Below are 141,802 nucleotides of genomic sequence, written 5' to 3' on the forward strand. Positions count from 1 at the left end.
CCCCATACCCACTAAGTAATCACTATCCATTCCCCCTCTCCCATTCCCAGGTAGACTTTAATCTGCTTTCTGTCTATGGATTTCCTTATTTTGGATATTTCATATAAAAGGAATCATACAATATGTAACCTTTTCTTTTGGCTTCTTTCACTTAGCAAAATGTTTTTGAAATTCATTTAAGTTGTAGCACGTATCAGTACAGTACTTCACTCCACTTTGTGGCTGAATAATATTCCATTGTATGTATCTAGTATAACTTGTTTATCCATTCATCTGTTGATGGACATTTGGGCTCTCTCCACCTTTTGGCTACTGTGTATAGTGCTCCTATGAATATTCATGAACAAGTATTTTTTGAGTACTTGTTTCCATTCTTTTGGGTATATACCTAGGAATGGATTTGCTGGGTAATATAGTTATATGTTTCATTTTTGAGGAATTGCCGAACTGTTTTCCATAGTAGCCACACGATTTTACATTGTGCCACCAACAATGTATGAAGGTTCCCAATTTTCCACATCCTTGCCAACATCTTTTGTTTATTACAGCTATCCTAATAAGTGTGAAGCGGTATCTTACTGTGGTTTTGATTTGCCTTTCCTGAATGACCAATGATGATGAATGTTTTTAAATGCTTTTTGGCCATTGGTATATATTCTTTGGAGAAGTGTCTTCCCAAGACCTTTGCCCATTTTAAAATTGTGGGGTTTTGTTGTTGTTGTTGTTGTTCTGAGCTGTAAGAATTCTTTGTACACTCTGGATACTAAATCCTTATCAGATATATGATTTGCAGATATTTTCTACCATTCTGTAGGTTGTCCTTTCACTTTCTTAATATCCTCTGATGCAAAAAGGTTTTAATTTTTATGAAGTCCAATTTATCTTTTTTTTTTTGCTCGTATGTTTGGTGTCAAATCCAAGAATCTACTGCCAAATAGAAGGTCATAAAGATTTATTCTTGTTTTCTTCTAATAATTTTACAACTTAGCTCTTATATTTAAGTTGTTGATCTATTTTGAATTAATTTTTGTATGTAGACTAAGGTAGGGGTTCAACTTCATTTTTCTGCATTAGGTTATCCATTTGTCCCATCATGCGTGTAACAGACTGTTCTTTCCCCATTAAATGGTCTTGGCACATTTATCAAAATTCTATTGGCCATGGCAGTTTAGGTTTATTAATGGGGCTCTCAATCCTATTCTGTTTGTCTATATGTTTATGTTTATGCCAGTACCGCACTCTTGATTACTGTACCTTTGTAATTAGTTTTGATATCAGTAAGCGGGAGTCCTACAACTTTGCTTTTCTTTTCCAGTATTGTTTTGGCTACTTCAGTCCCCTTTCAATTCCATAAATATGGGGACTAGCTTTTCTATTTTAGTCAAAAAGGCCATCAGAATTTTGACAGGAATTGAAGTGAATATGTAGATCTTTTTGGGTAGTACTGACATCTTACCAGTTTTAAGTCTTCCAATCCATGGACATGGCATATGTTTACATTTATTGAGGTCTTCTCAAATTATATAGTTTTATAGGTTTTTTTTCTTTTATGTTTTATAGTTTTCAGTGTACAAGTCTTTTCACATCTTTCATTATATTTATTCTTAGGTATTTTATTCTTTTTGATTCTGTTGTAAATGGGATGTTTTTCTCAATTTCCTTTTCTGATGGTTCATTGGTGGCATATGAAAATACTTTTTTAAGTATAGTTGGTTTACAATGTTGTGTTAGTTTCTCGTATACAGCAAAGTTGTTCATTTATATATATGTAAAATACAACTGATTTTTGTGTGTTCATCTTGTATTCTGTAGCTTTGCTGAACTTATTAGGCTTAGTAGTTTCTTTGTGGATTCACCTGGATTTTCTGTGTATAGAATGATGTTTGCAAACAGAGGTAGTTTTACTTCTTCCTTTCCAATTTAGATGCCTTTTATTTCTCTTTTGTACCTAATTGTTTCTGACTATGGCTTCCAGCACTATGTTGAATAGGACACTCTATTCACAAAATAAGAGTATCAAGATGAAAACAAAGAATTGAGAAAAGTAAATACTACCAAAAAAGGCAAGTGCAACAATATTGAGAGCAGACTAATTAGAAGCACTGAATGGGTTTTTAAAGGGAAAAATTCATCAGGAAGAAATGTTATTAATTTCTACAGGTCTAAATAAAACAGCTTTGAAATATGTTAAGCAAAATTTGATTGAAATACATGAAGAAATGCTTCCTAACATGATCATAAATTTATTTATTATATCACTTACAGAAATGGAAGTACTAAGTTTTTAAAAATAATTAAGGCTTATTTCTTCTGCTGGGGTGAACACAATGGCATTTGTTCTATTAATAATCTTTATACCTACATTTATATCACAGATTTAATTTTACATGTGTTAAACATATAATATAAATTAATAAATAAAAATACAGATCATTAATATAAAACAACAGGAGAATAAAATAACTAGAAAAATATCAAATTTTATAACCGTTTGTATTAATTTTGGCATATTACTAAAATAGATATACACACACTCACACATTAAATACTTGCTTTACGTTACAGAGCTTGATCACATTCAAAACTGAACTTTATGAATTAAAATGGAAGAAATCACAAAATACACTGATTACAATGCTACAAAATAAAAGGCTAAATACTAGGATATTGTAAAAATGAATATGTCCATCTAGCCATTTGTAAGCACTCTTTGAAACAGTAATTCTTGTCTAAAAGAGAAAATAAAAATGAAAATTATATGCCACTTAGAAATGAAATGAATTTCAGAACAGTAAAAAGATAAATAAATCAAATTATGATTAAATAAGCTTGAAAAATCAATACAATAAAAAGAAATTAGCTTGAGATTAGTAAACAGTAACAGAAATTAACAAAATATAAAAGACACACTGAAGAAATGATTAAAAGCATAAAGCTGCTTCTTTGATTTAAAAAATAGAAAAAAATAATTGCCAAGTATAATCAGAAAGAGACATAGCCAAAAGCATGAAGGAGATTAATTATATCATTTAGTTCTAGAAGTGAAAATGCCCCAAGTTTGTGTTCTGTCTAGATAGATCAGCATACATCAGATTGTAGGTTTATATCTGTCAGTAGGTGTTAAGTATTTTCTTTGTATTTGTTTCTTCTATGCTTAGTTTAAATTATATAAAGCATAGATGTTAATAGTATATTAGGTATTATAACATGTAACTTTTTTTCTGATGTGTGTGTGTGTGTGTGTGTGTGTGTAGTATTTTCAGTGTGGGTTACAGACCATAAACATCTAGAAACAACACACATAAAGGGGAAAAGTAAAGTGTTTCACTTTCACTTGGGTGTGAACATTTTCCACCATAAAAAAAAAAAAGTGAGAAGAGTGGCATTGTTTTGTATTTTTGCAAATCTCCTTAATGTCCAGTGTAATAGAATATAGCTGGTATTTTATATGTGCCCCTGTACTTAACCTGTTGACATAAATAAAATCTGGCCTGACACAGATATAGTTAGAAAATAGAGGAGTGTTTTAATAGCCTTTTCAGGTAATTGTCAACATTATCCTTTGATAATACACCAAAAATCAACAAGTAGTAATTTCTTAAAGGTTACTTATAATGTGGAATCTGGCTTTTATCTCTTGAAATCCATTTGTCTGTCTTATACTTTAATATACCCACAGATGATTTTGCAGCATTATGTACTAATTGGAAAATATTGGTTCAGTGAATTAGGCAGATCTTCCATCAACATATTTCATTATATGGTATTATAAAATCACATTCATTAAAATCATCACCAATCTCATCATAAAGGAGTAAGTATTGGGAAACTGTCAAGTTCTTGGTGGCAGATAACTTGTTTTTCAATATTCTAATTTTTTTGCTTGAAAGTCAAATTAACAAAATTACTGTCAGCTTTCTTTACTGTTTTAAAAAATCACTTCATTTTTTTTTACAAATGTCTACCAAATATCCAAGTCTGAGTCACCTTATTCAAAATTCGTCAGCTAATCTTTCAAATAAAATTGGTGTCCATAAAAACGTAGCTGGTTCAGCTCGCAAATCAACCATTGAAGTGCACTTCTTTGAAACAACTTCATACATGAAAGACTTTATGTGCATTTCTCTTTTCATCACGTATAGTTTTTAAAAGATGTGTACATATCAATTTTAGTATCGTGGTTGTGATATTATAGTATCATTTTGTAAGACATTACCATTGAAGTAAAGTGAGTAAAGAGTACATGGAATCTCCCTATATAATTTCCTGCAACCCTGTGTGAATCTACAGTTATCTCAAAATTAACAGTATAATTTTATTATTATTTTTTATTTTATTTTTTTGCGGTACGCAGGCCTCTCACAGTTGTGGCCTCTCCCGTTGCGGAGCACAGGCTCCGGACGCGCAGGCTCATTGGCCATGGCTCACGGGTCCAGCCGCTCTGCGGCATGTGGGATCTACCCGGACCGGGGCACGAACCCGTGTCCTCTGCATCGGCAGGCGGACTCTCAACCATTGCACCACCAGGGAAGCCCTAACAGTATAATTTTAAAATGTTGTACCCAAAGGTCAAGATTTAACAAAATTAATTTTTCCTTTTCTATGAAGAAAATTCTTAAGTGGAACTTGCATGGTTTTTTTTTACCACAGTAGGGGGTGGTAAAAAATACAATAATACTAGTAGTACAGTTTGGTGACACTGCCTTGATTCATGCTAGAAGCCCAGCAGTTTTGTCCATGATTGTTTCTGCACCATCAATGCAAATTTCAGCACAACAGAAAAACGTAAGTAATGTCTTAGTGTTATAACGAAACTTGTTTTGACCATGCAGATCATTTGAAAGGGCCCCCAAACATCCTCTGACCATACTTAGGGAACCACTGATCCATAATAATAAATTAGAATTAAATGAAACAATTACATTAAAATTTACTGCTACTCCTTTTAAAATGGAACATCTCAATGGTGACCATAACAGGCTTAACGGATTTGAAGCAATATTCATTGTTTCATACTGTTCATCATCTTTTCTTCAAAATTTTCTGCAGTACAGTCTACTACTTACCATAGGATTGGTAGGATGGGCAGTGGTTGCTCTGGGGCACATTTTCTGTCTGTTTTAAACATCTAGAGCTGTCACCTCAGGTTATGAAATATGGGGCAATAGTGGATGGATAGTCCAGACACAGATTGAAAGACAAAACCAAAAAAACCCTCCAAGACTGAGAGGATTCACATATCTGAATACCACGTGGTGTTTGCCTCCTAATCAGTTTCCAAATATGCACACAGATTTTAATGCTAGGCCCAGGCAGACAACTCAGGTTACCTGTCCTAATTCTGTCTCTTCTGAGAGGTTCTAAGCAGAAGGCCTGATGTGGGTTTAAGAATCAGTAGAGGTGGGCTTGGGCAGGGTCAAAGGATGGGACTTCTTTCTACCTATTTCTCAGAACATTTCCAGATCTTTCTGTTTGGTTGCTGCTCCATAGAAATGTTTCCCAGAGTTTAAATCTCTTTGAATCTATTTAAATCTTCATATACCAGCAGTGTTCTATTTTTTCCTGTTGAGAATTTTAAATAATTTAAGGCAAAATCTTTTATTTTTATGAGGCAATTACACTGAAAACTGAAATATTCCTTCCGAAAGCTAAAAAACTGGTGAAAGGTACATGTTTAATTTTGGAATCTTTATTTTTGTGACATGATTTTATGGAAAAGAGTAATTAAGTTCTAAGACTTAAAGAGATTAAAACTCAAAAGGTATTTTTCTGTTGAGAAAATGTAAGAGCATGAGGCCAGGATTTACCATGGGGAGGGCTAAGAAGGGCAGGCCATGCCAGCTGCTCCATTTAAGATAGCATTTCATAATTTTTCACCAGGTTCTGCTCACTCCACTCAACCTTAGATTTTGAACAAAAATTATGACTCTTACACCTCATATTATTTGAGATAGTGATTCCCTAACTCTAACTCCTTTGGATATCGAAACTTTGGGACCTATGTTTATTTTTTCCCTAACTGAAAGCCAATGACCCAACCACTGAGTATTGTACTTTAAATCCTACATCACCACTTTCTAAATACTCATACACTTTCTCTTACGCTTTCAAATTTATTCTAAATACCTGCACAGAGATAAAAAGATAAGTTATTATACAATTTCTACATTTTCCTGCCTGTTGTTAGAAAACTTATTTTCCAAAGAAAATTCACAGTCATTTAGTCAAGTTTCATGAAAAAAAACTGGGCCTTGGGACACGACTCTAAATGAATTTGTGGGATACTGCCATTTTCAAAAAGAGTATTCTCAACCAAAAAAGTAGTATATTTTACAATGGTTGGGAAAATTTAAACCAAATAATTACTAATGGGATGCTGTATGGTAACTCAAAGAAGAATAGAAAGTAATTTCATTTTGTATTTCTGTATATGTGTGTATATATTTTCTTCATAACACTACATAGTACATTTCTAGTCTAAAAACACTAGTCAATAAAAACATTTTCAGTATGGATTCAACCTGAAAACCAGAGACAGCCCCAGGAAGCAAGCAAAGATATGATATTTCCAAAAATGGACACCTCTTCCCAAACTCAGAGCTAGGATACCTACAATCTTTCTTACCTGTCAGCCTTTTGTATAATAAAACCTTCTACCCAAGCACTATCTCTGTCCCCATGAGTTGACCATTTTCCAAACTCTCCCTGAAGCTGACTCTGCTGGGTCATGCTCTGTGGAACCAAGATTAAATCAGCCATGGTTTCTGTCTCTTGTTCTCAGAAGGTAAGACAGACATCAAGAGATGGACTCTAGAATTGCTGTTTTTGTAACATCCAGGTTACTGTGGAAGGAGTGTTCAAGTATACTTGGGAAATATTGGAATAGTATCAATTCTCTAATTTCAACCTACTTAGTAAGTACTCTCTCCATCAAGTTACCTGAGAGACCTTCCACAACCTACCATCCCCACTAGGGAAAGCCAGAGCCCCTGAAAATGGGCCAGCAATTCTCCTTCAGGTGGATTGGAGATGTTGACCCTTACCATTAGTCTCGTGAACACTCCCATCACACATAAGATGTTTCTACTTTAGTGTCTGGCAATGGCTGACTTATTACTAAAGCTACAGCCCTGGTTGGGACTTCTGGTGTTTCATGCCGTGTGACTATTGGCTAAAGGTTTCACTACTTGTCCACACAAGGTTTCTATCCTGAGTGTGTCCTCTGATGTCTGATGAGGTTTGATTTCCGACTAAAGCCTTGCCCACACTTCCTACAAATATAAGGCTTCTCTCCTGAATGGATCCTCTGATGTCTAATAAGGTGCGACTGCCGGCTAAAGCCTTGCCCACACTCCCTGCATACATGAGGCTTCCCCCCCGAGTGTGCCCTCTGGTGTGTAATGAGAGTTAACTTATCACAAAAGCCTTGTCCACACTCCCTACACACAAAGGGTATACTCCCTGAATGTGCCCTCTTGTGCCTAAACAGGTTTGGCTTCTGGCTAAACTTTCTACCACACTCCCTGCATACGAAAGGCTTTTCCCCTGAATGTGTCCTCTGGTGTGAGATGAGGGTTGACTTATCATTAAAGCCTCGCCCACACTCTGTGCATACAAATGGCTTCTCTCCTGAGTGTGTCCTCTGGTGTGTGATGAGGGTTGATTTCCGGGTAAAGGCTCTCCCACACTCCCTGCATACAAATGGCTTCTCCCCTGTGTGTGACCTCTGGTGTTTGTTGAGGTTTGACTTCAGGCTAAAGCACTGCCCACATTCCAGGCACACATAAGGTTTAACCCCTGAGTGTGTCCTCTGGTGTGTCTTGAGGTTTGATTTCCAGCTAAAGTGACGCCCACATTCTGTGCACACATAAGGTTTCTCTCCTGTGTGTGTCCTTAAGTGTCTAATGAGGTGTGACTTCTGGCTAAAGCCTTGCTCACACTCCCTGCAAACATAAGGCTTCTCTCCTGAATGTGTCCTCTTATGTCTGATGAGGTGTGAATGCTGGCGAAAGCCATGTCCACATTCCTTGCAAATGTAAGGCTTCTCCCCAGAGTGTGCCCTCTGGTGTGTGATGAGGTTTGACTTCAGGCTAAAGCTCTGCCCACATTCCTTGCACACATAAGGCTTGACCCCTGAGTGTGTCCTCTGATGTGTGAAGAGGTTTGATTTCCAAGTAAAGCCTCGTCCACACTCCTTGCACACATACGGTTTCTCCCCTGAGTGTGTCCTCTGGTGTGTGATGAGGTTTGACTTCCAAGTAAAGCCTCGTCCACATTCCCTGCACACAAAAGGCTTTTCCCCAGAGTGTGCCCTCTGGTTTTTGATGAGGACTGACATACTGCTAAAGCTTTCTCCCCACTCAGTGTACATGTAAGGGGTCTCCCCTGTGTGTGTCTTCTGGAGGCTGAGCTGGTTTGACTCCTTGATAAAGCCTAGCCCAAACTCTCCATATTTGATTGCTCCAAATCCTGAGACTTCTAAACCATGTAATGTTTTGTCTGTTTCCTCAAGGTTTGTCCTCTGGGCAGGGCTGGGCACTATGTCCACAACTGTGTTGTCTTCCTTGGACCTTACTGGCTGTTCTTCCAGAGTTCTGGAGAATGCCTTTGAAGTGCTGCTTTTACTTACTCTCCCAAACAAAAGCTTGGAATCTTCTCTCTCTTGAATTTCTGCTTTGTTGCTTGAGCAGGTTTGATCAAAGACTTGCTCCTGCTGCTGTTTCTGATCTTCTGAATATTGTTTCCCTGAATGGAGATGATTTCCTGCACGTAAACTTGAGAAAAACTGAGGGAGATGACTGAGCCACACATGTTGGCTGAGGGTTTGCTGACTAGAGAATGCCAGAGGACAGGAGGGACAAGGTTGAATTTCTAGCTTTGATCCTGCTGAATAAAGAATGTTTTCAGTCAAAGCAGTCATAGGTAGGGCTGCCTAGGCCATTTTGCTTTGCCTACTGGTCATTCATATGTTCACATCACAAGCTGTTTCCCATTCAGCCATACTTCCCAAAATCTATTTTTTATTTCACATTTTATGCTTTACATTTTTATTGTAGGAAACAGTAAACCTGCTCAGTGGGCCAAATCCAGCCTGCAACCTGTTTATTGTATGGCTACAATATAATATCTAAAATATCCAGTTTTCAAAGAAACAGGAAAGAGTGAGTGACACATACCTAGGGAAAAAATTGCAGCCAATAGAAACTGTTGATGAGTGGGTCCAGATGCTGATACAGGGGGAAAAAAAAAAAGACTTCAAAGCAGATACTATGAATATATTCAAAGAACTAAAGAAAACAATGTGTGAAAAATTAAAGGTAAGTATGATAACAACTTAAAATGGAGAATCTCAACAAAGAATAAAAACTATTAATAAGAAACAAAAGGAAATTGTGAAATTAAAAAGTAAAATAACTAAAATTACAAAGTTACTAGAGAGATACCACAACATATTTGACTTTGTAACAGAACCAGTGAACCTGAAGATAAATCAATAGAAATTACCTAAAACAGAAGAACAGAGTTAAAGGAAGACTGAAGAAAAACAAAGAGCCCAGAAACCTGTAAGACACCATCAGGTAAACCAAACCTATGTGTAATGGTAACTCAGGAAGGAGAAGACAGAGAGAAAAGAGCAGAAAAAAAATCTGAAGAAATTATGGCTTAAAAAGTTCCAAATTAAAAAAAAAAACAAAAAACTTCCAAATTAGATGAAAAACAATCTACAGATCTAAGAAGCTCAACAAACCCCAAAATAAACACAAAGAGATCCTAGCTAGACACATCATAGCCAAAATGTTGACTATCAGAAAAAAAAAGACAAAAAGGAAATCTTGAAAACAGCAAAGGAAAAATGACTCAACATGTACAAGGGGAAAAACCATATGACTAGTGTTAACTTCTCATCAGAGACAATGGAGACCAGAAGGCAGTGGAATAATGTATTTAAGGTGCTGGAATAAAAGAGAAAAGACTTCTATCTATGAAGAATTCTATTCTCACAAAACTATGCTTCAAAAGTGAAATTGAGGGAATTCCCTGGAGGTCCAGTGATTAGGACTCCAAGCTCTCACTGCTGAGGGCCCAGGTTCAATCCCTGGCCAGGGAACTAAAATCTCACAATCCCACAAGCCACACGATTCAGCCAAAAAAAAAGAGAAATTGATATAAAGATATTCTCAGATTAACAAGTACTCAGAGTATCTGTTGATAGCAAACATGCCTTATAAGAAATACTCAGTAAGTCCTTCAGGTTGAAAAGAAATGACATGAGACACCAACTCAAATCCACAAGAAGAAATGAGGGCCACCGAGGGATGTCCCTGGCAGTGCAGTGGTTAAGACTCCATGCTTCCACTGTGGGGGGGCGCAGGACTGATCCCTGGTCAGGGAACTAAGATCCCGCATGCCACGCAGCAGGATCAAAAGAAAAGAAAAGAAAAGAAAGAAATGAAGGCCACTGAAACTGGCAAATATGTGGGTAAATATAAAAGATAACATATGTATATTTTCCTCTAAATTTCTCTAAAATACAAAAAACTATTATAAAAGGCAGTAAATATAACACAATATTGTGGGCTTTATAATATATGTATAAATATTTTACTGGAACTAAGTTAGTATTAATTAGAGGTAGACTGTGATAAATTAAGGTGCATATTTTATTTCCTAGAGCAGCATTAACTCCAAAACAAATTTAAAATCAAGAGTGATATGAAAATAGTACACTTAAATTAAAAAACCCAACAATATGTCATAAAAGAGGCTAGAGAAATAAAGACATGAGACATATTAAAAATAAACAGCAAAATGGCAGATTTAAACCATATCAATAATTATATTAAATATGAACAAACTGAACACTCCAAACAAAAGGCAGAGATTATCCCACTAGATTAAAAAAGCAATATCAAACAATGTGCTATTTACAAGGGACACATTCTGGATCCAAAAACACAAGTAGGTTAAAAGTTAAAAGGATGAAAAAAGATATACCATGCAAACAGTAATCACATAATCACAAGGGAATTGGAATGGCTACTATATTAATAGTAGACAAAATAGATTTCAAGACAAGGATTATTGCTAGACAAAAAGAGAGGTATTTCATAAAGACAAAAGGGCAATAAATCAGAAAAGTAAAACAATTATAAAGGTATCCACAACTAAAAACAGAGCCCTAAAATACATGAGACAAAAACTTACAGAACTAAAAGAAGAATTAGATAATTCAACAATAATTGGAAATGTCACTATTCTAGTCTCAATAATAGAAACCACTAGACAGAAAATCTCCAGGGATACAGAAAATAAACCAACTTGACCAAACTGATATGTATGGAACATTCCATCCAATGACTGCAGAATGCATATTCTTTTTAAGTGCACATAGACCATTCTTCAGAACAGATCATATGCTAGGCCAAAAAACAAATAACCGTTAAAGCTATATAAAGCATGTTTTTCTACCACAAAGGAGTGAAATTAGAAATCAACAAATGAAAGAAAGATGGAAAATCCACAAATATGTAGAAATTAAACAAGATACCTCTAAGTAACTCAGGGACAGAGAAGAAATCAGAAGAGAAATTGAAACATATTTTGAACAGAATGAAAACAAAACCCAGCATAATAAAATTTATGGGATGAAAAAAAAATTTATGGGATGTAGCTAAAGAAGTGATTAGAGAGAGATTTATAGGTTTAAATGCCTGCATTAAGGAAGAAGAATGGTTTCAAATCAACTGTCTAAGCTTCTATCTTAAGAAATTACAAAAAGAGCAAATTAATAAATAAGCAGAAGGAAAGAAATAATACATTTATAAAAAATTAATCAAATAGAAAACCAGAATGAGTAGAGAAAATCAATGAAATTAAAATTTGATTTTTGAAGAGATCAACAAAATTGAACAATCTTTAGCTAGAATGAACAAGAAAAAATAGAGAAGATAGAAATTACCAAATCAAGAAAGAAAGAGGGAACATCATTACTGACCTCACAGAAATTAGAAGGATTAAAAGTAGTATGAACAACTTTATGCCAACAACTGGACAACAAAGGCAAAACAGAAAAATTCCAGAAAAACACAAACTACCAAAACTAACTCAATAAAAACTAGAGTATCTGAATAGACCTATAATAAGTAACAAGATTGAATTAGTAATTAAAAGTCTTCACACAAAGACAAGCCCTTGTTCAAGTGTCTTCACTGGGGGATTCTAACCAATACTTAAAGAAGAAATGATACAAATTCTTCACAAGTTCTTACAGAAAATAGAGGAGAGAAAATTTCACCACTCATTATATGTAGTCATTACCCTGATACCAGAGCAGACAAAGATATCAAAAAGAAAGTAAGGGGCTTCCCTGGTGGCGCAGTGGTTGAGAATCTGCCTGCTAATGCTGGGGACATGGGTTCGAGCCCTGGTCTGGGAAGATCCCACATGCCACGGAGCAGCTAGGCCCGTGAGCCACAACTACTGAGCCTGCGCGTCTGGAGCTTGTGCTCTGTAACAAGAGAGGCCGCGATAGTCAGAGGCCCGCGCACCGCGATGAAGACTGGCCCCCACTTGCCACAACTAGAGAAAGCCCTTGCACAGAAACGAAGACCCAACACAGCCAAAAATAAATAAATAAATAAATTTAAAAAAAAAAAAAAAAAAAGAAAGTAAAATACAGATAAATACCCTTCATGAACAGAGGTGAAAAAATCCTTAACAAAATATTAGCAAACTAAATCCAGCAGCAAGTCAAAAAGAATTATACATTATAATAAAGTAGGATTTATTCCAGGAATGCAAAGCTCATTTAACATCTGCAAATCAATTAATGAAATACACCACACTAACAAAATAAAGACAAAAACTACATGAACATCTCAACAGATGCAGAAACATCTAACAAAATCCAATACCCATTCTTAAAAAATACTCCACAAACTAGGAATTGAATGGAACTTCCTCAACCTGATAAAAGGCATCTATATAAAACCTACAGCTAACATCATATTTAATGATAAAAGACTGAATATTTTCCTCTAAGTTCAGAAACCAGACAAGAATGTCTGTTATCAACAACTCCATTCTACACTGCACTGGAAGTTCTAGCCAAAAGGCTAAAGGAGGGGAGTAGCAGAACAAGGAAGAGGAGAAGTTAAAGATATCTAAATTGGAAAGGAAGAAGTAAACCTTTCTTTTTTTGTTCACAGATTATATGAGCCAGGACGTACAAAATTCCAAGGAATCCTCAAGAAAGAAACAACAAGTAATCATTGTATTTAATAAGGTAATATGATAAAAGCTCAAAATACAAAAATCAATCATATTTCTACATACTAGCAATGAACATTCCACAAATGAAATTAAGAAAACAACACCATTCACAATAACATAGATAATAATAAAATACCGAGGAATAAATTTGACACAAGTATTACCAGACATGTAAGGTGAACATTTTAAAACATTGCTGAGAAAAATTAAAGTCCTAAATAGACAACCATAAATTAGAAGACTCAATATTATTAAAACAGTGATTCTCCCTAAATTGATTGATAAATTCAATGCAAACCCTATCAAAAGCTTGTTTTGTTTTGTAGAAATTGACAATCTGACCCCCAAATTTATGTGCCAATTCAAAAAACATAGAATAGCCAAAATAATTTTGAAAAAGTTAGAGTATTTACACTCCTCAACCTCAAAACTTAATATAAGACCCCAGTAATGAAGACAGTGTGCTATTGTCATATGAAGAAACACAGAGATCGATGGAACAAAATTAGGAGTCCAGAAATGAATCATTTACAGTCAACTGATTTTCGACAAAGGAGCCACGGCAATTGAATGAGGGAAAGCATACTATTTTTTTTTTCTTAACACCCTCATTGGAGCACAATTGTCCCACAATGGTGTGTTAGTTTCTGCTCTATAACAAAGTGAATCAGCCACACATATACACACATCCCCACATCTCCTCCCTCTTGCATCTCCCTCCTTCCCTCCCTATTCCACCCCTCCAGGTGGTCACAAAGCATTGAGGTGATTCCCTGTGCTATGTGGCCGCTTCCCACTAGCTATTTATTTTACATTTGGTAGTGTATATATGTCCATGCTACTCTCTCACTTCATCCCAGCTTACCCTTCCCCCTCCCCGTGTCCTCAAGTCCATTCTCTATGTCAAGCATACTATTTTTAACAAATACTGCCAGGACAATTGAATATTCATATGCAAGAAAATGAATTTAGACTTTCACCACACATGACACATAAAAATTAACTAAAAATGGATCACAGCCTTAAGTGTAAAAGCTAAAAAATAAAACTTCTAGAAGAAACCAAAGAAGAAAATCTATGTGGCCTCGAGTTAAGCAAACTTCATAGTTACACCACAAAAAGCACAATCCATTAGAAAACTGTTAAATTGAACATCATCGAAATTTAAAACATTTATGCTTGAAAAGACACCATTAAGAGAATGAAAAGACAATCCACAGACTTGTCTTTTTTCTGAAACTTCATTTCATAGTTGAAAATAATTGAAAATCCTGTATGTGATATAGGACTTGTGTCTTGAATATATGAAAAATTCTTACAACTCAAAAAGAAGACAAACAATCCAACTTAAAAATGGGCAAAAGAACTAAGTAGCTACTTCACCGAAGAAGATATGCAAATGGTTAATAAGCACATGAAAAGATTAACATTATCAGTCATTAGGGAAATGCAAATTAAACCACAATGCAATACCACTACACACCCACTAGAATGTCTGTAATCAAAATTAGAGACAATTCCAAGTGCTGGCAAGGATGTAGAGAAACTGACACTCTAAAACACTGCTACTAGAAAATGCAAAAATAGAAAATATAAACATAATAGAAATGTAAAACATAAATGCTAATAGAAATGTACAGCCACTTGGGAAAATAATTATGCAGTTTCTTAAAAGGTTAAACATAAACATACCATACAATCCAGAAATTCTAGTCTTAGTTATCTACCCAAGAGAAATGAAAACATATGTCCACATCAAGACTGGTACATGACTATTCCTAGCAGCACTATTCACAATAACCAAAAAGTGGACAATCCAATTCACATCAACCTGTGAATAGCTAGACAAAATGTGGTATATCAATACAATGGAATATTATATGGCAATAAAAAGGAATGAATTACCAGTACATGCTGCAACATGGATGAACCTCAAAAACATTATGCTGAACCTCAAACATTATGTATTGAAGCCAGATACAAAGACAAATATATATTTTATGATACCATTTATATAAAATGTCCAGAAACAGCAAATCTATAGAGACAGCAAATCATTGGTTTCCTGGAGCTCAAATGGGAGGAGAAATAGATGCAAATGGGCACAAGGTAACTTTTTAGAGTGATGGAATGTTTACTCAAAATAATTGAACTGTACACTTACAGTAAGTAGATTATGGTATTTAAGTTATAACTCAATGAAGCTGTTAAAAAAGGAGCTGTGGAACTGTATACTTCTAAAGAGAGGTTATTGAAATGGTCTGTATTAAGAGAGACTAAATAGATATGCCACGTAAATGCACTACTGGGCCATGTTCTGGAGAGGAAAAAATATTACTGTGTCTACTGATGATTATGAGAGGTAGATGATAGGTATTAGATAAAATTATTGTGTTGAAGTTAAGTTTACTGAAGTTGATAACTGTACTGTGGTTATATGAGAATATCACCATTCTTAGAAAATCTTTTAACATACATCCACATATGAACCTACATATATAGGTACACACAAATATATATACATAAACATATACATAAATACATACACATACGTATGGTGGAGGGAGAAGGGAGAGCATGCACACAAGAGACACACAAGCCAATGATAAAGCAAACTGGGTGAAATATTAGTAGGTGATTTTATGATACCATTTTATAAAAATATATATGCCATATATATTTATACATATTTGTGTATGTGTAGAGGACATAAGAATGTTCTTTGTACTATTTTTATTTTTGCAAATTTTCTGTAATTTTGAAGTAATTTCCAAATATCAAGTCAAAAATAAATAGGATGAAGCCCACTTCTGAAAATGGCAGCAGACTGAACTGGTCACAAGTATCCTCCGCAGAAAACAATGCGAAGTGAGAGGAAGGGAGGCTTCCTGGTGGAGGGATGCGACAAAGAAACCAGGAAAGTCCCTCCCTTAACTGAAGATGATATTCTGGAAAAGAGGTCATGCCAGGCAGCCTTACCAGGGACCTAGGGGACTAGAAAAGAGCTTCCTCCCAGTACCTGAGAGATGCCTCATCCTTCCCTACCTGCCATGCTGCAGACGGTTCCAACTACCCTGTGTCACACTCACCTGGACAGAGACTCAGCGGACGTTGCCTCTCCTCTATCCAGGGCTCTTCCCCTCGCTCCAGCTGAGAAATGAGTTTTGGTTTGCAAAATGGAATTTCTGCTCATAAGGAAAGAAAAAAAGGAGACTCTTGGTTATGAGCTCAAGGGGCCATTCCAGAACTCAGAGACAAAATGGAGAGGGAAACCCAGAGGGTGATACAGAGGACCTATGAATAGTGAACTCTCTGCAGTAGAAGGGTTGAGTAAGAAAAGGTGACTCCAATCAGAAAAACAGCATATTAACACAGTGAATGAAAATCTCCTGGGTTTGGGGCAAGATAAAGTAAGAAAAAAAATGCAGAGTGGCATACACAATATGAATAAATCTACCTGCTTTCAACTCTACTGAATCCAGATCCACCTGAGGAAAAAGGTAAATTTTTGTTTTGAAGCCCAACCCTAAGACAAAGCTGCTTTGTGAGTAGCCTTTCTTTGTGACATATAGAAAATACCGTGAGCCAGACTTTAAGTGCTATGGGAAGCCATTCTTACCTAGTGAGACCAAGTGGTTATAAGTCTCCAGCATCACCTCCCTGTGCAAGGTCCTCTGAGCGGGGCTCAACAGCCTCCACTCCTCCTGGGTGAAGTCCACAGCCACATCCCCGAACGCCATGAATGCCTTTTAACACAAAACACACCTCTGCTCATCCAGGAGTCTGCCTTGTCCACACCTCAGGATGAGAGATCAAAAGGCATCCCTGAGGAGGTAGAGAAGATTTCTAGACCTTACTATGGATGATGAATAAAGGGTAACAGAATATACCACTCTAAAATATGCCACTTTGGCATAAGGATTATTTTGAGCTGAAGGCAATTAATAAGCAGACACAAGAAAAGCTCTCTGCCCTCTCCCATTTGCCTAAAAGCAGAACATAAATTTGCAAAGGTGTCCCCCTTCCCCTCTCTACCAGGAGGACAGAAATTAATCACCAGATACAACTCTAGACCCTTATCAGCCCAGGGATAGGCACCAGAGAAATCTACATAGCAAACCTTCACTAACTAGCCCTTATCTTCCATTAGTTCCCCCATATATTATTAACCTTCCCACAATTTGCTGCCTAGAAACTCAAAGTCCTTTTCCTTTGTCTTGTCACTTCTCTATAGTTATTGCTATTTTGTTAAGATGCTATATAAGCTCAAGTTCTAACCACCCCTTTTGAGTTACCCATCACTGAGTACTCCCATGTGTATGCATGATGCACATGTTAATAAATTTCCGATTGTTTTTCTCTTGTGAATATGTCTTGTGTCTAATTTACAGCCAATGAAAAAAAGAATTTTTCTCCTCCCATACATGACCTTCGTGCCAATAGTTCAAAGACCATTACTCTCCCATCTCTATCCAGCCAGCATCATTGTGCACCTATCACTGTCAACATGCTAGGCTCACTGCTATGGGGGATAAAAGCAAAAGTTCTTTCCCATTGGGAGCTTTAAATCTAAGCAGGAAGACATCATGCACACTACATTAAAAGAATAATTCTCTTGCTGAGTTCGAAGAATTTCAGAGACTACTTGGTCTAAGCATTTATGTTCTACATGAAGCAGCTCAGCCTCTGGGGCAGGGGATGAATAACCCACCATTATGTATACTTCAGGCAGGGCTCACTCCTTCCCCTCCCTCACACTGCCACTTGCACTGCTCAGGCCTGAGGAATGGAAGTGGATGGTGATGAAGAGCCTGGATTCAAAACACTCTGCCTGGATTTGGAACCTATCTGTCCCCAGCTAGTGTACCCTTAGGCAAATTAGTTAACCTCTCAGCACCTCAGTTTCTTCTTCTCTGAACTAAGAATAACAGTGTTTATCTCCCAGGTTGTGCTGAGGATCACATGAGTTGATAAATGTAAGGACTCAGACAACTGACTGCTCCACACAGTAAGTGTGTGGTGAGGGGGTTTTTTTTGTTTGTTTTTTGGGTTTTTGTTTTGTTTTTGTCCGTGCCACGCAGCTTTCAGGATCTTAGTTCCCCAACCAGGGGCTGAACCCACGCCCTCGGCAGTGAAAATGCCAAGTCCTAACCACTGGACTGCCAGCGAATTCTCTGTGTGGTGTTTTTTTGTGTTTTTTTTTTTTTTTTTTTTGCGGTACGCGGGCCTCTCACTGTTGTGGCCTCTCCCGTCGCGGAGCACAGGCTCCGGACGCGCAAGCTCAGCGGCCATGGCTCACAGGCACAGCCGATCCGCAGCATGTGGGATCTTCCCGGACAGGGGCACGAACCCGCGTGCCCCGCATCGGCAGGCGGACTCTCAACCACTGCACCACCAGGGAAGCCCTCTGTGTGGTGTTTTAAATTACGGATTCTTGGGTCCCACCACAAATCAATAAAATCAGACTCTTCAGGGATAAGGCTTTTATACTTTTAAGGGCTCCTGTGTATAGTCATCGTTGCAAATCACTGGGTCAGAGGAATCTGGAGAGGGAGAGGTCACTGTAGGATACAGAGATCAGAAATGGTTTCATGAGAGGGCAGTATGATCTTGGTCTTAAAGGCTAGGCAGGATTCAAAGGATGAAGGAGCGTGGAAGGCTAGGTACTCCAGACAAGGCATGTGAGATGGGAGGGAATAAAGAATGAAAAGTGGCTAGTTGGGAAAGAGAGCAGGCAGGTTGTAGCAGCCTACAGAAAGTCTGAAAGGTCAAAGGAATATAAAACTCTGTCCTCTATTGTGCATTTAAGGCAATATTTGAATACTACCCTTGAACTGATGGTAGAGGACTACACATGTGAATAGACAGGTGGTAAAGCACATGTTGCAAAATACTCATCATTGAATCTAGGTGGTGGGTATGTGAATGTCAATGTACAAGTCTTTGTATTTTTTTCTTTATGTTTGAAGCTGTTCATAATTAAATGTTAGAGAGAAAAAGACTATTCACTCATTCAAGTTCCTGCCCAGTCCCTGTAGTGATATGATCTTATAGATCCTCCTCAGAATAAACACACACACACATACCTTGAAAATCTCTGACAAAGGAGCTACATTACAGACCAACCTGCATCATTTCAACAAGTTTAATACAACTGGTATTCCTGCAGCTCTAGAAAGATTCATGGTTTCTTTGTCTGAGACCCATGCATGTAGGGAGGGTATGGTAAACACTAACTGGATGATCCATTTCAAAGCTCTCCCACTGAGTAGCAACATAGCTAGCAGTCTGGGGGACTAATTTAGAATAAAGAAAAAATACCTAATGAATTTTCACATCTGACTAAACAGATCTCCTGAAAGCCTGTTAAAAGTTTCAGTCGGATGCTTCTACCTAGCTTCTATACATGATAATGTATAGAAAGAGAAGAGTTAAAGAAACAACTAAGCAGTTCACAAGCATAATTTAGAGGAAATACAGACAAGCCAGGACTTGCTGGGTTGGAAAATAAAACTGTTTTACATCTCCAGTCTCTCCAGCCAACAAGAGTCTCAAAATAAGAAATGGCCTCAGGGTAAAGATCAAGAGTTTGGCTAAAAGACCCAAATGTTATGACCTCTGAAATTGTTAAGGTGATACCTAGTAGACAAAAGGGCTTCTGAGATTCTTACAGGTATTGTCCCATAGCACTGGCACCCTGCCCAAAGATTAGAGGCCTATCTGGAAAGGAAATGTGATTGTAGCTTTTTGTTTAATAGAGTAATATAATCTGATACATGGGAAACCCAAAGAGTTTTTAAAGAAGTTATATCAGGGCTTTCCTGGTGGCACAGTGGTTAAGACTCTACCTGCCAATGCAGGGGACATGGGTTCGAGCCCTGGTCCGGGAAGATCCCACATGCCACGGAGCAACTAAGCCCGAAAGCCACAACTACTGAGGGTGTGCTCTAGAGCCCATGAGCCACAACTACTGAGCCTGTGCCCCACAACTACTGAAGACCACGTGCCTAGAGCCCATGCTCTGCAACAAGAGAAGACACTGCAATGAGAAGCCCGCGCACTGCAACAAAGAGCAGCCTCTGCTCGCCACAACTAGGGAAAGACCACGCACAGCAACAAAGGCCCAACGCAGCCAAAAATATATAAATAAAAAATAAATAAATTAAAAAATATATATATATACTCTAAAGAAGTCATATCAGCTTTACTAAAAGGGATGGAGAGAGTTCAAAATGAAGAGGCCTCCTATGTGCCTCCAACTCCTTCCCTTTTTGAATGGGAGTGTATATTGCAGTTTTCCTGTCCATGTCTCACCACTGTGTGCTAGGTGGGTAGTTGGGGGTAGAGGGAAACAAATAAATTGTCTTTTTAGTATACATCTCTGACTCAAAAAGAGTTTCACTGAAGAAGCCTTAGCCACATCCAGACTGATATGCATATGATACTGGACTTTGAGGATGAAACTTCTGGGGATCCTGGGAGGGGGTGAGTTTATCTTGCACAAGGGAAGGACATGGATCACTGGGACCAGAGGGTAGTTACAGTAATGAACCCCACTGTATAACATCTCCCTATATCTACACCCTTGTGTTAGTCCCTTCCACAACTCTGCACTTTGATCAAAGGGACATTAGCAAACATAACACGAGCTGAGGCTTAAAACGTGCTTGTCCATTGGGGTTGTCCTCTCTCTTGCTGTGTAGGGAAACCCAAGACCATCATTTGATCAAGCCTAAGCAGAGTCTCTAGAACAAACCCAAGCCTACATGGAAAAGAACCAAGAAAAACCAACACACCTGAGACAACCAGCTTGGTAACTGTCATGCATGGATAGTCACCCAGCCCCAGTCAAACCACCAGCTGACTGCAGCAACAAGAGCACAAGTGAAACCTGCAAAACATCCATCCGTGCCCAGCTCAAAATGCTGACCTATCAAATTGTGTGCTAATAAATTATTTTTTCTTTTTAAATATTTATTTAGTTATTTGGCTATACAGGGTCTTAGTCGCAGCACTCGGGACCTTCGTTGCAGCATGTGGGATCTTTTAGCTGCGATATGCGGGAACTTTTATTGCAGCATGCGGGATCTAGTTCCCTGACCAGGAATGGAACCCAGGCCCCCTGCATTGGGAGCATGGAGTCTTAACCACTGGACCACCAGGTAAGTCCCTAAATTATTTTGTTTTAAGTCAGTAAGTTTTGGGTAGTTTTTTATGAAGCAAAGGCTAACCTATACATTGATAAAGGAGTCATGTTATATGAAAAATACTTTGCAAGTAATATTAACCTTGAGATCAAGGTTCATTGATTGCCAAGATGCTCATGCTGTCACAAACGCCTAAGAGAGATTCACACAGCAACAGATTCAGTCCTCCCATTTCTCACTGCCTCCCAGGCATGAAGTCATTAGGTGATAGAGGAGATTTATTTGAATGACTTGAATAGTTATTTTTCTCTCTTTTTCCAGCCAAGTGCCTAAAAAGTGAATTTAATCTAAATTAAAGGTGTATATGAGATTACTCCACTGTGCTGGCAATAAACACATTTTCAGAATGAATAGTCAGAACATGATGTCATAAACAGAACACATTTGAAGTGAAGACTGCCCTGAATATCTAAGACACTGTTGTTGAGACACTGAAGGAAGACTTCTGAACAGAAAAGTGATGTTACTGTAATGTTTGGGGGACGTGAGGATTACAGATGCAATGGGTAGCAAAGGAACATATCAACATGGGGAAACAAATCAGGACATTATTGTGAACATTCACATGAGAGAAGAAGATCTGCACTGGTAGGTCTACCCTGGGAATGTAACACTGCACAGTGTAACAAAAACAAAAAAACTGCACAATGTAAAGTGAAACATGGTGATGGAAGAAAGGAATCTCAAAAAAGGAAGAAATAATGGATAGGATCACATGTTTTAGAACAAGCAGGGTTCCAAAGCTCCAACCGGTGTGAGTGCTCATTGCTTCAAAATATTTATTTCTACTCACTTTGTCATATTTTAGTTTTGAGAATAAATACAAATCTATAAAAGAATTTCATGCACAAAGCTGACCACAGAAGCATTATTTGCAACAGTTAAATATTGGGAACAAGTTAAATGTTCCCCCAAATTGAGAATTAGTGGATTGGATCATTCAGTCAAAGCACTATTATAGGATAAAGAAGATGTGGCATATATATACAATGGAATATTACTCAGCCATAAAAAGAAACGAAATTGAGCTATTTGTAATGAAGTGGATAGACCTAGAGTCTGTCATACAGAGTGAAGTAAGTCAGAAAGAGAAAGACAAATACCGTATGCTAACACATATATATGGAATTTAAGAAAAAAAAAATGTCATGAAGAACCTAGGGGTAAGGCAGGAATAAAGACGCAGACCTCCTAGAGAACGGACTTGAGGTTATGGGGAGGGGGAAGGGTGAGCTGTGACAGGGCGAGAGAGAGTCATGGACATATACACACTAACAAACGTAGTAAGGTAGATAGCTAGTGGGAAGCAGCCGCATGGCACAGGGATATTGGCTCGGTGCTTTGTGACAGCCTGGAGGGGTGGGATAGGGAGGGTGGGAGGGAGGGAGACACAAGAGGGAAGACATATGGGAACATATGTTTATGTATGACTGATTCACTTTGTTATAAAGCAGAAACTAACACACCATTGTAAAGCAATTATACCCCAATAAAGATGTTAAAAAAAAAAAAAGCACTATTATAGAAATCGCTTTCAGTTGGATAAATGTTGGTTGTTCCTTCATCTATTAAAAAATGGGTCTGAGTAGATATAATGTCACTAGCTTTAATACAATACGATCTTATCATTAAGGTCTATCAAAATGTATGTATGTAGGGGTGTGTGTGTGTATGTATATAAAATTGACCAAATCCCAATGATAGAGAAATCTAAAAATAAAATGCAAGACTCATAAGTGTGCAGGCTGTGCTTTACACATCACTGAATGTAGTCTATCAAGAGTTCTGCAAACAGTAAACATTCAGCAAATTTGTTCAATGGAATCAAGGAGAAAATACTAAGAATTAGTAACATCATGTTCCTGCCAGCCCAACTCATTTGTTACAAATTCTACTTTACCCTCTCAGGCAGTGATAGCTAATATCCTACTGTATATTTGCTTAAATTGTTGCATGTAATTCAGAGGTCATGCATATTAGAGTACCTGGAAATCCTCCTCAAACCCCCTGAAATATGTGGTTAATTACATGCCCCAAATAACATATCAAAACAAACAGAAACTCCCTTGTTACTTATTAGTTCCTTCAAATTAATTTCTTTAAGGTGTGGTTCCTCCATGCACCAAACATATCATGTGTGCCAGGTACTCCTCTAGGCACACAGGTTTCATCTTAAACAACTTACACAATTCAAATGCTTGTGCACTTTCGTCAAGTTTTCATAATGCTTTTTCTTCTTTTTTCTTTTTTAAAGTATTAAGAGCAGGAAAAGTCAGCTCACACAAATTTCTGGCTTTTCCCAGAAAATCAGAATGCTTCCCTAGTAACATTATAAGTGGGGAAGAAAGTACACACAAAAGATTCAATGTTACCTTAGGAAATGCCCCAGATTTCCCATGCATTCTTGGTACTAACACTTTTCAGATGAATATAATATTTTACAAATAAGAAATGCAGAACTCTCAAAGTTGTTCTGATAATGCCTAGGAAATTGTAAATCTCTAACATGGAGACCAGGATTAAGAATAAACCAAGAAGGCTTCCCTGGTGGTGCAGTGGTTAAGAATCCGCCTGCCAGTGAAGGGGACACGGGTTCGATCCCTGGTCCGGGAGGATCCCACGTGCCGCCGAGCAACTAAGCCCGTGCACCACAACTACTGAGCCTGCACTCTAGAGCCCATGCTCCGCAACAAGAGAAGCCACCACAGTGAGGGGCCCGTGCACCATGGGGAGGAGCAGCCCCCGCTCACCCTCACCGCAACTAGAGAGGGCCCGTGCACAGCAATGAGGACCCAACTCAGCCAAAAATAAATAATTAAAATAAATAAATTTATTTAAAAAAACAAGAAATCAAGACAACGAAGGCAGATCTGAAATAACAAAGTTAGTGCATATCAAAATGATAGTAAACAAGCCTGGCAACTGTGTTGGTGCTCAATAAATATCAGTCCTATTCAATTAAGTCAAACTCATCATAGTCACCATTCTCAGGGGTTAGAAAATTTCCCCTTCAGTTCCTATGTGCCTATAGCTCTGATTTCCTATGTCAAATCCCTTCTCAACATTCTTCAAAATCCATCTTACTTGGCTTCCCTGGTGGCGCGGTGGTTGAGAGTCCGCCTGCCGATGCAGGGGACACGGGTTCGTGCCCCGGTGCGGGATGATCCCACACGCCGCGGAGCGGTTGGGCCCGTAAGCCATGGCCGCTGAGCCTGCGCGCCCGGAGCCTGTGCTCCGTAACGGGAGAGGTCACAACAGTGAGAGGCCCGCGTACCGCAAAAAAAAAAAAAAAAAAAAAAAATCCATCTTACTCAAAGACAAAGTCTACACTCCTCAGCCTGGCACTTGACCTGGCCACCCAGACTCAGAGAGGTGGAAAATAAAAATCCTTCTGGGGCCAGGCAGGTAATAAAAATTACAGAGACAGGCAAAACGTTAGATTTCAATGGTTTCAACCTCAGTATGGAGGATACTATGGAAACTACAGCAAATAGACTGTGCAGGACCTGTCCAAATGATGCAGACACTGTTCAGCTCAAATTCCCTGACGCCAAAGTAGAGTGCAGTTTATTTTCTGAGAGGCAAGCAATCCAGAATTTTTGGTGAAATCTCCCCATTGCCAGATGCTGAAAATGCTCTCAAATGTAAAATTCAGGTTAGACTATATCATGTACTGGTGAAGATAGTCTGTATCTTCACCAGTACATTATTTAAAAATCAACCTAAAATACGATCTTCCCACACTGTGTTAAGGGCAGTGTGCCCAGTGGCCCAGCCTCAGACTAACCATTCTTCTTGCCCTCCCACTGGTATGTCTTCACCAATTCTCCAATGTACCAGACTCGCAGGGGTAGTTCAAACAGCCCTACTTCTCCTGGAAGTCCTCCCTAGCCACTTCAGGCCGCAGTCTACTCTGCTGTCCCTGCCTTTCATCCTTATCACTGGACAATTAAGCCTGGATGTCCCTGTATTTTTATTTAAATTGCTCCATGTGTGTTGTTCACAATTAACTACTTTGAGGATGACTGAAGTATGGATGGAGCAGAAAGAAATGTTGAGGGAAACTCCATGTAAGCCACTCCTCCAGGACCAGGCAAGAGCTTTGCCCAATACCAACAAGACAGCCTCCAGAGCAAGAAAGGGGAATGGATTCATCCTCTTGACAGTCAAGATGGAATTTTACGGAAATTCTCACCTCTTTTTTGGCTTTCAGGAGCCCCGTGGCCATTTTCCTGATCTCCTGAGTGCTCTCCCTGAAGAAGGGCAAAGTCTCAGAAGGCAGATCTGAGGATGTGAAGAGAAAAAAGAGCATGCCTAGTTGGAAAACCCCTCCCATGTGCAGGCGGGGTGTGCTCCAGAGCCCCACTACTGGGGATTGGGAGTGTCACAGAATTCACCACCACAAGCCAATTCCCATCTAGCCTCCTGGAGAAAGGGCCCAGGGTGACGGAGCACCCTCAAGCTCAGCCCCAAGCTCTGGCCAGAGAGTGAAGCCCATATTCTCCAGCAGTGGAGTAAGGGTTTGTCCCTAAGGCAGACTGTGTCCTCGTAAAACCGGGACAAGCATGGGGACGTGCTGAGTGGACGAGGCAGTGACTATTGGGCACTCACGGAACGCGGGGTGCACGTTACCGATTCTGAGGCTGAAGCTCGGGAACCAAGAGCAGAGGTGTGAGAAGGACCCGAACACAGTTGTCTACACCGTTGCCAACCAGCCTAATGGGCGGACTCCACCGGCCGGAAGTGTTCCTGTTACGCCAACTCCTCACGCTAAGGGGCGAGCGGAAGAGAGGGCGGAAGTGGCCGCAGAGGCCTCTGGAGAGTGTAGTCTTGGGGTGGAGAGGAGGAGGGCGTGGGCTTCTCCATGGCAGGGTGACTCTCACATCTGCACCTCTTTTACAGCCAAATTTAGGAGCCCGTTGTTAAGGTGCCCAGACCGCGAGGTTCACCAGTTTTTCTGCCGAGGGCCAATGAGATCTGCAGGCCACGAGAGCGTCGCGGACACCGCCGAGAAGTCTAGGAAATGTGGTCCTGGAGCCCGGTGTTGCAGCGGCGGGTGACCAGACTGTGCGCACTGACCTTCAGCGGCACGAGGGAGCTAAGCTTCCCCACCCAAGTCTCCACTGATGTCCCCTTCCCGGAGCTGAAACCAGGGTCGGCACGGGCTGGACCAGAGGCGGGCCGATGTGGGCGCGGCTCAGAGTAAAGCACTTGGAGGGTGGGGAAGCGGGGTGATGCTCTGTTGGGACGCCCAGATAGGAGCGACACCGGCTTTACGTCCCCGAGGTTGGAAGGGGGCGCCACTATAGACAGGGAACACCAAGGCTGTTTTCGGAGAGAGCGGGATTGGCTTGGGCCAACTTGGAATGGCGGTGGGAGTGGCTTTCGTCTTGTGTGCCCGGGATTTTGAGGAGTGGAGAGGCTGGACTTGGGTAAAGAGCAAAAGGTTCCCTGGTGGTAGTAGTATAATGAAGCCCCACGGCTCGAGCCAGCAATACAATACCTGGTACAGGTATCGCTTGGAGGAAACTTTCCGAGCTGGTGGTGGTGGTGGTGGTGGTGGTGGTGGTGGTGGTGATGGTGAGGGAGACAGGGGTGAAGAGGAGGCATAATTTGACAGTTTTGTTCATCATGGATTGGGGGGAGGGGGAGATTTGGTTCATCATTTTTATTTTTAAGATAATACATTAAAATATTTATCTTGATTACTGAGTGTTTTTGGTGCTTCCTTAAATTCTGTACCCCAAATCCCCACATTAAGGAAAAGCATAGATAGATCTGATGCTACATGAACCTCATTGGCACCTAGTGGCCTATAGCTTTGATAAGAGGTGAGGGGTTGGCTTCTGGGCATTAAGTAGCCAGAAAGAGTCCTTTAGGAGCTTACCCTGAATTGTTGAATTGTCAGTGATCTCTTCTTTCCTGACTTCCTTAAAATCCACAATTTCCTGATAACTACTCCACTCAAAGCACCACCCTCAAGGCACCTCCAAGGCCCATCATGGTGCAAATATTCAAAGAATACTCTTAAATCTTAACACTCTACTCCAGAATCTTTCCCAATATCCCTTTGCCTGGAGAAGTAAAAAAGAAAAAGGTTTGCATGTTAGCATCAGCCTCCCAGACTGCACAGGGGTTCAGGAAGGAGGATCAGCCCAGCACCCTATTCCAATCCTTGACAGACCTCACCAAGGATTTCATATCCCTGAATGTGGAATGTTTCTAAAAGAACTCAGTGGGCACCAAAGTCAGGCATGGGGCTGAGAGGAGCACAAATGAAATGGAGGGACTGAAAAGTGTCAGAGAAGGGATGGAGGGTTGCGGGGGGGGGGGGGGGGAGCAGAGGAGGTGGGATCCTGAGATAATCCAGATCCTTATGTGTAGACATGTGTACACAGTCTGTGAAGAGAGATCCAGGCTGACAGGTTATCTATAATAAATCAAACATAACAGCAGATTGGGTAATGATGGGGCCCTGGGAACTTTCTCCCCTTTCTCCCTTCCACAGAGGGGAAAGGGACTGGAGATTGAATCAATCGCCAAAGACCAATGATTTAATCCATCACACCTATGTAATGAAGCCTCCATAAAACCCCAAAAGGTTGGGGTTTGGAGAGCTTCCAGGTTGGTAGAGATTCAGGGAGAGTAGCGTGTTCAGAGAGCATGAGAGCTCTGCACCCCTCCCCGATACCTTGCCCTATGCATCTCTTCCATCTGGCTGTTCCTGAGTTATAATCTTTTATGATAAACTGGTAATCTAGTAAGTAAAATGATCCTCTGGATTCTGTGAGCCACTCCAGCAAATTAAATGAGGAGGGGGTTGTTGGAACCTCCAGTCTATAGCCAGTTGGTCAGAAGCCCAGGTGACAACCTGGACTTATGACTGGTACCTTGGGTGGGTGGAGTGGGGAACAGTCTTGCAGGACTGAGCCCCTCACCTGTGGAATCTGATGCTCTCTCTGGGTAAACAGTGTCAGAATTGAGTTGAATTGTAGGACACTCATTTGGTGTCCCAGAATTGCTTGGATGTGTGGAGGAAAAAAACCCCACACATTGGAATTGGGGGTACAGAACCCTTTTACCCTGGACCTGAGTTTGCTTAATAAATCTAAGAGCTTTGAGATTTAATCTCTGTCCTTTGAGGAGTCCTATTTCCCACACTCCTATCTGGGCTCTGAGGCTCAAAGATGTGAAAATCCATTTAAATTATAAACACAATGGAAAAAAATCTAGTCATGCCTATCTAGGGAACATATCTGGTTACAATTAACATCAGATAAAAATCAGTTAAAAAGAAAAAAAGTGAAAAAATATTCTTTGAAATTAAAAGCCATACAAACTACTGTGTCACTGATAAGTTGAATAAGAAATTGACTTGCAATCTACAAAATCATTAGAAGAAACAATAGTGAAAATAACTTCAGATCAAAATCTGTGGAATGAGGTTACCTGAGTACCCAGAGATACCACCTTAAACACAGTGCCAAAAAAAACAGGGCAAAAACTTCAGCTCTATATACATTTTTGGACGGAAGTTCTAGTTTCAGTAAGGTCAAATGTTTAAATAAAAATGACCACAAAAGGGAAAAACAAAACTACAGAACTGGGGAAGAAGGGCTAGTCTAAATCACTGATGAGTCAAATTATTAAAAATTGATTTAATTTCCCATGAATGAGGAATAAAACAGTGGTTAGAAGGAAACTTTTAGCCTGAAAGTAATCTATGACTTAGAAATTAAGACAGAAAACTAAGAAGCTAGCAGTCAACTTTCAGGGCAGAAAACTAACAGAACAATAGGATATGAGAGAGGGAAGAAATAATTAGATGGGGGCAGAGAGAGGTGCTCATGGGGATACAGGAGGCAGGAAGAACATATGGAGTTTTTGCATAAAATCACTATAAAGAAACAGTCCTTGGGACTTCCCTGGTGGCGCAGTGGTTAAGAATCTGCCTGCCAATGCAGGGAGCACAGGTTCGAGCCCTGGTCTGGGAAGATCCCACATGCCACGGAGCAACTAAGCCCGTGCGCCACAACTACTGAGCCTGTGCTCTAGAGCCTGCGAGCCACAACTACTAAGCCCGCGTGCCACAACTACTGAAGCCCGCGTGCCGAGAGCCCGTGCTCCACAACAAGAGAAGCCACCACAATGAGAAGCCCGCACACCACAACGAAGAGTAGCCCCCTCTCGCTGCAACTACAGAAAGCTTGCGCGCAGAAACGAAGACACACGCAGCCATAAATAAATAAATTTTTTAAAATATATATTAAAAAAAAGAAACAGTCCTTAGGGAGGTGGATACACAAGGATTGTGCTAGATGTGGAACGAAGAAGACAGATACCTCTGGAGGGTATATTCAGGGAGTAACATTGGATGATAAACAAGAGACAGTCAAGTGTGGAGGCTTTCCCATCTTACACAGAGATAGAGGGCAGCATGGATAACATTAGCAAGTGATGGGCACAAACGAGGAGTCAATAAACACGGGAAACAGCCCCTCAAGAGGAGATGAGGAAAATGAGCACAATCCCTTCCTCAGAAAGACAGTGCTTAAATCCATGCATGTGGGAACTCAGGTTCAGAGGCGAGACTAGGAATCAATCAAGAGACAGCTGCCCACACCTCTGCTGTGTCACCTGCGACCATAGGGTGGCAGGCAATACCTTCTGTTCCAGCAGAGCTGGCCAGAGAGAGCAGTTAGAACAGGAGAGGTGAGAGAGGATTCAGGAGAAGCCAGGACTTCCCAAAGGACCTTGAGTCCTGCGGGTCTCACAGTGAAGCCCCAGCAGAGGGAAGGCTCCACCGTGAAAGAGAAAACACAAAGGAAACATAATCTTTGTCTATTTTCAAAATAAAATATTTACTACATGTTCAGGTAGAGATGGGTACAGAGACAGAAGTAAGGTAGAGGAATCAGCTGGACACCACAGGTATGTAATGATGGATAAATAAATGATATGTATGGGGAGATTACCCACATATGCAGACTTTATATGTTCACATAAATACTTATATTTATGCATCTCCCAGTAGAGATGTTTACATAAACTGCATTTATTACACTGTGAAGTTGACAAGGAGATAAAGTAAAAATAAAACAGCTATAGAGAGTGTCAGTCTCTCTGTTTAGTGGGAAACACATGAGCACAGCTTCTCCCTTCCCTTCTGAACACCACTAATGCCTGCAGCAGTAGGTGGCAAACCACAGCCTGGGCCACCCCTCCCAGAATGTCACAAACATGGACATACATACCACAGAACTACTAGAAACCAAAGCCAGGAAGCGTAGGGGCTGTGGAAGACAGCCTTCAAGTAGCAGGGACTAGAAAATTCCAGGATGGGGCACTGGGGAGTAGAGATTCCAAGAGGATCCAGATGCCTGTGCAAGGGCCAGGTAGAGAGCAGACGTGTGTCAGTAACTCAAATTTGGTACAGCAGACCCACCCAAAGGGCTTCTTAAAGACAGGTTGCTGGGCCCCACCTCCAGAGTTTCTGATTCAGCAGGGCCTGAGAATCTGCTTTTCTAACACGTTTCCAGGAGACACTGATGCTACTGGTCCAAGGATCACACTATTAACTAATCTAACACTAGGTCTAGGGGAGGAACTGAAGAGCAAAGAAGCAGAAGGGACCTGAAGCCTTTGCTAGGGGTTTCTCTGTAAACTTCTCAAATATAAAAACTTTCAAGACGCTGAAAGAGCATTTTCAGCATCGTGTCTACAAATAAAAGGTACCAGTCAGGGAGTGTTCCATCAGGTAGTGATGGGCCCAACCAGGGTCCCCATGTAAACCTTTCAGAAAAATCTGTGACCCTGGCACTCTGAGAACCCCTACTTTCCACCTTCCCTCCTGGGGGAGTGGCGGGGTGGGGGGGGGGGTCTGACACCTTGTTTCCTGAAAACACTCCATTATAGCACAGGAAAGAACTTCTTCAAGACACCCATTTTTATGTACTTTCCTAGGTAAAAGTCACTCCCATTCAAGTAGGAATTTTTTAAAATAAGTTATTCTGATATAATTCTATATCAGTTTAATTCTACATCAGTTTAATGGAAACCCTAAAATATATAGAAAAGATATAAAAATAATTATCAAAAATATTCAGTGAGGTAAAGCAATACTTAGAGTGAGATATTATAATCCTAAAATACATATACCTATATGTGCTATTTTTAAAATCAAGGCAGAAACATAAGGGACTCTATACAAACCTCTAAATTTATGATTTCTAGTTTAACTCTAAAATTAATTTAGAGATCTGTCAAGAAAGATACATTTTTTTTAAATAAGAAAAATATCTAAGTCAACTAATGGGTCAAAGAAAATAATCATTAGGAGGTAATTGCAAGCAAATGCCCAACCAAGACAAAAGGGTGTGTCACCCCCTGAAATGGGGGTTAGAGGAATGTAACACAGAACAAATCAGGCCAGAATTTTAAGAAAGGAAATGATTTTCCATGTTAAAAAAAGATCATGACAAATGGAAAGAAAGGAGAGAGGGAGGCAATAGCCACAGACTCTGGGGGGTGTTGGGGCAAATGAGAATAAAGGAGGCAGGAAGAGAGATGGAGAGTGTACATAAAATCATTCTCTAGAGCTGTACTGTCCAATAAGGTAGCCATCTCATGTGGCCATGGAGCACTTGAAATACATCTAGTCCAAACTGAGAACACCTACGTGTAAAATACACTCCAGATTTTGAAGACACAGTGTGAAAAAAAAAAGAATGCAAATTAACTCATTAATAAGTTTTAGACTGATTGAAGGGTGAAATCATGATATTTTGGATATACTGGGTTAACTAAGTATATTATTAAAATTAATTTCACTTGTTTCTTTTTAATTTCTCTAAAGCAGGTGCTAGAAAATTTTAAATTACAGGGCTTCCCTGGTGGCGCAGTGGTTGAGAGTCCGCCTGCCGATGCAAGGGACACGGGTTCGTGCCCCGGTCCGGGAAGATCCCACATGCCGCAGAGCAGCTGGGCCCGTGAGCCATGGTCACTGAGCCTGTGCATCCGGAGCCTGTGCTCCGCAACAGGAGAGGCCACAGCGGTGAGAAGCCCACGTACCGCAAAAAAAAAAAAAAAAAAAAAAAAATTAAAATTACGTATGTGGCTTGCATTATATTTCTCTTGAAAACCGCTGCTCTGGAAAGAAATGGTCTCTAGGGAGGCAGGAACATGGGGACCACAGTAGAGGTGAACAGAAGGGGATGGCAGACTCCCCTGGTGAGTACATTTGGCTGTTGACAGTGGGGGACACAGGAGAGATTCAGGTGCGGACATGCCGCCATCTGCACATAGCAGAAGGGTAGCATGGGTGACACTAGTGGATACTGGGCTGACACACAAAACTACTTAGTTTTATAAAAAGTTTTAAAAGATACTGTTAAATCACTGACAGCTCCCAAAACAAATTGTAATAGAAATGAGAAGAGACTTAGGAAGAAATGATACATAAATACCCAATATCAAAATGGCTGGCTGAAGAGTGTCTCCTTCCCCCTGACTCCCATCCAAGTACAAACTGTAAGAGAACTGAAGCTCCAAATCAGTAAGCTGAGATTGTGAGGATGTTTCTTTTTGGAATAGGAACTTCATTTCCATGCTGGGGTTGAAGGTGCCCTCTTGTCATCTCTATGCTATGCCCTTTTTGATTAAAAGTTACCTCTAATTTCTTTTGTTTTTTTAAATAAATTTATTTATTTTATTTTTGGCTGTGTTGGGTCTTTGTTGCTGTGCGCGGGCTCTCTAGTTGCAGAGAGCGGGGGCTACCCTTCATCACGGTGTGCGGGCTTCTCATTGCAGTGGCTTTTCTTGTTGCCGAGCACAGGCTCTAGAGTGCGGGCTCAGTAGTTGTGGCGCAGGGGCTAAGTTGCTCCATGGCATGTGGGATCTTCCCAGACCAGGGATTGAACCCATGTCCCCTGCAATGGCAGGCGGATTCTTAACCACTGCGCCACCAGGGAAGCCCACCTCTAAGGTTAAGTTAGACATCAATAACAGAGAAAACTAAAGGAAAACCTAATTTGGATGTTTAAGAAAACAAAGTTCAAAATTCACTGCTAAGGACAATGAATCTTCATGGGAAATAAAAAATACCTCTTCATGAACATTAAAGAAAATTCTAACAGCCAAAATTTTTGAAATTAGGGTAACCCAAATGAGAGTTGAATCCTCTTAGAGGAATTTTAATTTCCCACCAAAAGTACTTTACAGTTAAGGGTAGAAAATTATCTTTACAGCTTTTCATAAAGGATTGAAACTAAATATCCAAGATCATGTCTTCCCACTCTGACAGGAACTATTTCTGAGAACAGAAGAGGGATATAGGACCTGGACCTGGAAACTACTCAGGGAATCTGGAATATTCTCTGAGGGGATATCTACCTTCGAAACCTGGCGGTAATAATAAAACAATTACACAAACAAAACCAGACAACTCCTGTGATATGGTTGGAGCCTGAGGTCTTCAGATGGGTCATTTTCTATCCTGGGGTCTGAATAAGCCAATTACAACCCCGTAAAATGATGTGAACATAATGAAAGAGAAGGATTTTGGTTCTTTTGTAAGTCACTTACAAAAAAATTCAGCTGATCCCAGATTCTACCACAGCAAACACAGGGAAAAATGAAGGAATATCAGTACAATGTGAAGGGGGAGTTCTGTGACCCAAGAATTTTTTGCTTAGCCCAGATGCTGTTCATGTGCCAAGGAAAGGAAAGATAACGTGAGATATGTAATGCCACCTATCTGTTACTGATGCACCTCTCCTGAAAACCTTAACCAAAGCTACAATACCTAAACCCAGCAGACGAAACAAAATTAAGGTCTCAAGGTTTGAAAAGTTATAAAATGAAGCACTGCCACCATTAACCAGAGATTGTCTAAATAATTGACATAAATATAAGTAAATGAATGTCCAAGTCTAAAGGGATTCCTGGAAAACAGGTTATAAATTGTAAACAATGTCAACATTAATAAACATGTGTCCCACAATGTACCCCAGATGATATTGGCATGGCCTAGAAAGTTGAGCAGGGAAAGTTAAAATACATCGTGAATTCCTCATTTTAAAATGAGGAGTCCAAAGTTCTTGTATTATTTTTGAATTGAATAATTATAGAAAATGTGCCAGGAAAGATGTTTTTGAAAAGTATAAAATTAACCAGTTATTAAAACTAAATATTGGCTGTATGCTATCAACTATCACAAGAGAAAATAAAAGCAAAGAAAACATGGTCCAGGGGACTTCCCTGGTGGTCCCATGGTAAAGAATCTGCCTTCCAGTGCAGGTGGCACGGGTCGATCCCTGTTCGGGGAACTAAGACCCCACATGCTGCGGCACAACTACTGAGCACGGGCGCCTCAACTAGAGAGCCTGCATGCCACAAACTATAGAGTCCATGCACTCTGGAGCCTGCACCACAACTAGAGAAGAGAAAACCCTCAGGCCACAACTAGAGAAGCCCCGCGCCACACAAAGAGCGCAGCAACGAAAGATCCCATGTGCTGCAACGGAGACCCAACACAGCCAAATAAATAAATATATTTTTAAATGGTCCATAAGACAAAATAATGTAATGTGGATGAGTGAATGTATGAAATAGTATGATAAAAATAAAACTGAACATATTAGTTACAGTAATAAGCAAAAATGGCCTAAGGGACTTCCCTGATGATTCAGTGGGTAAGACTCCTTGCTCCCAATGCAGGGGGCCGGGGTTCAATCCCTGGTTGGAGAACTAGATCCCACACGCATGCCACAACTAAGAGTCTGCATGCCACAACTAGGAAGTCTGCATGTCACAATTAAGAAGTCTGCATGCCGCAGCAAAGATCCCGTGTGCTGCAACTAAGACCTGGCACAGCAAAAATAATAAATAAATAAATAAATATATATATATATATATTTTAAAATGTGCTAAATTCACCAATGAAAACAGTACAAATCCAGTTTAATTACCACCATGCTAAAAGTCCCCAAGTACTTAAGAATATGTGCATTAAAAAATAAATGAAGAAGAAGAAAGAGAAGAAATGGGGAGAAAAAAAAAACAGATGAGAGATTTAAAGGGATGTACTTGCCTTTTTACTCTGGCCTTCAGGGCTCCTTGCTGCTGGGATGTCCAGTCCTAACTCTAGACCAAGAAACAGGAGGATTTTAGAGTGATTAGTAGTTTCTCTATTATCTATAATTATTAAACCATTCTCAACAGTGTATGTGAAAAATTTAAAAACCATTACAGGTGACTAAGACAGAGACTACAGTACTTATATTATCTGTCTCCCAGTTACCTACCCACAGGCTGAAGGGTCATTAAACTCTTAGGGTCACTGTCTCTATTATCACTATGATACTATGATATCACTATGATATCACTATGATACCAACTATTATCACTATGGTATCACTATGGTCACAACCAAACCATCAGGTACTATACAGACTGCATGTCTCAGCTGAAATATGCTGGGCCTGGAGAAGCACTTATCCAGTGGGGGGACACCAGGAGGTGACACACATGTATCTGTGTGTGAGTCTGAATGAGTGATCAAATTCTCACGCCCACAGCTCCTCTGTCCCTCACTAGCACTGCAGTGTGTGGCCTCATGTCTTTTTGGGGGTGGAACAGGGAAGGGAATACACATTCCAGCTATACCATGGGGAAAGAGGGAGACACTTTGGGATTTTTTCCCCTGATTTCTGAGGGCCTTTTCTCGTTTCCCTCTGGGTTATGTTTAGACTTTCCTACTATCCACAGTTTTGCTACCCCAAACTGTGGCCCAAGTCACCTCCTGGGCCTTTCTCAGTGTGAATGTTGAAAGCTTAGCCTTACCTCTTCAACCTCTAGCAAGATATGTTCAAAATTCAGACCTAAAAGAATAAAAAACAAGATTTGCCTGAGAAGGTTCAGCCTTTCCCTTCTGAGGGGAAGCCCTTAAGTAATATCAGCCCCGTCTCTCCCCTGTTCAACAACAACTCATGAGCCTTCTTCAGGAGCAGAAGGCAAATTCTTACCCAGGCCCACCTGCTTCCATGAAGTGTAGCACAGCACAGATACACAGAGAACAATAACCCAATATAATTTAATATAATACAATGTCAGGAAGAAATGCCCACCATGAAATGTTTAAGCAATAAAGTTGCAGTTGGCAGGTGGCAGGTGGGTAGGAGACTCTAAGGATGGGCTGGGGAGTAGGTCCTGAGAAACTCCGTATACTGGTAGAGGTCAGGAGTGGGCAATCAGGCTTTGAAGAGACATATAAGCCAAAAATTACATCTGTGCAAACACACACAATTAAGATCACACCAGGTTGAGTGAGGTGGTTTAGGAATGACAGAAAGCAGAGGAAGAGGCTGAAAATGTGAAGGAGCTTTTCTGTAAACTGTTTCAAGAATAAATGCCAGCCACACTTCCAGGAAGTGTTCATAGCAGCATTTCTTCAATTAACGGGCAAAGGTTCGAGGAGCAAGGACCAGATGAAGACCAGGCACTTCTTCTGGGTCATTAATGTGAACCTGGCAACTCTGGATACCACCACTTTTCTCATGATGAATCAAAGGCACAGAGAGGTTCATTGCTGGGTTCAAGGTCAGATAGCTAACAAAGACTGGATCTGGGATTTAAATGAGGCCTTTGGCCTCCCAGGCCTGTGCCTAATGCTCAATTACTAAAAATCAACCTATTTGGTGATAAGTGAAATGAAAGTTATCTCTCCACATCCCTCAAGTTATTCTTTTTGGTTGGTATTTGCTCTGGGAGCTAGACATGACAGAAGAAAAATAAGAAAATGAAAACTCAGGAAAGCAAACACACTTCTAAACTGATGAATGGTCATAAAAGAAAATGCAATATACACGAGGATGAAAATGCCATTTGGCAAAAACAGTAAGATGAGTCTAAAGACTGGCTTCAAATGCATCTGAGACAGAAGAACAGGGCTGCAAAAGAATCTCCTAATCTCTATTGAGGTGAGAAAAACAGAAAAAAATTAAACCAGAAAAAAAGAAAGGTCACAGACTGATTGCTAAATCACCGCTGAGTCCAAGACAAATGAGAAAGTCCGGCCCTGACCAATAAACCAGGGCTGAAACTGTGCACTTCAAATCTTGGGAAGGAGCCTGAGCCGTTCTATGTCCTAGACCCTTCTTACATCTGAGAAAGTCCTTGACTCCTTCTCAGAATAATGCTGTAAAATGCCTGCCATAAAATTCATAGGATTTCAAACAACTACATAGAAATGCAGCTATCACAATATTTAATTTTTTTTGATATATTAACAGATGTGTCAGTATAAAAGTTTTTCTTTAAATGGCTACACATTGCTTGGCACTCCTTCCATTGAGAGGTGGGGTCCACCATCTGTCTCCTTGATTCTGAGTGGACTTGTTTGAAACTAACAGAGCACAGAAGTAAGTCTCTGTAACTTACAAAGCTGTCATAAAAGACCACGCAGCTTCCACCTTGATCACTGCAACACCCGCCTTTGGAGCCCTGTGCCTTGTAGTAAGTCTGACTACCACGAGACTGCCAGGCTCTGAGGAAGCCAAGGCCATATGGAGAAGTCATGTGCAGGCACTCCACTGGATAGTCACAGCTGAGCCCAGGCTTCCAAACATCCCAGCCCAGGCACCAGACATAAGGGAATGAGCCTTCAGATGGTTCCAGCCCCTAGTTGTTGTGACTTCCCTGCTGAGGCCACAGACATTGTAGAATAGAGAAAAGCTGGCCATGCTTGTGTCCTGTCTTCATTCTTGATCCCTACAGAACCCATGAGCATAATATTTTGTTTGATCCACTAAATTTGGGTGTAACTTCTTATGCAACATAGTCCCTGGACCAACCATTTTAACACAGGAGTAACAACAGTGAGTGGCAGGTTGTCATTAGGAACCATCATTGGGAAGCAGTGATAACCATAAAGGCTACTTGGAGATGCTGTATTATGACATAAAAACTGCTATGGACTCTACTGCTAACAAAGTTCCATACCCAGGGAGCCTACATTTAGGACAGAAGGAAACACTCCATTTCAGTTAGATGGGACTCCCAAAATTTAGATGGGACTTTCTCATGGTCCTCTAAAATTTGGCTCATGGAACTGGGAGTAAGGACTCCTGAGTTAGAGGGAGCTAAAGGCATCAAAATGCTAGTCATAAAGGAGCTGAGAGTCACAAACTCAAGTTTGGACAAGAAAAGAGAGAGGAGAGAAAAGAATGGTAACTCAGCAGGGAGGTCAGAGGCTATACAATCAGAGTTTCCAGGCATCCAAGAAAAGGGACACCCATTTGAGTAATGGATTCAGTACAAAGATGTGGAGAAATATCAGGGGGAGACAGTGGTTAGTGCTGGATATTTCTGCAAGTCTCACATAACAACAAAAACTCAATTTAGTTTTAGGTACAGTGTCAGGAGCAGAGGGATGCTGAGGATTAAGGACAAGGCCTATAAAGAGTGTAAGGGCTGCTTTATAAAAAGCCCACATTAGGTCTCTCATCCAAACATATGAAATAAGTCCTATGAAAATAAGGGATCTACGAAGTAATGTTTTAAAAGAGCTGGGAAGGTGGTGTTATTACCATTATTGAAAGAGTCAAAACCAGGATTACATTTTTTTTATTGAAATATAGTTGATTTACAATGTTGTGTTGCTTTCTGCTGTACAGCAAAGTGGTTAAGTCACATATATACATACATATTATATTTTTTTATATTATTTTCCATTATGGTTTATCTCAGGATATTGAATATAGTCCCCTATGCCATACAGTAGGACCTTGTTATTTACAGGGTTACATTCTTTAAACAAAACAAAATCCCCAAACCTCCTTAGCTGGCTGTACCTTTCACAAAAGCCATTCTCTATATATCTGCCAAAAAATAAGATTTTAAAGAAACTGGGAATCATTACTAACAATAAAATACCCAAATCGGAAATTTATTTTCCTTTAAAAGAAAAAAATTCCAAAGTAACTTGCTGTGATTTTCACAGCCAGTTCTCAAATTAAGATTTTATGAACCCTGAGAAGTTGCCGTTAGGACAGCCAAAACTAAAATTTTGTTTCAGTGACAACAACAGCAACAAAATCCCAAAGCCACTGTAATCCGCTGTCCTTATCACAAGACATCCCACTAAATAATACAGCTAGCAAGAATGGAATTTTTTAAAGGTTGGGGCGCTACAGTATTAACACACTCTAAACCAGGAATTAATTTTATTTAATAAACCTGAACCCGTCGGCCAACCACCGCCCCCCCGCCCCCGCAGGGCGTTCTGAAACAACCTTTAACAAACCAACCAACCCTGCGAAAAAATAAAAGGGCGTCTTACCCGGGTGGGCTTTAAAAAAAATCCCCGTGTTTACTTTTAATCCCGAGACCCTGAGAGTCGGAGGTTGGGAAACCAAGTAGATTAGCCCAAGCGGCTAGGCCGCCCACCAAGTTCTGTCGGAAAGGGGAAGGGCCTGGCCGCAGCTCGGAGTTTACCACTCAGATTCCGAGCCGGAGTCCCGGTTCCCCCCTTGAGAGCCGACTTCCCAGGCGCGCTGCATGGACCCGGGAGACTTCCCGCCGCGCGGCACCTCCCGCCCAGCCGGGCCCCTTGTCCAGCAGTCCCCTGCCAGGACAACCACAGCTTCGCTACCACGTTTAGTACAGTCCGCCAGGACTGCTTTTATTGGCCCGGCGCTCGTGGGGGCTTCTTGTGAGGGCGGGCTTCCGAAGGAAACGGTAGCCAATGGGAAACACGATCAACTGTTAATAGACAGAACACCGTTTCCAGGCAACGCAAAGGAGGAAGGCAAGAATGCAGGTATCCTCAAATATGTATAAACAGAGCTCTTAGTCAATGGATGTGCAAAGGAGGGGAGGTTTCGCTCACGCTGGCCAATAAGAAGCGTTTGCGGGCTTCCCTGGTGGCGCAGTGGCTGGGGGTCCGCCTGCCGATGCAGGGGAACCGGGTTCGTGCCCCGGTCCGGGAGGGTCCCGAATGCCGCGGAGCGGCTGGGCCCGTGGGCCATGGCCGCTGGGCCTGCGCGTAAAAAAGAAGTGTTTGAGGCCGACCCGCCTACAAACATTAACAAACGGTGTCCTGGGAGTCTCAGCTTCAGAATTCCTGCGCTGGGCACCCCACCCGGACTTTACAATCAACCCTTCGCGCTGTTTGCTCCTTCTCTGAGATTTACACCCGGCGCTGGAGACCCTCCGGCCTTGTCCAGGTGCTACGACCCCGTTAACTCCGAGACCGGACTTTGCACACAGCCGGTCTCATCACTGGGCTAATAAATCATAAGTAATAAAATTAAGGAAATGGACAAGGGGAGACATTAATGCAAGAAATCAAACAGACGCTTTCTGTGAAGCTGCCCTATGCAAAATCGAGCCCAGGGGCAGGTTGCACGTTTCTAACCAGCAATCAATACAGAGTGGGCAGGCAGCAGACATCGCATTTAATTCAAATTACAGCCATTTCAATGTTCTACAGCTTACCTCAGGTTCTGAGCGCAACGCTGCGCTTATAAGCAACAACCGACTGGTTTAATTTCAGCAAATTCCTTTTCGTGTGAGTATTTAAAATTTTTCCATTTCAAAGGGGTCGTTGGCCTTGCTGCATTTTTTTTTTCTTGGTCGCCTCAGAGACCCACGGTGCTTCTCGACTTTAATCTCCACCCACAGAGTCCAGAGCCCCATTCTTCCACTTGGAGACTGTTCCCAAAATAGTATTATTATAGTATATATAGTTTAGTATTATGCAGAAAATATGCATAAAATCCTTGCCATTCTTCGGTATAGAACCCTACATTACAAGCTGGTGAAAACTGAGAATTTTAACCAGAATATGTTTTTCTTCTACTTGAATCCAAACATTTCTATCTCCTTTACAATTGTTGGGTAGAGTTTCAAAATCAAGCAATAAACTCCCTTAATTTTATCCTTATGTACAGTGCCCCCTCCACATATGTAGGATCAAATGCAGGCCACATCCTTCGTAGCACCGAGGATTGGGAGACTCACATCCCAGATTATCCACCTCAGTGCCTTCCAAGGTGTTAAAATCAAACTGCTCACGACAGAAAATGGATGCCTCAAGAAGTGACAGTGACCCAGCAATTCCACTTTTAGGTATATACTCAAGAGAAATGAAAACATACGTCCACACAAAATCTTGTACCTGAATGTTCTTAGCATTCATAATAGCCCCAAAGTGGAAACAACCCAATATCCATCAACCGATGAATATATAAATAAAGTGTGGTATGTCCAGACAAATGAATAATACTCAGCAATAAACAGGAATGAAGTACTGATACATGCTACTGTGAAACAGAATAAAGGAAATCTCATTTAAAATGGAGGCGGAAGGGGGAGACCTCACACACTACCACTTGATTTCAATTACACACCCCAAGAGGAAGTGGTACAGACCTGAAGGGGAAGAATTCTCCTTGCCCAGCAACAAGCCCAGCCAATGAGAAACGCTGCACCATGAACTCTTTCATCCAATGGTTTAGTTCAAAACAGCCCCTCCCAGCCTCCCCCTTTTTCTGTTCCTCTCATTTGCCAGTTGTACTTGCCTATAGTTTTTCCTATAACATGCTTGTCCTGAAATGCAGTTCTTTGCTTCTCCTGAGTAAGCCCATTTTGCTCATAAAATAACTGGCCATTTTATTTTTAAGGTCGACACTACACCATGGATGAACTTAGAAAACACTGTGCTAAGAAAAAGAAGCCAGTCACAAAGACCACATATCACGTGATTCCACTTACATGAAATGTCCAGACTAGACCAATATATAGAGACAGAAAGTAGATTAGTGGTTGTCCAGGAGTAGGGGAGTTGGGAGGAAATAGAAGAGTGGATCTGGGATTTCTTTGGGGGTAATGAAAATGTTCTAAAATTGTGGTGATGTTTGCATGACTTTGTGAATATACTAAAAGCCGTTTAATTTTTTTTGTAACCTACTTGTTTTTTATTTGAGATATAGTTCATATTCCACAAAACTTACCATTCACCAATTTTAAAGTGTACAACTCAGTGGTTTTTAATATATTCACAGGGTTGTGGAAATACCATCACTTACTCCTGGGCATTTTCATGACCCCATAAAGAAACTCCATGCCATTAGTAGCCACTCCCCATTCCCTTTTTCCTAGCCCTGGAGACCAGTGATCTACCTTCTTTCTGTCTCTATGGATTTGCCTATTCTGAACACTGCATATAAATGCATATATGCAGTATCTGGATATTACATATATGCATGCATATGATTTGCATACATATGCAGCCTTGTGTTTTGGCTTCTGAGCAATAATGTTTTCAAGGTTCATCCATGTTGTAGTGTGTCGTCAGTGCTCATTCCTCTCTATGGCCAAGAAAGATTCCACTGTATGGAGAGACACATATTGTTTATCCATTCATCAGTTGATGGATATTTGTTCTCTTTTTTGTCTGTTAGGAATCATGCTGCTCTTAATATTCAGGTACACATTTTTGTGAACATATGTTTTCAGCTCTCTTGGGTATAAACCTGGCTGGTCATACGGTAACTCTACGTTTACTTTTTTGAGGAACTGCCAAACTATTTTCCAAATCTGCTGCGTCATTTTACATTCCCACCGGCAGTGTATGAGAGTTCTGATTTCTTGATATCCTGGACAATGCTTGTTATTGCCCATTTTTCTTTTCCTGTACTCATCCTAGTGGGTGTGAAGTGGTTTCGCATTGTGGGTTTGATTTTCATTTTCCTAGTGACTAATGAAATTGTGTATATTTTCACGTGCTTATTGAACTTTTGTATACCCTCTCTGGAGAAACATCCGTTCAAATCCTTTGTCCATTTTTCAATTGGGTTGTCTTCTTATTATTGAGTTGTAAGTGTTTTTTTATATATTCTGGTTAATACATACTTAGCAGATATATGACTTGCAAATATTTCCTTCCATTCTGTGGATTTTTTCACTTTCTTGAGAGTGTTCTTTGACACATGAAATTTTTAAAATTTGATGAAGTCCCATTAATTTTTTTCCTTGGTTGCTTGTGGTTTAGATGTCATAGCTAAGAAATCACTGTGTACTCTAAGGTCATAAATATTTACATCTATGTTTTCTTCTTTGTTTTGTTTTGTTGGCTGTGCAGCTTGCAGGATCCCAGCTCCCCGACCAGGGACTGAACCCCAGGCCCTCAGCAGTGAAAGTGTGGAGTCCCAACCACTGGACTGCCAGGGAATTCTCACATTTTCTTCTAAAAGTTTTACAGGTTACATTTGGGTCTTTGATCAATTTGAATTAACTTTTGTATATGGTATTGTTAGGGATCCAACTTCATTCTTTTGCAGTGGTCCCAGTACCATTTGTTGAAAAGAATATTCTGATCCCATTAAATGAGCTTGTCACCCTAATTGAAATCAATTGCCTATAGGTGTATGGGTTTATTCCTGGACTCTCTAATCTGTTCCATGAATCCACATGTCTATCCTGATGCCAGTACCACACTGCCTGGATTACTGTTACTTTGCAGTAAGTTCTGAAATTGGGGAGTGTGAGGTCCTCCAACTTTGTCCTTATTCCAAGGTTGTTTTGATTATTCTGGGTCCCTTGCATTTCCTAGTGAATATTAGGATCAGCTTGTCAGTGTGTTTTTCCTCACTTTGCTTTCTCTCACTCAGTGTCTCCTGGGGGTGGGTCCACATTACTGTAGGAACCGTCCTGCAGTTTCTAGCGATGGCAGTTCACTCCTCTGAAAGGAGGGACTAACTCATGTCACGTGGTTATTCTTGGTTTCGTGGTCAAGACAAGAAGGTCTACCTTCGTGTCCACGAGAGGCAGCTGAGGGTACCGGCGCCCCTCCCTAAATGGCAGAGGGAAGCCCTAACTTGGCCGCGGGGCATTGTCAGCCCAAAGGCGAGTCCGGGAAGGGCCGGGTGCCCCAGAGGCCGCCCCACGGAGCACCGCAACCGAGAGAGAGCGCCCTAAAAGCCATTTAATTGTACACTTTCAGTGGCTGATTTGTACGGTATGTGAATTATAGCTCAATAAAACAGTGTCTATCTTTTTATATAGTATTTCCTCCAAAGTCCACAATTTTTTTTGTAATTGACAAAGAAATCAAGATTTAGTTCGTATCATTTCAGCTGCCCTAGGACCATTTTATTCTACCATTATTTCTAAAACATCTCCGTGGAGTTTTCCCACTAGTTTCTAAAGAATTTTACTCTTTTTAAGGTTTCATCAGAATTTTTTTAAGGAAACAAAGTATATATTTAGTGATCTGAGACAAGTGAATGAACTTATGATCTGCAGAAGCCAAAAACAGATAATATTTTTAAAACCCTCATTCTTATATCTGCATCTTTAGTGTCCTTGAATTATATACAAGAATTGTGACTTCTATGATTAAAAATAAATGCGTATGACAAGGATTCAATAAAGGATAGGCACTAATAAACTGTACTCCATACTTACTGGGGTGAGGTCTTTAAAGATGCTACTACAGTAAGAAAAAAGAAAAAGAAAAGGCAGAGAAACTGCATTGGCCAACAAGATGCTAAAATCTACCTAAGTCAGTTATTCAGCACACACACACTAAATGGATGTATAAAATGGTCAACACAGTCTCCTTGAATATAACCCCTTATTAATAGGTCCGTGGAGTAAGAGATGGTGTTCTACGGAGTCAGGGATGGGAGAATATGCATTATCAGTGATGGGGTGTCTGTGAAATCAGTGAAGGGGCTACGTGAAGGCCAGACCTGTGGGGTTATTGATCAGGATCTGTGTGTCAGTGATGGGGATTGTGTAAGGTCAGTGAGTCAGTATGTGTTCGGGGTCCGGCCAAGTGCACCGATACCACCCACCACTGGGTGCGGTCTGGAAGGACAGTGACACCTCGGAGTGAAGGGCGGGGTTGGTGGTGGTTTTTCAGAGACGGCAGACATCCGAACACCGGAGGCTTTTAGGAAGCAGTTTTTGTCTGGGTCGCATCAGGGTCCAATGGGAGGCCTGGTGGGAGGTACTGCCGGGCTGTAAATAACTGGTGAAGGCGGGGCCTCTCAACAACAAAGGAGCCAATTGGAGGCCTGGGATGCTAGGCCATTGCTGTGAATGACCGGCAGGGACAAGCCCTCCCCAAAACAGAGGGCCCCTAGGAAAGAAATCTGTGAACCAGCGGACACTGAGACATTGCTATGGGAACAAAGGGCCTTTCAGGTCCAGGATCAGATCCTCTCTCTGACGATTTCTCTTTGTCTAACTAGCGAACTTTCGTCCAGTGCGTCCCCATGAGGGTCCAGTGTGCCGTCTCCCGCCGTTTTCTCTAATCTGGGGGCTATGTGTTTTCCTACGTCACTGCGCGAGTCTCACTCGTCTCCTACCCCAGGCATTTGCCGCGTGTTGCTAGACATGCCCTCTCTCGCTCTACGCAAGAGAGCAGTTGGGATTTGGGGGAAGGGGGCAGGTGCGGGGTAGCTATGGCGGGGTGGGGTTGGGGGAGGGGAAGAGAACAGAGTCCTTTACCACACCGTAGCCCACTTAGATTCCCCTGTCTGTGACAGGAGAATCATCTTTTCGCAGGGTTTTAAATCTGAGGCACTTGGGGAGAGGGCAGAGTTGCAGCATGGCAAAGTTGGGGATTGGAACGGTGGGAGATGTGTCAATGTGAGTCGGTATCATTATTCCTGGCACCCTATATTTGCCTGCTCAGGTTTCCCAGTCTGTACCAGGTGCACCGCTGACCCGCAGGGCTCTGAGGGGAAGTCAGTCCCAAGTCTCTGCTCCCCTGGGCTGGACTGGAATTTGGTCCCAGAGGCTTCAATCTCAACGTACACATCCTGGGTGGAGGGGATAGTGTCTTTCGACTTTTAAATATTCAGTTTTTGCATAGTTACATTTATCAGTCTCTTCCTTTATGGATCCTGGGTTCTGTTTCTTATATGCAAAGATATCCTCGTGCTTAGATTTAAAAAAAAAACTTTATGTTCACCTAATTCTGTTATAGTTTTGATTTTTTAATTTCCCTTGGAATTTATTTTGGGGTACGGTGTCAGGTAGAGATGTAACTATTTTTTTCCCAGATGGATAAACAATTGTCCAAACACCATTTACTGAAGAGTCATCTTTTCCCCCTCTCTTCCATGTTTGTTACTGTCCCAATAACACAATGAAGTTCTGCAGACTATCTGACTTCTGACAGGGCAAGTCCTTCCATTATGTAATTATCTTCCAAAACTTTTCTGGCTCTTCTGGCCCATTTTGTCTTGCAAATGAGTATCAGGATGGGCTACTCAAATTCTACTAAAGAAACGATGCTGGGATTCTGATTGAAATGGCCTAGAATTTATAGAATATTTTAGAAAGAACTGACATTTTAACATTAAATCTCCTATTGGGAATTCTGGTATCTGTTTCCTTTTATTCAAGTCTTCTATGTCTTTCAGTAAAATATTATACTTTTATTCAAGTAGATCTTCCATAATTCTTTTTAGACCTATTCTGAAGCTTTATTCTAAGACCTATTCTTAGAACTATCCTAAGTTTTTATTTAGTTTTATAATGATATATATTGTGATTATTACATTTTCTAAGTAATTGTTACCTGTGTGTATTTTTTAGTGTTGATCTTTTTTAAAATTAATTTTTATTTATTTATTTGGCTGTGCTGGGTCTCGGCTGCAGCATGCGGGATCTTCGTTGCGGCATGCAGGATCCTTAGTTGCGCGTGTGGGATCTTTAGTTGCGGCATGCATGTGGACTCTCAGTTGTGGCATGCTAACTCTTAGTTGTGGCATGTGGGGTCTAGTTCCCTGACCAGGGACTGAACTGGACCCCCTGCTTTGGGAGCTCATAGTCTTAGCTGCTGGACCACCAGAGAAGTCCCTAGTGTTGATCTTATTTGTTTTAAGAATATAAAACATATATAGAAATAGTTTCGTTTTGTGTATATAAATTATACATATTGTTTTATATCTGGTTTGATTAGTTAACATTATCTCTTGGGAATTTTTCCATCTTGGTATATATAGATATTATATTTCTGGTTTCTTTTAAGCTGCATATTGTTTCATAGTAAAAATGAGCCATGGGATTGGCTGGGCCTCTGCCGTGGTAGGTAGCTCCGAGAGGTAGGGAGGTAGGTGGGCCGCATCGCGCCGCCTCCACCTCCAGTCGGTAGCTTTGCCTCCCTCTCCTGTTCTGCCGCGGGCCCACGATGCCGCAGTACCAGACCTGGGAGGGGTTCAGTCGCGCAGTGGAGAAGCTCTACCTCGCAGACCCTACGAAGGCACGTGTGGTTCTCAAATATAGGCATTCTGATGGGAGTTTGTATATTAAAGTAACAGATGATTTAGTTTGGTGTATAGAACAGGCCAAGCTCAAGATGTAAAGAAGATTGAGAAATTTCCACAGTCAACTAATGCAACTTATGGTGGCCAAGGAATCCACAGTGTTGCCATGGAAACGGACTGAATGGTTTGAAATGAAGACTGTCATGTTCTTAGGAAGTAGATATCTTTTGAATTTGAGAAAGTGTTGGGACAGAAAATACTTTATGTAACTAAGTGGGCTATTCAGAAGCCAAGAGATCATTTTTTGTACTTTGTTTTTAATGTTTACTTTAGAGAGCTAGGAATGTAAATGCTTTCAGTTAGAAAACCTTTATTTTTGGAAATGGAACAAGGAATGCCTCTATCTTGGAAACTATTTGCAGATCGTTTGATGTTAGGCAAAATAAATAATTACTCTCTGGTAAGTTCGTATCAGTAATTTGAAAATGAGCTATCAAGAAAAGCCAATTCTTCCTTAAATTTAATTAATCTGTCTTTAAAATAAAAGTAACCATTTTGATATATTTCTTTTGGAGCATGAATTGTGTGCTGTTGATGATCAGCAAATATAAAATACGGTAACTGGAATTAACTGTGCACAGCAGTATAGCTGATTATATATGGTAGTGTAGTCTCAATTATATCTAAAAATAACTATGAAAACAAGTATGCTTTACCTTAAACTTTACAAATTTAAACTACATATTTTGTTGTTGTTGTTTTTTAACATCTTTATTGGAGTGTAGTTGCTTTGCAATGGTGTGTTGGTTTCTGCTGTATGGCAAGGTGAATTATCTATACATAAACATGTGGCCCCGTATCTCCTCCCTCTTGCATCTCCCTCCCACCCTCCCTATCCCACCCCTCTGGGTGGACACAGAGCACCAAGCTGATCTCCCTGTGCTATGCGGCTGCTTCCCACTAACTATCTATTTTACGTTTGGTAGTGTATGTGTGTCCATGCCACTCTCTCACTTTGTCCTAGCTTGCCCTTCCCCCTCCCCGTGTCCTCAGGTCCATTCTCTACGTCTGTGTCTTTGTTCCTGTCCTGCCCCTGGGTTCTTCAGAACCTTTTTTTTTTTTTTTTTTTTTAAGATTCCATAAACTATATTTTTAAATACAAGGGATTCATAGTATCATTAACTTGTTGAGCAGAGACTTAACTTTGAATCTAATTTTCAGTGCTCAGAAACATCTGCCTTTACTTTAAATGCATGAACAGAACACTCACTAATGGACTGAAACCACCATATTACAGAAATATCTGCCACCTATATTTTCTCAGAAGGGCTAAGGATCATTTGAACTGTTAAATTTTTGCATACCTGTATGACACCCCAACCCATTTCTCTCATTACTTAACCAAGGTGTTAAGCATGACTGTCACAACTGTTCTCCATTAAACCAGAAGTATGATATTATTTGATATTTATCTTATATTTGTAACCTGAATTTTATCACCTAAATATAATGTTCACATGTTGATACCTATATTAAAATATTTTTTGTTAGGAAAAAAAAATGAGCCATGGTTATTTACCCATTCCTGTACTGGTGGATATTTAAATTATTTTCAATGCTTTGTTTTCACTGAAAACACTGTACTGAGCATTTGTTCTAGGTGGAATTGCTCACTGAAGAGTCTGTGAATTTCAGCTTTTAATGGGCACTGAGACTGTCTGGATAAATGTTCTTTCCCAGAAGCCACCCATGAGGGTGCCTTTTTCTACCACAGCTGCCAACACATGACCACTCAGAACCATTTGTGGCCCCTTGGACCATTAGTCTGCAGCTTCAGGGTATAGACTATGTTTTCCTCCCCTTCTTCTTGGCTGCTCTTTCCTTTTAGAATTTCTATGAGATGAGAATACAATAGACCTTCAGATTCCTCCATGACCTTCAGCTGTTGCTTCATACTTGCCATTTGCACTGCATCCTGGCAAATTCCTCAGATCTATCTTCCTGTTTAACATGTCCAACTTAAACTGTATTTATTCTTCCATCCAGCCCACTTACTATACTGTTTTTATTTCAGTGATTTCACTTTTTATTTCCAAGTTATTTTGCTGATCAGTTTTAAAGAAGTAATAACCTCTCACATCTCTCTGAGTAATTAGACTCATTCTAACATTCTGCCCTATTTGCTTTATTAGCCCTATCCCCTGGTTCTATAATTGTTTAACTTTTTGACTACAAGCTACCCTGAATGTTGCAAAAATAGTACAGAGAGTTTCTGTGTGTTAACACCTTCCCCCAAATGTTAACATCAGAAATAATTATAGCACAATTATCAAAACCAAAAAATTAACATTATACAATACGAAGTGGTTTTCTCCTAATAGGATATTTATACTTAACATATCTGTGTGCTTATGATTTAAACTCACTACTCCCTTCATTTTCAAGGATCCTATCTATTTTGTTTTCCTCTTCTTTTCTTTCCTGCCTTTGGTTCTACTCATTTGTTTAGTTTTTTTCTCCTCTAGTGGTAAAGAATTTTAATCTCCTTTTGCCCTATTTATTTATTTATTTATTTATTAACATCTTTCTTGGAGGATAATTGCATTACAGTGGTCTGTTAGTTTCTGCTTTATAACAAAGTGAATCACCTATGCCATATTTAATATTATTCCTTGCTTTCTATTTGTTTGATATTTTAATATTGCTGTACCTGAATCTTTTAACATCTTCCTGTGATATCTTTTTAAAAAATCCCTGTATTTGCAACCTGTACAAGTCTGTTTTAGTTGTTCCTTAAAAACAGCATGTAGCTCAAAATTTCTTTTTCAATCTTAGAATCTTTGTCTTTCCATCCAATAACTCAACACATTATTTTATTGAATTAATAATAATAGTAACATTAATTTGAACAATTATGATGTGCCAGGCCTATGTGTAGTATTTTACATTGGTTATAACAATGGATTATACCATTTCATCCTAAGAAATGTACAATTATTCATATTTTTTAGATGTGAAAAGTAAGACCAGAAAAGGTACTAGAAAGCTTTGCCCAATGTTACACAGAAAGTGGAAAGCAAGAATTTGTACCCACAAAGACTGGCTTCCAAGTCCACAAGCTTAGTCACTGTGGTATATTGCTACTTTTGGACTCATTTTTTTAAAATTCTGCTTTTCTTTTTCCCTATGCCTTCAGGCATTTTTCATCAGTTTTCTTCCTCCATTTATTTAATTCTATATGGAAAAGTCAGTATTCCCCCTCAAGCTACATCCTCTGACCCAGTTCAAATATTGAATATTGGGCTTCCCTGGTGGCGCAGTGGTTAAGAATGTGCCTGCCAATGCAGGGGACATGGGTTTGAGCCTTGGTCCGGGAAGATCCCACATGCCAAGGAGCAACTAAGCCCATGCATGTGCCACAACTACTGAGCCTGCGCTCTAGAGCCCGTGAGCCACAACTACTGAGCCCGAGTGCCACGACTACCAAAGCTCGCGTGCCTAAAGCCTGTGCTCCGCAACAAGAGAAGCCACCACAATGAGAAGCCCATGCACAATAAAGAGTAGTCCCCGCTCACAACTAGAGAAAAACCCATGCGCAGCAACAAAGACCCAACACGGCCATAAATAAATAAATAAATAAATAAATAAATAAAATGAATAAAAAGAAAGTACAGTTCATCCACCAGGGAAGGTGGGAAGGAAATTAATAGAAACTGTCCCTGGAAAAGCTCAGACAGACAAAGACTTTCTAGACAAAGACCTAATAGGCAAAGACTTTAAATCAATTATTTTATATATGTTCAAAGAGTGAAAGGAAACCACAAGAACAATGTTTCACCAAATAGAAAATATCAATAAAGAAAAAGAATTTACAAAAATGAACTACATGGAAATTCTGGAGCAGAAAAGTACAATAATTGGTATGAAAAATTCACTAGAAGATTCAACAGCAGATTTGAACAGGCAGAAGAAACAATTGACAAACTTGAAGATAAATCAAATGAAATTATCCAGTCTGAGGAGCAAAAAGAAAAAGAAAAAGAAAAATGAATAAGAGAACTATGGGACGTTTTCAAGCATACAAACATACATAAAATGGTAGTCTCAAACTGGGTAGGGGAGAGGAAGAAAGAATATTTGAAAGTAATGGCCAAAAACTTTCCAAATTTGATGAAAAACATGGATCTATACATCTAAGAAGCTCAAGAAACTCGAAATAGGACAAATTGAAAAAGATTCACAGGCAGACACGTTATAATCAAATTGTTGAAAGCCAAAGATAAAGAGAGAATACTTAAAGCAGTAAGAGAGAAGCCATTCATCATGTATACAGAATCATTAACAAAATTAACAGCTGATTTCTCATTAGAAACCATGAAGGCCAGAGGCAATAAGATGACATATTCAAACTGCTGAAAAAGAAAAACCAAAATTGTCAGTCAAGATTTCTATAACCAGTTAAACTATCCATCAGAAATAAAGAAGAAATTAAGATGGTCCCAGATGAAAGTTCATCAGTATTGACCTGCCCTTCAGGGAATGCTAAAGAGAACCCCTCAGGCTGAAACAAAATGACACTAGACAATAACCCAAATCCACATGAAGAAATAAAGAATGCCAGTAAAATAACTACATAGGTAAATACAGAAGTCAGTATTAGTGTATATGTGGTCTATAACTCATTTTGACCCCTATATGAATTAAAAGACAACTGCGTGGGGACTTCCCTGGTGGTTCAGTGGTTAAGACTCCATGCTCCCAACACAGGGGGCCTGGGTTCAATCCCTGGTCAGGGAACTAGATCCTGCATGCTGTAACTAAGAGCTCACATGCCGCAACTAAAGATCCCACATGCTGCAACAAAGGTCCCACACGCAGCAACAAGGATCCCATGTGCCACAACTAAGACCTGGCACAGCCAAATAAATAAATAACTAGTTTTTTAAAAAGCCAAATGCATGAAAAAATAATTATAAATCTATATTGATGGGCACACCTGTAAAAAGATGTAATTTGTGACAATAATAAAAAGAGGGCATAGAGCTGTACAGGAGCAGAGTTTTTGTATACTACCGAGGCAAAGTTGGTATTAATTCAAACTAGATTGTTATAAGTTTAAAATGTCAATTGTAGGGAATTCCCTGGTGGTCCAGTGGTTAGGACTCAGCACTTTCACTGCTGGGGCCCAGGTTCAACCATAGCTGGGGAACTAAGAGCCCGCAAGCCACACTGCACGGCCAAAAAATAATAATAATAAATAAAATAAAATGTCAATTGTAATCCCAAGAAATCACTAAGAAAAAAAAAATATATATATACAGAAAGAGAAATGAAGAGGGAATCAGAATGGTACACTACAAAAAAACTCGATTAAAAATAAAAAATGGCAATAATGAAGGAATTTGAGGAACAAAACATGTATACATATGAAACAAATAGCAAATTGGCAGAAGTCCTGTCTTATCAGTAATTATTTAAATGAAAACAGATTAAACTCTCCAATTAAAAGGCAGAGATTGGCAGACAAGATTTTTTAAAAGATCTAATTATATGCTGTCTACAAAAGACTCACTTTAGATGCAAAGACAGTTTCAAAGTGAAAAGATGGAAAAAGACATTTTATGCAATTAATAATTCAAAGAGATTTGGAATTGTTATAATATTAGACAAAATAGACTTTAAACCAGAAAACATTACAAAAGACAAGGACATTATATATTAACTAAAGTGTCAACCTATCAAAAGATATAACAATTGCAAACATACATGCAACTAACAACAGAGCCCCAAAATATATGAAGTAAAACTGACAAGATTGAAAGGAGAAATAGTTCAATAATAATGGCTTAAGACTTCAATACCCCACATCCTTTAATGGACACACGAGATAGAAGATGAACAAGGAAATAGAAGAATTGAATAACACTATAAACCAACTAGACTGAACAGACATATATAAAACACTCCATCCAACATCAGAATAAACAGTTTCCTCAAGTGTACATGAAATATTCTTCAGGACAGACAATACATTATATCACAAAACAAGCTTCAATAAATGTATAAACTCTGAAACCATACATAGTATCTTCTCTGACCAAAATGGAATGAAATTAGAAATCAACAGCAGAAGGAAATATGAATATTCACAATACATGGAAATTAATTCACATTCTTAATCAAAGAAAAAAATCACAACAAATTTAGAAAATACTTTGAGATAAATGAAGACAAAAACACAACACACTAAAATTTATGGGCTACAGCTAATGCAGTACTCAGAGGGAAATTCATACCTATAAACTGCTACATTAAAAGGAAGAAAAATTTCGAATCAATAACCTAACCTTCCACCTTAAGGAACTAGAAAAAGAAGAGCAAAGAAATGTAAAGTAGGAAGCAGAAGGAAGGCAATGATAAATATTAGAAAGGATATAAACAAAAAATAGAAAAACAGTAGAGAATCAACAAAATCAAAAGTTAGTTCCTTGAAAATATCAACAAAATTGGTAATCACAGACTAAGAAAAAAAGGGAGAAGATTCAAGTTACTAATATCATGAATGAAAGAGGAGACATTACTACTAAACTTACAGAAATAAAAAGGATTATAAAATAATATTATGAACAATTTTACGGTAACAAATTAGATGACCTAGATGAAATGGGAAAATTCCTAGAAACACACAAACTATCAAAACCTATTCAAGAGAAGTATGCCTTTCTATGACAAGAGATTGAATCAGTAAACAAATAACTTCTGTTATGGACTAAACATTTGTATCTCCCACAAAATTAATATTGAAGCCCTAACCTCCAACATGATGGATGATATTTGGATGTGGAGTCTTTGGGAGATAATTAGGTTTAGATGAAGTCATGATGGCAGGGTGCCCATGATTGGACTAGTTAGAAGAAGAAACCAGAGAGTGCACCCTGTCTCTCCCTCTCTCTCTCTCTCTGTCTCTCTTCTCTGCCATGTGAGGATACAGCAAGAACAGACACCATATCTGCTGGCCCCTTGATCTTGGACTCCCCAGCTTCCAGAACTGTGAGAAGTAAATGTTTTTTGTTTAAGCCACCCAGTTTATGGTATTTTGTTATAGCACCTTGAATTGACTGAGACAACTTCTAACAAAGAAAAGTTAAGAATCAGATGGCTTCGCCAGTGAATTCTACCAAACATTTAAAGAAAAATTAACAATACTTCTCAAATTTTCCCCTCAAAAAGATAAGGAGGGAACACTTCCTAACTCATTCTATGAGGCCAATATTACCCTCATATCAAAGCCACTTATATACATCACAGAAGAGAAAAACTACAGACCAATATTGTTTATGAATATAGATGCAAAAATCCTCAACAAAATACTAGCAAATTGAATCAAGCAGCTTATTAAAAGAATTACTGTATGCACCATGACTAAATGGAATGTATCCCAGAAATGCAAGGCTGGTTCAATACTGGAAAATCCATTAATGGAATACATTATATTAACAGAATGAAGGAAAAAGGGCATGTATGGAAATACCTATAACTAATATCACACTTAATGGTGAAAGCTTTCCCTTCTAAGACAAGAAACAATACAAGAATATCTGCTCTCAACAGGTCTCTTAAACATTGTCCTGGAAGTTCTAGCCAGGGCAACTGGGCAAGAAAAAGAAATAAATGGTATCCAAATTGAAAAGGAAAAAATAAAACTATCTATTCACAGATAATATGATCTTATAGAAAACTCTAACGAATCCACTAAAAAACCATTAGAGCTAATAAACGAGTTCAGCAAAATTGCAGGATACAAAATTGATATACAAAACTGAGTTGTATTTCCATACACCAGCAATGAACCCAAAAATGAAATTAAGAAAACAATTCCATTTACAATAACATTAATAAGGTACTTAAGAATAAGTTGAACTAATGAGGTATAAGACTTGTACACTGAAAACTACAACACATATTGTTGAAAGAAATTAAAGAAAACCAAATAAACAGAAAAGCATCCTGTGTTCATGGACTGGAAGACTTAATGTTGGTAAGATGGCAATACTCCCCAAAGTTACTGCAGAGTCAGTGCAATCCATATCATAATCCCAATAGCCTTTTTTGAAGAAATGGACAAGCTGACTCTAAAAGTCATATTGTTATTGCAAAGGAATGGCCAAAAATATCTTTTTTCTTGAAGAACAAAACTGGAGGACTCACATTTCTTGTTTTCAAAACTTACTACAATGTTACAGTAATCAAACCAGTATGGTACTGGCACAAAGACAGACATATAGATCAATGGAATTGATGTTGATTTTTTTTTTTGGGCCATGGTGTATGGCAGGCAGGATCCTAGTTCCCTGACCAGGGATTGAACCTGGCCCCTGCTGTGGAAGTGCAGAGTCCCAACCACTGGACTGCCAGGTAAGTCCCAGCTTAGTGGAATTGACTTTAGAGTCCAGAAATAAACCCATACATATGGTCAACTGATTTTCAGGAAGGGTTCAAGACTAGTCAATGGGGAAAGAATAGTCTTTTCAACAAATGGTGCTGGGACAATTGGGTATCAACATGGAAAAGAACTAATATGGACTTCTACCTCATACTATATACAAAAATTGATTCAAAATGGATCAAACGTAAATGTAGGAGCTAAAACTATAAAACTCTTAAAAGGAAAAATAGGTATAACTTTTTGTGACTTTGCATTATGTAACTATTTCTTAAATATGACAGCAAAAGCACAAGCATCAAGAGAAAAGAATAAATTGGACTTCATCAAAATTAAAAACTTTTACACATCAAAGGACACCAACAAGAAAACGAAAACGCAATCCAAAGAATGGGACAAAATCTTTGCAAATAATATATTCATAAGGGCCTGGGATTATATAAATAACTATTGCAACTCAAACACAAGAAGATAAACAATCCAATTTAAAAATGGGCAAAGCACTTGAATATACATTTCTCTAAAGAAGATATACAAATGGCCAGTAAACACATAAAGAGAAGTTCAACATCATTAGTAATTAGGGAAACGTAAATCAAAATCACAGTAAGATACCACTTCACAGCCACTAGCATGGCTATGATTAAAAACAAAATAAACAAACAAACAAAATATGGGAAATGACAAGTGTTGCTGAGGATGTGGAGCAAGTGGGACCCAAATACATTGCTGATGGCAAGATTAAATGGATCTGTGGAAAACAATTCAGCAGTTCCTCAAACAGTAAAACAGAATGATCATATGACCCACTAATTCCACTCCTCCATATATACCCAAAAGAATTAAAAGCATATGCTCAATGAAAAACTCGTATATGAATGTTTATGGTAGCATTATTCATAAAACCCCAAAACTGGAAAAAATCCGAATGTCCGTCAACTTAAAAATGGATTTTAAAATGTTGTATATCCATACAATGAAATATTGTTTGGCCATAAAAAGAATGAAGTACTAATACATGCTACAACATAAATGAACCTTGAAAACATTATGCTAAGTGAAAGAAGCCAGACATAAAAGGGCACATATTGTCTGACTCCTTTTATATGAAGTGTCCAGAATAGGCAAATCTATAGCAACAGAAAGTACATTAGTGGTTGCCAGAGGCTGGGGGAGGCGGAGAATGAAAAGTGACTGCTTAATAGTAATGGGGTTTCTTTCTGGCCTGATGAAAATATTCTAGAATCAGACAGTGGTGATGACTGTACAACATTGTGAATATATTAAAAACTATTGAATACTATACTCTGAAATGGTTAAAATGGTGAATTTTGTTTTCTGAATTTTACCTTAATAAAAAAAATTTTTAAACAGAGTGATTCTTTGGAAAAACATTTTAAACAAATCTTTATTTTTTGAAGGTATAAAGATGACACAATATCCTAGTCTAGGATTTACTTTAAAATACTTCAGGACTGTGTGTGAGGGAGCAGGGTGGAATAGAATAAACAAAATTCATCATGAATTGATTACTGAAGCTAGATGATGGGGACATGAGTGTTTGTTACACTGTTCCATTTCTGTATTTGTTTGAAATTTTCCAAGTACGTGTAAAAATCCAATGTACAAGACAATTAAGCCCAGTTTTTTACAAGTTTTAAAATACCCATCAAGGGACTTTCCTGGTGGTCCAGTGGTTAAAACTTTGCCTTCCAATGCAGGGGGTGCAGGTTCAATCCCTGGTTGGGGAACTAAGATCCCACATGTCTCGTGGCCAAAAAACCAAAACATAAAACAGAAGCAATATTGTAATAAATTCAATAAAGACTTTTAAAAAAATGGTCCACATCGAAAAAAATCTTAAAAAATAAATAATTAAAAAAATACCCCATCAATTCTACTCCAAAGTATATACCCAAGAGAAATTAAAGTATATGTCCACACAAAGATGGGTACCAATATGCTCACAGCAGCTTTATTCATAACGAACAAAACCTGGAAAACCTGGAAATAACCCAAATGTAAACGTCCATCAACAGGTGAATGGACAAACTGTGGTTCATTCAAATAATGGAATACTACTCAGTAATAAAATGAATGAACCTCTGAATACATGCAACAACATGGATGCAGACATTGAGTGAATAAAGTTCTATATGAAAGATTACATATTGTGTAATTCCACTTATATGATATTCTATAACTTGCAAAATCAATCTATGGTTTTAGAAGTCAGGATAGCAACTCCCTTTGTGGGGTAGTGAGTGGAACCTCTGAATACATGCAACAACATGGATGCAGACATTGAGTGAATAAAGTTCTATATGAAAGATTACATATTGTGTAATTCCACTTATATGATATTCTATAACTTGCAAAATCAATCTATGGTTTTAGAAGTCAGGATAGCAACTCCCTTTGTGGGGTAGTGAGTGGAAAGAAGCATGCAGAGGTCTTTTGGGAGGGCTGAAAATGTTCTATTTCTCCATCTAAGTGCTGTTGATCTGTCCTCTTTTCTGTATAAATACTAATAAATGCCATACATCATTAAGCCTGATCCATGTTGGGCACCTCGGCACCCATGCCCTGGCACTCTCCCTGGCTGTGGAAGGCACCTGCATGTGCAGAGCCCAATCCTGGAAGCCTCTCCCTACAGTGCACTTTCTGGTGCGTCTGCAGGTGGACTCTCTGACTGAAGCCCTTCCCGCACACAGCACAGGGGTAGGGCTTCTCCCCTGTGTGCACCCTCTGGTGCCTCTTGAGGGCCGAGCGATGCCTGAAGTCCCTCCCACAAGCCTCACACCTGTAGGGCCGCTCTCCCGTGTGGACCCTCTGGTGGATACCCAGGTCCTTGCTCCAGCTGAAGCACTTCCCACAGGCCTCGCACCGGAATGGCCTCTCCCCAGTGTGAACACGCTGGTGCAGGTAGAGGCTGGCTCTCTGGCTGAAGCCCCGGCCACATGTGTCACACACATAGGCCTTGTCTCCTGCGTGGTCCTGCTGGTGTCGTGCCAGCGTAGAGCGTGAGGTGAAGCCCCGGTCACATACCTTACAGGCATGGGGCTTCCTTCCTGTGTGGACACTCTGGTGGATCTGCAGGGCTGCCCTGCGGCTGAAGTCCTTGCCACAGTCAGAGCACCTGAAGGGTTTCTCACCTGTGTGGATGCGCTGGTGGATAGAGAGGTTGGAGCTGCGGCTGAAGTCCTTCCCACACACACCACATCTGTAGGGCTTCTCGCCTGTGTGTATTCGCCGATGGATGGACAGGTTGGAGCTACGGCTGAAGTCCTTCCCACATTCCTCACATGTGTGAGGTTTCTTTCCCATGTGGTCCTTCCTGTGCCTTCTCAGAGCAAATTCTGAGTTGAAGACTCTGGAACACTCCATGCAGCGGCAGGGCTTGCCTCCTGGAAGGAGCACAGGAAGGTTAAGGTCTGTTGTCCTTTCACTGAAGGCTCTTCCACCCCCGTCATATGGAGAGGGCTTCTCTTCCTTACGGGTTCATGGGTGAATTAGAAGGTTTCTGAGCTGGCTGAAGTCTTGGCCACACTGGGGATAGCTATAGGATTTTTCTCCTGGAGAAACTGGCCAAGAGAGAATCCCATCATTCTCATCCCTGACTCCTGGGACAAAGAAAATTAGATGACGAAAGTGAGCAGAGGTTTTGTCTGAGGCTGCACGGTACTCCTGGACATACTTCGGCAGTACTGGTAAAGCAAAGAAGCTTCACTGAGTGAAGAAGCGTTGCTGCTGGTCTCTGTCCTCCTGACATTAGGTTTTTCATTTTTGCTTCAAGGGGAATGGGACGATACTGGGGACCTTTTCCTTAGTCAAGGAAACTAAATGTTACTAGAAACACCAAGTCAAATTCTATGAGCTACAAATGGGTTAATGTTGTCAAAGTATGATTATCAAAAAGTTAAAAATATAACTTTCATACAATTATGGAGTAAACAACTGTCAAAATTTTAATGAGGAACTAAGAAAATGGTAATGCTGGTTCCAAGTGAATTTGAGGAGCTTGGGCATTTAATGCTTTCATAAAAAAAGATATGTGGGGGGACCTTCAAGATGGCGGAGGAGTAAGACGTGGAGATCACCTTCCTCTCCACAAATACATCAAAAATACATCTACATATGGAACAACTCCTACAAAACACCTACTGAACACTGGCAGAAGACCTCAGGCTTCCCAAAAGGCAAGAAAATCCTCATGTACCCGGGCAGGCCAAAAGAAAAAAAGCAAAACCAGAGACAAAAGAATAGGGATGGGACCTGCACCTCTGGAAGGGAGCTGTGAAGGCGGAAAAGTTTCCACACACTAGGAAGCCCCTTCACTGGTGGAGATGGGGGATGGGCATGGGGGGGAACCTTCGGAGCCACAGAGGAGAGCGCACCAACAGGTGTGTAGAGGGCAAAGCAGAGAGATTCCCGCACAGAGGATTGGTTCCGAAAAGCACTCACCAGCCCAAGAGGCTTGTCTGCTCACCCACTGGGGCAGGTGGGGGCTGGGAACTGAGGCTCAGGCTTCAGAGGTCAGACCCCAGGGAGAGGACTGGGGTTGGCTGCGTGAACACAGCCTGAAGGGGGCTAGTGTGCCACAGCTAGCTGGGAGGGGGTCCGGGAAAAACTCTGGACCTGGCTAAGAGGAAAGAAACCATTGTTTCAGGGTGTGCAAGGAGAGGAGATTCCTTCCTTGTCTGCCCACAGAAGGCAGAAAACCGCCTAAACAAGCTCCAGAGACGGGTGCGAGCCGCGGCTAACAGCTCAGACACCAAAGACAGGCATGAAATGCTAACGCTGCTACTGTAGCCACCAAGAATTCTGTGTGCAAGCACAGGTCACTATCCACAACACCCTGGGAGCCTGTGCAGCGCGCCACTGCCAGGCTGCTGCACTGTCAATTCCAATTATAACTACCGTACCTCTCCCTCCCCACCCCTTGCCCCCTGCCCTCCCCCTCCCCAGCATGAGTGAGCCAGAGCCCCCTAATCAGCTGTTGCTTTAACCACACGCATCCTGTCTGGGCGGGAACAGATGCCTGAGAGCAACCTACACACAGAGGTGGGGCCAAAACCAAAGCTGAACCCCAGGAGCTGTGCAAACAAAGAAGAGAAAGGGAAATTTCTCTGTGCAGCCTCAGAAGCAGTGGATTAAATCCCCACAGTCAACTTGAGGTACCCTGCATCTGTGGAATACCTGAATAGACAGCAAATCAACCCAAACTTGAGGCGGCAGACTTTGGGAGCAACTGTAGACTTGGGGTTTGTGGTCTGCGACTGACTTGTTTCTGATTTTCACGTTTATCTTAGTATAGTTTTTAGCACTTCTTATAATCGGTGGATTTGTTTACCGGTTTGGCTGCACTCTCTTTTTTTTATTACTCTTTTTATTTTTTAATTTTAATAATTAAAAAAATTAAATATTTTATTTAATTTTCTTTCTTTTTTTCTCCCTTTTCTTCTGAGCCGTGTGGCTGACAGGGTCTTGATGTCCCGGCTGGGTGTCAGGCCTGAGCCTCTGAGGTGGGAGACCCGAGTTCAGAACACTGGACAACCAGAGACCTCCTGGCCCCACATAATATCAATCAGCGAGAGCTCTCCTAGAGATTTCCGTCTCAATGCTAAGACCCAGCTCCACCCAACGGCCAGCAAGCTCCAGTGCTGGACGCCCCATACCAAACAACTAGCAAGACAAGAACACAACCCCACCCATTAGCAGAGAGGCTGCCTAAACTCATACTAAGTTCACAGACACCCCAAAACACACCAGCGGACGCAGCCCTGCCCACCAGAAAGACAAGATACAGCCCCACCCACCAGAACACAAGCACCAGTCCCCTCCACCAGGAAGCCTACACAAGCCACTGAACCAACCTTACCCACTGGGGGCAGACACCAAAAACAACAGGAACTACGAACATGCAGCCTGTGAAAAGGAGACCCCAAACACAGAAAGTTAAGCAAAATGAGAAGACAGAGAAATATGCAGCAGATGAAGAAGCAAGGTAAAAACTCACCAGACTGAACAAATGAAGAGGAAATAGGCAGTCTACCTGAAAACGAATTCAGAGTAATGATAGTAAAGATGATCCAAAATCTTGGAAAAAGAATGGAGAAAATATAAGAAACGTTTAACAAGGACCTAGAAGAACTAAAGAGCAAACAAACAATGATGAACAACACAATAAATGAAATTTAAAATTCTCTAGAAGGAATCAATAGCAAAATAACTGAGGCAGAAGAACGGATAAGTGACTTGGAAGATGAAATAGTGGAAATAACTACCGCACAGCAGAATAAAGAAAAAAGAATGAAAAGAATTGAGGATAGTCTCAGAGAAGTCTGAGACAACATTAAATGCACCAATATTCGAATTATAGGGGTCCCAGAAGAAGAAGAGAAAAAGAAAGGGTCTGAGAAAATATTTGAAGAGATTATAGTTGAAAACTTCCCTAACATGGGAAAGGAAATAGTCAATCAAGTCCAGGAAGCGCAGAGACTCCCAAACAGGATAAATCCAAGGAGAAACATGCCAAGACACATATTAATCCAACTGCCAAAAATTAAATACAAAGAAATAATATTAAAAGTAGCAAGGGAAAAGCAACAAATAACATACAAGGGAATCCCCATAAGGTTAACAGCTGATCTATCAGCAGAAACTCTGCAAGCCAGAAGGGAGTGGCAGGACATATTTAAAGTGATGAAAGGGAAAAACCTACAACCAAGATTACTCTACCCAGCATGGATCTCATTCAAATTCGAAGGAGAAATTAAAACCTTTACAGACAAGCAAAAATTAAGAGAATTCAACACTACCAAACCAGCTTTACAACAAATGCTAAAGGAATTTCTCTAGGCAGGAAACACAAGAGAAGGAAAAGACCTACAAAAACAAACCCAAAACAACTAAGAAAATGGTAATAGGAACATACATATCGATAATTGCCTTAGGGGCTTCCCTGGTGGCGCAGTGGTTGAGAGTCCACCTGCTGACACACGGGACACAGGTTCGTGCCCCGGTCTGGGAGGATCCCGCATGACAAAGATTAATCTCCAAAATATACAAGCAGCTCATGCAGCTCAATATCAAAAAACAAACAACTCAATCCAAAAATGGTTAGAAGATCTAAATAGACATTTCTCCAAAGAAGATATACAGATTGCCAACAAACACATGAAAGGATGCTCAACATCACTAACCATTAGAGAAATGTAAATCAAAACTACAATGAGGTACCACCTCATACCGGTCAGAATGGCTATCATCAAAAAATCTACAAACAATAACTGCTGGAGAGGGTGTGGAGAAAAGGGAACCCTTTTGCACTGTTGGTGGGAATGTAAATTGATACAGCCACTATGGAGAACAGTATGGATGTTCCTTAAAAAACTAAAAATAGAACTACCATATGACCCAGCAATCCCATTACTGGCATATACCCTGAGAAAACCGTAATTCAAAAAGAGTCATGGGGCTTCCCTGGTGGCGCAGTGGTTAAGAATCTGCCTGCTAATGCAGGGGACACAGATCCAGGAAGATCCCACGTGCTGCAGAGCAACTAAGCCCATGCGCCACAACTACAAAGCCTGCCTTCTAGAGCCCGCAAGCCACAACTACTGAACCCATGTACCACAACTACTGAAGCCTGCGCACCTAGAGCCCGTGCTCCGCAACAAGAGAAGCCACCACAATGAGAAGCCTGTGCACGTCAACGAAGAGTAGCCCCCACTCACTGCAACTAGAGAAAGCCCACACGCAGCAACAAAGACCCAACACAGCCAAAAGTAAAGAAATAAAATAAATTAAAAAAAAAAAGAATCATGTACCACAATGTTCATTGCAGCACTGTTTACGATAGCCATGACATGGAAGCAACCTAAGTGTCCACTGACAGATGAATGGATAAAGAAGATGTGGCACATGTATACAATGGAATACTATTCAGCCATAAAAAGAAACAAAACTGAGTTATTTGTAGTTAGGTGGATGGACCTAGAGTCTGTCATACAGAGTGAAGTAAGTCAGAAAGAGAAAAACAAATACTGTATGCTAACACATATATAGGGAATCTAAAAAAAAAAAAAAAAAGGTTCTCATGAACCTAGGGGCAGGACAGGAATACAGACATAGAGAATGGACCTGAGGACACAGGGAGAGGGAAGGATAAGCTGGGACAAAGTAAGAGAGCAGCATTGACATATATACACTACCAAATGTAAAATAGATAGCTAGTGGGAAGCAGCTGCATCACACAGGGAGATCAGCTCAGTGCTTTGTGACCACCTAGAGGGGTGGGATAGGGAAGGTGGGAGGGAGACACAAGAGGGAGGGAATATGGGGATATATGTATACATACAGTTGATTCACTTTGTTATATGGCAGAAACTAACACAACATTGTAATGCAATTACACTCCAATGAAGATGTTAAAAAAAAAGAAAAAAAGATATTTGCCTCCAATCAAATAAATACTTAAATATTTTCAATTAAATTATCAGCATAAAAAGTCAAATAATATATATTTTTGAAGTTGCTACCCATCCCTTCATGGATTCATAGGGTTATTAATGGCATTTTCTCCTGGCTGACTGGTTCTCACCTGAATAGGAGCTTCTTGGTATTTTTTTCTCCATCCACACATCATCTTCTTGTTCAAAATGGGAAATCATTTCTGGTTTGGACAGCAGATGTCCTGCTTGAGGGGAAAGACTGGTGGATTAGGGCAATATGATGTGGACAAGGACCCTGCCACAAGTCAATCTTATCACTTGGTATTCGTGAAGGTCCTATGAAGACTGGGAAAGGTGAATAAAACCACTGCGCATCAAAATCACATTTTGTATTTATATATATGTAGACACACGCACACACACACACACACACATAAATAAAAAAACAAACAAATATTTTCTTCCCCAGAGAAAAAAATGGTTCCAGGAATTCCAGGAATTTCAGTGAAGAGGCCTATTTGCAATATACAACAGTAATAATTCTCAGTGGGGTGAACAGGCAGTAATGATTGTGTGTCCACCAGAGAAGCACTGCCCAAAGTGTGGTTTGAAGAGACTTATCAAAAATGCAGACTCCATCCCAAATCCACTGAATCAGCAGCCCTGGTGATAGAACCTAGGGACGTAGGTTTTTCGGATAACATTTTATTTTAGAGAAAGATAGCAAGAGTGATACACAGAACAGAATGCCTGTAGAACCCTAACCCATAGTCACCAATTGTTAATATTTGGCCCATTTACTTTATTATTCTCTCTCACACAATTCTTTTTTAAACCACTTAAGAGAAAGTTACAGGCCCCATGGCTCTCTATGACTAAATTCTTTCAGTACACATTTCCTAAGAACAGGGACATTTTTTTCCATAACCACAGTACAGCCATCAAAATCAGGAAACTTAACATTGATGCAGTATTAGTATCTAGTTCACAGTTAATTTGTAAATGATGCCAATTGTCTCAAATATGTTCCGTTTAGCACTATTTTCCTAGATATTTTCTATCTAGAATAAGACACTGCATTTAGTTGTCTTATCTCTTTAGTCTCCTTTAATTTGGACAGGAACTGGCATTTCTTGCCTTCACCTCAGGTACTTCTATGCACTCTCAAATCTGATACCCACTACCATTAAGGGATCTGGAATATGTGGACCCCCAAATGCAAACCCCCTCAGGATTTACTCTATACAACTGAACCCGAGAGAAAGCAGATGGGGTCAGGAAGATGCTGTTCTCACCCAAGGAGATGAGATTCCCATAGTTCTCCAACATCACTTCTCTGTACAGGTGCCTCTGAGAGGGATCCAGATGCTCCCACTCCTCCTCGGTAAAGTCCACAGCCACATCCTGGAACGTCACCAGCTCCTAAAACAACAAACAAAGTCACCCTCACACATACCCATTCCCACAGAGGAATGCAGCTGACAAGCAACAGTGACATCCATAAGTGGTCCTGAGCGCTTCCAGGGTCCTGAGTTAGACTAACTTAGGCACACATCCATGCACTTGATTGTGTTATATCATGCAGAAGATTGAAAAGATGCATGAGGTACATTTTTTTTTAACACTTCAGCCCTTAAAGTCTCTTTGGGTGATAAGACTCAAACTTCAACCACAGTACACCAAAAGCTACATGATTTCAGAGGTGTCATCCACACAACATTCTATGAATCAGAATAAGCTTGAGATTTACTTGGGGAAGGGTCCAGAGAAGGAGTCCAAGGTGGGTTGGGGCCATGAGGGCAGGTACCATGGAGAAAGCCAGGTACCAGCCTTGTGGAATGGTTAAAATGTGAATAGAAGGAAGGGAGGTGGGGAATTCCACTTGGCAAGAAAAGTGAGTGGATAGTTGTGTGGGAAGGAACAAGACGTAGATCAACAATAAGGACTCTTTGGTTAATAAGAAATGCTATATAGGAAACATCCCTCTGATAATTATGTATTAACAATGTTTATTATGGGCCCCAAATCCCCACTCCCACATTCACAATAGAAAGGATATATGAACACTTGCAGAGTCACATGAAGGACTAATATTCAGTACCAATTCCCAAACTGTGGTTCAGGGACCCATGAGGTTCCCCAAGACCCTGTCAGAGGGGTCTGTAAAGTCAATATCATTTTCATAATAATTCTCAAGGCTTATACACTCTCATTCTCTTACAACAATATGGAGGCTACATGTTGTGTGATCTTGCAACTGAGAAAATGTTGAAGCAGATGTGAGATTCCAGCTGTTTTCTATTAGGCCAGACATTAAAGAGATTAGCAAAAATATAAAACATTTCCATTCTTCTTTTTTATCTTTTTTTTCGTTTTGGAAAATTAAGTATTTTTCATAAAATGTGACATTAACTGTAATGGATTAATTTTTGAATGGATTAATAAATATTTTAAATTTTTGTTAGCTTGAACCGCCAATCTGGTAATATTGATAACACACATAATAAAAGCCATTTTTTAAAGTGTAAAGGGGTCCTGAAACAAAAAGTTTTAGAAACTACTGCTATACTGAAATGAAAGTGAACAAACTACATACACATGAAACAATATACATCAATCTCACAACATAATATTGAAAAAAAACAAGCACAAAAGAGTACTGTATGTACTCTTGATTCTATTTAAAAAGTTCAAAATCAGACTAAACTAATCTACAGTACTAGAAGTCAGAATAGTGGCTACCATTGGGGGGAAGACGGGGTTCTCTACTAGGAGGGGTTTGTTCAGAGCTGAAGTGAGAGGAGAAGGCACAGAACAGCTATAGATTAATTTAGCCTGTTCTAGAGCTTCATATTAATGGAATTGATACCAACTGGGGTTCTTCCCCAATCAATAGAAATTGACTAGAGGCCAGATAAGAAATGCAGGCTAGGCTTTATTGGGGCCCCTGCTGCAGTGAGGAGGAGCAAAAACAAACAACAGTTTCCCTTGCTCCCAGAGCCGGGGAAGGCGAGCTGGTTCCTTATATGGGGTGAGGGTAAGGGTGTGTCCAGGGGTCGGGCCACAGGGGTGGCTTAGGTGTTTTGCCCAACCCTTTGGTGGTGCTGAGTGCAGGGCGCATGTGCAGTACCCAGCTTTTGCTCCCAGCTCTTCAGAAGTGGCAGCTGAGTTTTTTTGGTCTTTTTGTATCTTTTGTCCAGAATTTGCCCCAACTGCACATGCATGCAGTTATTTTTAGCCCCTTATAGTTCTTTGCATTTTGTTGCTCAAGGAGACGTTTGTCCAGGTGCAAGCACTGCAGCAAAAGGTCGAGGGCCCAGCCTGTCTCAGAGTCACATAATATGTACTCTTCTGTGTCTGGCTTATTTTTTCTCAGCATAATGCTTTTGAGATTCATTCATGTTGTTATATGTATCAGCAGTTGTTTCCTTTTTTTTTTAATGAGTAGTTCTTAATTATATGGGTTAACACATTTTATCCATTTATCAGTTGATGGACATTTGGGTTGTTTTTAGTTCAGGGCTATTATAAACAAAGCTGCTAATAGTCACATACAGATTTTTGTGTGGACATCTATTTTCATTTCTTCTGGGTAAATACAGCGGGATTTCTGGGTCAATGGTAAGTGTGTGCTTAATTATATAAGAAACTCTAAAACTGTTTTCCAAAGTATATTGCACCATTTTGTCACTCCTACCAGCAATGTTCAGACTTTGTTGAGAAACTGGAGTAACATATGTCTAGCCCAGGGCCAGCACAATATACATGTTATATTGCTCTCCTTCCCCAATCCCCAAAATGAGGTATGTGGGTGATATTTTGAGGGAGAGAAGGTGGAGTCTAATTTACCTGTAATTTGGGCATTTCCTCCTCTTCCTGAAGAAGGGCAGAAACCTCAGAAGGCAGTGCTGGGTAAGAAGAAAGAAGCAGTGAAAAATGAACTTGGCTCACTGAAGCAGACCAGTATCTTAGTTACCAAGAAGGGAGAAGGGGCACATTGTATTCAGCCGGTAACACTGGTCCTTGTTTACCATTACCTGACTTTTCTAGGCCCTCCCCTAGAAAGCCTTTTCCTCTCTTTCTACTTTTACAGATGGCCCTTCGACCCAGACACTTTCTCCCTCCCTCCTTGCAAAAACCTACTGAATACCTACTGTGTGCCTTGGTAATGATTTAACTCTCACCTTTCTCCTTACTCTTTGAGGTCACACCAGCTTCTACATGGTCCCACATCTTGCCCTCCCTGTTAGGAGGGGAATCCCCTCAGTCCCAGCAGCTCTGCTGAGGGAATCTCTCTTCAGCCTCTCCAGACTCCACCTGGAACATCCAGAGGGAGTTTCAGGAGATGTTGTCTCCACCAAAGATGGAACTCCTGCATGTGGGGGGCCTCCTGCAGCCTTCATGCTCAGGTAGCTGTTTTGTTCCTGTAGGCAGGAGAGGAGATGTCCCAGCAGCCCAGACTTCAGGCTGGGTCCTGGACTTCTCTATTTAAGTGAGAGCACAGTTAATAAACTAAAGCACAGTTAACGTGATAAACGTTTACTAAGCATCCACTGTGTACAAGGCATAACCCTACTTCCTAGGGGTACCCAGCTCTGACTTTCTCAGGACTGTAGCTTCACAGGTTGATCAAGTCACAGGGCAGCAAATTCTGTCTCCTCTGTGAAGACTTCCTGGAAACCTCCCACTTTGGGGATACAAATCCACAATTCTCAAAAGGTGAACTGGTGAAATACTTGAATTTCTCTTTTTAGCTATCAGATCAGTAAATGTTTTAAAATCTGAAAACCTTATCACTAGTGAGGCTGTAGGAAAATGATCAGTCTCATATGCTGTTAGAACATAAATAGGTACAGTCTTCTGGGGGGGAGCAATTTGACTGTATCCTTCAAATTGAGGGGGCAGGGAGGGTCAGGAAGCAGGGGTTACAAAAGTGAACCAGGAAACTTTGGGAGGTGATAAGATACATCGATTATCTTGATTGAGATGATAGTTTCATGAGTGTATAAAAATGTCAAAATTGAATATATTCATGAATATATATATATGAATATAAAATTGAACACTTTATGTGCAGTTTATCATGTGTCAATTAATCCTCAATACAAAAAATTCAGTTCACTAAAAAAAAGTTTTTTAATGTACAGAACACCTTTGGTCCCACACTTGCAATTCTAAATGTCAGACTTGCACAAGAGCATGAAGACATGAGTGCAGAGATATTTATTGTAGTTACATTTGTAATATTGAAGAACTTTCAGTTATCTGAAAGTACACCCACACTGGACCACACAATACTGAATATCTGCTAAAGAATGAGGCAGCTCTGTATGTACTGACAAAGAAAGGCAACTTTAGTGTAACTTTAGAGAAAGCAGCCAAACTGTGTTAAGATTTACTTTTGTAAATTTTTTTTTTAAAGTATGAGTATTTTACATAGATGTAAATGATTCTCAATGCATTGGATGGGAAATTGGACACAGGATAATTCCACGTTCAACTCTATATCCAATTGTACTCTTCTATTTACAACAAGCAATATGTTTAACAAGCAAAATATTAAGCTATTTTCTTTTTAAACAAATATAAACTATGGAATAAGAAGTGACATAACAAAATGTTAAGGTGACAGCTGGATGAATTTCAGAGATATTACACTGAGTGAAGGGAGTACAAACTGTATTTATGCAGTTATAGAACAGGCAAAACTAATCAGAAATAGTGGTTGCCTATGGGGGAAACTGGGAGGGAGCACAAAGGGAACTTTATAAGGTGACAGACATATTCTGTATATTTACTTGGGTGGTGATTTCACTGCTGTGTATATATATGTAAAAATTCACCAAGATGTACTTAAGATTTGTGCAATTTATTGCATGTAATTTACATCTCACTTTTTAAAGTTTTTGCAAAAATTTAATAAGGTATGGTGATTCTAAAAAACTCTAATTAGCAAAGTCATGCAATAACACCCAGTTTTTTGTTGTTTTTTTTTTGTTTATTGTGGTACGCGGGACTCTCACTGTTGTGGCCTCTCCCGTTGTGGAGCACAGGCTCCAGACGCGCAGGCTCAGCGGCCATGGCTCACGGACCTAGCCGCTCCGCGGCATGTGGGATCTTCCAGGATCAGGGCACGAACCCGTGTCCCCTGCATCGGCAGGCAGACTCTCAACCACTGCACCACCAGGGAAGCCCTTGAATATTTTTGTTTCATTCCATCTTCACTGTGATCACCCTGATCCAGGACACAATCAGCTCTTATCTGGACCACTGTGGCCATCTTCTATATAAGATTCTATTCCCTCCCTGTCCCCATTTTGATATGCCTTCCACATGATAGTGACATCCAGCTTAAGAGATCTGTTCCCTTCCTCTCTAATCCTCAAATAGAAAAGTTACAGTGGAGAAACCTGGCAGACTCAACATTAATTAAGTGATCAAAGTTAGTATCATAATGAAACAAATCAATATTCTGTGCCAACTGATATGACAAATTGAGGACACATCACTTCTGTGTTACTCCTGCCAGAAGTGTGTAATCTTAATCTAATCATGAAGAACCAAAAGACAAATCCAATTTGAGGAACATTTAAAATAACAAGGCTGTACTTTTCAAAAATGTTAAGATCAATAAAGACAGAAATGTTAAGAAAGTATTCCAGATTAAAGACTAAAGACATGTAAGGGCAGGGGGTGTGGGGCATAAAGAAACTTATTAGGACAACTGGCAAATGTTTATTATTATAAATTGGAGATTAGACAATAGTACTGTATCAATGTTAAATTCCCTGAATTATACTATGGCTATTTAAGGGACTGTCTTTGTCTTTAGGAGATGCATGCTGAAATAATTAGGGGTAAAAGACGATGTCTGCAACTTACTCTCAAATGATTCAGAAAATGACAAATACACATATAGAGATGGAATGATAAAGTAACTGGCAAAAAGTTGACAATTGATGAATGTGAATGAAGGGTATACAGGTGTAATTTGTACTATTCTTGCAATTCTTGTTAATTTAATGCCACTTAAATTTTAAAATCCATTGCAGTAAGGAAAACAAACAAACCAACCACCTCAACAAGGCCTACAAGTCCTCAAGAAAAGATAATACTTCCCAATGTACACAGTGCACACCAGGGCATGTGGAAGAGAGGGTGAACCATTTGTGGACTAAATTAATGGAAAGTAGGGGCAAAGGTTAAGGTGTGCCAAGAGCTCTGATACCGATGGGGTCAAAGGGGGAGGTAAATTGAGGAGAGAGAGTGGGCTTTCCTCTAGAGTTTCCCAAAGCTGTGCCACGTTTCATGTTTGTCTTAGAGCCTTGGTGGGCACTTCGAGGCAGTGAACAAACATGTCATCTAACTGGGGACAGGGATTACTGCATGAAAGAGGTTAAAAATCACTCACTGAGGGTCTTGCTGCCAGGAATCCTGGGGCCATTTTCTCCTCTTTTCACAGATCTCTCAGGGCCAGCAGATTCCAAAGGGGGCAGAATGGGGAGCCAGGAGCAATGAGGACTGAGTCACATGCCAGAAATCTTCATACTTAGTCTCTGCAGATCCACCCTTACCTAAAGGAAAATAAAAGAGCCATGAGCCAACCTTGACCTGAAAGACCAAGGAAAATGTAGAGCATGTTCATCCCGCAACCTCTGCACTCAGAGAGGCTTTGCAGAGTTACAGCCAGGCCTGTAACGTACGAGTCACCTGTGATACCAAATTCACAACTGGGACACCTCCACCTTTAAAACCTGGAACTATAACTTCCAAAGAGACAACAAAGGAAATACAACTCCCCTACAGCCCTCACTGGCCAACAGTGTGGAGAATTCTCTTTTGCAGATAACTGTGGAGGTGATTATAGGTGTGATATTCCTGGCTTTGCTACCCCAGAGGCAAGTACCCAGGGGGAGGTCATTTAACTCCACAGCACCTGGGAAGCTTACAGAAGCTGCTGACCACTTTAAGCTCTGCGGTTTCTCAGATGCAAAGTGGCAGCAGGCCTTTGGCAATTCATAGAGGGCCTGGCTGGGGGAAGAGCCCACCCTGGTGGCTAGCACAATCTGTCCATCCCTCTGATAACACACCCCTTGGCTCACTTATAGAAAAAGCCCTCTGAGTCAGAGGTGACAGTCGCCTCACAGGAGCATCTACAACAAAAGGGGGGATCCAAGACTCTGGCCCCCCTCCTCAAAGTCCAAGTCACCTCCAAACTAAGGGATGTCAAAACATATTGTCACCATAAAGACCAAGACTCATGACCCTCACTATATCCCAAACCCAGGGGCACCCACTTCCTAATTCCTCCCCACATCTCCCAAACCCAAGCATGCACAGATCTAGTTGCCCAGACAAACACCTCAGAACATACAGCCCCAATATGCTCCCCCAGTGGACTAAGAATGCCGCCTGCCATATCAGTAAACAAAGGATGTTGTGGTCAGCAAGCCAGTACCCACTGCAGCCACCCCCAACTGTGAACCCTGAAGGGATTCAGGATGGAGAAAAGCAGGATACTGGCCCTAGATAACTAAGGTGCATATCAAAGGAATGATTTCAATGAGCCCAGACTCTCGCATCTTCCCATACATAGAAAAGTGCTAAATTCATTAACTTGAGATGTCTGGTTTTTTCCTAATTAACAGTAATCTTTTGATGTTCCGACTGCCTGGTTTTTGTTGCAAACCTCCCCCCCTTACCTCTTCAGAGCAGTCCCTCAGAGCAGCGGTCCCCAACCTTTTTGGCACCAGGGACCACTTTCGTGGAAGACAATTTTTCCACGGGGTGGTGGGAGGGTACGGACATGGTTCGGGCGGTAATGCGAGTGATGGGGAGCGATGGGGAGCGGCATACAAAGCTTCTCTCCCTCGCCGGCTGTTCACCTCCTGCTGTGCGGCCTGGTTCCTAACAGGCTGCGGACCGGTACCCGGTGGCGGCCGGGGGGTTGGGGACCCCTGCCTTAGAGATAAGAGGCTGGGTCCTGGTCTTAAGTCCTCAGAAAGCTCACCAAATAAAACATAATTCTCAACTTTTAGGCTGTGCTTTTTTTTTTCAGTCGACACCCCCAAATCCCTGGACCCTGCCTCACTGTCCTGTCCCCACCAACCTGGGGTTGCAATGCACCAGAGGAGCCTCCCAAACCAAAATGCCCGTCATGGGCTGTCGGACCCCGCGACTCCCGGACCTTCGGTTTTCACGTTCCCCCTTCGCAGGACCTGGGGACCCCTGGCTATTCCTGCTGTCCTCAGCCAGCGAGGGGACTCACCTCTCTAGGCCCGGAGGTCTTGGGCATGTAGGTCGCCACGGGGTCTTCACGAGCCGCTGTTTCACGGAAGCAGCGCGACCTACCCGCGCCGCGCACCCAGAAGGCCCAGCCGGTGGTGCCCGTGCGCAAGCAGAAGACGCGGCCAGGCGGCGGAACCACATCTCCCAGAAGACCTTGCGCAGGTTGGGGCGCTCTCCAAGCTCCTCCCCAAGGCGCGATGGGGGCGTGGCGAGGCCGTCACAGGTGAACTGGAGGTCTCACGTGGGATCATCCACCTTGCTAGGACTGGACATGCAAAACCACACGGGTGCCTTCGCCCACCGTCTATAACCAGGAATGAATAAATAAATAAAGAAGCAAACAGTAATTTCTGTATTTAGGCATAGCTATATTTAAACTAATATCCTTTCACATAAATATTTGTATTTTCTTAACCTACTTTTTAAATCAGATGTATATTGAACATTAAGGGGTTTTCCAGAATATTCTGTAAATTCTACATGCCACTTATGTAATTAATGTTTCTCTTTATCGTTAGGTTGTTTCCAATGACTGGTATTACAGGCCACAGTCACTTGTGTTTGGCAGAGACTCAAAGGCAGGCAGGGGAGTGGCAAAACTTCATAGTGAAAAAAGAGAAGGCTTCAGGTATATTCTGAATGGAGGTTATTGGCATAGAGAAGCTGGAGGTGGGCCAACTACAAGCAGTGCAACTTATGTGATTGGTTTGGGGGTAATGGTTTGGCTTTCTCTGGTTGGTTCTGAGTTGGAAGCAGAGGCAAAAAATAGGGAAGCTGGTATTGACCAAGTTCTGACTGTTCTGGGCTGATTGCTGCCAAAGTTGTAGTTTGGTTTTCTGGTTGGAAACCAGTTGTTTACTGCAGAGTTTGTGGGTCAGAGTTCTGTTGTCGTATGCAATCTGGTATTGTTTTTGTATAACCAGTCTCTCAAGTTTAGTGGTTTCAAACAACAGCAACCATTTATTATCTTTCATGGTTTCTCTGGGTCAGGAATTCAGAAACAGCCTATCTGGACAGCTCTGGCTCCACTGAACGTGGAACAGTGTGAAATTCCAGGAGCAACTGGGAGCTGGCTGGACATCTCTTGTTTCATGTAATCTCAGGGTTTCTCCAGGTGGTATTTCTGTGTAGGCTAGTTTAAGCTTCTTAATAGCATGGTAGCCTCAGACATCTTACATTGCAGCTCAAGGTTCTCAAGGCAAGAGTCCCAAGAAAGATCCAGATGGAAGTTGTAACACCTTTTATGTCTAGCCTCAGAATCACATAACATCATTTCCACTTACTCACAGTTTTAAAAGCCCATCCAGATTCAAAGGGAGGGGACATGGACTCCACTTCCTGATGGGAAAGTGGCAAGGTTCTGGAAGACCATGTGGAAACAAAAATATAGTCATAGCCATTTTTGGAAAATACGATTTGCCATAAACTGCAAGCAGATCAAAGCAGAAGAAGAAGTTTTAATTTTCAATCTGCCATGAAGACCGCATATTTATATTACTGAACTGAAGCCATTTGTAGTAAGTAGGAGTGATCAGAAAAATCATGATCTCTCATGATTAAATTTTAAGAGGATCAAAGAAGATCTAGCTCCACTGAGCATGTTTAAAGAGACAATGAGAGACAAAAATGAAGCTGTTTTCTTTTTAGCCTCTTGAGTATTGGGTCCAAAGTGATAATAATTGATAAAGATTATTCTGCACAATTAGGGTATTATGGCTAACTGGGGTCAATCAAAAAAGCCACAAAGAACTTCCTTATGTTCTCCATGAAAAAGAGATCTGGGACTTCCCTGGTGGTCCAGTGGTTAAGACTCTGCACTCCCTATGCAGGGGGCCTGGATTCCATCCCTGGTCAGGGAACTAGATCCCTCATGCCGCAACTAAAGATACCACATGCTACAACTAAAGATCCCGCATGTGGAAATGAAGATCCTGCGTACCGCAAATAAGACCAAGCACAGCCAAACAATAAATTAATTAATTAAAAAAAAAGAAATGTGAGAAAGTTGGTTTAAAACAACAAGCATTTATAGTCATTCACACATCTGCAGGTTGACTGCGGGTTAGCTTTTCCTCGCTGGGTTAAGCTGAGGTGATTTGACTGGGGCAGCTCTCATTGTCTCTGGACAGTAAGGTAGACAGGGCACATATTTCTCATGGCACTGGCTAAAAATGAAGAGGGAAAGTGGAAATATACAAAACCTCTTAAGGCCTAGGCTCAGAATGTGCACATTGTCCAAAGCAACTCACATGGCCAAATCCGAAATAAAGGGCAGGGAAACTATATCTCGCATATAGTGCACTCAAGGCAAGAGTGTTGTGACTGATTGGTTTTTTTTTTTTCAAATAGTCGCAATAAGATCTCCCTATCTCACATATTCTTTCAATATGACTTTGAGAAGAAGGGAAATTCAGTGGTCCCTCTCCTTGAACTAGTTGAGCCTGTGGTTGGAAATGATAGTATATGACTTCCAAGGGTAGGTCACAAAAGGCAATATAGGTGGGCACCCACTCTGGAGCCCCTGAAGTGATATGGCCACTCTGCTGTGCCCAGGGCATGTGGATGGGGATTCAACATGAGAGACAAGTGCCAGACCCCAGGCCCATGTGCCTGGGCTGTGGCTGCGACCTAGAGACACTGCCAGTTGATGGGACCCTCCAGTTTTTGAAGCTGCTACTCTGCTTGAGTTAGATCTCACCCAGCACTCTATCTTTCTCTATGTACTTTGTGCGGATATGTTTTGGAGCATCAGTTAGGAGTCTATGGGTGAAATCTAGCTTTCATTCATCGATGAGGACTTATTCTTGACACAAGTATTTTAAAAGAAAAATCTTTACATTCTTGACACAAGTATTTTAAAAGAAAAGTCTTTTACAATAGCCTCGGTGGTAGTTAGTTCTGTTCCCACTACTGCTTCTTTTGGCGGTACGCGGGCCCCTCACTGCTGTGGTCTCTCCCGGTGCGGAGCACAGGCTCCGGACGCGCAGGCCCAGCGGCCATGGCTCACGCGCCCAGCCGCTCCGCGGCATGTGGGATCCTCCCGGACCGGGGCACGAACCCGTGTCCCCAGCATCTGCAGGCAGACTCTCAACCGCTGCACCACCAGGGAAGGTCCTCCACTACTGCTTCTTGTTTTGCCCTGTTACAAGTAGAGAGTGACAGTGCTTCTAATTCTGAGCCTGGAAAAGGTAAAGATTGGAATACTAGAAAGGATCACCTCAATGTGGCAGGGAGAGCTCATGTATGGGTTGATCTGACCATGAGCTCTGTAAGTCCTGCACCGCATCTTGGGGGGCTTTGTTCACCTGGATATGCTCAATGACCAGAGAATCTACATCTAAGCCCTTAAGTTCAGCATTACTCTCTGCATTTTTGAGCATGTGCAGTAAAAATTCAGCACTCTTTTTGGGCCACCGACCCTGCATTCAGCCCCAGTGTTGGGCCTGGGCACACCTACCACCTCCACCTTTGTAACGATGGAATAGCACACATTGCTTCTTTAAAGTGACATCCTTCAGATACTTGGTGGCTTTTCAGATATGCATACCCTTAATGGCCTGGGCAGTTTCACGAGTGTTCTTAAAGTGAACACAAGATTTGAACCTCTTGACTTGCATGATTTTGTGGCGTTTTCTGGGCCAAGTGAATAGTGAGCCATTTTTAGAGGTCAGGTCATCTCAGGCCACTTCCCGGAAAAGTCTAGTATTTTAATGTATGCATGCACACTGGGTTATAAAACTTCCAATACAACTTTGGCTGCCACTCACAGGTTTGTTTTTTTTTAATATTTATTTATTTTGGCTGGGCCAGGTCTTAGCTGTGGCACACAGGATCTTCATTGCGGCATGCGAGATCTTTAGTTGCAGCACACAGACTCTTAGTTGTGGCATGTGGACTCTTAGTTGCAGCATGCATGTGGGATCTAGTTCCCTGACCAGGAATTGAACCCTGGGCCCCTGCATTGGGAGCACGGAGTCTTACCCACTGGACACCAGGGAAGTCCCACAGGTTTTTCAATTGTGTTCTCATATTCATTCACGTTTAAATAATGTGTGTATTAAGGTTTTAGTTCCTTAACCCATGTTAACCAAGAGGGGACACTAAATTAATATTCAGATATTTGCTGGCCTTCCTTTTGTTACTGTCTCCCCCATTCTGGTCAAATAATGTGCCCTGTATATTTTCTTTTTTGGAAACTAATTATTAGGAAAAATATTCTTATCTCTTCCTGCTTATTTGACTGTGCTTTCAACTACCCATCATTGTATCAACAGGGTATTAGTCTTTGTGCAGCATAGAAAATAAAGTCTGAATGTAGATTACCCACGCAAACTTTTTTTTTCCCCTTTTGAAATTTCATGCAGAATAATGAGTGATGGGGAAAGCTTTCCTATGTTCATTACACTTATTTCTCTTTTTTCATTATTAATTCTTGGATTTAGACAAAAGTAAACAACATGGTTAAAATCCTTTCCACAAATAATAATGACGATAATTATGAAAATGGGTGTATCAATGATAATAGTGGACTTTTACTAAACATTTACTACATGATAGGAAAAGTTCTAAATACTTTATTAACTCATTGAATCCTCACAACAAACCAATACATAGAACGTGATTATATTTACTAATACATAAAAAATAAAATGTCACTAACATATATAAGTAAAAAGTTTAAAAAACCTGGAAGCCTAAATAATACCGGTAACAGTAGTTAATTACCTTTCTAGTATGAGCTTAGGGTTAGGGTTGATGAAAAGGAACAAAACAGTTTATAAAGGAGAAAATATGGATAATTTCAGCAACTAAAATAGATGTTTTAAAAGGAAAAAAACAAGCATCCAAAGATAAATTTTGGGTCATATTAGTCAGGGAAGATTTTATAACTGAAAACAATTAGATGCAACCATAACATGAATAATAAATAAGGTCATTTTAAAAAGTCATTAAGTACATTGATAAAGATAAAAATCTATATTTACTGAAATGGCAATCATATTTTATAGCATTATAAAAGCCAACACATGTGTATCAGGTGAAGGTGCAACATGTGTACCACGACTACATTTTCTTTAAAAACAAAGTCTGGTAGGATTTGCTCTACCAACTTGAGAGTCATCATCTATAGTTCATATAATTACAATTAATCTTGGCTTTTTTAATTTCTAGTTTTCTGATATTCTGTTTTATAATAAAAAATATAAATTTGTGAAATGAAACAAAAAGACTAACAGTGACTTCAAAAAAAGGTTATATTGTAATTAATTCTACAAGGAATTACAAAATACAAGGTCACACAATTTAAACAGTGTGATGTTGGTATAAGCACAAATATATATATCAGAGAAGAAAGCATAGCCTTAAGACTCAAGCAAATATAAACAGGAATATAATCTATCTCCAAGAAGGTAGAACAAAATAATAGGAAAGGAAAAAATTGTTGAACTGCTATTAGTACAAGATGGGGTTGGGGAAGTAAGGGGGAGAGACAGGCAAATGTCAATTTAGAACCCAAATTCATAACTTAGAGTAAAATATATTTGGATTAAAAAGAAATATAAAATAAAATTAAGGAAAAAAAATAGTGAAAGAGGGTAACTATCACACATGAATTTTTGTTGTTGTTGTTTAAAATATCAGGAAGGTGACAAGAGCTTTAGTCTTTATTATTCATCAGTATGAATTCCCTGATGACGTATGAGATCTGAGCCACTACTAAATGCCTTTCCACATTCCTTACAGTTATAGGGCTTTTCACCAGTATGAATTCTGAGGTGTCGAGTAAGGTTTGAGCATTTATTAAAGGCCTTTCCACATTCATTACATTCATATGGTTTTTCATCTGTATGAATTCTCTGGTGTTGAAAAAGCTGTGAGTTCTGAGTAAAGGCCTTCCCACATTCAAGACATTCAAAAGGTTTCTCACCAGCATGAATTCTCTGATGCTGACGAAGTTGTGAGCTCTGAGTAAAAGCCTTCCCACATTCCTTACAATCATAGGGTTTCTCCCCAGTGTGAATTCTCTGATGATTAGTAAGTGCTGAGCCACTACTAAAGGCTTTGCCACATTCATTGCACTCATAGGGTTTCTCACCTGTATGAATTCTCTGATGCTGTACAAGCTTTGAGCTCTGAGTAAAAGCTTTGCCACATTCCTTACATTCATAGGGTTTCTCACCTGTATGAATTCTCACATGTTGAAAAAGCTGTGAGCTCTTAGTAAAGGCTTTCCCACATACTTTACATTCATACGGTTTTTCACCAGTGTGAATTCTCTGATGGTCAATAAGATTTGAGCAATAACTAAAGGCCTTCCCGCATTCCTTACATTCATAGGGTTTCTTACCGGTATGAATTCTCTGATGTTGAGAAAGGTATGAGCTACAGCTGAAGGCCTTTCCACATTCTTTACATTCAAAGGGTTTTTCACCGGTATGAATTTTCAGATGTCGAGTAACATGTGAGCCACAACTAAAGAATTTCCCACACTCCTTACATTCATAAGATTTTTCGCCAATATGAATTCTCTGATGTTGAAGAAATTGTGAATTCTGACTAAAGATCTTTCCACATTTCTTACATTCATATGGTTTCTCTTCACTGTTAATTATTTGATGTAGAGTAAAGAATGTCTGTTGAATAGATGTGGGCATGTATTCATGAGTGAATATTTCTTGGCTGAAATGCCCATTTTGATATCCCACTTGTCTTTCAAAGTGGTTTCTATATTCCAAAACATCTCTAAAACTGGAGTATTCAAGGCCATGCTTTGTAAGTCCCATCATCTCCCTCTGGCATGATTCTATTTCATAAACTTCCTTCTTTAGTGATAATAACTTGGTTTCACACATTGACTCCAGATCTGAAAGAAAATAAAATGGTAAATATTCTTCCCCCACCTCATTTGTGAAAAGTTAAACTTTTATAATAGAAATGGAAAAACTAAAGTGAAAATAATATCTGGTAGTGAATGACATAGAGTTCTCAAGTATATCTGTTTAATCTGAAAAATGGACAAGAAATGCACAAAATTAAGGAGATATAATGCAGGAAGCAGCAGGAGGAGACTATGGAAATAGGAAACCACAATGATTCTCAAATACTGATGTGGATCAGAATCATCTGAAAAGTTGATAAATATACAATGCTTGGGCATATTAAAAGATGACTAGTTTTATATACATCTCTATAAGCTTGTATGTATGTGTATGTAAGAAACAGAGTACATCATCATACTATATATATTACAAAAAGTGGACAATTTGTTACCTCCATTAAAGGTCTACTGAGAGGAATAAACGCATATAGGGGGAGATTCTTGGGCTCTGTAGTATAATAAAGTATGAATTTGGTCTTTGTCCCCAGTTCCTAACACAGAGCTTGAAAAACCCTTTGAATTTCCTGAGTGATAGCAGTGTTTTCATTATGCTAATGAGGTGACTCATGGTGGACCCCTAGATAGTTTTAGGATGGGGAATGGTCACTAGAAAGACCCAGCATATGATTAGAGGATTGGGACTTTCAGCTTCTTGACCTCTGGGGTGGAGAGAGAGGCTAGAGATTGAGTGGCCAATGCCTTAATCAATCATGCCAATGTAATTAAGCCCTGATAAAAACTCTGGACACCGAAGCTCAATGGAGATTTTTGGTTGGTGAACACACTGAGGCGCTTCACCAGGAGGGTGACACACTTTGACTTCACAGGGAGAGGTTATGGAACCTCTGCCTCCAGAAGCCTACCCTAACTCATCTGATATGTATCCTTTACAGTAAAACTGCAATTGTTTTACTGTAAGTACAGTAAGTACAGAGCTTTCCTAAGTTCTGTGAGTCATTCTAGCAAAGCCTGCAGGGGCCATGGAAATCCCAAATTTATAGCCAGTTGGTCAGAAGTGTGGGTGGTCTGAGGAACCCCTGAGACTTGCAGCTGGTGTCAGAAGTGAGGGCAGTCTTGTGTAAGACTGGCTGTTAACCTATGGGGTCTAAGCTAACTCTGGGTAGTTAGTGTCAGCATTAAACTGCAGTACAGCCAGTTGGGGATAAAACAGAATAGGGTCCATAATAAAGGGCATACTAGATGCAACTTAAAAGCGATTACAGAGGGTCAGCCAGATGGGGGAACAGCCTAAGATAAGTCAATGAACTGATTTGATGTGAGTGGCAGATAGGGAAGACTCAGAGCATGCTATGTTCTGGGGATTCAGTGAAAATACTGTTTGCCTTGGAATTCTGTGATGCTGATCTTAGGACAAGGGAGAGACTTGCTCATGTACCACTGCAGTGACTGAGAGGGGAGACTCCTGAAGTTTAAGGCAGACAGAGAGAAAAAAGACACAGTGCAACAGCAAAGGAAACAATAAACAAAATGAAAAGACAACCTATGGAATGGGTGAAAATATTTGCAAACAACACCACCAACAAGAGCTTAATTTCCAAAATATACAAATAGCTCATACAGCTCAATATCAAAAAATCAACCCAATCGGGACTTCCCTCGTTGTCCAGTGGATAAGACTCTGTGCTCCCAATGCAGGGGGCCCGAGTTTGATCCCTGGTCAGGGAACTAGATCCCACATGCTGCAACTAAGAGTTCTCATGCAGCAATGAAGATCCCACATGCTGCAACTAAGACCCTGTGCAACCAAATAAATAGATAAATATTTTTTAAAAAAATCAACCCAATCAAAAATGGGCAGAAGATCTAAATAGACATTTCTCCAAAGAAGACATTCAGGGGACTTCCCTGGTGGCGCAGTGGTTAAGAATCCGCCTGCCAATGCAGGTGACACATGTTCGATTCCTGGTCCAGGAAGATCTCACATGCCATGGAGCAACTAAGCCTGTGCTCCACAACTACTGAGCCTGTGCTCTACAGCTTGCAAGCCACAACTACTAAGCCTGTGCACCACAACTACTGAAGCCCGCACACCCTAGAGTCCGCATGCCACAACTACTGAGCCCATTAGCTGCGACTACTGAAGCCCACACGCCCCAGAGCCCATGTGCTGCAATAAACTGAGCCCGCATGCTACAACTGCTGAAACCATGCACCTAGAGCTCTTGCTCTGCAACAAGAGAAGCCACTACAATGAGAAGCCCGTGCACCTCAATGAAGAGTAGCCCCCACTCGCCATAACTAGAGAGAAAGCCCATACAGAGCAATGAAGACCCAACACAGCCAGAAAAAAAACAAAGAAGACATTCAGATGGCCAACAGGCACATGAAAATATGCTCAACATTGCTAATCATCAGGGAAATGCAAATCAAAACCACAATAAGATATTACCTCACAACTGTCAGAATGGCCATCATCCAAAAGTCTACAAATAATAAATACTACAGAGGGTGTAGAGAAAGGGAGCCCTTATACACTATTGGTGGGAATGTAAATTGGTGCAGCCACTAGGAAGAATAGTATGGTGGTTCCTTAAAAAACTAAAAATAGAGTTACCATATGATCCAGCAATCCCACTCCAGGCATATATCCAGAAAAGATGAAAACTATAATTTGAAAAGATACATGCCCCCCAATGTTCATAACAGCACTATTTATAATAGCCAAGACATAGAAGCAAGCTAAATGTCCACTGACAGATGAATGGATAAAGAAGATGTGGTATATATATATACACACACACATACATACATACACACACAATGGAATATTACTCAGCCACAAAAAAGAATGAAACAATGCCATTTGCAGCAACATGGATGGACCTAGAGATGATCATACTAAGTGAAGTAAGTTAGACAAATACTGTATGATATCACTTATATGTGGAATTTAAAAAAATGATACAAATGAACTTATTTACAAAACAGAAACAGACTCACAGACCTAGAAAACAAACTTATGGTTACCAAAGAGGAAATATGGGGGAGGGAATAAATGAGAAGTTTGGGATTAGCAGATACAAACTACTATACATAAAATAAACAACTAGGTCCTACTGTATGGCACAGGGAACTATATTCAATATCTTACAATAAACTATAATGAAAAAGAATCTGAATATATATATATATATGTATAACTGAATCACTTTGCTGTATACCAGAAACTAACACAACATTGTAAATCAACTATACTTCAATTTAAAAAAAGAACAATATAAGGGAAAAATAATTCTCAGGAGTTTCATACAAGGATTGTAAAAAATAATAATAATAAGACACAGTGCAAGATACTACCATGGAAAGATGACAGGAGTCAGAAGCAGATTGATGAGAGCTGAGTCCCATCACTGAGAGTTACTTACTATAGGTTCCTAGGCAATTATTTAACCTTTCTAGTCCCCATTTCACCTGTAAAAGGGAGATAATCCTTAATTCATGATTACTAAGAGTGTGAGGAAAAGTGTAAGTGAATGTCTTTGAGTAAAGTGTTCAGTATTTGATAACTATTATTATAAAGCAATTTCTTACCCAAAATGGAGATTTTAGGCAAATTAAACAGTGTGAAGATATCAAAATGGAGCCTATTAGAACATCTCAAGCCAGAAACAGGGAATTCATTTCAGCATGTTCTTCTTCCTCCTACCTCCATAGGATCTTTCAGCAACTTTCATCTAGTTAAGCTCTTCAGTAGCTTTTCTATCTCCACTGCCAATACCCTATCCCAAACCAGAATCATCTGTTACTCAGACCACTCAAGTAGCCTCCTAACCCAGATCCCCACCAAGTTTGCACAGTCTTTAATCTCTTCAGGCACAAAAATGACATTTGGCCTGGCCTTCCACTGCTCAAAATCCAAACTCCTCATAACCACTGGCAAAGGCTGAATAATGTGGTTCCTACTTGTCTCTCCAATCTCGACTCACACTCCACTCATGCTTGTTCTTGGGCCCCAACAACGCTAGCTTTCTTTCAGTTCTTCAAACACACCAAGTTTTCCCCTCCTAGAAGGGCCTTCACCGGGGTTCTTCCCTCTGCCTGGAGTTTTCTTCTTTATAAACACATTAAAGAGTAAGACCTAGCAGTGAGCCTAATACTATAGTAATTCTGAAATAGTGATGAGCATAAATGGTATTTCAATACGTCTACAGCAACAATAAAATGATATGAAAATATCTGTGATTTCCATTCATGTCAAAGTCACAGGAACTACTAACACTACTACGGTTTGTTGCATATACCATAACAGGAAGAGATGCTAAATTTCAATTAGAGGATACTAAATATAAAGATGCATTTTTTTCTTTTCATCCAAGTTCATGAACTCCCTCAATTCTATCCAAAGGAACCCAAATCATTGGCCAGCAGCTATAAGGAAGACTAGTACTTGGAAGGGAGGGGCAGTGCAGATACACGCAGACATGCGCCCACGCATGCACACACACATAAACTATTTTGGGAGTTGTAACAGAAAACATTTAGATGAGTCGAAGAGGAAGAAAAGCTAGCAAGGAACTGAATCTAAAATATGGGTAAAAGAGTTTTCTTTGTGGGGGATGTGAAGGGCACCTTCTACTTGAAATTAAGAGGGGGAGTGGAGAAGAGTAGTAGAAAGCAGTAAGTGAGGGAAGGAATGAAACAGGTCATTTGTAAACTCGTGCTAAAAAGACTTAGTTTTTCCCACAGGCCTATGGTTTTGATGGGAGCTTCCAAGATAACATCTCAAAGGTGCTGTTTCTTCACTGATCAACTGAGTTATTGCCTGTAGTGTCCTGCTTCTGTCCAATCATTTCTCACTCACCTGAACACAGGCCTCTTGTCAGCTCTCTGCCAATCATCCAGGGCTCTTTCCCCTGTTCCAATAAGGAGATAACTTGAGGCTTAGGAATGTAAAGTCCTGCTCACAAGAAAAGATACGGAACATGGTTACGCTGTGGGTAAATCTGATCCAGAAGTAAGATCCAGTCCCTTGATGACCAAGGAAGAGATGCCACTACAGGAACAGTCAAACAAAGAGGATGAAGCTCAGCCACAGCCAATTGGAGCTGCCCATTTCCCACTCTTCCTTTTCATTTCAGTTCAAACCATTTACTTGGGAACAGGGAGCAGAAATTCAGCGGGTAGCTCGAAAAGCAGCTGAGAAATTCACTGTGGAAGAAACAGACATTCCAGAGAACTCAAAATTACTGGGATAGATGCCCTTACCCACTGACACCAGATTGCTATAGTTCTCCAACATCACATCTCTGTACAAGTCCCTCTGAGCAGGGTCCAGGAATTCCCACTCCTCTTGAGAGAAGTCTACAGACACATCACTGAACATCACTGATCCCTGAAACAACAGACACGTGTATTATTTGTGTAACAAAAAGAAATATTTCAGAGACTACTGTGCTTATATTTGGGAGTAAAGCAAAGAGCAATTATATGGGTGTCACTAAGAACCAGAATCTTTAGATCCTAGAAATAGGTGCAAGAGTTGTCAGTTTAGTTTGTATTAAAAAAAAAAATTCCTCACTCAGTCCATAGAAAAGGCCTAGAAACAATAATTAACCCAGTAGTGATGAGCATCCCTAGTGTCTAGATTGTAGTCTCTAAGTATCGTATTCAAATAAAAGTAACCAAAGTTGGGAAGGAGACAATTTCAGAATTGAGTCAAATGCACAGGATGAGTCTGAACATTCTGTTGTATCAGAAAACAAGAGAGCTATCAAAAACTACTAGAATCATGTTAAAAGGACACAGGAGCCTATTTGAAAAGCCTCCCATTGGCCAAAGACAGCATAATTTGAGGATCAAATGTAATGGACTGATGAGATCAAAAATGTTTAAATCCATGAGCTCATAACAATATTGAACAAAAAATTACTAGCCATCTTTGTAGGATTCTAAGAAACCAACTCATTATTTTAAAAACTGCTAAATAAGGGGTAAGAATCAAACATTCTTTTCCATACAAACTGTCCTTTAGGGTAATCAAACAGTTGATGAGACATTTTACTTTACAGATAGTACTCTACCTAATCTATGAAGAAGGAATGACAGAATTTAGATATCATTTTGCAACCTCTAATGAATTAATAAATCTAGACAATAATCATCACTGGTGGCTAACATTACAAAAGGAAAGAGAACCAGAAATAATACGCCCCCTAATGGAATCACACATCACCACCTAGGAAATATTCCTGACAAAAAAATCCCAACTGAACCTGACCATGTTTCTAGACCTAACTACTGACTCTCAGGAAACACTTAAATGATACCAGAGAGAAGAAATCAGCAAAATCCAAACAGTGGACAAATGAATCTGTTTTTCTTTCCCAACAAAAACTGCACAGAAAGAAAAGAGATGGAAGGGGTACCTACAAAGTAAGAGACTGGAGAGACATATTAACCAATTGCAGTGCACAGTCCTTCTCTGGATTCTAATTCAAATAAATGATTTAAAAAGTAGACAGTTATGAAAATTTGAACACTGACTGGATATTGATATTAACAAATGATTTTTAACTTTTTCAGATGCAATAATGGCATAATGATTTTTTTTTAAAAAAATAAACCTTATCCTTGAGAGATACATACCAATTTGAATTTGCTTCAAAAAAATCCTGTGTGTGGGAGTGAGGTTAAGGGAGTGTGCATGGAAGAAACAAGTAGAGGTATGGATGAAACAAGATTGACTGTGAGTTGATAATAATTGAAACTTAATGGTGAGCATATGGTAGTTCACAAGACTACTTTTCTGTGTCTGGAGTTTATTATAACAAAGCTTTCTAAAGAAGGTTCTTCTGAGACCTCTGATCTCAACAATTTATGAAGTGGCTGAACTCACTATAATCATCCATCATCCTTATCCTTATTTCTGAGATAAAGAGAATTGGTGATTCATTTGGAAATTCCTCATGACTCACACTTCCTGTTCAAACTTAAATTCGACTTCTTCATGGATACCCTAAAAGAGTCATAGAGATCTGCCTGTATCAGCTACCAACCCGACAATCCTCCAAGCCCCATAAACCAGGAGACCTTGCAACACTCTAATATTTGGAGCTACCAATACCACCTCCCGTCCTATTTTACTGGAGAGTACTGATCTGTAGAGATAATCTTGGCTTTTCCATGTTTGTCTCAGCTAAGCAACTCATACCTCCACCTTGTCAAATCACTGCCCAGACAGGACAGTTTATCCTACAAATCTACTCTTGTTTCCTTTAAGAAAATGCATTTCTTCTCCATCATAGTCCCTGGGAAAGGGCTGAGAAAAGAGATGCTCAATTATTTACTGAATGAAAATATTAAAACTGAGTCAAAAGAAGAGGAGCACTTAGGAATGATAATAGGATTATCTGACTAGAATGAGAGGAAATAGGGACCGGGACCTGAAGGAACCCTCATAGCCAGAAATGTCAGGAGAAAGAAAGCAAATGCTCACATGCCCTTTAAAAAAAAATTTTTTTTTTTCTTAGAAAGAACTGAATGTCAGGAAGGTAAGAAAGAGCATCAACTAACTCACCTGGGCCATGGCTTTCAGTATTACAGGAGGTGATCACTCCTCCTTGGGGCTGTTCTCCTGGAAAAGGATAGTGTTCTGAGAAGGCAGGCCTGGGGAAGCAAAGAAATGCTCTAGAAACAACACTGGCTTTACAGTTTTCAGACTCTCCAGGCAAAACTACCTCTACTTCCCTTGGTCTTAGGATATAACTCTAGTGAGTGGGAGTATGGAATAAATCCCCCTCCTCTCTCAGCTCCAGAAACCCCAGGCTTTAGCTGCAGTAAGATGGATCCTGGCTAGTCGATCCAAAGAAACACAGACTCCTATTGCCTCTCCTTCACCCAAGCAACCCAGGTTCCTGTCTCAGCCAGTGATTCAAGCAAGACCTTGCCCCATCTCAGTGCTGTTGTTGCTCTGAACCCAAGACAGCGCTGCTATGACTTGCCCTGACCAGATTCCTCCTCTGCAGCCCTCAGGTCCCCAAGCCAGACTCACCTAAATGGTGCTTTTGGCCAGGAACACAGTTCAATCTAATTAGAAGGACTAAAGACTTCCCTAATCAAGTCTCATTTCCCAAGCCTGAGAAAGTCAAATTCCCCCACCACACCCCTGCACCCATACCCACACTGAGGCACTCCTCATCCTTATGTTCTAGCTCTGATTTGTTAAAAAACAAAACAAACAAACAAAAAACTTTGCTTATGTGTTTTACCCACACAAAACAGTCAAAATGTCAACTTTTCTAGCTCTGGGGTAAGATCTTTCTTACCTATACATATTTATATAAATTTCTCTTTTTTAATTTTAATGCTTTCATTTGTTACATTTAAATCTTTAATCAATTTTTATTTTGGTATAATATTATTTGGTAAAAGACAATGGAATAAGATTAGCAATTATAATTTTATTTTAGTATAAGAAATGAGTTAAGAATCCTACTTCATTTCCCCCCAGAGAGGGCTACCCTGGTGTACCTAAAACACATGCGAATAATATTTCATAAGACATAAAATGCACCATTATTTTATATGCCACTAATAAAGAAAGAAACTATTTAAGATATAACCTGATTTCAGGTATGTTGAAGTGAGGAAAAAAAGTGAGCCTTAGAATAGATGACTATGGAATGTATTTTGTCTACTGATTTAAATGCTACCCTTATCATAGATGATACATGTTTAGATTTATTTGTGATTCTATTTTGATTCAGTGATCTCTTTATTATTTTGCCAGTACCACATTCTCTATATAATTTAAAAATATGTTTTAATGTCTTAATAAAAGCTCCCTCCACTACATACCAATTAGAATGGCCAAAATCCAGAACACTGATAACACCAAATGCTGGCCAGGATGTGGAGCAACAGGAACTCTCATTCATTGCTGATGAGAATGCAAAATGGTACAGCCAGTTTGGAAGACAGCTTGGCAGCTTCGTACAAAATCAAACATACTCTTACCATATGGAGTTGATAATACCTAGTGGGATGGAGAAAAAGTTCAGGAAAAGGAAAGAGAAGCAATCATCAAAGCTATCTCACTGCAAACTCCTAGTTCAAGGAGTCAGAAGGTTAAACTTTTTCTTTAAAGTTTATGGTATTGATTAGTTCGGTGAAATGGACACTGTTTATTATCTAACACTGACTGAAAAGCTTATCCATGGGCAAGAAATCAAATGGCCCCCAGAGAAGCTTGATAGTAGAAGTTATGGGAAAGAACAAAGCAATTGTTTTCTAGTTGTTTCCTATGGAGTACTGCTTTTCTAATAGATTTAGGAAAAAAAATGTTAAATAATACTGTTGATAGTGCCTTCTCCCTGATATTACTATGAAGGCTTCTAGTATTTCACTATTAGGTATTAGGTTAGTTTTTTTTTTTAACTTTTTAATACAGAAATTTCCAAACATACATAAAAGTAGAATTTAAATAGTATAAAAAACCTTCCATGTGCCCACTAACTGGCTTCAACAATTATAAAGTCACAGACAATATTGTCTTATCTAGATTCTAATCCACTATTTTTTATTGAGATATACCTCACACACCATGTAAGTTACTCATTTAAAGTATATAATTCAATGTTTTTTAGTATATCATCACAATCCAATTTTAGAACATTTTCATCTCCCCTAAAAGAAACCCCATTAAGAGTCAATCCCAGGACTTCCCTGGTGGCACAGTAGTTAAGAATTCACCTGCCAATGCAGAGGACACGGGTTCGATCCCTGGTCCAGGAAGATCCCACATGCCATGGAGCAACTGAGCCCGCAAGCCACAACTACTGGGCCCACGTGTCACAATTACTGAAGCCCGTGCACCTAGAGCCCATGATCTACAACAAGAGAAGCCACTGCAATGAGAAGCCCGCACACCACAACAAAGAGTAGCCCCGCTTGCCACAACTAGAGAAAAGCCTGTGTGCTTTTGGCAACGAAGAGCCAATGCAGCCAAAAATAAATAAATAATTTTAAAAAAAGAAACTGAGTTACAAAATTAAAAATCTATACTAAAAACAGAAATCAACACGTCTGATGAAGCTGAAAAGGTACTCAGCTTAACGATCACCAGCTCAGGTTCTAATGCTCTTATACTGTACAACCTAGTCCCAGGTACTGACCAAAAACTGGGAGCTCAGCTTTAAATCTATCCTGTAGTGTTTTTTCTTTCCTCATATCTAATTTGGTAATTTGTGTCTTATCTCCCCTTTTTTCTTTAAGTTTTTATAGAGGTTTATCAATTTTTATTGATTCCCCAAAATAAACTTTTGGAGTTATTAATTTTCTCAATTATATATTTACTTTATATTTCAATATACATAAATTTATATTGAGCTCTTATTCTTATTATTTCCTATTTTTTGTTTTCTTTGGGTTTAATTTAGTATTCAGTTTTATTTCCTTAACTTCTTGAGATGAAAACATAGATCATTAATTTTTCAACATTCTTCTTTACTAGAGTATGCATTTACAGCTATATATTTTCTTTAGGTTTAGCTTTAGCAACACCCCACATTTTGATGTTATATTTTCATTATCTTTCAGTTCAAAATATTTTTAATTTCCATTGCAATTTCTTCTTTGATTCACCAGTTATTTATAAATACAATTGCTTAAATCCCAAACATTGGGATATTTCTAAATATCATTCTGTTATTGACTTCTGCTGAATTCCACTGTGGACAGAAAACATACAGTATTATTTCAATCCTTTGAAAGTTACTGAGATTTCTCTTATGGTCCAGCACATGATCAATTTGGATAAATGTCTCATATGCATCTGAAAAGGATATATACTGTAGTTGTAAGGTACACTGTTCTACATATATCATTTAAGTCAAGTTTGTCAATCACACTGCCCAAATATTATATAGCTTTACTCAGTTTCTACTGATTGTTCTATCAGCTATTGAAACAAGTGCTAAAAATCCCCCACTATGATTGTGATTTGTCTACTACTTCTTTTACTTCCGTCAAATATACTTGAAGTCATTTTATGAAAGTCTATGTATTTAGAACTGTAATATCTTACTAGTAGTCTAACCTTTTTATTATGAACTATTGTTCTTTATCTCTAGTAAAGCTTCTTGTCCCACAGTCTAATTCCCATACAATGAGAGTGAGTCAGGAGTGTAAATTGATACAACTATTTAGAAAAACTGTCAGTATATATTAAAGCTGAATATTTGCATAACCTATGCCACAGAAATTTTACTCCTAGGGATATACCCAACAGAAATGCATTCATATGTGCACCAAAAGACATGTGCAAGAATGTTCATAGCAGCCTTGCTCATAATAGGTCCAATCTGAAAACAGCTTAAATACCAATAGATAATGGAAAGGATAAATAAATTGTGGTATGTTCATACAATGGAATTTTAAGCAACAACAATAATAAATGACCTATACTACATGAAGCAACATGGATGAGTCTCACATATTCATACTACATAATATTATTAAGTAGTACATTCATATTATATGTAAAATGTAATGATGAATAAAAAGAAGTCAAGCACAAAAGAGTGGATATTGTGTGATTCTACTTATATAAAATTCAAGAACAGGTAAAATTAATCTATGGCTATAGAAAACAGAATAATTGTTATCTTTGGGAGAGGTGGATAGTGAGTGGATGGAACAAGAATCGGGCTTCTAGAATGCTGGTAATGTTCTACTTCCTGATCTGATTTGAGCTCTGGTTAAGCAAATATGCTCATTTTCTAAAATTCATCAAGTCATATACTTTCATTTCTGTACTTTTTGGAATGTATGTTATACTTTTAAAACCACGTGATATATGAGAAGAGTCATCAAAAATTAAAATACCAAGTGACCAAGTATTAGAATACAGGATGACTGTGCTTATAATCTGCTGGTAAGAATTTAACTGGTACAACCATATTGAAAATCAGTCCGGCATTATCTAGGAAATTTGAAAATACACACGTATCTTATGGCCCAGCAATTCCATTGGTATGTTTATACCCTAAGAAAGCATGCATAGGTGCACCAGGGTACTTATAAAGCAACAAGGAAACCCCAGCGCACCTTGTATTTGGCTTGGTCAACAGCCATTCCTCCTTCTCCCTGGGGACCTCTCTGAGAAAAGCAGAGCTGAGGAAGGAGAAAGGAATCATGAAATGCCAGGCCCTTCTCGTGGCTCAGACTGATCAGATCAGAGGTTACCCTGGACCCACACCTGCCACCCATGGAGAGGAAGGATGGAGAAAGGTCAGAGGAGTCTAGGCTGTCCTGAGCATTCCTGGTTTCAGAAGGGGAAAAGTCTGCGGCCCACGACCAAAATCTGTCCTGACCTAACACATCAACCACTGGGACATACACACTGTTAGCCTGGCACAATTACAGGCACCCTCCATCCGCACACTCAGTGCCACAAAAAGTTACATGATCACACTCACACATCCTCACACAGTCAGACATGAGTACACTTAGTACTGCTAACATTCATAAAACCATAATCACACGCAGCCCTCTGATAACACAGCCATAGCAACATAATCACAGATTCTCAGCACTCCCCGCCGCCCCAACACACACAATGATACAAAGTTGTATGGACACACACAGTCTCAGTCCCACTACGGAGGCACAGTCACACCTACACACACAGAGTCGCACACTTTCACAGCCACACACCACAACGAGGATATCCACAGTCACACCTGCACACAGAGCTCTGCGCGCATGGTCAGTCACAGTGACACACCCACCACAGGGATATACAATCACACGCGCACACAGCGCGCACAGTCACATAAGGTCACAATCGCACACATGGAATCCCACACTTCACCCTCCCCCAGTCTTATCAAATCATACAGGCCCGAGACTCCGGACCCGCCTGGACCGTCCCTTCAGACTACTAGGGGTGCACCTCCGGAACCTAGTCGAGCCCCCGGGACCTAGGCTGCTCACCTTGCACTTCCCCTTCCCCGGAGGCCTAGGGTCCCGCAGGCGAGTGAAGGGTCAGCCCTATACCCGCCAGGGTGTCTGGGAAATGTAGTCCGGAGCCAGATCCGCTCGAACAAGATGTCACTCGACCCTCGGATTTTCTGCACAGCCTGGGCCAAGCCACACTTCTTCTCCCCTCTCGGAATTGCTGCCAGGAGGCTGGAGATCCAGATACAGTCCCCACACCCCGGAGACAAGCTTCCTCCTAGGGCCCGGCCAATCTCAGGGAGCCATAAATTCCCTGAGAAATAGAAAAATGTCGCTGGATTCACGCCGGAAGTTGATCGGAGCCGCAAGAGCTTCTGGGAAATGTAGTCTAGAGCTGGAAAGGTGAGGCGCTCGCCCACGTAGAAGATTGTCTTGGTTGGCTGCTTGCACAGAGCTTTCCGCAGTGAAGGACAGAGTGGCGGCCAGGACTATTCTAAGAGTTGTACCTCACTCTGAGAATATTCCGGACTGAGGAAGGCGTCATTTTTGCCTTCCTCCGTGGATTACCGTGGTGTGGGACCTATGCTGATCGGGGAGCGGTAACCTAGGGGTCTCAGACCCGAACCGCGCCAGGGAAACTAAAGGAGAGTAATCAGACAGCCTGGAATGGGGCTGATGGGGACGGGTTATCAGGAGCGTCCAGCAGTGTGTTTGCTGGGGATGGTAGTGTTGACTCTGATGATGGCCCCACTGTGTTAAGTCCATAGGTGAAATTGGATGAGTTACCTCATTTTCTTCATCTGGAAAACAGTGGTACTTCAGGGTGCATGTTCTGGTACCATCAGTTTTATTTGCCTTTTGGAAAAGCAAACCAATTCGTCTGACACAGTTTCAAACTTGTGTTTTATAAATCATATCTCTGTTCCTTGTATGGCTGTGGATCCCACACCCTTCCATGCCTTAGGGATCTTGTTTTCATGGGTACAGTTTGTCTTCCAAGAAAACGCAGAAGGCTGCAAATAAGAAAAGAGTTTATTTGGTGGGGTGTTAGGAATTGCACTTCTGGAGACAGATTTGGGTAAAACCGAAAGAGTGTTCCAGAAGAGAGTCAGGGGCTTATGAAGGCAAACCCTACAAAGTTATTAAAGTTGTCTGGAAGGAATTATGATTAACTCTAACCGCAGGAAAGGAAATGCTTGTCCTTAAGGGATAGGCTGTCACTGAGTTATTTTAGGGGAAGTGTCTTCCAAGCATCTTGAGTTTCTGGAAGTTGAGATTCCATCTAGGCTGAGGCACGCATGTCATACTTCCTCCATGGCCTCCCAGCTACGTTTTAGAGAGCTCTCTTCATAATACCGACTCCATTTTGATTTTCCTTTCACAAATTTCTACCTCCCTTTGCAGAGTTTAGAGTTATATTTTATTCCTCTCCAGTCTTCCATGGTTTGATCCCTGACTCCCCAAACTCGGGGGGGGCGGGAGGGAGGGGGAGGAAGGGTTCATTACAGTAGTACAACAGCTTAGATATGAATCTTTTTTTTTTTTTTTTGCGGTATGCGGGCCTCTCACTGTTGTGGCCTCTCCCATTGCGGAGCACAGGCTCCGGACGCGCAGGCTCAGCGGCCATGGCTCACGGGCCCAGCAGCTCCGCGGCATGTGGGATCTTCCCGTACCGGGGCATGAACCCGCGTCCCCTGCATCGGCAGGCGGACTCTCAACCACTGCGCCACCAGGGAAGCCCTTAGATATGAATCTTATCCCTTTCACCTCTTGGAAACAATTAAAAGTCACAAAAAGGGACCAAAACAGAAAACTCCAGTTTCTGTGAAGTTTGGAGAAAGGAAAAGCCCATGAACTCCAAAATACACATGAGCACTTCCCAATACAGTTGATATTAGGTAAAAGCACGCTAAAGAATGAGGACTGGTGAACAGAAGTGAGAGTGATGCTTAGGAGCTAGTAAATCCTATTAGAGAAGACTCCAGACATAGGGGGAAAAATCATTTCAGGAAGACTAGGTGCTTATCTTGAAAGATAAACTTTGGAGAGGGAACTGCCATGAAGAGAGTAGAGGGCAAGCAGAGTAACAGATGGAAGCCATGTGCCAAGATCAGGAGTCAAGTTTAAGGGAAATTGATCCAGAAAACTAAAATATGTCTCAGTTTTGACTGAAGTTATTGGTCTGTAAGCTAGAAGAAGACTCCAGTATCAGAGAAAACCTACAGTTGCTTAAAGGAGAGAAACTTAGATTAGTGTCAAGTTTCTACTCAATAATATTTAGCACCAGAAATCAGTGGAACAAAGCCAAAAGGATAATCAAGAGAGTGAATGCCAATTATTTTTGTTCACAAGCTGCAATTCAGGTATAGATATAATTTAGGGTCACCCTAAAATGAGGATGTGAATTAGGGTGGCTTGAGAGCCAGGGACAGTAATATAAAGGATAGGGTGGTTTATTTTAGTAGAATAAACAGGATGATGATTAATATGTAAAAATAGCTAAAAACAAAACAAATGAATAAAAAAGACACTAAAATGTTGAGTGGAAGAAGATGGAGGAAGTAGATAGAATGAGTAGGACCTGATGGAGCAAAGTTTGCAGGAGAAATTCTTAGACAAGAAAGAAGAGTATGGATGCAGCAATTACAGAGGTGAGGGAAGAAAAGAACTGTGGGGAACAGAGTAAAATGTGAAAAAAAATGGCTTGTTAGGAAGATTGTATGCTTCAGATTATGACAGGCCTGAGATTCAAATCCCAGTTCTGAAAATTAACTATTTGTGACCTTGAGCAAATGACTTGTGTTCTATGCACAACATCATCAAAAATCTTGATAAAAGTATCTTTTTCTCATGAACATCATATGGATCAGGGAAAACGTGTGGATTAGTTTATACAAAATAAATGCTCAAAAGCTATTGAACACTTCTCAACTAATTCTTTGAAGCCAGTATCGCCCTGATGCCAAAATCAGACAAAGAAATTAGGAGAAAAGAAAACTAGAGGCAAATATACTTTATGAAGACAGACACAAAAATTCTCAAAAATTACTAGTAAATGGAATCTAGCAACATATAAAAAAGATTATATGCCATAGGGCTTCCCTGGTTGCACAGTGGCTAAGAATCTGCCTGCCAATGCAGGGGACACAGGTTCGAGCCCTGGTCTGGGAAGATCCCACATGCCACGGAGCAACTAAGCCCGTGTGCCACAACTACAGAGCCTGTGCTCTAGAGCCCTCATGCCACAGCTACTGAAGCCCACTCACCTAGAGCCTGTGTTCTACAACAAGAGAAGCCAACGCAATGAGAAGCCCGCGCACCACAACGAAGAGTAGCCCCCGCTCGCTGCAACTAGAGAAAAGCCTGCGTGCAGCAACAAAGACCCAACACAGCCAAATAAAATAAATTAATTTTTAAAAGATTATATGCCATAAATAACCAACTAGGATTTATTCCAGGAATACAACGATGGTCCAATATATGAAGACCAATCAAAATAATACATCATATTAACAGAATAAAAACAAAAGCCATATGATCATCTCAGTAGATCCAGAAAAGCATTTGATAAACCCAATAACATTTCATGATAAAAAACAAAACAACTCAACAAACTGGGAATAGAAGAGAACTTCTTCAAACTAATAATGACACCTGTGAAAAATGCACAGCTAACATCATAGTTGATGGTAAAGGGCAGAAATTTTTCTCTTGTGCTAAGTGCGATACATTGAATGTGTCCCCCCAGAATTCATATGTTGAAACCTAATCCTCATGTGGTGGTATGTGGAGGTGGGTCCTTTAGGGTTAATTAGATTACGAGAATAGAACCATCATGAATGGGATTGATGCCCTTAAGAAAGAGACTTCAGGGATCTCCCTTGCCCCCCTACCATGTGAGGACACAGCAAGAAGATAGCTGTCTGTGAACCAGGAAGTGGGCTCTCACCAGATGTGGAATTTGACGGCACCTTAATCTTGGACTTCCCAGCTTCCAGAACTGTGAGAAATAAATGTTTGCTGTTTGGGTCACCCAGTCTATGGTATTTTGGTTATAGCAGTCCAAAAGGACTAAGACAGTCAGGAACAAGCCTATTCAAGAATGTCCATTCTCCCCATTTCTTTCTTTCTTTTTTTTTTTTTTTTTGCAGTATGCGGCCTCTCACTGTTGTGGCCTCTCCTGTTGCGGAGCACAGGCTCCGGACGCGCAGGCTCAGCGGCCATGGCTCACGGGCCCAGCCACTCTGCGGCATGTGGGATCTTCCCGGACAGGGGCACGAACCCGTGTCACCTGCATCAGCAGGCGGACTCTCAACCACTGCGCCACCAAGGAAGCCCCCATTCTCCCCATTTCTACTCAACGTTGTACTGGAGATTTTAGACAGGGCAATTAGGCAAGAAAAAGAAAGAAAACGAATCCAGATTGGGAAGGAAGAAGTAAAACTCTGTTCACAGATGCCATGGTCTTATTCATAGAGAATCTTAAGGGATCCACACAAGTGAATGCACCAAGGTTTCAGGTTACACGATCAATATTCAAAAGTCAATTGTGTTTCTATATGCAAACAATGAACAATCCAAAAATGAAATTAAGAATACAATTTCATTTTATTCAAAAACTAGTTACGGATAAACTTAGTAGAAGAAGTGCAAGATGGTGTTTACTAGAAACTGTAAAACTTAGTTGAAGGAAATTAAAGAAGACCTTAAAATGAGAAAGCTTTCCCATATTCATATATTGGAAGATTGAATATTGTTAAGAAAGCAATACTCCCCAAACTGACATACAAATTCAGCACATTATCAAAATCCCAGCCTGATTTTGGTAAGAGTTGATAAGCTGACCCTAACATTCATATGGATTGAAAGGGACCCAGAAAAGCAAAACAAAGTTGAAGGACTCACATTTTCTGATTTCAAAACTTACTACAAAGCTACAGTAATCAAGACAGCATATTCTTGGCACAAAATATAGACATCTAGCATTGAGAATGCAGAAACAAGCCCTTATATTTACAGTCAACTGATTTTTCAACAAGAGTGCCAAAACAATTTAATGGGGGAAAGAATAGTCTTTTCAACAAATGATGCTGGGACAACTGGATAGGCACACACAAAAGAATGAAGACTTTTACCTCACACCATGTATAAAAATGGACTCAAATGGATCATAGATCGATATGTCAGAGCTAAATCTATAAAACTCCCAGAAGAAAACATAGGACTAAATCTTTGTAACCTTTGGGTTGTACATGGCTTCTTTTATATGCAACCAAAAGCACACATGACAAACAAAAACAGGTAAATTGATTTCATCAAACTCAAACAATATTGTACTTCAAAGGACACCAGTAAGAAAGTGAAAAGACAACCCACAGAAAATATTTTCAAATCATATATCTGATAAGTAATTTTTATTCATGATATATGAAGAATAGTTACAACTCAATAAAAAAACAAATAACCCCAATTTTTAAATGGTCAAAGTATTTGAATAGTCAAACATGCAAATGACCAATCACCACATTAAAAGATGCTCAACACCGTTAGGTGTTATTTGTATTAGGAAAATGCAAATCAAAACCAAAATGAGACAGTATCTCACCCACACTCAGATGACTAAAAATAAAAAGTTTGTAAAACTCTAGAGATTCATCAGCATCAAACCTAGTATTTGGAAGTCTTTTTGTTGCCAGTCGTCATTTTAACCCTTCCACCATCCTGAAAAGGTTTACAGAATATCTGAAGAGTCAAATGAGTTAACAATGTAATTTTTTAAAAGGGCTCCCACATAGAAAGAATAAACTTTTCTCATTTTCAACAGCTTTTCCCCACATTGTGGACCTGACAATTAGGACAGCCCTTAACCACCTTGAACTTTTTGGAACTCATCAATCATGCCTGATAAATTCTCAGCGTTCTTTTTTTTTTTTTTTTCTTACCTCCTGAGTTATACCAAGAAGGTGAGGGAGCAAGACTTTGGGGTTATCAAGTGGTCACCTGGGAAGCAATAAAGATGGTCTGGTGGAAAGATGCCCTGTCAGACCCCAAAGTTTATGGATTTGGAATCTAGCCTTGGAGAAAAGAAACATTTAAAAAAAGTTAATAAATAAAATCCCAGAAAATACTGATCAATTGACAAGAATACAAGGAAAAATAACTGAGAATGACAAATGGCTGCAGCCTTAGCTGTGTTGAAAGCAACCCAGGGACCATTCAATTTTTTTAGCTCCTACAAGAAGTGAGGAAACTGACAAGAGTACAGAATTTCTGTACTTGTTGGAGCCTAATCTTGGTTTTTCAGTTGCTTATAGACATGAAGAGCCCCAAGACCTAAAAAGAGACCATGTGAATAATAGCAGGCTTTTGAGACATAGAAATTCACACTCTGGTGAGACAGCCATGTCTTCCACACATGTCCATATATAATCTAGCCAAACAAAACATTTATTACAAATAAATTGCCTTCTTATCAAGCAACATAACATACTTTTTATCTTAAACATTTTTACTTTTTATCTTAAACATTTACTTTTTATCTTAAACATTTTTAGACATACACAAAAGTAGACTGAATAGTATGAACATCCCCCTCTCACCCACCCAACCCATGTACCATTCAGCTTTAACAGTTATCAAACTTTTGCCAGCCTTGTTTCAACTAGTCCTGTCTGAATTTTTTTTCTGTAGTATTTTTAAAGCATATTCCAGACACTACAAATAAGTTTTTAAGTACAAACAATGTTTCAATGACAATGTAATTAAAGCTTTAAAACTCTAGTTTTTAATAATAAATTCATCTTATTAAATTTTTGTATTTGTAAATATTTATTTTACCATCACGGTTGTAGAGTTATACATAGATAGAAATAAATAAGTACTGACACAGCTGAGGTGTTTTTTTTTTTTCAGTACGCGGGCCTCTCACGGTTGTGGTCTCTCCCGTTGCGGAGCACAGGCTCTGGGCGCGCAGGCTCTGCGGCCATGGCTCATGGATCCAGCCGCTCCGCAGCATGTGGGATCCTCCCGGACCGGGGCACGAACCCATGTCCCCTGCATCGGCAGGCAGACTCTCAACCACTGCACCACCAGGGAAGCCTGGCAGCTGAGGTTTTTGTGGTAACTATCTCCTCTCTCTGAATTTTAATTTCTCTAGAACTCAATATTGTATTAGTCTAACATCCCAAAGATAATTAGGAATTTTTGAAAATATATTTAGGATATCATAGTAAAGAACACAGTCATTGTTGATATAAGAATATATCAAAGAAAATAGCACTTTAAAACTTAGATACATAGATAGTGTAACTATAACTCTATAGATTCATATAATTTGCACTATTGTCTGAGGTTTACAAGAATCAATTTATAAAGATGAATTATTTCAACCACAACTCAGTCTAGTTGTATACCCACACTTATGCATATCTATACTTATGTAATCCTCAATATTAGTGCTTGTAATAACTTTTCTGGTGATAAGGCAAATGAGTGGTAAGCATGTTCCATTTAATTTAGGCTTTTCTGTTGCAACAGTGTAGTCTTCTATGAACTAAAATATTATTTTATCTCCCTGCCTCTGGGAGAAGAGCTTAAAGAGAATGAATGGAACTATAATTATCAGGGCATAACATTATTAAAGCAGTGAATCAGAAACATAAACGTTTTAGCGGTTATAGGTAACATCCAGAGGATATAGCAATGATCTCAGAAGGTAAGACCCAATGTCCTTTAGGACTCACTTGTGAAAACTAACAATGGCCAAGACTGTTTTATGGCTTAAAAGGCTATTGATGTTCTCTACAGCTGCAGCAGAGGAGGGTCATGGGTTTTTCATAATCTTTAAGCATTTATCCAAGGATTTACTTTTATTATCAACTTGAAAAAACATGTTGGAAAAAAACGAAGTTTTTAGCATATGTGCTCAGATACTCTCACCAGCCATTCTCAATTTTTATTAGAACATGGTCACATTTGTTTGAAAGTTAATTTTAATAAATTATTTTCTTGAAATAGCATACGGTATGAGGTTAGTCCAAATTGCCTTCTTGGGACTTCCCTGGTGGTCCAGTGGTTAAGAATCCATCTTCCAATGCAGGGGACATGAGTTCGATCCCTGGTCGGGAAACTAAGATCCCACTGCCTCGGGGCACAGCAACGAAGACCCAGCACAGCCAAAAAAAAAAAAAAAAAAAAGCAAAATAAAACAAATTGCCTTCTTATCAAGCAACATTTATAGACTAATTCTTCCTTTACCATTATTATGGACTAGTGCTTTAAGCATTTATTCTTAAACAGATTAACTTTTCAGAGTCAAGTTTCCTGTTCCTCTGGTTTGTTAGCTTTTACCTCTTTCCTCTCTGCCCGCAAAAAAAACATTCTGTTCTTTTTTACCATCAGTTAATTTGGTAGAAGTAAATCCCTGTTCTTTACGGAAATACTATAGCATTATTCTTTTTTACTTTTAAAATTAATAAATACTTAGTAAAATATAAGAAAATGCAACTTGTACCAACTAGAGAAAATTGCAGGTTTGCAATGTGCATACTTTACTGTATCATGGACAACTTTTCTTGTTTGTAAATATAAGTCTGGATCACAAATTTTTAGTTTCATAGTATTCTGTTGTATGGATTTGCTATCATTTATTTAACCAAAATCCCAATGATAAACATCGAGATTGTCTCAAAAAATTTTTGCTATTAAGAATAAAACCTCACCACTTCACACCCACTAGGATGGCTATAATAAAGAAGATAATAGCAAGTGTTAGCAAGGACATGGAAAAGTTGGAAACCTTATACACTGCTGGTGAGTATGTCAAGTGGGGCAGTTTTTTTAGAAATCTGTTTGACAGAACTCAAAATGTTAAGCATAGAATTACTATTTTAGGCCCGTGGCAGACTAAAGTCTCAAAATAACCATCTTATTGGGGTTTGGGTGCCAGTTTCTTTTGTAGCACAGAGAGGAGGGGGAGATGAGGAAGTAAAGTAAAAAGGCCATACGTTTTGCAAATATCACCCAGAATGGCCAGCCTCAGGGAGGGGATGTGTTAATTTCTTCTTTCTTGTAGCCATCCACAGGTGGAACAGGTTCCGGATGTTTCCCTGAACAAAGGCAGTGTTCCCCAGGGCAGGCCATTATGCACAGACAGTATCCTTTTAGTGAACAAAAGCAGCAGAAAGCAAAGATTAAAGCAAAAGAAACAGAACCAACCTGTAGTCCAACTCTTCCTTGTTACAATTTAACGAGGCTTCTCTGAGCCCTCTTCTGGAGTAGACCTTATCCTTGGCCTTCTGTCCTTGGCCGACTGCCAAACCAGTTTAACAAGAATCTCCCCAACTCTTGATACCTAACCAAGTTCCTCTTAGTAATTTTCCATCCACTGACTCCCTCGACCTGCCTATTAGCTATAAATCCCAAGCTGTCCCTATTGTATTTGGAGTTGAGTTCATTCTCTCTCCTACTAGAATAGACTCGACCCCTATTGCAATAGTCTGGATAAAGTCTTCCTTGCCTGTTTAAATTGTTCAGTGCAATTTTTCTTTGACCCTTCCATCCTCAAGGTCACCTCATGATCTGAAATGCCTACTGCCACTACAGCAAACACATACGCATTCTGGGAAGGAGGAAGGAAGAAAAAGGTTGTAGAGGATAAAAAGTGTTGACCTCTCACTTGGATCCCCTCTCTTCAAGCAGTCTTCTCAGGAAATATCACAGAAAGTAGTACACAACACTTTTGCTTCCATCTCAGGGACCCAAACTTAATCACATGGATACACCCAGCTTCAAGAGAGGCAGGATAATCCTTCAGCTGAGCACATTGCTGCTTCAATTAAAATCTGAATTCTGTTATTTAAGATAAAAAAGATAGTATATTGGGTAGCATGTAGCTGTCTCTGCCACAGGTGGTGGGATTGAAATTAAGTAAACCATATAGGAGTTATTATAATTCAGATAATTTATGTATTTTTTCCAGGCTTATTGAGATATAATTGACATATAACATTGTGTAAATTTAAGATGTACAACGTGATGATTTGATACATGGATATATTGAGAAATGATTTCCATGATAAGGTTAGTTAACACATCCATCACCTCACATAATTACCTTTTTTTAAATGTGTGTGTGGTAAGAATATTTAAGATCTACCCTCTTAGCAAATTACAAGTATACGATACAGTATTGTTAACTACTGTCTTTACAACTCCCACCCATAGTCCCCCAAAAGCAGGGGATGGGGGTGGGGATGTAATACAGTGCTGAAGTGTGCAGCCCTCTGTTACCCCGCACCCCGTTACCAGGCAACAGTTACCCCGAGACCAATAATGCAGAAGGTTAGAGCACCATAAGAGGTCCTGCTCAGCCACTGGTCGGCGCCGCAGTGGGCCCCTCCCCCAAGCAAGGAACTGTCCACAGGTGACCATTAGAGGGGCACTGAGCCAAACGTTGCGGGAGTCGGGGTCGTCAGGTGGAGAGTGAGGTAAGAGGGAAATCCAGGTCCTCTGCCGGGCGCCTTCCAGCTCATCCGGCCTCGAGCTGGCGGGTGAGTTGGGGGCCCAGGGAACAGGCTGGGGCTGTGTCCTACAGGGCTCCAGAGCCCTTGCCAAGACCACCCACTGGCCAGGCCCAGACCCTGAGGTGGTGGCGAACCTCTCCTGCGTCCCTGCCTCTGCGACCTAATGGCACAGGCAGTCTGCATGGGAGACGGTCTGTGGGACTTAGCCCCCACTGTTAGGGCGGCCTGAGGAGCCTGAGGGCCAGCTGGGTCCTGGGGGCCTGGCTCCCTCAGCGATGACAGCAGCTAGACAGCGTCTGAGGAGCTCGCCCTGACGGAGCCACCAACTGAGAACTGCCTTTTCAGCCAGGCCTGGGCACTGGCGGGAGGACCCAGACTGGGTGCTGGACGAACACTCCAGGGCAGGGTAATTTCCCCCCCACACACACACAGGGACCCCCTTCTCTTAGCCAGGCCTGGACCCCGAAGGCTGAAAGTTGTGCCTTGGGACCTTTCCCTTTCTTGTCAGAACAGAGAGTAACATTTGTTTGGTGGAGATTTACAGGAACATCGTTACCTGACTTTGACCTCATCTCAAGAATAGAGGATCTGACACCAAGAAGCTTCCAACAACTAAGCATGCCCCTCCTTCACCTATCCTATAAAAGGGCTTTGCTGAAAGCTTTTAGAGAGTTTGGGGTGTTTTTAAAGGCATGAGCCACCTATCTCCTTGCACGGCCCTGCAGTAACCTTTTCTCTGTTCCAAACTATGACGTTTTGGTATTATGTGGCCTCACGGTGCGTCAGCACACGACTTGTGCTATGGTAACAGGGAGAGTGTTAGCTGCTCCAGAATTTCCATATAGGAGAAGCTAAGGGAGCAGTCAGACTGGACTTAAGGCTTCATTTATATAGTAAGGACATTGTTATTACTTAGATTTTAATTTACAAATAAAAATAGCAGTTTTCCTTAAGTGCTTTTAGTCACATGTTGACCATCTTAAAAACCGTTACTATTTTTTATTATTGCTGCCTACTATTGTTTTACTTGCAGTAGTTAAGGTGAAGGCTAACGAAGATTAATGGGGATTTATCAAGTCTCCATTCGCCCCACCAGCCCTTTAGAAGGTGACAACTTCCTATGGCTGTATCTCTCTGGAAAGGATAGGACTACTCTGAGTTCTACCCTATTTCCCCCAGTTCTTTCTCACGTTAAGGGCTGTACCACCTTTCCTGCAGCTAATTGCCCGTTCTGACATTTCTCTGTTGCCAAGTGCTTTTGTCCAGGGGCAGACCTCTCCATTCTCCGAAAAGTGGATTGTAGCACCCTGACTTTCCCCACCTCGTCTCCTGGTGGTTTCTCCCAGGATCCAGCCTTGGTACGTAAGACGTTTGTCCTTCTCCCTTGGTGACATTTTTCTTTCAGGCCCTCCACATTCCTGGTGGTTTCTCCAAGCAGGTAATTGCTCTCCGCGTGGTGCTGATTCCTGAGGGGCAATTTAGGTTTTTCTAAACATAACATGGAGCTCGGGACCCCATCTCCAATACCTTCCTCCTCCCGGAAGCCCACCTAGTCCAGGGCCACACTCCCACATGCTCTGTGGCAACCCCTGCCTCGCTCTAAAAACCCGCAGGAGGCCTCTTCCTTCGCTGTACGGAATGGATACGCTTCCAAGATGGCGGCCCGCGCGCAGAAGCACACTGGGTGCAGCCATGTTCTCTGCCCAACAGCGCCTCTCAGGGAAACCGCGCAAGGTCCCTAACAAAGTCTGTTCGCCGTGTTGACTGTTGGCGGAATGCGGCTTCCAGGGTAATTCAGAGCATGCGCAATACCAACAGTCCGTATGGTGCTAGAGGCCCGACTGGAAGCGGAAGTGGCTCTCGGAGGCGTTTTTGCGGCTTGTGTCAGGAGCATCTTCATACGTTAATGCCGAGAGGTCTCTGAGGTGATTTTGGTTGCTCTTAATTAGGAATTCTGTGGGGTCAATGATGGAAGGCTTGTCCGTGGAGTTAGTGATGGTGGTTTGGGGATTCAGTGGTGGGGGGTGGGGTCTGTGGCATCCGTTATTGGGTGTCAGAGAGAGGTCAGTGATGGGGTCCTGGGCAATGGTGAATATCTTTGAGATGAGTGATTGGGATTTGGGGGCCCAGTGATGGGAGTCTGTGGTCAGTGATAGGGCCTGGGGCGTCAGCATGGGGAATCTATGGGGTCTGTGATGAGCTTGTTTTTTAAATACAAGCATTTTCTTTATTGCTCCCATTTCAGTGTTTGGGTTTTTGTTTTTTGAATTTCAGTTAATGTTTTCTTTGACCCATGAATTATTTAGAAGGGCATTCTCTATTTCAAATAATGCCTCTGGGTGACGCTCGAGTGTAAAAATTGCTTATGGCCCAGTTCAGGGTCAGTTTTCATAAATGTCACATCTATTACATAAAAATAATTGTATTCTTTATTAATTGTATTGTATTGTTTCATATAGATTGCATTATATATATTATTTTGTCTGCTTAATTAATTACCGAGAAAGGTAAACTCACACTGGAAAGGTTATTTATCCTCTTGCCCTTCCTTCAACCAGTTTCTGCTTTATATATTTGGAACTATTATTAGGAGCAGTTATGTGTATTTTCAATAATAGATATAACTAAATAACTCAAAAGATATTATAGCAATTTAAGCACCCACCAGCAATTTATAAAAGAGCTCATTTTCCAAAATGCTTTCCAGCATTTAAAAAAAAGTTTTTACAGTTCTGAGGGAAAATTATATCTGATTGGTCTAATGCACTTTCCCGTCAGTAATGTTGGCACCTTTTGGGTTAATTGCCATCTAAATGTACTTTTCTGTGAATTTTCATGTCCTTTGTCTTTTTTTTCCCCTGGGCTTTTATTTGTTTTCCACTTGATTGCTAGATTTTTTTTTTTTTTTTTAACAATAAGGATAACCTGTCATCACATATTGAAACTTTTGTGTATATATATCTTCATTTTTATTTTTATTAGGTGTATTTTAACATATAATTAGGAAATATCGAATCAGAAATATTTGGTTTTTCTTTTATAGTTTCTGGGTTTTCTCTCATGTACAATAAGATCACTCTGACTCCAACAGAGTGTTATACAAACGTATACTCCTAAAATTTATTTTAATATTCTTTGAGATTTTTAAAATACATATACTTAAAATATTTACTCATGTTGGAATTCAGTCTAATGTATAGTGTGCAATGGAGATCTAGTTTGTTTTGTTCCAGGTGGAAGGCCAGTTATGTCAGCAGCATTTATGCAATGAATGTCTTGTGTACACTCAATTGAATGTCACTTTTTTTTTTTTCCGGTACGCAGGCCTCTCACTGCTGTGGCCTCTCCCGTCGCGGAGCACAGGCTCCGGACACGCAGGCTCAGCGGCCACGGCTCACAGGCCCAGCCGCTCCGCGGCATGTGGGATCCTCCCAGACCGGGGCACGATCCCGCGTCCCCTGCATCAGCAGGCGGACTCTCAACCACTGCGCCACCAGGGAAGCCCTGAATGTCACTTTTGTCACATACCTAAATCAGTACTGTCTGTTGTTTTACTTGCTTTGATTATATTGTTTTTTATATTAACTTTTAATATCTAATAGTGCATAGTAATTGCAGATATTTATTGGATGCTTTTTGTATTCCAGGGAAGTGTTGAGTATTTTGTAAGCATCATCTCATTTCATTTTCGTAACTCTATGAGGTAGGCACTTTCATTCTCATTTTTGAAACTGAAGCTAAAAATAACTTATTCATTTTCTCATAGCCAAAAAGTAGCAGAGCTGCAATTCAGATCTTCAGTAATGTCACTCCATATCTCATGTTTTTTTCCCATATTTTACCATGACTAATAACCTATCACAGGTTTTGTTAAACTTCATGTTCTCCACAGCACTGGTTCTCAAAGTATGGTTCCTGGAACAGTAGCATTAGCATCACCTGGGTACTAGTTAGAAATGCACATTCTTGGGCCCTGCTATGATCTTAATGTTTGTTCCCCCCAAATTCATATGTTGAAATTCTAATACCCAAAAGTATGGTATTAGAAGATGGGGCCTTTGGGGGATGATTAGGTCATGAAAGTAGAAACCTGATGAATGGGATTAGTGCTCTTATAAAAGATACCCCACAAAGCTTCATAGCCCCTTCCACCATGTGAAGACACAGCTAGAAGGTGCTGGCTATGAACCAGGAAGAGAGCCTTCATCAAAACGTGATTATGGACTTGATCTTGGACTTCCTAGCTTCCAGAGCTGTGAGCAATAAATTTCTGTTGTTTATAAGCTGCCCAGTCTGTGGTATTTTGTTAGAGCAACCCGAATAGTCTGAGACAGGCCCTACCCTAGACCTACTGAATCAGAAACGGTGGGAGTGTGGGGATTTTTAACTGTATTTTAACAAATCTTCCAGGTGATTCGAATGCACACTCAAGCTTGAGAACCACTGTCCTGTGGTGTCTAGCTCAGGAAACTACACCTTGGAGTTCACTGGAGATGTTTATATGATGACTGACCATGTGGACATTATCTTTCCAGGGAGCCCCTGGGTCAGATCTTCCTCCAGATTCCACCTCACCTCTTCTTAGCAGCTCTGCTTGAGTTTACAGATGTCCACCAAACTTTAGGCTCCTGAGAGAATAAAGGTTGAGACCCAGCATGACCATGCCAGCTAATTGGACCTCTCACCAGAAATCCCTGGGCCTGGCTCCAGAGGAACATGGCAGCTCATGTGAGGTGAGGAGGAGGAATTCCAGGGGGTGGAAATTCATTCTGGGAGTAGTTTGATCTTTACAACAAAGTTTTGTGTAAAGATATCTAAAATTATTCCCAACGTTGTTTTTGGTGTTTGTTTTATTTTGTTTACCATATTAACCTTGATGTCTAAACCCATCGATGACAGTAAAAGAACTGAAAATTATGAACATAGATTCAGACATCAAATGTATTAACTACTCACAGCAAAACAATGTTCAAAAATAATCTAGAAAAATAACTTATCTCAATTTAAAATCTAGATGAAAGGGTGGATTTCTAGGAACATACTAAATTTCCCAGCAAATCTTTAATTACCATTTACCATGTTTTCACTTGTAGTTGTTAAGATTTTTACTTAAAAAATTCTCCTTTTAATAAAATTAGGATTGCACCTTTGGAGAGATTTGTTTGCATTGATTTTATTCTGCTTTTGGAATGTTAACTTTGTGTATGTGTGCAAATTTTATGTTTAATATTTCTAAATGTTACAGAGTCACTTGAAAAGAATATTTCCAGATATGGACTTTGTTATCAATAAAATATGTAGTTAGGAGGTTTTTACAATGTGGCTTGTTTTTTCCTCTTTATCTCCTGGAGCTGAGAGATATTATTTAAAGTTTCCCACCATGAGTATATTTCTATCTGTATTGCCTATAGTTTCTGTTTATAAATTTTGATGCTATGTAATTTGTTGCAGTGATAGTAATGACATCTCAAGTTCATTTTGGATTGTGTCCTTGTCCTGTGTAATATCTTTTCTTAGAATTCAGCTCTGTCTGATATTAAGATGGAGGCTGTTATTTCCTTTATGTTGGCATATCCAAATATGCCTTTTGCTTATCCTTTTACTGTCAGCCTTTGGAGTCCTTGTGCAATTTCTCTGTACAGCAGTGGAAAGATGCTTTTTATGTTACACTTCTGATGTGGATGTTTCTTTTATGTATCTTTCACTGTATACTCTGTATTTTTTGCTTTTGTTTCTGTGTCAGTCTGGTAATTAGGAGGGTTTAGATTCTTTTTTGTTTGGTTAGTTCTCTTAGTGTCACCCTTATCGCATTAACTTTTTGAACTAAATCTTTTACTCTTTTAGACAATATCTATTAAATTTGTACTGTGAATAATGATAAGAGTTCTATACTACTACTTCAAGGATTCTTTTGTTTGTTGGATATTTTTATTAAACTCTATTTTTGTTTTTTTTTCTATTTTACTTTAAAAGTCCTTATTTCCATTTCATGTTGCTTACTTGTCTTAATCTGCTCTTGCCACTTTTTGTGTTTTCATAGAATGGTTTTATTGCTTTCAGAGAGAACTTCATTTCTGTGCTACTTTTTCTTTCTTTTTTACTTCTTTACTGAGTTCTGCCTTTTTTTTTTCAAAAATTCAAATAACCATTTTCTTAACCTGTTTTTTCATTATTTCTTCTTTGGACTCATATTCCTATTTATTTCATTAAGTAGTTGATTGTTTTAGTGAATTCCTTGAGTTCATGGTGAATGTGTTTTATTGTGTGGCAGTTTATTTCTAGCATGTTCCTTTTAATCTCTCCCTTTTTTTTCATTCTTTTTGCTTATAGTATCTTTGTACATTAGGAGATTTTTATTGTTATTTTTGAGTAAGGAGATTTTTCCTGGACAGATTGTTTATAAGAACCTCATTTGGTGCGGAGTCAAAGCTACGAATATGACATCTTCTTGATTCCCCATTTAATTCTTGATGACATAGGGTTTAGGGGCCAGGGTTTTGATGTGAGTAGGTTGTGAATATGCAAGTGTATGAAAGAGAAAAATTAGAGTATATGTATTCTTTTCAAGTATATAAGGAACATTTTCAAAGAAATGGCAATGTTCTAAGCCCCGTAAACAGAATCAACACATCACAAAGAAGCAAACTGTAATCTCTGAACATAGTTAAATGAAGAAATAAAAAAGATAGCTTTTGGGCTTCCCTGGTGCTGCAGTGGTTGAGAGTCCGCCTGCTGATGCAGGGGACACGGATTCGTGTCCCAGTCGGGGAAGATGCCACATGCCGCAGAGCGGCTGGGCCTGTGAGCCATGGCCGCTGAGCCTGCGCGTCCGGAGCCTGTGCTCCGCAACAGGAGAGGCCACAACAATGAGAGGCCCGCGTACCGCAAAAAAAAAAAAAAAAAAAAAAAAGATAGCTTTCAAGCATCAAAATTTTAGACATTAAAAACACAAGTATCTTTAATACTTATCCTTAATACTTTCTCTGTCCTGTCCTTCCTGCATGCTCATTCCCTACCCTGAATTCAGTGACCTGCTCTGTATATTCAACTCCTGAATCATCATCTCCCTACTAGCTCTCTATCCACCTGCCTAGAGTCCATCCTTGTATATGTTTTATCACTTAAATCTTAGTATGTACAAAATATATTATTTATCTTTTTCCCCCAGCCCCCTCCTCTAGTCCTTAAATTCATCTGTGACCTCAGAATCTACAGCAACACAAAACTGATGACTGAGAGTTATCTGAGTCCTTTTTTCTCACCTTCACACTCGGTATCACTTTTACCTCCTTAATAATTAGTATCAATCTCTTCTATAGCCTTACTACAGCCTTACTTTAGATAAGTAAGAAATTTGTATTCTCTCACCTGAATTGTGCAGTGGTTCTCGTGACTTATTTTCTGGTCTTGCCCATTTCAAAATGCTCTGTTACGAGAATAAATAAACTTTCTTCAATATATTTTTTCAACGTTTTATTTATTTTGAAATAATTATAGATTCAAAGAGCATGCAGAATATAGTACGGAGAATTCTCCGATAAATTCCAGTTTATTGTGATGCATGATTCTTTTTATTCATTGCTGGATCCAATTTGGCAATATTTCATTTAGGATGTTTGCATCTAAGTTCTCAAGAGATATTGGTCTGTAGTTTTCTTTTTGGTACTGTCTTTGTAGTGCTTTGGTATCAGCGTAATAATACTGGCCCCAAAAAATTAGTTGGGAAGTGTTTCCTCTTCTTTTAATTTCTGGATGGGATTGTGTAAAAATGAGACTAACTCTTCTTTAGAAGTTTAGTAGAATTCTCTAGTAAAACTGTCTCGGGACTTCCCTGGTGATCCAGTGGTTAAGACTCTGCTTCCACTGCAAGGGGCACGGGTTTGACCCCTAGTTGGGGAGCTAAGATCCTGCATGCTACACGGCGCAGCAAAAAAAAAAAACCAAACTATCTGGGCCTGGAGACTTTTTTTTCCAGGAGCGTTTAAATTATTAATTTAATTTAATGGTTTATGGGATTATCAACTTATGTATTTCATAATGTTGAGTTTTGGTAGTTGTGGTTTTTGAGGAATCGGTGCATTTCTTCTAAGTTGCTGACTCTATTCGCATAGAAGTTTTGTATTCCCTTATTTTTCTTTTAATGGCTGCCATATCTGTAACGATATTCATTCCTGACATTGGTAATTTGTATCTTTTTATCTTTGTCAGTCTGGTTGACTACTAGGTCAGTCAGCAAGATTTATCAATTTTATTGATTTTTTTCAAAATAATTACATTGTGTTTTATTGATTTTTCTCTAGTTTTTTTTTATTTTGTTTTCAATTTCCTTGATACCTGTTTTCTATTATTTTCTTCTTTCTGCTTGCTTTGGGTTTATTTTGCTTTTCTTTTTCTAGTTTCTTGAGGTAGGAATTTAGATTATTGACTTGAGACCTTTCCCCTTTCCTTTTTTAAAAAATTGATGTGTACTTGACGTATAACATATTATTTTCAGGTATACAACATTATTCAATATTTGTATATATTGTGAAATTATCACCATGATAAATGTAGTTCTCATTCATCACTACACATAGTTACAAATATTTTCTCTTGTGTTGAGAACCTTCAAGATCTCTCTTAGCAACTTTCAAATATACAATCCAGTATTAACTATAGTTATAGTTACCATGCTGTGCATTACGTCCCCATGACTTATTTTATACCTGGAAGTTTATACTTTTGACCACCTTCACCCATTTTACCCATCACCCGCCCCCTGCTTCTGGCAACCACCAGTCTATTCTCTGTATCTATGACTTCAGTTGCTGGTTTTTTTACATTCCACATAAAGTGAGATCATGAGGTATTTGTCCTTCTTTGTCTGACTTATTTCACTTAGCATAATGCCCTCAAGGTCCATCCATGCTGTTGAGAATGGCAAGATTTCCTTCTTTTTTATGGCTGAATAATGTTCCAGTGCATATATAAATACCACATTTTCTTTATCCATTCACCTATCATTGGACACAGGTCGCTTTCATGTCTTGGCCATTGTGGATAATGCTGCAGTGAACGTGGGGGTGTGTATATTTATTCAAGTTAACATTTTCCTTTCTTTTTGATAAATACTTAGATATAGAATTGCTGGATCATATGGCAGTTCTATTTTTAATTTTTTGAAGAGCCTCCATAGTATTTTCCATAGTGGTTGCACCAATTGACATTCTTCCAGTAGTGCACAAGGATTCCCTTTTCTCCACATCTTTTCCAGCACTTATTATTTCTTGGGTTTGTGGGATTTTTTTTGTTGTTGTTACATTCTGACAGGTGTAAGGTGATATCTCATTGTGAATTTGACTTGTATTACCCTGATCGTTAGTGACGTTGAGCACGTTTTCATTATCTGTTGGCAATCTGTATATTTTCTTTGGAAAAATGTCTTATTCAGATTCTCTGCCCATTTTTTACTTGGATCATTTGTTTCCCCTTTTCTATAAATTTCCCTTTCAGCATCCCACAGATTTTGATACATTGTATTTTCACTTTTTTACAGTTCTATGTATTTTCTAGATTTCTTTTGAGGATTTCTCTTTGACTTATAGGTTATTTAGAAGTGTGTTGATTAATTTCCAGGTATTTCCAGACTTTCCAGATAGCTTTTGTTACTGTTTTCTAATATAATTCCTTTGGAGATTTTTCTGTTGTCTTTCTGTTATTGAGTTTTAGTTTGATTCCATTATTTTCAGAGAATATACTTCATATTATTTCATTTCTTTCCATTTGAGATTTATTTCACAGCCTAGGATATGGTCTGTCTTGGTCATTGTTCTATGGATGCCTGAAAAGAATGTGTATTCTGCTGTTGTTGGTTGGAGTATTCTATAAATATTGATTAGATCCTGTTGTTTGTTTTTCTATATCATTGATAATACCCTGTCTATTATTTCTATAATTTACTGAGTGTGGGCTGTTCAGGTCCCTATAGATCCCTTTTTTAAGTGTTTGACTTCAGGTGGAAATAGCCATTCCTTTAATTATGCATTTCCAGATTAGATTTTTTTAATATGGAAGATCATGTTTTTTAAAAAACATTTTGCTATGAAAAAAATGTAAATGTATTGAAGAGTAAAGAGAATAGTATAAGGAGCCCATGTATCTATTGTACCTATCACTCAGCTTTATTAGTGATCAACATTCTGTCATTCTTATATTGTCTAAAACTACCCTCCTTCCCAGCTGCTAGATTATTTTAAAGTAAATCCCGAAAACCATTTTATCTGTGACTACTTTGATGTATATCTCTAAGAGATGAGAATTCTTTTTTTCTTCCTTTTTGTTTGACATAACCATTAAGCCATTATCACACCTAAAACATAATATCAATAATTCCTAGGTATCATCTGATACCCCGTTATTATTTGAATTTGAAACATGCCATAAATATCTTTTTAATGTTGCTTTGCTTTAATTAAGAGCCAGACACGGTCCACAAGTTGCATTTGGTTAGTATGACTCTGAAGTCTCTTTTAATAAAGATTCTCCTCCATATTTTTTCTGTTGTAATTTATTTTTTGAAGAAACAGGTCATTTTCTGCCTTCTGGATTTAGCTCATGTTTTGGTCTTGATATTGTTCAACATATTCCTCTATACTGCATATTACCTATGAATGATTTGTTGGATCTGGAGGCTTAATGAGATTCAGGTTGTATTTTTCTTTATATTTTGTAAAAGTACTTAATGGGTGGTATGAAATTAATTACTAGATCATGTCAGGAGGCACATAATACATGGTTATCTCTCTTTTTGTGATGTTAAAATTGATGAGTGGATGCCATTGTTACTAGCTGACTCATCCATTTTAAACTTCTTTTCAGCCTTTCACCTGAAACAGTTGAGCAACCCTTAATGATTATTGTCTAAACTCATTATTTCATTAGGAGTTATGAGATGATAGTATTCTAATTCTATCCTAACTTCTTCATTTTTTAGCCAGAAATCATTTTGTAAGGAACTGTTCCTCATCATTTATTTGGTTATTCTGCAATACAGATCTTATACAAAAAAATGTTTAATATAAATCTGACTACCTTAATTACCTTTACTTAAAATGGAAAATTCATACTTGTTCTATGAGCAAACTGTTTTTCCCATAACCACCTTCCTGGCTTGTCATGCAGACTTCTCTTCATTTACATAGAGCTATTTGCTATTCTCCAAACTCATCATGTATTTTCCTATAGCCACACCTTTGCTTGTCTTTTCTGGGAAATGACCTTCCTCACCTCCCCATTCTGTGTTATACTTCTCATCTTCCAACTTAAGTTCCTCAACTAATAATAAACTTACACCCCCATGTGGAATGTATTTTTCCTTTTTGGGGACCTCAGTGTGTTCCACATAGAGATTTACTTTTTGACACTTTAGTGAACTTGTGTCTTCTTTTACTTTTCTTTTAAAACATAGGTCTTGTTTATTTTCCAAGTCTTTTAAGTTGCTAGAAGATTAGAAACATAAATAATTCATATTTGTGTTCCCAGGGCTAGCATAATGGCTGGTCCTAAATTGCTCAGAAATTGTATCACAGGTCATTCATCCAGTTGCTAGAAAGCTACAAGAGAGCCTATTTCAATCTTCAGTTTTGAAAAACGAGTAATTGACTGACCATAGTATAGAACAATAGCAGAAATTCTTTACTGGCTTTTTTTCTTCCATAAAATATTATGTAAAACTAGATATTTAATATACACCCTATATGCAATACCATTTTTTAAAAAGTTCCTGGATTACACAGGTGTATACACTTGTCAAAACTTCAAATGGTACTCTGAGGACTTGTGCATTTCATTGTATGAAAAGCTTACCTAAAAAAGGTAAAAAAATGTTATACTCTACTTAATGATTTGCATTCTGAAGTATTTAAGAGGAAGTGTACTGGCATCTATAGTTTACTTTGAAATGCACAAAAAAGTAATATGGATTGATGGATGGGTAAAAGGATGGGTAAATGTGTGGTAAAACAACTAGAGTAAATTGTTAGGGATAGATTCTAAGTGGTGGTTATATAGGTTTTCACTACACAATTATTTTAAATTTTCTGTATGTTTGTAAAATTTCATAATAAAATGTTAGGGAAATGGGGGGTGAGTTTTTAAACAGAGGAGGTAAATTAATAACAACAAAACCTAAGTTCCATATTCCTAAATATAGTCTCTCCATCCCCCAAAACTAACTATTCATGCTGAACAGGAATGTGCCCTTACAGGGATCAGTGTCCTTCAGGGATGTGGCTGTAGATTTCAGCAGAGAGGAGTGGCAGCAGCTAGACCTTGATCAGAAAAACCTGTACCGGGATGTGATGCTGGAGACCTATAGCCACCTGCTCTCAGTAGGTAAGCACAGTTACCTGAGTGTCTGAAAGAAGGGCCCCACTGAGAGTGTTTTTATTCTCAGTTGCTGAATGCTGTGAGACACCTGACTTATATGATGGTTTTGTCCTTGATTTGTCCAGGATTCTTTATCCCTTTTGGGCACTCTGAATTTTACAGTTGACCCTTGAACAACACAAGGGTTAGTGGTGCAGATCTGGCACAGTTGAAAATTCACATACAACTTTTTTTTTTTTTTTTTCTGCGGTACGCGGGCCTCTCACTGTTGTGGCCTCTCCCGTTGCGGAGCACAGGCTCCGGGCGCGCAGGCTCAGCAGCCATGGCTCACGGGCCCAGCCGCTCCATGGCATGTGGGATCTTCCTGGACCGGGGCATGAACCCGTGTCCCCTGCATCGGCAGGCGGGCTCTCAACCACTGTGCCACCAGGGAAGCCCCACATACAACTTTTGACTTGCCAACACTTAACTCCTAATGGTCTACTGTTGACTGAAAGGCTTACCAATAACATAAAGTCAATTAACGTATATTTTGTGTGTTATACGTATTATATACTGTATTCTTACAATAAAGCAAGCTAGAGAAAAGGTTATTAAGAAGATCATAAGGAAAAGAAAATACATTTACTGTACTGTATTTATCAATACTGTAAGTTTATGTCATCTATTTATAAGGTGAATCGTCTGTCAATGCCTACATCAATATTGTCTTAAATGATACAAAGCACTATAGATGTTATATATATTACAACACTAGACATCAAAAATGAAAAGGTAATGTGAAAAAGAAATTCATATTTATTTATAGGTGTAATGAATGATTCATGTATTGATAATGAAGAAGTAGCAATATGATTGCTTTATGGTAGCCTAGTGTAATTGATATGATGATTTCATGGTAGCCTAGCCTATACAGTAATGAATAAAGTGTTATAAAATTTTTATGGCATACAGTATTATAGTCATATTCATAATGCAGTATTGGAAACATTGTTACATTAAGAAAAAAACACTTACCTGTGATGATAGGCTGATACCCAGTTTCTCCAATTACAAGAGAGGCATACTGTACAATAATGCACTTCTTGGAAAGCAGAGTTATAAAACAGTAAGAAAACTAACACTTATTAATTTTATATTAAATGGCACTCACCTTATGCCTATGTAAGGATAGGCTGTCCACCTCAATACAAGTCTTGTACATGGTGTTCTACGTGATGAATACTTAGTCAATGATGATGACGATGACACACAAACTCCTCATACAGTCCTTGCCGTACAGTTATTAGATTTTTACAGGAAGACACATGTATATACAACAGATAAGTTTATTAACTGTACAGCATGATGATTCTTTACTCCTTTTTAAGTGAAAGTGGATCATCATAAAGGTCTTCATCCTCGTTGTCTTCACATTGAATGGGCTGAGGAGGAGAAGGAAGAGGAGGAGTTGGTTTTGCTGTCTCAGGGATGGCAGAGGTGGAAGAAGTGGGGGAGGTGGAAGAGGGGAGGCAGGAGATACAGGCACACTCGATGTAACATTATGGAAATACATCATAATTTCTAACTTTTTTGCTTTTTCATTTCTCTAAAAATATTTCTATATTTTTATACCAACTCTTCTTCCACCATTTGCTTTAGTTTCAGTGCCCATATCATAGAAAGGTCCATGTGGTAAAAGAAGTCAAAAGCAGTCTTAAGTAAATCTGAACCCTTCTGCCAGACTGTCTAATGTCAACTTGTTTTCTGGCACTGCTTCTTCATGTTTTCTTTCTAATCATCTGGCATTGGTTTGAAAGCCCTCAGATTCATCAAACCTCTGCTGTGATGTCTATTAGCTCTTAAATTTCTCCAAGATAATCCTCCACACCCTCACCCCCACCTTTTTTGCCTTATTCACAATGTCTTTCTTGATTTCCCTTATTTGCTCTGTTGTAAATCCTATGCAGTCATACACAACATCTGGACACAGCTTTTCTGGCAGGAATTTATTGTTTCAGGCTTGATGGCTTTCATGGCTTTTTCTATAACAACGATGGCATCGTCAGTGGTGTAATCCTTCCAGCCTTTTATGATGTTCTCTCTATCAAGTTTCTCTTCCACAGTGTTGACAATCCTTTCCATAGACTACCATGTGTAATAAGCCTTAATGGTCCTTGTGACCCCCTGATCTAGGGACTGAATTAGAGATGTTGTGTTTGGGGGCAGGTAGACCATTTCAATGCCTTTGGTGTTGAACTCATGGGGTTCTGGGTGACCAGCGACATTGTCCAATATCAAAAGGCAGTCCCTTACTGGCTGGGTACTTACTGACTCCAGGGACAAAGCATCAATGGAACCAATTCAGAAAGAAAGTTCTTGTTGTTCAGGCCTTCTTGTTTTACAACCAAAAGACTGGCAGCTGGTGTTTATCTTTTCCTTTCAAGGCTTAGGGGTTAGCAGCTTTATAGATAAGGGTTGTCCTAATCATAAACTTGACTGCACTTGCACGAAACAGGGGAGTTAGTTAGGATTTAGGTTCCTGTCCTGGTGCTCGCTTCTCTTCCTTAGTCCTTTGTGGCATTTTTTCCAGAATATGGCACTTTCATCTGCATTAAAAACAAGTTCAGGCAGATATCTTTTTTCTCCTGAATGATTTTCTTTATGGCATCTAGGAACTTATCTGCTGCCTTTCGGTCATCAGAAGCTGCTTCTCTTATCTCTTTTTAAAGTCAAACCTCTTTCTAAAATTATCAAACCATCCTTTACTGGCATTAAATTCTCTAGCTTTAAGCCCTTCACCTTCCTTTTGCTTTAAGTTACCATATAATGACTTTGCTTTTTCTCAAATCATATTAGAATCTATAGATATGCTTTTTTAAAAATATATTTATTTATTTATTTGGCTGTGCCAGGTCTTATTCGCAGCATGCAGGATCTTCGTTGTGACATGCGGGGTCTTTAGTTGCACATGTGAACTCTTAGTTGTGGCATGTGGGATCTAGTTCCCTGCCCAGGGATCGAACCCAGGCCCCCTGCATTGGGAGCGTGGAGTCTTAGCCACTGGATCACCAGCAAAGTCCTGGAATGCTTTTCTTATAACAATCCTGTACCCACATAAAAACTACATTTTTAATACAAGATAAAAAAAAGTGTTTCTTAAAAAGTGCATGGTGGGAATTCCCTGGCAGTCCAATGGTTAGGACTCTACTCTCTCACTGCTCAGGGCCTGGATTCAGTGCTCCCTAGTTGGGGAACTAGGATCCCACAAGACATGCAGTGCAGTCAAAAAAAAAAAAAAAAAAAGATGCAGGGTTTTTGTGTCTGCTGGTATATGCTTCATGTATTTCTTTTTTTTTTTACAATGGTTTTTACACTTAATTCATTTATCTTGAAATGGCTGGCAACAACAGCTGCAGACCTCAATCAAGCAATTCAGCTTTTTCTTGTAACGTCATGAATTTTCTCTGTTCTTGGGAGCATTTCCAGCATCGCTAGTGGCACTTAGTATGTTAGTATAGGTCCCGTGATATTATTCAAGGTTTATGGTATTGCAATAAACATGAAACATATGTGAGAACCCAGAGAGATTACTTTTTACTGCTATACACAATTTACTGGAGAGAGGGACTGCTCATGAGGCAATGATTAGGGCATTTTAAGTGGATATTTACAGCACTGAGCTCACTGCAATAGCAATAGGAGGTGGCTACAAAATTCATGACATACCTAACTTTTTTAAAACATTTTTTGATATTTCTAGGCTATGAAGTTTGTCTGAGTTTTTTCAAATCGTCACAGATCTCCAAAAGATTTTCCAATATTTTCGGTAAAATCCACTTATAAGTTGGACCCATGTGGTTCAAAGCCCTGTTGTTCAAGGGTTAACTGTACTCTGTTCTCAGAGATACACTGTTACTTTCCTGTAGAACAAAGCCTCATTGAACAAGACTATTGGTTGGGCTCTGTAACACAATTAGCTGGACCCACACCCTTTATCATTTCTCATGAACAGGGTATCAAGTTCCTGAAACAGAGGTTTTCATGTTGGAGCAAGGAAAGGAGCCATGGGCACTGCAGGGTGAGAGCCCACATCAGAGCTGTCCAGGTGAGTGAGTGTGACCCAGACTGATGGGAGACAGGGAAGTAAATCTCAGCCATCTTGAAAAAGACTGGCATCTTTGAAATGCTATTAAGCTGACTCTTCTGGAAGGTTCTGATTTTTTTGTATTATTTGAGGACCCTTGATATCGGCCTTTCAAATAACTAAATGCCTTCTATAAAAATGCCTTTGTCGTTTCTAACTGTCTTCTTCCTTGGCTTTTTGGCGTCTGGATCACATGCCAACCTGCCTCAATGAATATTTTCTTTTTTTCTTGGTTATGCTCCTTTTCTCTAACATTCTTTTTTTCTTTCTGCCTTCCGCATTGTCCAAGATTCATTCTTTATGTATTCAGCTATTCATGGATTTGCTTTCTTTAAAAGTTACTATATGTCACACACTCCCGCTCCTGCTAGTCCTCTTTCATTTCTTTCTTTCTCATTGTGAGATGCTTTGGAACTTTATCTCCAATCATGCTCTCTTCCTTTTTTCTCCATAGTCACTGACTTAAGATTTCTCACTTTCCCATTCCCCATGTCTTTCATCCAACTGATGACTTAGAGGTCACTGTTGCTTAACCTTTAGGAGTACCTTTCTGACTTCCTTCCAAGGTTGATTGAGACTTCACACTGACTGGGGGCTGTCTACCTGGTTGGCTGATTTTTGAAATTGCTTTATTTCTGTACTTCACATGATGAGGTTTGAGTTTAATCATGTCTTCATTCAGGACACACTATCATCATCAGTATGGGTAAGGATTCTCTATTATTTTATTTTTTCAATTTATTCATTATTCCTTCTTTTCCCCATACTCATCTCACTTCCCATCATAGGCAATTGTTTTATATGATAGAAACATATTTTTAAGTTCATATTTAAAGTGACTTGGGGTATGTATTATTAGTTTATATAAATATTATTGTGCTATATATCTTGTTCTTTGCCTTTTTTCACTTCCTGGCACAGTGCATTGAGTTCATAAAGTTTATTTTCTAAATAAACTGAATTGTATCCCAGAATGTTTCCTATCACCACTATCACCAAGTCTTCTCAGCCAATGATCCACCCTCACCGTTTTCACTGTGTTCAACCTGGATGAACCATATGACCCTCTTCTCTTGCCTCTGCTAGCTGCTCTTTGAGCTAAAATCATCTCATTCTCCTTTGAGAAGGAGAGTTTCGGTTTCAAACCTCACAGAGAATTTCTGAAAAACTTCTTTCTACATTGAGAGGAAAGGTGATGCTACAAGTGTCATTTTATTGTATTTTATTCTAGAAGAATTGTGGCAGATTGATGACCAGATAGAGAGCTATCAACAAAAAGAAAAATCTTTAAGAGATGTTGCTTTCATCAAGAAAATATTGACTATAAAGAGGGATTATGAATATAAAGACAGAAAAATAATTCATGTGAGCCAAAACATTCCTTTCCCAAAGAGACCTCATCAGTGTGACTTATATGGAAGTGCTTTAAGCCATAATTTAGATTTACACAGTCATAATAGAAACAGTGGATCAAAGAACATTAATAAGATTACTGAATATGGTAAAATTTCTTCCTGTACTAAACATGAGTGTACTCCAACAGGAGAGAAATTATGGGGCCATAATCAATGTGGAAAAATCCTCAGCTATAAACAAGTACCCTGTCAACATCAGAAAAGTCATACTGGGGCAAAATCTTATGAATGTGCTGAATTTGGAAATATCTTCACCCAGAAGTCACAACTCAAGGTACATCTGAAAGTGCATACAGGAGAAAAACTGTATGTATGTATTGACTGTGGGAAGGCTTTTGTACAGAAGCCAGAATTCATTACACATCAGAGAACTCATACTAGAGAGAAGCCCTATAAGTGCAGTGAATGTGGGAAAGCCTTTTTCCAAGTATCTTCTCTTTTCAGGCATCAGAGAATTCATACTGGAGAAAAACTCTATGAATGCAGTGAATGTGGGAAAGGCTTCTCTTATAACTCAGATCTTAGTATACATCAGAAAATTCATACTGGAGAGAGACACCATGAGTGCAGTGATTGTGGCAAAGCATTCACGCAGAAGTCCACACTCAAGATGCATCAGAAAATTCATACAGGCGAGAGATCCTATATATGTATTGAATGTGGACAGGCCTTCATCCAGAAGACACACTTGATTGCGCACCGAAGAATTCATACTGGAGAAAAACCATATGAATGCAGTAACTGTGGGAAGTCCTTCATTTCCAAGTCACAACTGCAGGTACACCAACGAACTCACACAAGAATGAAACCGTCTATATGCAACGAATATGGGAAGGTTTTCAACAATAGTTCCAACCTCAATACACATAAGAAAGTACAAATGAGAGAGAAATCTTCCATATGTACTGAATGTGGTAAGGCCTTTACGTACAGGTCAGAGTTGATTATACATCAGAGAATTCACACCGGAGAGAAACCTTATGAATGCAGTGATTGTGGAAAAGCCTTCACTCAGAAGTCAGCACTCACAGTGCATCAGAGAATTCATACAGGAGAAAAATCATATATATGCATGAAATGTGGGCTAGCCTTCATCCAGAAGGCACACTTGATTGCCCATCAAATAATTCATACAGGAGAGAAACCTTATAAATGTGGTAATTGTGGGAAATCCTTTACTTCCAAGTCACAACTTCACGTGCATAAACGAATTCACACAGGAGAGAAACCTTATATGTGCACTAAATGTGGGAAGGCATTTACCAACAGGTCAAATCTCATTACACATCAGAAAACTCATACAGGAGAGAAATCCTATATATGTCCTAAATGTGGCAAGGCCTTCACACAAAGGTCAGACTTGATTACACATCAGAGAATTCATACTGGGGAGAAACCTTATGAATGCAATACCTGTGGAAAAGCCTTCACCCAGAAGTCACACCTCAATATACACCAGAAAATTCACACTGGAGAGAGACAATATGAATGCCATGAATGTGGGAAAGCCTTCAACCAGAAATCAATACTCATTGTGCATCAGAAAATTCATACAGGAGAGAAACCCTATGTGTGCACTGAGTGTGGAAGAGCCTTCATCCGGAAGTCAAACTTTATTACTCATCAGAGAATTCATACTGGGGAGAAACCTTATGAATGCAGTGATTGTGGGAAATCTTTCACGTCCAAGTCTCAGCTCCTGGTGCATCGACCAATTCACACAGGAGAAAAACCATATGTGTGTGCTATATGTGGGAAAGCCTTTAGTGGCAGGTCAAATCTCAGTAAACATCAGAAAACTCATACCGGAGAAAAGCCCTACATTTGTTCTGAATGTGGAAAGACTTTCAGACAAAAGTCAGAACTGATTATACATCATAGGATTCATACTGGAGAGAAACCTTATGAATGCAGTGACTGTGGTAAATCGTTCACTAAGAAATCACAGCTCCAAGTGCATCAACGAATTCACACAGGAGAGAAGCCTTATGTGTGTGCTGAGTGTGGGAAGGCCTTCACTGACAGATCAAATTTGAACAAACACCAGACAACACACACTGGAGACAAACCCTATAAGTGTGTAGTCTGTGGGAAAGGCTTTGTTCAGAAATCAGTTCTCAGCATGCATCAGAGTATTCACACTTGAGAGAAACATTCTGAGAAAACCTCAGTGAGATCAGATTTTATTTTACATTATGGAATTTGTGCAACAGAAAAATATGCATATTATCGTAACTAGAAATGCTTCATCAGAATGTCATACATTACTATACAGAAGAGGACCTCTGAAAGGACCCTGAATGGGAGGACCCCTTCCCATATTGTCACCAGCCTCAGTAAACCTTGGGGCATTCATACTGAGAAGGAACTTTGTCAGTTTGGTACATTAGAAGAAGCCTTCTCATGAAAACTGTAACCGAACACTGTTAGCAAATTCTGCACTGGAAACATTATGTGAAGTCATGCTAATGATAATCCTGCTTACTGTGGAATAGATAATATGCCAACAAGTTGAATGGTAGAACAGCATAATATATACGATAACGATAAACCCTAAGTTCTGTGAGATGTTTGTTGCAGAACACATTGCCTAACAGAATTTTGTGTGTCATTCTTCTGTTGAATCAAACATGGTCTGTGTATCTAATCCCCCATTGCATATTTTTATCAAGAAAGGGATGCCACAATAAAAAAATTATTTATGTATACAGATATAAACCTCAGAGTGTATGTTGACTCCCCCATTATCCTCTAGCACCATGAATGGTACCCCCCCCCTTATTAGCCACCAGTAGAGTGTTTTCAACTTTCACACAGCACATTGTCTTCTGACCCCTATAATTGCGTTATGACTGCCTATTCGTGTTGACTACCATTATCTCCCAGACTTACTGACCCTTAATTAGCCCCCAGTATAGTGTCCTGTGAGCTCCCATTACCTTCAGGAAAGCTTCTGAAGTAAGAATGTTCAGGTCACCTCAGTCAACTCTTCACCTCGGTCTCCCTTTTGCTGTTACAGTTTTATAGTCCTTCCAGCTCATTTGCCTTCCTTAATGACTTGACCTTTATAATGACAATAATGAATCAATAACTCATTAAAACAAACCCCAACATACCTTCACTGTCTCCTCTCTACCCATCTTCATTCCATGCACTCTTCAAGGACCTTCTCCCCCATGTGCCTCAAACGCATCAGGTTAGGTCCTGCCTCAGGGCCTTTGCATTTGCAGTGCCCTCTTCAAAGAGAACAGTTCCTCATTATATCTCTGTGGTTTACTCCATTGTGTCTTTCTTCCAATGGCATATCTTCACAGAGGCCTGCCCTGCCCTCCCCTGCCTGTCTGGCTTAAAATTCCATCATCCTCCCCTTCCTCCTTTATCCTCTCCATAGCACTTATTACCATGATGCCCTGTATATTTCACTTATTTGTCTATGGTTCCCACTCTAGAATGTTTTTCCCCATTTTGTTCATCGTTGTGAGCCTAGACCCATGCCTGACATACAACAGTCCTTCTATGAGTGCACGTTGTGGAGTGTTGACCATGCTCATCCCATGACTTCCCTTTGATCCTTTCTGTATTGCAGCATAAGATGCTCCGATGGGGAGAACCAACTTGTCTAAAACACACAAGGCTTTTTCACCCCCAGTCTTTACCTGGGCTGTGCCTCCTTCCTGTTCTAAAAGTTGTAACATCATTGGAAACCTTTTGCTCTGATGCCAGCCCATTTAAAGAAGGGACTGAGGCACAGGAACTCAGTCCCACATAGATGGGACTTGATGCTTGATGTTTCAGGATTCCCTTCAATGATTCTGAAATACCACAGTCAGCTCCAAAGTGATCACAAAAGAGCCCACTCACTCTGCCCGAGCATGCACAGTCCTGCCTTACCCCAATTGCACCTTGATGGGGCCTTGTCTACCCCGTAACCTGACCTACAGACCTGCTTATCATGCCCTGACAGGTATGCCCAAAGCTAATAATATGGAGAGGCCAAGAGCAGAGAAGGGTTGACCTTCCTTAGAAGTTAGGTGTGCAACCTAAGACTGGGGCAGCAGTGGTGCATGCAGAGGGTCTGATTGAAAGCTCAGCTGCTGGGTGGCCAAATGAACCAGCAAAATGTTTCCTTCAAGTCAGTCCATTGGCAACGCTGAGAGTGGGAAACAGTTGGGTTGTACAGAAATGTTCTCACCTTTGTGAATAGCAGCATGAGGGTTGAGAATGGGGACAGAACCTGGTTAAGGGGACAGGTCTAAGGATTTTCCTGTAATCCCCTCACCCAAATTGGGCAGTGATTAGTGACATATCCCATTACCACACCTTAGATCCATGTCTAATCCATCATTAGCTCCCCTTTATCTCACCCCTTCACAGTATCTGATGAGCCACTGTACACCCTTCTCTATGTTAGAACAGTATCTGGTGACCCACTACCCCCTTTTACCTCATTCAGCACTACTTCTGGGGCTTCACTCAGTGTTTTACGACCCACCATTTTCCCCCAACTTAGGACAGTGTTTGCTGATCCCGCAGGAGAGTGTCTGGAGATCTCTCCATTACCCCCTTCTTAACGTACCCCAGCACAATGTCTGGACACCCTCCATTATCCCCCTTTGACTTTACTCCATCACTGTGTTTGTCACCTCTTATTACAGGAAATAGTGTCTGGAGATCTTCTCATTACCTCTTCCAGTTACCTCCAGCATAATGTGTATTACTTCACCACATTTGTGAAACAGTCTGGTAACCTCCATACTCCCTATTTATCCCCACTTTCACCAAATAGTAACTGATGACCGCTTATTACAATCCTCAGAGTAGGAAACCATGATATACCCCACCTAATCCAACTTTTAACATTATCTCCTGATTCTTTCATTACACCTCTATCAGGATGGCTTGTGTTTCCCTCCATTTGTTGTCCATCACAATGATGGTGACCAGTTATCTTCCATTACTCCACCTAACAGTGTTTGTAACCATCCCCAACACAGTATGTGGTGATGCCCCCTATACTCTGAACACTGGTGTGTGCCATTAACCTGCTTCCCTCTCCCCAGATAAGGGCAATGACTGATAAGGCACCATAAACTTCACATTAGCCATCTCTGTAGGACCCCCATTAACAACTGGCACAAAGTCTGTTGGTGCCCATTACCCACTAATACAGTATCTGTGACTCTTCCATTAAATTCTGGTAATATCTGCTCTTTCCCTATTGGCCCTCAGTAACACAGTGTCTACTGATTCCCCATTGCCCACATTGCTTCATGAAGCCACTTAGTGTGGCTACTGCAAGTCCCCCAGTATTGCTTCTCCAAGTCCCCACTGTTTGCCTGGACAGGAACCCTGGGGGATGGAGAAGGGATGAGGATCAGGTCCTAGCCTCATAGACACCCTCCAGGGAATTGTTGGTCTGGAGTAGGCTGGGGAGGCTCTGGGAGACCCAGGAGATCACAAACAGCTTCCCATTTACTACAAGAGGAATGAAACAAGCAGAATAGTGAAAGCTGTCGATGTGGATTAATATCCAGGTGCCAACCCTGATGCCCGGTAACCTCCCCTGAGCCTCAGTTGCCTCACCTGTAAAATAGAGTTATGGAGGATGAATTGACTTAATATGGGTCACTTGAGGGGAGTAGGGCTAGTGGAGACAAATGAGAGGGTCCCTGTTGTTAATGATATTACTAGTTATAAGTTGACACAAGATCAACCTCTGTATGGCTGTACCAAAACCTCACAGAGGGAAATGTATGTTATTTTATTGTAAATTACTTTCAATTATTTCTCTTTTATATTTACTGTAACATAATATTATAGTACTGAGATATTTTTAAATTCAGCTTTATTGGGGTATAATTTACACACAGTAATAGTCACCCTTAAAAGTGTACAGTTCTGACAAATGTGTACAAATGTAATCAACATCACAACCAAGAGAACTGTTCCTTCACTCCCCTAAATTCCCTCCTATCCCTTTTTAATCAATCTCTCTATCCACTCCCATCCCCTCGAAATCACTGATCCGTTTCCTGTTTCTATAGTTTTGCCTTTTTTACATGTCATATAAATGTGTGTGTATACATATATATGTAAAAATGTGTCTCCTTTGGAGTCTGACATCTTGCATTTAGTGTATTTGAGATTCATCCATATGGTTGTATGAGATACAAATGGAAGTATGCTGATGAAAAGACATTCAACATCATTAGTCATCAGGAAAATGCAAATTAAAACCATAATGACATACTACTACACACTTATCAGAATGGCAATAAATAACAGTACAAAAGTTGGCAAGGATGTAAAGCAATAGACACTTGCATGCATTGCTGATGGGAATGATATACAATGGTATCTCCACTCTGGACAAAAGTTTCACAAGTTCTTATAAAGTTAACGATATACTTATCCTATGACCCAGCAATCCCACTCCTAGGTATTTATCCTAGAGAAATGAGAAATTATGTACTCGAATGTTCACAGAAACTGCATTCATAATCACCAAAAAATTAGAAACAACCCAAATGTCCATCAGTGGGTGAATAAACACAATGTAGTATATCTGTACAATGGAATACTACTCAGCCATAAAAAGGGTGATTTATGACACCAGAGAAAGGAATGATTCATTGACACAAGTTACAACGTGGATGAATCTCAAAAGTATTATGTTTTACCGTGTGATAATTTAAATTATGTTTGATAAAAGACTTATTAGAAATTAGATTATAAATATCTATACATAATTAGATTTGTACATTAGTTATAATTTTATACTGCATATCATTATATACTATAATAATGTATATTTGTAATATAGTGCACTGTAATACCATTTATTATTGTATATTCCTTATTACAATAAAAATGTTTATTTTATATGAATGTAATATGTACTGTATGATTATATATTGGAGTATGTAATTTTTTTCTATTTTGTATATCAATCTTTCACATAAAGTTTCAGTTATTTGTATTTTTACATGTTTACATTTAATGTAAAGTTATAACTATAATAAAAGAGGCCATAGGGTCTGAAGAACCTGCAGTTGTAGCTGGTCAACGTTTTTACTATCTGTCAACACGCCCATTCTGGCTGTTCTTAACATGGCTGAAGCCTTGTTTTTCTTTGGGCCTTTGCCTGGCTGTGTTCTCTGAGAGTACTCTGCTTCCCCAGTGTTCATACAGTTTGCTGTCCTCTCCTGTTTGGAGAGTTCACACATACACACACCATTGTATATGAAGTAACACACTTCTTGGGGTCACTTCCTATTTTGTACTATCTTTGTGCTGCAAGTACCACCGTCTGACCTAATATTAAATGTTTCTTTTTTTTGATTTATCATTCCTCCCTCCCCACTGGACCATCACCCTCATTATGTCAGGACTTTGTCTTTCTCCTGCTGTGTCCAAGGCAGCCAGCATGGTTCTAGCACAAAGTAGAAACTCAGTACAAATTTGTTAAATGGATGAATGAATGATAACAATAGCAGTGAGGTTGACCAAGTGCTCCACACAGTGAGCTAAATTTGTGGGGAGGATGGAGGGGGTAGGAGGGTGGGTTGGTTATAGGTCCTCTAATTTGAGATTTAATTCCCCTCCTTATGCCCCGGCACAACCACGCCCTTTCTCCCCTGGCCATCCCATCCTTCCCCTCCCCAGCGTATCTGACCTGCATCCTCCCCCAGCATCCACAAGTTAGCGCTGTGTCTCCTTACTAAGCCTCCTTAGTAGGCTATGGTGGGTAGGCTATGTAGAGCTGGGAGGACAATAGTGGGGGACACACAGGCAGGGGGCCATCCTGGCAGCATCCACCCCAGCACTTTCAATCTCGTAACCCATCATTCAGTCCAGTCTGTCCTGCCTGCTCTGTCAGAGGAGCCACCAGTGGATATGAAACCCAGGGGACAAGGGGAAGGTGGCAGGGCGGAGGATTCCAGGCCTAGTGTGGCAGGTGTGGACCCTGTGGCTAAGGTCTGGTTAAAGCCAATGTTGTCATGGGCACTTGCCCTAATGTCAGGGTGAGCTGAGACCTGCATCCTCAGCATTCAATAGGGCTACTTGTGCTGGAGTGACTGTTATCTATATTATATCCTACCCCACCTGAGCTCACCCCACTTTCCATACCATATGCCGTACCATACCATACACCATACCATACCACTTACTAACTATTTTACTTAATTCTACAATTATATTCTTATTGAAGTATAATTAATAGTTATAATTTATAGCTAATATCAGAATCCTTGTCATTATTGTATGCCTCTAATTATTAAGATACCATGAATAACATCAACTCAGATACTAAGAAATCCCATGTCCCTTCTGCTTTCTGCTACCTTCTGGTTGTTGTTTGCATTATATTAACACAACAATAGCCCCACCCCTAGGGGCAATGTTTTTTCTCCTTTGTGAAATAGGCACAATTAATTTACTCCTTTATTGATATTATTGTGCTATTTTAATATTATAATATTGGACATTGCTACTAAAACAAAAACTGGTGTTCTCTGTTCCCATCTAAGAAAGAGGACAATGTAAGCACAACATTAATACAATCATTTGAATTATATTAAGGTTATGATTATTATTAATGCCAATTCTGAGAACCCATGGTGGGTTCCATTGCACTCTGGAAAGTGGCACATTTATAATGCATTGCTGAGTAGGTTAGCTAACTATTTATTGCTATGTAACAAAGTACCCAAAACTTAATGGCTTAAAACAACAGTAAACATTTATTCTCTTACAGTTTCTGAGAGCCAGGAATCTGGGAACAGCTTAGCTTTTGGTGGTTCTGGCTCAGGAACTGTCCTGAGGTTGTAGTCAAGATGTTGGCCAGATGTTGCAGTAATCTGAAGGCTTACTGGGGTTTGTGGGCTCTGATTCCAAGCTAGCTTACATGACTATTGGCAGAAGGCTTTAATACCTCACCACATGGATCCCACGTCTTCTTGAATGTATTCACAATATGGTGGTTGGATTGGTTACATTGGTCAACCTTATTCATTGTAGAAGAGGACTACACAGAAGTTTGAATACCAGGAGGCAAGATTCATTAAGGGAAATCTTGCAGGCTGGCTACCATGCTGGCAGTGTGATTATTTGCATTTATGTTAATATTATCATAATAATTGATACCACTATTAAGAATGATGACAATCTTGTAAACCAAAGGGAGATGGTCCACACTACAAGGTCTCTGTGAGGTTTAAATGACATGGAACTCAGTACACAGTGCTAATGATGATGATGATGATGATGATGGCAGCAAATTTTACTATTTGAGTGCACTTGTCCCTGCTCCAGGCAATTTAGATCTATAAGCTCAATCCAGTCCACACAACAGTGCTTAAGATAGGCTCAATTATTATTCCTACTTCACAGATGAGGTATCCGACTCCTTAAGAGTTGAGGAGCTTGCTCAAGGTCACAAAGCTAGTAAATAGCACAGGGGGAATTCAAACCCAGGCCAGCTGGCTACAAGGTCCATTGTATTAACCCCCATGCAATGTGACTCTGAAAGGTCATTGTTAGTATGGTCACTCATAGTGTTGTATACAATTATACTCTAGTTATAATGGAGTAGTTACAGTGTGGTTGTAATACTTCGATCTGAAAAGGCTGGTTATTCCTCTACCCCTGTCCCTCACTCACCCTATAGAAACAGTAAATTACTAGCATCATTATTATAACTATGCCTATTATAAGAATGATTAACATTTCAATCTTTGTATGATTTGGCTTCATTTTAAAATTTATTTTTACCTGGGAGTCTTTTCCTACCTGAGCTTTATATCAGCATTTAGTGGTGCATGAAGCCAATAAAGAGTAGCTCCATGGAGTCCTATCTAATCCAAGTCCCACCTGTCTTAGCTTGGGCTGCCTAGATGAATACCATAGACTGGGTGGCTTACACAACAGAAATTAATTTTCTTACAGTCTGGGGCCTGGCAAGTTCAAGATCAAGGTGCCAGCCTGGGTGGGTTCTGACGAGGACTTGCTTCCTACCTGGCCACTTCTTACTGTGTTTTCACATGGCCTTTCCTAGGTGTACATGCCTGGAGAGAGCACGATCTTCCTCTATTCTCTTCTTATAAGGCTACCAATCCTATTGGATTAGGACCCCACCCTTATGACCTCATTTAACCATAATTACTTCCTAAAAAATCCTTATGTCCAAATATAGTCACATTGAAGCATCAGGGCTTCAACTTGTGAATTTTGGGATGACACAGTTCAGTCCATAGCACCCTCCAAAGGACATTATTCTTTGAAATCTGTGGTGTTAACTACAGTCATCAAGGGATAGGCAGTGTCTCTGACTGTACAGCTTCAGCATCAGAGAGTTTGGAGTTTTCCTTGGTTCAGAGAGCCCCATGGTTCTCATGGGTGCAAGCTCCACTGGCTTTCAGAGCTAGAGGTTTTGGAACCTCATCTTTCATGTACAGGTCTTAAAAGTTGGTGCTAGATGTGGGGTTCAAACCCTTTGCACCTCAGGGAGAAGCTCAGGTTTGTGAGTTCCCTCCTCATTGTGGGTCACTGTGGCAGAGGTGGTCTTTATGGCAAGACTGTGTCTCAGCCTCTCCTACCTGTTTCAACGTGGGTTTTTACTCATTCACCCAATGTGTAGGAGCCACTCAGCTAGTTATGGGGGTTCTTTCATTGGAAATTGTTCTGTATGTAGCTGTAGGTTTGATGTGTCCATGGGAGGAGGTGGGTTCATGATCCTCCTAAGTGGCCGTCTTGAACCCTACTACTCTAGTTATCTTTTCCTGTGATGTCTTTGTCTGACTTTGGTATCAGGGTAATGCTGGCCACATAAAATGAGTTTAGAAGTTTACCCTCCTCTTCAAATTTTGGAATAATTTGAGAATTATTGGCATTAATTCTTCTGTAAATGTTTGATAGAATTCACCAGTGGAGCCATCTGTTACTTGGCATTTTCCTTCTTGGGAGGATTCGGATTATTAATTCAAACTCCTTAGTACTTATAACTCCATTCAAACTTTCTATTTCTTGATTCTGTCTTGGTAGGTTGTATATTTTTAGGAATTCATTCATTTCTTGTAGTTTAACCAGTTTGTTGGTATGTAATTTTTTATAGTAATCTCTTATGATCCCTTTTATTTCTATGGCATCAGTTATGTCTCCTCTTTCCTTTGTAATTTTATTTCGTTTCATTATTAATCTGTCAAAAGTTTTGTCAACTTTATCTTTTGAAAAAGCCAACTTTTAATTTCTTTGATTTTTCTATTTCTATTTCTAGTAAAAAATATCTCTGCTCTAATCTTTACTATATCCATCCTTCTTCTAGCTTTGGGTTTTGTTCTTCATTGTCTCGTTCCTTGAAGTGTAAATCTAGTTTGGGTTTTGTGGGGGTTTTTTTGAGATAGTTCCTCTTTTTTAGGCATTTATTGCTATAAACCTCCCTCTCAGTACTGCTTTCGGTATTTGGTATTTTTGTTTTGTGTTTGTCTTGAGATCGCTTCTAATTTCCATTTTGATTTCTTCTTTGAATCTCTGGTTTTTCAAAAGTGTGTTTTAAAATTTCTACATAGTGAATTTTCCATTTTCCTTCTGTTATTGATTTCTTTTAATCTATTGTCAGAAAGAAAAAACTTACCAAACCATAGTGCAAACATCATGTACAGGAAAGTAACTGAGACAACCTTCTTAACTAAACTGCAGACCTTATGGCAAATTCACCATTTTTTCACTAATGTCCTGTTCTCTGTTCCTGGATTGGCATACAAGTAGGAAGTAATATCTCCTCAGCTGCCTCCAGCCTCTAAAATTTCCTCAGTATTTCCTTGTCCTTCATGACCTCAAATTGTGTTGATTTGGTGTTAAGAAGAAAGGCTTCCTAATGAAAGAATGCCAAAATTCTATGGTGTCCGTTACATCAGTTTTCCTTATCAGCATGTATTTCTGAATGACTAGCCAGGTGTCCCAGTTGATATTCTTACCTCATATAAAGGAACTCGGCTTCCATACCAAATCAAAGGTCTATATATAAATCATGAGATGTATATGCTACACCTAGACTGTCCTTCACCTTCTACTTCATCATTCTTTCTTTTTTTTTTTTTTTGGCTGCATCAGGTCTTAGTTGCGGCACACGGGATCTTCATTGAGGCATGCGGGATCTTTCATTGAAGCGCACAGGCTTCTCTCTAGTTGTAGTGTGCGGGTTTTCTCTCTCTAGTTGTGGCGCACAGGCTCCAGGGTGCATGGGCTCTGTAGTTGTGGCACGTGGGCTTAGTTGCCCCGCAGCATGTGGGATCTTAGTTCCTTGACTAGGGATCGAACCCGTGTCCCCTGCATTGTAAGGTGGATTCTTTACCACTGGACCACCAGGGAAGTCCCCTGAGTATTTCATTTGCAATTTCCTTTCCATTCCTCAGTGGTAGAGTTACAATTCCACTTTACCTGTGTGTTCTTGTTCATGAACACTTAATCTTTTGGCTTCAGCTGATCTCACTGAGAAGTTAAAATTCAGAGATCCTTGAGATGAGGTTTGCTCCTTTGAAATCACTCTTAGTGCTTTTTCTCCTCACACACATCCCCTCCCCAAGCCACTCACATATTGGGTTGGCCTTCAGAGCATTTCCTCTGTGGTCCTGGTTATGGTTTTCATTCATGACAATTGTTGGGGTCTTAGGGGGATTCAAAGCATGGCTTGGGGTCATGGTTGGTCCAAGGATCCTCAAAGCTGTGTCTGAAGCACACTTGTTCCTCTCCATTGTCTATTCCTTCTAGGATCCCAGTTGGGCATGTAAGGCTTACATTTCTGTACCTCTTGCATGTATTCCTCTTCACTGTGTTCCCATTGCCCCGGTCCAAGGAGGAAGGTGCTAGAAAACTGGTGTGCCTGACCGGCAGGAAGTAATGCCCTCCATGGCCAGATCCCCCACAATCATGCCCAGGTGGTGGTAGTGGTGGGGGGTGGGGTGTGTTGGGGACAGGCGAGGAGGGGGAACTTTGAACATTCTCTTGGAAGGCATTGAAAGAGGCAGGGAACCGTCCCCTGGGGTATGGCGCTAAGTCAGGGGCCTCCTCGGCCCACAACTAGGGGAGGTACTGGTAACAGGGAAAACGGATTTTCGGTGGATACCATCACTTTCACTGGAGACTCAGGGAACTTAATTGCCCCCATCTCACCATATTCCAGCCCTCCCCATTCCACTGTCTGACAGCATTCCCACCCACCCCGACCCGAAAGTGCATCCACAGAGGTGCCTGGTGTGTCCTTTTCTAGCCACTGAGGCCAGCCGCCACCACGGTGGCTGTGGTGCTGGTGGTGGTGGCAGCAGCGATTCAGATATGTGAGATCTCGGTAACCTGAGTAGAGGAAGGTGAGCACACCCTCCCTATCTACTCGCCATCCCCCGCCCCTCCCCCGCACTACTCCACCCAGCCTCCCAGAGTTGCACCGACCCTTGAACTGCGCATGTGCGAGCAAGGAGTGCTGTGAGCATCGCAATGACCACCAAGGTTACTAAGCTAGAGTTCTCCAGGCTGTGTGGGAGCAGGATTGCCCTCTGGCAGAGGCCAGGTGCAGGCGCAGGCTGTGAAAGTTTCTCCAGTGGGTGCCAGTGGCCTATGTCCTCCAGTGGGTCCAGCGAATGAATGGAGGGAAGGACAGATATATGGATGGAGGTATAGAAGGATGGATGGATATTTAGGACTCTTGAGAGTGGAGGAAGGCAAGGCCAGGTTGACCAAGGGGATCAGAGGCCTAGCAATGGTAGCGTTTCCTCATGATGGTGTTGAGGGTATACCTGGGACTGTCTTAGAGAGGTACCGCTCTCACAGTCAATGGATTTGGGGTTGACACTACCATCACATTAGTGGGGAATCAGGGATCTTCGTTTCCCCCATCTCACCAGATTTCATCACCCCCTCCCCCATTAGACTCCATTCCCACCCGCCCCAATCTGGATTTGGCCATACCCTATTTCCATTTCTTTGGTTTGCTCCATTTTGTCTTTAACCTCATCAAAGAGACTCCACTCCCTGTCCAGACTGAGCATTTCCCTTCTGTGTCTTACCTATGATGAATGTATGTTCTTACCTCCCTGCACCTATCAATGAACTGTCTTTCATCATGATCCACATCAAATGAAAGGCACTGCTTTTCCCTTTGGTGTGTGATGAATTTTAGCAGATGTACCGGCGGGGGGTGTACTGCCACCACCAGAACTTTGAACATGGGAGGGGATAGAGCCCAGAAAGCCTTTGAAAGAGCTGATGGTGAAAATCACTGGGGCCTGGAAGAAACTGCTTATTCCTCACTGTGGTTCCTTCAGGAACCATTAGCGACCTTTTCTTATGATCACCATTGTGGAGGTGACGATGGCCTGACACAGAATTTCAGTCAGTGACCCAAGTACCCACCAGTGTACATGTCTGAGCCAGGATTCAGAAACAGCTGTCTTCAAAGTCTGGAGTCCTGGCACATCACCACCAAGCTCTTCTGTCCATCTTAAGACACACCTAAGACTAAGATGCCTTGCCCTGAAATAAACACAGCAGGTCAACCTCCAAACACACTTAGTTCTTACTACAGTGTTGGACTCATATCTTGCCTCCAGATACCCCTGCCCGTCTCCCTTAACACTGGGCCCCCAGACACAGCCAGTTACCATGTGTGCCCACCTCTCCAAATGATGTCCAGGTCACTTCCTGACAGAAATAAGTGGCTGCAACAAGGCCCTGTTTGCCAACTCTGGTCTGGGGAGGAGGACCAAGGGTATCTCTCTGCTGGCTGGTTCAGGCCAGGCCACCCTTCTTCCTCGGCAAAACACAGCCTCACATCACAGCTTGGAGTTTTCCCTCCAGGAGGAGGAATATCCTTGCCAGGACAGAAGGCCAAGAAAGGCTTGCCCAGGGACTTCTCTGGTGGTCCAGTGGTTAAGAGTCTGGGCTCCCAATTCAGGGGGCATGGGTTCAATCCCCAGTCAGGGAACTAAGATCCCGCATGCCGCAGGGAACAGACATAAAACAAACAAACAAAAAAAATTGAGAATAGTATAATAAGCCTGCCCATGTACCTATTTCTCAGCTTTAGCAATTATCAATCTTGTTTCGTCTATTCCCCCACCGACATTTTTCCTGGAATAGTTTAAAGCAAATCCCAGATAACATTTTTAAGATAAATTCTTCCATGTATCTATCTAATATGTAAAAACTTAAAAATACGTAACTAAGAAACCTTAATACACCTAATAAAATGACTTTTTAAATGTTGTATAATCCCTTCCTTTCCTCCCATTTGACACTATTCCCATTCACCATGATCCAGATTTAGGTCCACAGAGGTACCTGGCGTGACTGCGTCTGGCCACCATGTCTAGTCACTGATGCGGTAGAGATCTGGGTAACCTGAGGAGAGGAAGACTGGCGCACCCTCTCTACCTCCCACCATCTCCCTTAAGTCCTCTCTCTCCTCTCCTCCGACAACCCAGCTTGTCAGAATTGAAGCCCACCCTCCCATATGTGGGATGTAAGCCAGATTGCAGCTGGCTTCACAATGATAAGCACTATTGTTGCTATGCACCCAGTCCCCTGTGCTCTGGGCGTGTGCTAGGTGCAGACAAAGGCTGTGTCCTGTGCTCTATTAAGGGCCTGTGACCTGTGTCTTCCAATGGTCCAGCGGATAGATGGAAGGATAAATGATGGATAAATGGAAAGATAGATGAATCGATGGATGTCCTGGGATGTCAGTAACCTGAGGAGAAGGCCAGCACACCTTCCCTACTTCCCACCATATCTTCCTTCTGTCCTCTCTCTCCTCCCTACTGACAACCCACCTTGCCACAGTTGAACCCGCCCTCCAACTGCGCAAAAGGGACCAAGCGCCGCTGGCTTCACAATGACAATCGCCACTGCAATGCGAAGCTCCGATAAGCTCCGATGGAGCGAGAGCGCCGTTTGACGGTTGGCAGGGTTAGTGTTCCGTGCTCTTTTTTTTTTTTTTTTTTCCGTGCTCTTTTAAAGGGCCCGTGGCCTGCGTCTGCCAGTTGTCCAGTGCATAGATGGAGGGATAAATGGATGGATCGATGAATAGAAAGATGGATCGTTGGGCTCCCCAGAGTGGAGGAAAGCCCTGCTTTCCAAGGCTTTCCAGGCTTACCAAGTAGGATTAAAGGGGGTGGAAGAGGTTGGGGCTGGAGAGGAAGAATGGCACTGCGAGAGGCAGGGACCCTTGCCCCGTGTGGCGCCAAGACGTGGGCCTTTTCTGTCCATGTCTAGGAGAGATGCAGCTCTTGAGGGTCAATGAATTTTCGGGCGACAAGGACCAACACTTCAAGCGGGGACTAGGGATCCTCATCGCTTTCTGCCGCAACAGATTTCATTCGCCCCACCCCCCCCCCCCGCCCCGTTCCTTCCATTTGACACCATAACCGCCCACTCCAGTCCGGATCTGGGTCCACAGAGCGTCTCACCCCCAAGTCCAGCCACCACCCTACCTCCCACCACCTCCCCTCTGTCCTCTCCCTGCTACCCTCTGCAAATGAGTTGTTGAAACTCAAGGGTCTTCATCTCTGTCTGCCGATGAGATTGCATCTCCCCTTCTTTTTTCATTTGACTCCATTACCACCCACTTAGATTCAGATTTGGGTCCACAGAGCCTCTCCTCACAAGGTCCAGCCGTCACCGTGGCATCGGCTTCGTGGAAGATGACGGCACAGACTCAGAGATCTGAGATGTCGGTAACCTAAGGAGAGGAAGGCTGGCACACCCTCCCTACTTCCCACCACGTCCCCTCTGTCCTCTCACCCTTACCCTCTGACAAACCAGCTTGCAAGTGTTGAAGCCCGTTCTCCCACTGCGCATGCGCGGGACATGAACGTGGCTGGCCTCACAATGACAAGCAGTTGCTATTGAACTTGTCCACTAGGCTCTGGGGGAGCGTGAGCGCCTTTTGGCTGTTGGCAGGTGCAGGGGAAGGTTGTGTCCGTGCTCTGTTAAGAGCCTGTGGCCTATGTCTTCTAGTGGTCCAGCAGATAGATGGAAGGATAAATGGATGGATGGATAAATGGAAAGATGGATGGATGAATAGATGGATAGATTGTTGAGGCTCCCGCCCAGGCCAGGCTTACCAAGCAGGATGAAAGGGGGTGGGGGAGGGATGTTGAGGGGTGGGGGAGGAAGAACGGCTGGGAGGAGGGGCTTTCAACAGATTCCTGGAAGGTACTGGGAAAGGCAGGGACTCCTGCCCCGTGTGGCACAAAGGCATAGGCCTCCTCTGCGTATGTCTAGGGGAGGTACCGCTCTCAGGGTCAATAGAGTTTTGGGCGACAGGGGCCATCACTTCGAGCGGGGACATGGGGATCTTTTTTTGCCGTCCTCAGTACTAGATTTCATGACAACTCCCCCCACACACACACTTCCGCCCATCTGACAGCATTCCCACCAACCTGGATCTGGATTTGGGTCTACACAGCATCTCGCCACCAGGTGCTCCTGCCATTGTGGCGGTGGCAATGCCAGCGCAGGCAGCGTCAGAGATGGCGACATAGATACAGAGATCTGGGATGTCGGTAACGTGGGAAGAGGAAGGCTGGCATACATTCCCTACCTCCCACCAACTCCCCTAATTTCTCCTGTCTCCTCTCGCCTCAGACTACCCAGATTGCTAGAGTTGAAGACCGCCTTCCAACCGCTGGTGCCGGGGACAGAAACACAACAAGACCGGTTGCTATGCAACAGGTTGGCTAGGCTCTGGGAGAGCGCCACCGTGGCTTCGTGGAACAGACTCAGAGATCTCGGCAATTGGCAGGCCTAGGCGAAGGCTGTGTCTGGTGCTCTATGAAGGGCCTGTGGCCTATGTCTTCCAGTGGTCCAGGGCACGGATGGATGGATAAATGGAAAGGTGGATGGATCGACGGATGGATGAATAGATGGATGGATTGTTGGGCCTCCTGAGAGTGGAGGAAAGCCAGGTCAGGCTTATCAAGCAGGATTAAAAGAGTGGGGGACTGAAGTTGGGGGGCTGGGGAGGAAGAATGGCGGGGAGAAGGGGCTTTCAACAGATTCCTAGAAGGCACTGGGAGAGGCAGAGTCCCGCGCCCCAGTTGGTGCTAGGGCATGGGCATCCTCTGCCCACGTCTAGTGGAGGGAACCACTCTCGAGGTCAACGGATTTTCAGGCGACACGACCATAATTTTGAGCAGGGACTTGGGGATCTTTATCGCCGCCCGCCACACCAGATTTCATCCTCCCTCTCTCCAACCCCAACTGACTTCATTATCATTCATCTAGATCCGGAATTAGGTAGACTTTGCGTCTCGCCACCAGGTCCAGCAGCTACCGCGGTGGCGGCGGCGTCAAAGATGGCAGCACATACTCAGAGATCCGGGATATTGGTAACCCAAGGAGAGAAAGGCTGGCACACCCTCCCTACCTCCTATCCTCTCCCTTATGTCCTCTCCCTCTTACTCTCTGACAACCCGGCTTGCCAGGGTTGAAGCCCGCCCTCCCACTGCGCATGCGCGGGACACGATGACAGCTAGCTTCGGAAGGACAGGCACAGTTGTCATTGGAAGGGTAAGCTAGGCTGTCGGGAAGCCGGCGCGCCGTTAGGCTGTTGACAGGGCCAGGTGAAGGCTGTGGCCTGTGCTTTCTCAAGGGCCTGTGGCCTGTGTCTTCTAGTGGTCCAGCGGATAGATGGAAGGATATGGATGGATAGAAAAATGGATGGATAAATGGAAAGTTGGATGGATGAATAGATTTTATGGATTGTTGGGACCCCGGAGAGCGGAGGAAAGCCCGGCCAGGCTAGGCTTACCAAGCAGGATTAAAGGGGGTGGGAGAGAGAGGTTGGGGGAGGGGCTGGGGAGGAAGAATGGCGGGGAGAAGGGGCTTTTAACAGATTCCTAGAAGGCACTGCGAAAGGCAGGACATGGGCTCCCTCTGCCCATGGGGATGTGCTGCCTTTGAGGTCGATGGATTTTCGCCTTACAAGACCATCACTTTTGCACTAATGTCTTTTTTAATTTCTGATCCAGGATCCACTTTGCATTCAGCTGTTATTTCTCCTTAGCCTTTTGCCATCTTCCACATTTCCTCAATCTCTCCTTATCTTTCATGACCTTTATGCATGTTTATTTTGTGTAAGTTGTAGAAAAAATAAAATGAAATTATAATAGAATTCTTTATTGTCATTTAAATCATTTTTTGTCACCAACATATATTTGTTTCTTCTGGGACATGCTATTGTCATATACGTCTCTGTTGACATGCTGTCTTTGTACAGAATTAATTTTTGTTTCGATGCAAAATCCTATTTCAGCTTGCTTCACATATCAATACAATGGGATGAAGCCATGAATTCTTGGTTCTTCTTGGCCTTTTTATTCCTGTTGTCCAGTGATTTCATTTTCAATACGACCATTTTTCATTCTTAGATATATCCAATTGTGTTTAACTCTTTGCTTTTGCTTATTAGCACTTTATCTCATGGCTTCTACTATTTTTCATTAAGCCCATCCTAGGGAATTCCCTGGCAGTCCAGTGGTTAAGACTCGGTGCTTTCACTGCTGGGTTCAATACCTGGTAGGGGAACTAAGACGTGGCAAGGCAAAAAAAAAGCCCAATGCAATGGATTTGGTG

General features: G+C 40.5%; 3 protein-coding genes across 8 annotated transcripts; 1 reads left to right on the plus strand and 2 right to left on the minus strand.

Annotated features, from left to right (window-relative positions):
- Window positions 1-3,227: 3,227 nt before the first annotated feature.
- Window positions 3,228-94,090, minus strand: LOC137215512 (zinc finger protein 850-like). Its single transcript, XM_067720795.1, has 14 exons — window positions 93,783-94,090; window positions 89,646-89,823; window positions 88,366-88,454; window positions 86,055-86,181; window positions 85,651-85,746; window positions 79,621-80,813; window positions 73,929-74,176; window positions 39,972-40,199; window positions 28,929-28,949; window positions 26,112-26,372; window positions 25,675-25,732; window positions 16,892-17,018; window positions 16,362-16,457; window positions 3,228-8,886 (listed from the first exon to the last, which is right to left on the minus strand). Exons 3-14 carry the CDS (start codon window positions 88,372-88,374, stop codon window positions 7,205-7,207), a joined length of 4,146 nt encoding a protein of 1,381 aa, XP_067576896.1. The 5' UTR covers window positions 88,375-88,454; window positions 89,646-89,823; window positions 93,783-94,090; the 3' UTR covers window positions 3,228-7,204.
- On the minus strand, window positions 40,921-74,089 carry LOC137215260 (zinc finger protein 436-like). 6 transcript variants are annotated; one of them, XM_067720280.1, is made up of 7 exons: window positions 73,929-74,089; window positions 72,072-72,234; window positions 68,845-69,144; window positions 68,510-68,568; window positions 65,956-66,082; window positions 64,810-64,905; window positions 40,921-59,611 (listed from the first exon to the last, which is right to left on the minus strand). In XM_067720280.1, exons 3-7 carry the CDS (start codon window positions 68,891-68,893, stop codon window positions 58,752-58,754), a joined length of 1,191 nt encoding a protein of 396 aa, XP_067576381.1. In that variant the 5' UTR covers window positions 68,894-69,144; window positions 72,072-72,234; window positions 73,929-74,089; the 3' UTR covers window positions 40,921-58,751. The 6 variants fall into 6 exon arrangements, with proteins under 6 accessions (XP_067576381.1, XP_067576379.1, XP_067576382.1 ...); XM_067720278.1 differs by having other exon boundaries at window positions 68,845-69,084; window positions 73,929-74,088; XM_067720281.1 differs by having other exon boundaries at window positions 68,845-69,084; window positions 72,068-72,234; window positions 73,929-74,088.
- Window positions 94,091-106,029: 11,939 nt separating the features above from the next.
- On the plus strand, window positions 106,030-126,756 carry LOC137215224 (zinc finger protein 585A). Its single transcript, XM_067720098.1, has 6 exons — window positions 106,030-106,194; window positions 107,594-107,972; window positions 108,805-109,002; window positions 116,515-116,641; window positions 120,630-120,722; window positions 121,993-126,756. The coding sequence occupies exons 3-6, from the start codon at window positions 108,925-108,927 to the stop codon at window positions 124,320-124,322; spliced, it is 2,628 nt and encodes an 875-aa protein (XP_067576199.1). The 5' UTR covers window positions 106,030-106,194; window positions 107,594-107,972; window positions 108,805-108,924; the 3' UTR covers window positions 124,323-126,756.
- The last annotated feature ends 15,046 nt before the right edge of the window (window positions 126,757-141,802 follow it).

This window comes from Pseudorca crassidens, chromosome 20, assembly GCF_039906515.1.
Source record: "Pseudorca crassidens isolate mPseCra1 chromosome 20, mPseCra1.hap1, whole genome shotgun sequence".
Taxonomy (NCBI): domain Eukaryota; kingdom Metazoa; phylum Chordata; class Mammalia; order Artiodactyla; family Delphinidae; genus Pseudorca; species Pseudorca crassidens.

Excerpts from the sequence above, each read along its gene's own strand:
- LOC137215512 (XM_067720795.1), bottom strand. Across the intron at positions 26,373-28,928 it reads TGGTATCTCTGGGTACTCAG|AGGTGCAGATGTGAGAGTCA; the intron begins GTAACCTCATTC and ends TGGCTGTAAAAG. Across the intron at positions 25,733-26,111 it reads GAGCTTCAGCCTCAGAATCG|GGAGAGCACTCAGGAGATCA; the intron begins GTAACGTGCACC and ends GCCCTTCTTCAG.
- LOC137215260 (XM_067720280.1), bottom strand. The coding sequence starts at position 68,893 with ATGTGGGACCATGTAGAAGCTGGTGTGACCTCAAAGAGTAAGGAGAAA. Across the intron at positions 68,569-68,844 it reads CTCAAAGAGTAAGGAGAAAG|CACTGCCTTCTGAGGTTTCT; the intron begins GTGAGAGTTAAA and ends CTTCTTACCCAG. Across the intron at positions 64,906-65,955 it reads TGGGAATCTCATCTCCTTGG|CAGGACATCTGCTGTCCAAA; the intron begins GTGAGAACAGCA and ends TTTCCCCTCAAG.
- LOC137215224 (XM_067720098.1), top strand. The coding sequence starts at position 108,925 with ATGACCATGCCAGCTAATTGGACCTCTCACCAGAAATCCCTGGGCCTG. Across the intron at positions 109,003-116,514 it reads AACATGGCAGCTCATGTGAG|GGATCAGTGTCCTTCAGGGA; the intron begins GTGAGGAGGAGG and ends GTGCCCTTACAG. Across the intron at positions 116,642-120,629 it reads TAGCCACCTGCTCTCAGTAG|GGTATCAAGTTCCTGAAACA; the intron begins GTAAGCACAGTT and ends TCTCATGAACAG.